Source organism: Python bivittatus, unplaced genomic scaffold (genome assembly GCF_059951505.1).
Source record: "Python bivittatus isolate LINGU-HERP-01145 unplaced genomic scaffold, Pbiv_v1 ctg000580_np1212, whole genome shotgun sequence".
Lineage (NCBI taxonomy): Eukaryota > Metazoa > Chordata > Lepidosauria > Squamata > Pythonidae > Python > Python bivittatus.
This window is the reverse complement of record NW_028277087.1, coordinates 20834082-20978260: the sequence shown is the minus strand read 5'-3', so window position 1 is coordinate 20978260 and position 144179 is coordinate 20834082. Positions and strand designations below refer to the sequence as shown.

The following is a 144179-nucleotide window of genomic DNA, read 5'->3' as shown; positions in this document are numbered from 1 at the left end:
AAGATGCAGTACAAATCAGAAAAGCTGAGCAATTGCAAAATTAATTCACAACAAAAGCCAGAGCAGTAAACAAATATTTATACTACCAAACCAAATACAACAATCATCATATTTGAAACAAAAGCCTGATGTGAAATGACCAAAAGAATTTAGATTAAAAAGGAAGTAGAGACACTGGCTGGTAGCTTGAACACAAAGAGAGATCCAAAGAAGATTTTTTTTTTTCAACAAAGAACAAAGAAAGGCATGCTTAAAAGAGTGTGGGAAACTGCCAGTGGATATCCTCTTGAGATACAAGGCTATGATGTTGTGGTTCTTGGCAAGCATTCACATGTAACTTACACAATCACACAGACACACACTTGGGAGGATTTCAGTCAACACTGCTGTAGTTCTATTCCTGACATTGCTGATGATACTCTGGATGAATGCCATCCTTGAAATATTAAGAGTGCATCTAAAATTTCAAGTATTGGATAGCAGACATTTTGTAGGCCTGGTGTTTCATGCCAAGTTCTGCCAAGTTCTTGGCTATAACTCAACTTTCTGGCTATCGGTTTGTTGGCAGAATGATGCGTTGCAGCCCAGTGCAAATGGGCTGGGTGAGGGATCAGATTCTACCAGCTTGGCATATGGGATTTCATGCCTCATGGACCAGACTGACACAGAAGCTTTAAAAGAATGCAGGCCAGTGCAAAGTGCTTCTTTCCATGGCTTGTGGTACATAAGGAGGTATCTGTATAGAATCCATACTTTCCCTTTGCTCTCACTAGGCAAAGAAAGAATATATACAGATTTTTGCAGACCAAAATCTACATGATTACCCAAGCCCTGTGACTCAGTCTTACACTAAATATGTGGAATCACATGGAAAAAACTTGATCAGGTCATCCAAAGAATTTATTGATTGGTCAGTTTGAACTTTCCTCTTTAGAAAATGCTCTCATTCCTGCCATGTTTGGTGACCCTATCATCAAGTTGCTGGTGAAGCAAAAAAACCTGATTGCAATGTTCCAAGAAAGGAGTGAGACTAGATCATGTTCATGGAAGTCAGCATTAGGGACAAAAATCAGGCTCCTGACTAAACTAGCAGGAAGAGATGGAACAAATTGAATGAAGTAGAGATGTGGTAAAACAGCAGCTGAGCAGTGGGGCTCAAACATCATCCCCAATAGTTGATTATTTTGCCTGGAGGAACTTCAATTAATAAAGGAGAATCCTTGGAATCTTCAGAAGAGCACAAGCCCAATTAGGGGGTAGCATCAAATATTAAATAGCTCAAAGCCCCCTGGGATTGGGAGATAGCCTTCAGTGGAATGACTATATATACTTTTATAGGGTATATCACAATTGGGAAGGTGAGGCAGGGTCAGAGGGACCTCAGCAGAAGAGGACTAGTCTTCCATGGAGTGGAATATCAGAATTTGCAAAGCACCTTTCAGCATCAAGATGAGAGCAGGAGGCTCATCCCTCAAATCAGAAAGCAAGGCTTGGTGGACTTCAACTGTCTCCTCAACTACCAGTGGGAGGCAGGAATCTGGAGACCCAAGCAAATTTGGAAGGGTGCACTTATTATTTTATTTATGTATTTATTTATTTATGTATTTATTTATTTATTTATTTATTTATTTATCCATTTAACAAACTGCCCAACTCATACACAGTGACTCTGGGTGGCTTATAGAATTAAAATCTACAATACAAAAAGCCCATCAACCCCCGCCCCCCCTGCAGCAGTTACAAACACAATCAAATCAACCAAACCAAAGGCTCCTAGATGCAATCAGCCTTTGTTGAGCTGTTGGTACTATTCTGGGCCATAAGTAGGTTGCAGGTGCTGGGGTTTCCTTCAGTGTCTTCGCACTCACAGCAACAGATCTTGCCACCCCTGAGCACTGTCAAAGGTGACCTGGCCAGAATCAAGGTGGTCTTGCCTTGTCTCACCTTACTTCTCTTCCAAGAATGGTTTTTCTAAGCTTCTTCCTGGGGGATGTCATGCTAGATCCTGGGACAATCCTATGGCTGTGTTTACACCACACGCTTAACAGGTCATTTAAAGTTTTAGCAGCTTCATTTATACAACGTGTGCAACCTGTCTAGTTTTAATTTGAGTTACATTTTCTGTAGTTAGCAAGTTGTGAAAGGCCAGCCTTTTAGCTAATTTATAGTTTGATGCATTGCACAAACCTAGAAAACAGGGTAATTCAGTAACCAGCTGTATAAATGCCAGGAATAATGAGGCAACCTCTGGATACTAAGCTCACAGGTTGCCATGCCACCCTTATCTTGGGGAGGCTTTTACTAACACTGATCTGATCCTTAGGAAGGTGTTTACACCAGATGCAGGGAAGAACAGAGATAGAGTGCAGCTCTTCTACCAAAACTGAGTTTTTCTCACACCTAAAAAGCAAATATGCAGGTAAAATAATATGCACCAAAGAGCCTTTATGGCATTATTACTACCTTGTTTCTCCTTGGGATGACAATGGTCTTATACAACATATCTGATTCATGACATCAGCTTAAGCATGTTGGGTGAGCACTTTGTACATGCACTGTATCAATTTAGATGTGTATGTTTTCAGGCTGAAAACTTGAATGTTATCAGTCCAGGTGTTCTCAGTGTGGTCCCTCATGCCAGACATTCACAATATTTCAGGCTGCTTGCTGACACAGAATACACATTTTCGCAAGGGATGGCTCTGTCGCATACAGAGAGATAACCCAGCCCTTTCATCTATTCTGAGGAGACAAAATTTCAGTCTTTTTAAAAGACAGAAGTCAGAACTGGAAGGGAGAATTCAGGAAGAAGCTGAGAACCAAGGTTGGGAAAAGCAAAAGTTTAAGATCATTTCATACAGTCTTTGACTAAAGTTTGGGCTTGCAAGAAATCTGGGGGATGTTTCAGTAACTGAAACAGAGGGAACCTAGTTCTAAAACAATAGATATTAAACTTAGAAGAAATCTGCTTAAGGATTTATTTCTTCTTCCATGCTGTAAGATTATAATGATCTTATTTCTCTGTACCAACTGAGAACTTGAGTGTGGAACCTCAACTTTACACTTCATCCTATCTGGGCAGAAAGATATTTTTATTTATAATCTTCTGGTATTCTGTAATATTAAATTGCAATATTTCCCTTCACACAGGGAGAAAGCACTACCAGTACTATCTTGTAGTCTGCCTAAAACACTGTATTTGCTTTTGTCACTGTCACGGGTTTTCTATTTTATCTCTTCTTTTTTAAAAAATAAAGTTTGATCTTGTTTATCCCTGCTGAGATTGATTTATGTCCCAAGGGAGAAAGAAGGGCTGAAACCTCTAGAGCAATGTTTCTCAACCTTGGCAGCTTGAAGGTGTGTGGACTTCAACTCCCAGAATTCCCCAGCCAGCCTTGCTGGCTGGGGAATTCTAGGAGTTGATGTCCACACACCTTCAAGCTGCCAAGGTTGAGAAACACTGCTCTAGATGTACACCTTGGGGCTTCACAGCCAGGAAATTGCAATATAGAAATTATTTCTACTATTGCATTGCTGATCTCCAGAAAGGCAGTACAGCTATGAGACCCCTATTTTTCTCACACACTGAGAATGCTTCCTGAAAGACAGGTGGTACCCATGGAAATGGCCAAGCTACAAAGCCAAAGCAGGAAGCATTGCCAGGGTGTGAAATCCAAGAAGACGTGACATCCAACCTTCAGCTGCTAGAGCTGTTAATTTACTTTTGACATATCCAACAAAACTTATTTACTATTTTATCCTACTACACGGGTTTGGAGGTGGCAGATCAGAAGCAATTTATTCTGTTTAACTCGCAGCTTTGGGGGCCAGATTTCCAACTCAGCCAATTTTTCTATTGATTTTCTAAAAAATAATTTTAAAAAATGAAGATCGATGCAAAAAAAAAAAAATCAATTTAAATCCAACCATTTTTTTCCTTCCCTGGAAGTGCCAAGAAAGGACCTTCTCTCTCTCCAGAGTCTGGCAGAGCTTTAAAAGGCACATTGTCCTTTTAAAAAGTTATATAAAAATAACTTGAGACCACTGAAAATGTGAGAAAATATTTCCCTTCTCCACCCACTCTGGACTTTTTCCAGGGAAAGAACGGTGAACATGAATCTGGTGGAAATCACATACCTAAATCTGCTTCCAACCAGAGCCATCATGAGTATAGCATTTTTAAAACCTACTACAGTTACCTCATTTGTCATCTCCCCTAACTCTCTTCCTGCTACAGCAGTGGGACTGCAACAAAATGTGATAACAACACATACCCACCTTCATGACACCCAGTTTTGTCATATTTCAGATGGGAGGAGTTAGAATAAGAGCTCAGATTGAATTAATTATGCAATCATGTGCTTACTTATACTATAGGGTTTCATATACTGTATGCCTTTAGTTGCATTTCCTTACCTCTCCCACCTTCTACACTGAGACACTGAGTCCACTTAATAGAATAACAATTACAGCCTTGACACTTCTCATATATCAAAGCTGCCATGTCATATTTCCCAGAATGTGTCTGCAATGAAGGATATTTGTGCCTCACTTTTGTGGTTATCTTATCTCCTTATCACTTATAAAGATGTAAAACAATTATTTCTCTGTTGGGATCTCCTGTTAATGTTACACATACTCAAGCCGTCTTTGTTCAATGTTCTATATCAGATCTATGTAATTTTGGGTCTGTTGCCCTAGGCTTATCTGGGTGCAAAAGACTAGTGACTCAAGTCCAATTCTTTTTTTTTTCCCCTTCCTAAAGATTTAGTCCTCTTTTCCAATAGATCTTGATCTTCTTGCGTGTGGAACTCTTCAAGAACCTGAAAAATCCTTTTATATCTTAAAAACTGTGTTTTCTTAAATCTAAACTTAATAAATAAAAAAGATGCCACCCTCTTTCCTAGCAATCTGGAAAGCTTTAAAAACCTGGTTCCTGCTCCTGGGTGGCAGGGGGATCTCATGAACCATAGTGTCCACCCACTCGCACTCACATCTACCTGCCCACACTCTGTAGTGCCCATCCGCATTTGTGCCCACCCACTTGCACTCCATAACACTCACCCACCCACCCATAGCTCTTGCCTGCCAGCTTGCTTGCAAGCTGCCTAAAAAGGGAAGGCTTGTCATGACCACAACTTGCAACTTCCTGCTGACTTCCCCATTGACTTTGCTTGTTGGCCGCCAGCAGGAAATCAACAAGTCATGGTGATGTGAGGTTCTCACTTAATGATCTGTAGTTCTCACTTAACAGTGGCAATGGGGAGGCCCAGGATTACCATTACTAAGCGATGCAGTCATGTGACATTGCATTTTATAGCCAGTGAATATCAACAATTTGGTTTACTGGGTCACTGGTCCCTGTCTGATTCCTCCCCTGTCACCACTTAGGGTCAAGGTCTGTTCAGCTTGCTGTGAATGGTTTCTTACAAGGGCACTTTAAGCAGTTCACATGTATGGGGGGGAGGGGGGATCTCAGAGGTTGGTAGTGAATGTAGGTCACATATGTGTGTCGCCTTTTACCACTATATATATAATTGATATGGAATAGGTGAGGGGGGAGAGATGTACTTTCAAACTTGCAAGATTCTCTTAATGTAATTTTACAATAAAGTTAGAGCTAGTACTTCTGGGTGTGCTTCTTGTCTGGACTACCTCACAAGGCTCACATCAATCTTGCAAGTCTCAAAGCACATTTTTAAAATCCCTCAAAACCTGGTTCTTTCAACAGGCTTGGGGATCCCAGGGAAATAGGGAGCCCGTGAGGTGGCTAACTGTGCGTAGGATGCTGGCCCATTTTCCTGCAGTCTTATTTATATCTGTGTTTTAAACTATTTTAAATTGTTTTAATTGTTTAATTGTTCTATGATATTGTTGTTTTATCATTGTTTACCTCATTGTTTTATTGCACGCTGCCCAGAGTCACGTACGTGAGATGGGCGGCTGTATAAATTTAATAAATGATTAAATAAACAAACATGTGCGAAGGGGCCATTTCAGGCCCAACATGAATTCAGAACAGTACTCTCTCCTCATATTGAGGCAATGGAATCCAGTCAAGTCACACCTTCAAATGTTTTGTCATCAAGTACATAGTAGAAATTAATCAAATGATGGCCTTGGATGTGTGATGGTCTTGGGAGGCTTGCTTTGCATGTATAAGCGTTCAGTTTCAACTCTAATGGAGGGAACTCAACCCCATCATGTGCGGATATATCTCATTTATCATTTGAAAAGATACAGTCAGTCAAAGTAAAAAATGTTCTGTTCCATATAAAGAAACTTGCTACCAAAGTTTAAGGCCATGGCTCTAGAATACCTTATATTCTGAAAGTCCTTGAATCCAGGTTCAATCCACAGTGTCCTTAATTCCCTTTGGGTCTCCAAGTTAAAACAAAAACTGAAATAATTTAAAGCTATTTGAGAGCTGTCGCTTTATCCTTTCTCAATCTGGCATCTTCTAAATGTGCTAGAATACATCTTCCACCAAGCCCAGTCAGTATGCTGCCCTGATATGATGTAGTTCAACACATCTGGAGGCATTAGGTTGAGTAGGGCTGCTGTAGACATACCACTGGTGTCCTTGAGTATAAGATAGTACTCTACATCCAAAATGGGCAAACTGACATGGCTTAAACTTGGTAATGCAGTTTAAACGTTATTTAAACAGAAAAGCAATCATTTTCAGCCAAATGCATTAGCCCCAATTCTTCAAATGTTCAGTTTTGTCAGTGGGAACCCAATAAGTCTTTTTTTCCCTGGCAAACATCAATAATAAACTGCATTTTCAAAATATACTACTCAGTTCTTTATTAAAAAATAATGTTTAAAAGCAAATATTTATAGCTGATTCTGAATCCAGAATGAGTGGAAGCAGCTGGTAGGATGTGTTTTAGTTTTTGTTGTTTTAAATGTTTCACTGAATAATAATAATAAATAACAAATATGTTCAGCTTTCAAATTATGAAAATGGTGTATTTTTTTACTACTGGTTATTAAAAGTCAAACATTATTGTTGCTTTTATTCCAGAAACATGAAATAGAGAAGTCTTTGGTTGTAGAATTAAGATTCAAAGCACTTTTTCTGTCTTAAACATTACTAGGCAGTCTAACCTATTGAAGAAACAGCCTTATAATGTCTGCTTTTATAATATATTTGTCTGCTTATTGCATGTCTATTCCACTTTCCATATACAGTATTTGCACCTCAAAACTGTTTATAAAAACTGAATTGATCCATCTCACCTCATATTGCCAGCACAGACTATCTGCAGGTCTCCATGGTTTCAAGCATTTTTTTTTTTTCCTAGCCTTACTTGGAGATGCCACAGTGGGAACTTGGGAACTTCAGTAAGCAGAACATGTCAACTTTGGTGGGCTGCGCTGAAATTATTGAAGGAAGGTTGGGCACAAAGAGACAAAGAGACAAGCCACTGACTCATTTTTTTTTTTTTAATAATCCGCACTCAGTCGTTACTGATTCTGTGGCGACTGCCTGGACAAGTCCCTGCAGTTTTCAAGGCAAGGTGTTTCGGAAGTGGTTAGCCATTGCCTCCTTCCTAGAGCCACTCTTATACTGTGCTTCAAATTAGTAACTTTAGCATTATAGGGATAGAGCTGCTTGTTTACTAAATAAGAACACTTACTAGAACAGAATGCTGTGTATCTGTTAAAATTAGAAAATTCTGAAAATGCAGACCATCTTTCATCAATCTGGTGATCTCCAGAGGTGCTCATCATAATGGCTCTGAAGGGAACTGTTGTCCAAAATATTTATTGGGTACCAGTTTATTACCAGAGATTGAGCACTGATATTCTTTATGCTGTGACCTAGCAAGTCTACCAAAAACACTTTAAAATGGGCCATACTTTAAACTGATGGAAGAAAGCAATCCTCATCAATAACACAGAGGTACATTCATATAAAGAGATATATCTGATTCTGGATTAGACCACTGGTGTTCATGTAAGCTTTTTCTTATTACAAGAATTCTCTTGCCCAGGAGAACCTCAGTTATAGCCTAGCCTCTGATTTTTTTTTTTTTAATCCACACTCAATCGTTACCGATTCTGTGGCGACTGCCTGGACGAGTCCCTGCAGTTTTCAAGGCAAGGTGTTTCGGAGGTGGTTTGCCAGTGCCTCCTTCCTAGAGCAGAGCTCAGCTGGCGAGCGCAGGAGTCGGGGTTTCCGTTGCTTCCTGCCTTTTTTGGGTGAGTGCGGCTTCCACGCTACCGGCAACTGGTCCCGTCTCCTTTGCAAGGCGCCGCCAGCATATTTCCTCCCACCGGGGTGAGAGTACCCATTTATCTACTCACGTAAGTTTTTGAACTGTTGGGTTGACAGGAGCTGGGGAGGAAGCAGTGGCTCACTCTGCTGCGCAAAGCTGGGCTTGAACCGCTGAAGTGTCGACCATTTCTGGCCGGCAACTTTCAGCGTCATTAAGCCGCTGCGCCACTGCGTCCCCATACTGACTCATTACCAAACATGGAATTGCTTTACCAAAAAACAGGATAAAACAGGACATATATCTGCATGAAATATTTGCATGCTGAGGTATACAATATGTCCTTTCAGAAATTATTTCTAAAGTACTTTAAAAAGAGATATACTACATCTCACCATTATGAGGAAGATTGACCAGCTACTCAGTCTCCTTCCTAGAGGCTAACTATTGTTGACCTCTTATGTTGAGACTGCCCAGTGCCTCTTCCTGCCTCTAATTCTTGATGTCGAGGCCCAAAGTCTTCAAATAGAGGACATCTTTCAGGAGACAGACCTTACCACATATCATTACTTGCTTCATCTTTGTGAAAAAGAGGAAAACTTTGCTGTGCTTATCCAACCTTCCGGAGAAACATGTTTCATTTAATCGTAAGAAACCCCATGCAGCTACATTGTCATTTATGAAAAATTAATGGGAGCTTCTCCCCACTTCACTATGAGCTGTTGGCTATGTGACTTTCAGTGGACTGGACATGAGAAGGAATTGCCAATGAAGCCCAGATATGAAAATTGCAGGAGACCAGTGTTTGGATGTGACAGATGGTTCAGTTCAACCCTTGAAATTTGCAGGCTGATGCTCCTAATTCCCAGGAGAAAGGTCCAGGTAGGGTGGAGGTAACACCAGCAGCAATGCAGCAACATGCAGTTTTAAGCAACCAAACAAGACCCCATGAGAAGGTACAAGTTTAAAACTAAATGTATATTTCCATGTGGCAAAAGTGCATTAAATAAAAGAAGCTGAATATGGAAAATCTCTCTTTGCAGAGAACAGCTGCCGATACGTGAAGTTCAGCTTACAAAGAAAACTATAAAGCCAGCACCTCCTTAATTACCCTTAGTGAGAAGAAGAGGATGAAGAGTAATAGCTGAGGTTGTGGCTTTCTAAATCCAATTTATTTACTGGTCTTATTTCAAGAACGCTTTCCCCCCTCTTCTTGGTAGGCAGAAAAATCTTGAGTGTGCTGCTCCTTCCTTTTTCTTGAATTAGTCACATGTGAGGGATCATGCAATGCCTGGACTACAAAGCCCATCTTATTAGGCTAGGCAAGCAAAGGAGTAAGACTGACTGAGAAAGAGGGCAAGCGAGGGTAATTGAAACAAGTGAGAGGCCATTTTGACATGGGATGTTGAAAAATCACTGCAACATAGAAGACTTTTTATCCTTGCCCAATCTCCATATTAAAGTACAGTGTTTCTCAACCTTGGCAACTTGAAGATGTGTGAACTTCAACTCCCAGAATTCCCCAGCCTGCATAGCTGGCTGGGGAATTCCGGGAGTTGAAGTCCACACATCTTCAAGCTGCCAAAGTTGAGAAACACTGATGTAGTATGTTAGCCCTGATGAGTTAGCCGGTATGAGAACTAATATCCTAAATATTCAAATGACTCACACAGAATGAGCTGAATTGACTGAAGCCCTGGGTTCATTAGGGAAATAAACTGACAGGTTGGTTCAGGTTTTGTGCTTGGTTCCCAGATGCATTTGTCCTGACAAGATTAAAGATGCATTTCAGCTGGGAGAAAAGAGTATTGTTAAAATCAGAAACGCCTCAGGCTGTGCAATTAAAAAATAAGAAATGATGCACCTCAGGTAGGGCAGGAGGAAAAAAAGCAGGGAGGCCAAATGATATCAGCCCTCTTGAGAAAAGAGAGCTTTGCTATAATCATGCTTAATCATACCTTGCTGTTTACGGAGCATATTCAGTCATTCGAAACATTTCACAGATAATTTTCTCCATAATCTTCACATCTGCCTTGTAAGTAAGCCAACATTATTATTATTCCTACTTTGGAGCTGGAAGATTGAAGTCAAGTGATACAACTGTCCCCTTTAACTGAGGAAATCTGTATTCCTAGCTTTTTTCCTTAAAGGATCTTTCTGGCATACCTGGATACCTTGGGAAAAAAGTGTCCTTTGTCATCTGTTAGTTTTGGAGATCTACTGGGTCACAAAGGGCACTTCCAGATGGTACCATTTCTTCATTCCAAGCAGTTGGAAATAGAGCAGCTGATTATTTCAACTCCTTCCAATCTCAGAATGCCAAACCACAATCAGCCATTCAAAGCTCTCCATGCAGTTGACCCGTAGGAGCCTGCAAAAAGTATCAAGCATCCAGTGCCTGCCTCAGACTACTGCTAGTCCCGGAGCATCAATCAATCAATCAATCAATCAGTATAATTCCCATCACTGAACTCCACACTGGATAGGAATGAAACTGTTACCCCCATACTCATGTATAACATGCTTCAGCACGTTATGTGCATTTGGCTGGTTATTTGTAGGAATGTGGAAAACATCCCATTTCAAAAATAGAATATCCCAGGAAACATTCAAACATCCAATTTTTCCTCTGGATAATGACAATCTAGCTGTTGGGAGGGGGGAGCAGTTTTAAGAAAGTAAATTTGCAGAACAGGAAATTGTTTGTAGCGTTTTAGATGTAGTCCATTCATGAAATTCCATGTCCAGAATTTGATGAACTAGAAAACTGCTGGACACATCCAAACAGCTGAATCAGCATGGTCTGGAGGAAAAACAAATAATTTTTCCCTGGAATGTTCTGTCCCAGATCATGGAATATGTTGCACAACCCTGGTTATTTGACGGAGAGGGGGACCGGCTTTTGATAATGAGGTAAGGCTGCCTGACTATCAAGCAATGAATCAGTCTGTGTTAAAGATCTTATTGAGAGCAGCAAAATATCATGATATTATGTCATCTGTTTTAAAATCAGGCATTTTCTTTTCCCAGTGCCTCTATTCATAACTGAAGCAGCAGCTGAAGTGAAATAGAGAAAACAGTGATTTGTGGATACGTTGTTTTTAGACTGCATAAATGAGAACTCACCAAAAGGCGACTTTCACGTTGCCGCTGTTTCTCCTCTGTTGAAGTAACCAACATCCTTCTCACTCCACACAAAAAGCAAGAAGGAAACTAAAATCCCAAGAAACCTGGGGCTTTGTATGTCAAGTCTTGTTAATTTCATCCCCGATGAAATTCGCATTGATGATGTTACCTGTTTGGGTATAGAAGCATCTGCAAGCAAACAACCAAGCTCAGAGAGCACCAAGAACTCCACATAAATTAGTATGCATGTATTGATGCATGAATAAATACATGAAATAAATAAATATAATGTGGAAGAGTCCTATGAGTATACGAGAGAGAGAGAGAGAAGATGGAGGTGAAACAGGACACAGACCAAAACAATAGACATCTTCCATCAAGTATACAAATGTTATTATTTCATCTGATAAATGGACCTGGTCATCAGATGGATAGTGAAGACTCCTTGCTTGTTGGTGTTCAGGGACTTCAACCTCCATGCAACAGGGACTGGTTCCAATAGGGTTGAGAAGTTCATGGCTTCCATAGCAATCAAGGAGTTTTTCAGGTAGCCACAGGCTCAACTTACATGAGGGAACAGATATTAGACCTTGTCTTTGCTACAGAGCAGTAGCTAGGTGATCTGGACATGGAGGGTCTTATGATCACCCCTTTGGCATGATCAGATCATTTCTGATGCAGGTATGGTTGATGGCCACCCATAGCCTCTGCCAGGCCAGATCTAAGTGGTCCATGCCAGGCACCTCATGAATCTGGATGGTTTCCACTTGAGTTCTCTGACAATATGGTAGATCAGTTTGCTGAGGGTATAGCTCATTGCTGGCATTCTGAGATGGCTTGGGCCCTTCACAAAATCACTCCTAAGCAGCCTCTGTTGCCCAATCCCAGTTGGCCCTGGTTTACTGAGGGCCATTAGGAGATGAAATGGCAAAAGTGATATCTACAGTGACAATAAAGGACAAAAAAAAAGAAGAAAAATCTAACCAAGGACTGGTTGTTAGGGCTTATTCTGTGGCCCTAAGAGAGGTGAAGTATCTTTCCTATTCCTCTTTTATTACATAGACTGGTTGCCATCTGGTGGCCTTGTTTAGGGAGGCCAATTCCCTCTTGGAGAAGAGGCAACATCAAGAGTTTCCATCTGGCTGCTATACCAGTTAGTGCAACATTTTGTATCAGCTTGGGTCTTCACTCCACATGGGCATGGTCTAGGGTGGTGACTGGACATCATTTTGCCATGGGGTTCTTTTTTGGGGGGGGGGCTGTGGCCTCCAAAGAAGTAATTAGGGTTAACTATAGGGTGTCCTCTGTTCCTTCAGGTTGGATCCTTCTCCCTCCCCCTTGTGTTAGCAATACCCTCCCCGCCCCCCCAGCTTTTGTATCTGAAGATTTGATAAACATCCATTCCATCTCCTAAGTCATTTATAAAAATATTGAGGTAAAGTTAACTACAGGGTCATCCAAGCCAAAAGTGACTACTGACATTCCTCTCTTAAAGGAATATTCAGGTTAGAGAGGAGCAACCAATGGTGTGCTGAACACCATGAGATAAGGTAATGTTTACTTCAAAATGAGTTTGTGAATGAATTTTCTCAGCAATATCTTGGAAGTAGTTTGTCACTACTTTTCTCAAGTTCCCAGTCTAGGGATTTCTTTATGGTCCCCCATCCAAGTAGAATTCAAATCCAACCCTCCTTAGCTTTTTGTAAGCAGTTATGGCTGGCTGAGTATTGCTACTTCGTCAAGCCAAAACGATCAGGCTCAGACATGATTGAAACTTCCCAGAAACTTGACTCTGCATGGCTAGGCCTGGATCTGTTTTGTCATGTAAGAACTGAAGCCATATTCAACCACTGATTGCTTCTGAGAGTCATGGCAGTTCCCCACATTATAGGCTCTTGGGTTTAATTTTAGCAGCTTTTCTCTGTTTCCATGGCTTAATGGAAACCCTGCCTTACACTGCAGAATTGGTGCTATAGAATAGTTTATTTGGCCATAAAATAGTTCATTTATTTGGGCATAGCATCTTATGCGAAGCATCGTATGTTTTGTTAATCCTGATTCAGGAGTTAGCATGTTGTGTAACTCCAACCTTTAAGTGTCTCTTTCAGATTTTCAGATTTCTCCATTTTCTCTTATCTTCTCCAAAGGAAAGAAAGCCTCACTTTGGGGAATATGATAGACACAATAAGAGATTTTTGGAGCTGACATTTTAGAAATTGGAACAGATCTGTCAGTCCTTTTCCTCCCCTGAAACAGTTGGTAAAGAGAAGTACCACCTCTTCAGCTAGCCGCACCATCCTTGGTCCTCAAGAAGAATCCATTGCTTCTCAGGGGTTTGGGTAGCAGGCAAAGGATGGATGAGAACCTGAATCGCTTTAATCAGGTGAATTTATGAAACCTTTCCCCATTGACTGAAAGTGTCTTGGTTTCATTGCTTGAGAATGTGCCCTAGGGGCATTCATGCTAAACTACTTTTTTCTTGTTCTAGTTCTGGTGTTTTATTGTTAACAAGGAATGCAATCAGAAGTAATTTTTAAAAATATAATGATTGTTCTATTTTCTTACAAACAAGTCTGTGAGTGGACAACAAGGTTGATGGCTGTGCTGAAAAGAGTAGCAGGGCTTCATTTTTACTCCCTCTTCTGAAATAAAATGGGAGGTTGGCACTCCTCCCTGTTCTTTGGCAACAAATGACATGGAGGAAAGAGAAAAAAAGGCCTGACCTGAAGCAAGTTAGCTGCTATTTCAGGAGCAACCCCCATCAGCACCAGCACAAGAGGCATCTTGTTATTTATTTACTTAAATTGGCATGTTATCTAACTTCATTCACAATCTCAAAAAGGAGTCCCTTGGAGGCTTTTTTACTTTTACAACATTCATATTTTTCCCTCTCTCTTCCTCCCATATTTAAAAGCTGTTTTTGCACCCTCACACACATACCTTTTTATAATGTTAACTGACTGCTCTCTCTCATTCACAAAAGATCTTCCAGAGCCAGCTCAAGATTCATTTCTCTACATTTCTTCTACATGCCTTGCTAAAAGTTATTGGAATGTTTTTAGACGCTGGGGCAGAACTATGGCAAAGTAAAATATTTAAAACCTAAGCCTGCGTTCCAAAGGAGGAAGACAGTGCATGTATGAAAATTACCAGTGGAGCAAAGCAGAAGAAACTCAAATGGAAAATAATCCCTAACAAAATTAAACCGAATCCAATCACTGAAAAATTCAATTATATTCAGTGTTCCTTCCTAAAGCAGTGGGACATGATATTGTAAGATATAATAAGAACACAAAACTTTAGCTAGGGAAATGAGGCACAGAAGAGTCAAAATGGGCTGGAGAAAGACAGAAGGAAGAAGGAAGAAGGAAGGTAGGAGGTAGGGAGGGAGGGAGGGGAAGGGAAGGGAAAAGGTAAGTGACAGCTGCATCCAATAAACAACCTAAAATGTGTGAAAAATTATTTCCAGTAATAAAAAATGCAATTAACGCACTTCAGATGTATGGAGGGAACTGAGAAAGTGGCTATCCTCACTGAGCCAAACTACCCAGTGGAAGTAATTAGAATGAAAAAGTAGAAAAGCTTTCCTTTTGCTCCAGTAACACAGCAGAGATGTGGGGTAGGGAGAGTTGCGTAATTGTTAATGTAAATTTAATAAAGCCAGCTTGTGTTTGAACAAGCAAACCATTTCAGAGTCTTCATGTGAGTGAACGTACGTTGCTGAGACTTCATGCTGTTCAATGCAATATAACAAAAACAAATCATTTGCTTGCTATCCGTTCTAATTAGTTCCCCTATCGTGGATGGCATCTCCAAAGTCAGAATCTGACTTCCTTCGTTGCAGCAATGACAGCATGGGAAGTTTGCTGTGCAGATGCCCTCCGCATATGGACTAGATGAAAGAACCAAGGCAGGCCTCAAAGGGGAGCGAGAAAATAGCGGAGATGGATAATCTCAGACCACAGGGCTCTCTGGCCACCATTTTGTAACTACAACTCTAACTCCCACCTCCTCATCCCCAATATGGAATTTCAGCAAAACAACAGTGAATAAAATAGAAAGTATATGCTAACAATCAGACAAGAAGGCATACAAAGGAAAACAAGTACTAGAATTTATGTCCATTTCAGTAAGTTATTTTGCTCCTTTATAGTAACTCGCTACTAAGCATATTATAAATACTATCTATCTATCTATCTACACACATATATATACATATATAGTGTTTTATTATAAAAAACACTATATACATATTATATAGTGTTATATTATATATATATAATTATAGATAATATAATTATATGTATATAATTATATAACATATATATACATATTATATATTTTTTATTATATAGTTTATTATATAGTTACATATTATATAAATAGTTTTTTATTGAAAGAGAATTTTACACAAGTTTAAAAAACTACAGAAACTTAAAAAGTAAAGTAGAAAAAAGAAAGTGATGTGAAAGAATAAAAGAAAAAGTGAGAATAAAAGACAAAGATATCTAAAGAAGCTACTTCTGATCTTCTTTGCAGCAGTCACAAACATGATTATTACTGTTTCCACCCTCCCAAATTACATATCATGGTTCCTTCTTCCCATAAACAACCCTTTTTAATCAGTAAATCCCAAATCACCAATTCATTTTTGTCCATTTTCAGCAAAAAGTCCATAAAGGATTTCCAGTCTTTTATAAAGGTAATTGTTGTTTCCTCCTTAATCAAACAAGTCAGTTTAGCCATCTCTGCAGTTCTGCCATCTTCATGATTCATTCTTCCATTGTGGGTATTTTTGTATTCTTCTCTCCTTATGCATATAATAACCTCGCTGCAGTTACCATATATTAAAACCAAATCTATGAGTCTTTTCTAGTTGACTATCCATAAGTAATAGTAAGAAAAATCCTAATAAGAAAAGTTCTGGTTTCATTTGAATGTTAATTTTTAAAACTGTCTACATCATCATATGTATTTGTGTCCAATATTTTTTTGCTTTTTCACAAGTCCACCATGCATGGTAAAATGTCTCTTCGTGCTTTTCACATTTCCAACAGTAATTACAGGTATCTTTATGCATCTTAGACAGTTTCTCTGGTGACATATACCAATGGTACATCATTTTATAAAAGTTCTCTTTTAAATTATAGGACAATGTGAATTTCAAACGTTTTAACCACATACTCTCCCATTGATCCATTTGAATATTATAACGTTCTTAGCCCATTTATTATACATTCTTTAACTTGCTCTTCTTCCATTTCAAATCTCAACAAAAGTTTCTACATTTTAGCAATCATGTGTTCATCATCTGTACATAATTCATATTCAAATTCTGTTTTATAGCACTCTATTTTTATCTATATTAAATATTTCTCTTAATTGTACATATGAAAACCACTGAAAACCAAATCCCTCTGCAGTCAATTGTTCTCTTGATTTCATCTTAAGCTTTCTGTTTTCCTGTATAGGTAGTCCCCAGTTCAAGAACGAGTTCTGTTCCCAAGGTCTGTCCTTAAGTCAAATTTGTATGTAAGTTGGAACAGTATTATTATATAATACAGTATAAGTAGTATTATGTAATGAACTTGAACTATTGTGTATTTAACTCAAACCATTGTGTATTTAACTCAAATTTTGCTACGGTAGGTTCCTTTCTTAACTATGGGTGGTCCTTAAACCAGGCATTCTTAACCCAGGGACTACCTGTACTAACAAATCTTGATATGTTAACCATTTTTCTTTGCCTGCTGTTTCTTTTCTATAAAATACTTCTTGGGCTGAGGCCAACAAGAGTATTTTCAGGGATAGCCTGGGTTTGTATCTTTTACATATTTGTAACATGGCATTCCTAATATGGTGATTTCTGAAGTCTAGATTTACTTTATCATACCATAAAAAGCCATGCCACCCAAACCTCAGCCCATGTTCTTCTAATTCTAACAATCTCTTATTTCTTAACAACAACCATTCCTTCATCCAAACCAATAACAGGCAGCAAAATACAATTTAAAATCAGGCAATCCCACTCTCCCTCTTTCTTTTGCTTCTTGGAGGATCTTATATTTGACCCTTGGTTTCTTCCCCTGCCATATAAATTTGGATATATCTTTTTGCCATTGTTTAAAAGTGCATCATTTCTCAAAATGGGTATTGTCTGGAATAAAAACAACATTCTGGGTAACACATTCATTTTTACCACAAACATTCTTCTCAGCAATGATAATTGTAACTTTTCCCATCTTAGTAAGTCCTTCTTAATTTCCCTCCATCCCTTAACAAAATTATTTTGAAATAACATACAATTCATATTAGTTATAATAATACCCAAATATTTCACTTTTTTCTCAATCTAAAATCCAGTTTTGGCAGACAATTCTTTTTGATCTTCCATCTTCATATTCTTTGTCAACATCTTTATTTTCTCCTTATTAATTCTGAATCCAGCCTGTGCACCAAATTCCCTTAATTTTTCCATTAATGTATCTATCCCTTCTCATTATAAACATAATCTTAAGATCCCCAAAATCTGGTTATTTTATATGATAAAATACTATGCCTATATATAAAGCACCGTAATTAAGATGAGGGCCATCCTCATGTGATCAAAGTCCTGCCTCTTTTTTTAATGTGCATTGCAAACAAACAGGGCTCCAAGCACCCAGCTCTAGCTACTACCTTGACTGTGTGACCCTCTCCACTGATGGCCCTGCAGACAGCTGAATCTTTTCTTACTTTAGGTGACTTTACAGCCTCAGCAGGTGACAGCACTTGCCTGAATATGTCTGGCCTCTGAAGCAAAGCAGGTTGGGTCTGATTAATGCTTGGAGGCTTCCAGAGAATACCAGGAATGTAGGCTTATGTGAGATGGGTGGCTATATAAACACGATAAATAAATAAATAAAATAAAATAAAATAAAATAAAATAAAGAGTAGTAATTCTAAAGGGACCATTTGTGTAGAATGAAGATATGTGGGCTTCTCTATTCACAAATTTCTAGTATAGCGATTTGCAGTTCTTTTTTTTTAGATGTTTTATCCTGCCTTATTATTTTTATAAATAACTCAAAGTGAACATACCTAATACTTCTTCCTCCTCCTATTTTCCCTACAGCAACAACCCTGTGAGGTGAGTTATTGTATAAAACATAACTGGTTGGGTCTACCCAAGACATTATGACCATATTATGACTGTGCGAACCTTCTTTGGGAGAATTAATGATAAGGTGGATTTTCCCTCAAATGTAGCTAATACCATAGACCAAGATCATAATCACAAATCCATTAAATTACAGTAGATACCCAGTGCTCATCCACTGCATTAAGCAATGGCTTGCTTTAACTGCAACATGCAAACCATAAACAGTCTTTTACAAACCTCAGTGAATCAGTTCACACATTACATTCATTACACTAGCTCTCCCTTGTGAGAAAAGGAATGACCAGGACTGGACTTCAAAAATCCTGTCCTTTCCCTTGTTAGAAAGCTTATGAGGTTCGTCTCCAAGCCCAGAATAAACACACAGGTGGTTGCTTGAAGGAGAAAGAAGACTTTATTTTCTGAGACGATCAGCTGTCGGGGCGGCCGCCCTTGTGGTTTCCCCAGGAGTTCCTTTTATAGGGAAGATACTATTGTTTCTTGAAAGGTGAGAAGGAATGCCTGCCCTCCAGGAATCCTTAGAAAAGGTAATGAGCTGGGATTCCAAGAGAGAGCGCTAGCCATGAAATTGACTAGGGAGTGTTCTAAGATCAGGCACCCCGCTGAGCTGGGATTTCCTGTGTTTGCCTTATCAGGTTTTGTCTAATTGGAATGTAGATCCCTTCAGGGAAGAAATCTTTTTATGATTCAGTTATGGCTTCAAGGAATATTGGCCCTTCCTGCTCGGTCTTTAGTAACTTAATTTTGGGCTAGGGTGGAGGACTCTTGATTCTTCCTGCTATGTTTTTAAATTTTTTTAGGTGAGCCCATTCTTTGTTGTTGTTGTTGTTGTTCAGTCATTTAGTCATCTCCGACTCTTTGTGACCCCATGAATCATATTGCACCAGGCCTTCCTGTCCTTCACTGCCTCACAGACTTCATGTTCATTGCTTCAGTGATGCTATCTAACCATCTCATCCTCTGCCGTCCCCTTCTCCTTTTGCCTTCAATCTTTCCCAGCATCAGGTTCTTTTCCAAAGAGTCCTCTCTTCCCATTAAGTGACCAAAGTATCTGAGCTTGAGCTTCAGTATCAATCCTTCCAATGAGCAGTCAGGGTTGATTTCCTTTAAGATGGACTGGTGTGACCTCCTAGCAGTCCAGGGGACTCTTAAGAGTCTTCTCCAGCACCACAGTTCAAAGGCATCAATTCTTCAGCGCTCAGCCTTCTTTATGGTCCAGCTCTCACAGCCATACATTACTACTGGAAAAACCATAGCTTTGACTATGCGGATCTTTGTCGGCAAGGTGATGTCTCTGCTTTTTAATATACTGTCTAGGTTTGCCATAGCTTTCCTCCCAAGGAGCAAGCATCTTTTAATTTCATGGCTGCAGTCTCTGTCTGTGGTGATCTTGGAGCCCAAATAAATGAAGTCTGTTACTGCTTCCATTTCTACCCCTTCTATTTGCCAGGAATTGATGGGTTCAGATGCCATGATCTTAGTTTTTTTAATGTTGAGTTTCAAGCCGGCTTTTGTACTCTCCTCTTTCACCTTCATCAAGAGGCTCTTTAGTTCTTCTTCACTTTCTGCCATTAGGGTGATATCGTCTGCATATCTGAGGTTGTTGATGTTTCTCCCTGCAATCTTAATTCTAGCTTGTGATTCTTCCAGCCTGGCATTTCTCATGATGTACTCTGCATATAGGTTAAATAAGCAGGGTGACAGTATACAGCCTTGTCATACTCCTTTCCCTATTTTGAACCAATTGTGTTCCATGACTGGTTCTAACTGTTGTTTCTTGACCTGTATACAGATTTCTCAGGAGACAGGTAAGGTGGTCTGGTACCCCCATCTCTTTAAGAATTTGCCACAGTTTGTTGTGATCCACACAATCGAAGGCTTTTGCATAGTCAATGAAGCAGAACTCTTCTGGAACTCTTGTGCTTTCTCCATGATCCAGCGAAGGTTGGCAATTTAATCTCTAGTTCCTCTGCCTCTTCGAAACCCAACTCGTACATCCGGTAGTTCTCGGTTCACATACTGCTAAAGCCTAGCTTGTAGGATTTTAAGCATAACCTTGCTAGCATGTGAAATGAGTGCAATTGTGTGGTAGTTTGAGCATTCTTTAGCATTGCCCTTCTTTGGAATTGGAATGTAAACTGACCTTTTCCAATCCCGTGGCCACTGCTGAGTTTTCCAAACTTGCTGGCATATTGAGTGCAGCACTTTAACAGCATCATCTTTTAGCATTTTAAATAACTCAGCTGGAATACTGTCATCTCCACTAGCTTTGTTGTTAGTAATGCTTCCTAAGGCCTACTTGACTTTGCTCTCTAGGATGTCTGGCTCAAGATCAGTGACCACACCAGCGTGGACATGAGGGACATTAAGAACTTTCTTGTATAGTTCTTCTGTGTATTCTTGTCACCTCTTCTTAATCTCTTCTGCTTCTGTTAGGTCCCTGCCTTTTTTGTCCATTATCATGCCCATCTTTGCACAAAACACTCCCCTGATATCTCCACTTTCCTTGAAGAGATCTCTAGCCTTCCCCATTCTACTGTCTTCCTTGATTTCTTTGCATTGTTCATTTAAGAAGGCCTTCTTATCTCTCCTTGCTATTCTCTGGAAATCTGCATTCAGTTGGTTACATCTTTCCCTTTCACCCTTGCTTTTCGCATTCCTTCTTTCCACAGCTATTTGTAAAGCCTCATCAGACAGCCACTTTGCTTTCTTGCATTTCTTTTTCTTTGGGATGGTTTTAGTTGCTGCCTCCTGTACAATGTTACAGACCTCCATCCCTAGTTCTTCAGGCACTCTGTCTACCAAATCTAATCCTCTAAATCTATTCATCACCTTCACTGTGTGCTCACAAGGAATATGATCTAAGTCATACCTGAGTATGGTTTTCCCTACATTCTTCAATTTAAGCCTAAATTTTGCAGTAAGAAGCTCATTTTCTGAGCCACAGTCAGTTCCTGGTCTTGTTTTTGCTGTCTGTATAGAGCTTCTCCATCTTTGGCTGCAAAGTACATAATCAATCTGGTTTTGGTATTGACCATCTGGCGATGTCCATGTGTAGAGTCGTCTCTTGTGTTGTTGGAAAAGAGTGTTTGCTATGACCAGCTTGTTCTCTTGACAAAATATGATAATTTAATCATATGTCTTGATCGCTTAGTAGGGAAAACCATACTCAGGTATGACTTAGATCATATTCCTGTGAGTACACAGTGAAGGTGATGAATAGATTTAGAGGATTAGATTTGGTAGACAGAGTGCCTGAAGAACTATGGACGGAGGTCCGTAACATTGTACAGGAGGCAGCAACTAAAACCATCCCAAAGAAAAAGAAATGCAAGAAAGCAAAGTGGCTGTCTGGTCAATCATTTGCCTTAAGATAAACTACGGTAGAGTGAGTGAGTGAGACAAATGGGAAGCTTTGACTTCCTGCTGACATGGGGGTGGGGGGAGAATTTGATTTCCTTCTCACACCCTGCCAAGGGATCAGAGGCATTGCAGTGACAGGAGGAAATCTGGAGGACTGGGAATAAAACAAAGCAGAACTGGCTGGTCAGCTCCTGACCCTGCTTGGCAAAGCCCAGTTTTATGGATGTTCCCAGCAGGATGCTAGCTGGCTGAAACCCTGGGAGTGTGGAACTTTCTGGAGCAGAAGCCTATACTTGGTCCTTGGCTGACATGCCAGAAGATATATTCCAAAATTGTGGGTCGGGCCAGGGCATAAATGAGCTTTGATTTAATTTTGTGTCATATACATTGAATAGGAATTAAATTTGATTAATATGATGTTTCTCCATTCATCTATTTAATAGTAGTCACATGAAAAATGGAATTTGGAAAACATTTTTGGAGATTTACTTCACTTGCACACCATGATTTCAATGCCATGAAAAATTAACAGCAGGCCTCACACCTCTGCTCTAGAGAAGAGTGAGTTTGCAAATCCTCCTTAATGTGAAGCTTGATGACTATGTCAAAGAAAAAAAGACATGACCCAGTGTTATTGCTGTCCACTAAGAGAGTTAATCAACTTTTAAGAAAACACTTTTCCTGTTTGGCAAATGACAAGAAACTTGTAAAAAGAGCATGACACATTAATGATCACTTGTAACAGCTGAATTGGTACTGACATTTTTGTGTGGGGAGAGGAAAATGTCTATTGATTGCAAATAACAGCTTCCAGTCTGTTTGCTCTGCAGACCTTGTGCTGTTGTCTTGGATAAAAGTGTATAACAGAATCAGCACTGATTCAAAGATGGAATTTCTTCCTAAACAAGGGGATTGCCATCAAATGACACAAAAAGGAACATATGTTTGAGAGAGGAAGCAAGAAAAGCATGCCCTGATTACAAATTCCTAGCTAAAGATGTTTTCTCTTAAAATTGTGATTATATTATAACCTTGCATAACACAATCACACTTTTATTTATTCATTCATTCGTAACATTTTATATTTTAAAAGGACAGAAATGTTTTCTATGTTCTCTTAAGTATATAGTTTAATGGTGTTGCCTTTCAGTTTCAATTTTACTATGTTGTTCACACTAGCAACTCTTACTGGAATGAAAGGAGGTCCATAAATCATATAAATGAATAAATAGCACTGCAAGTCCAACTTGATACAAACTGTCCCCTCTTGTGTTTTGATTTTCTACTTGTATGAAAAGGTATATGAGTAGCAGGGCATAAGGGCTGCTTAACCCATTTTGCCACCAGATTGTTATCTGTGAAAGGAGAGCCCAACGTGCTTTGCAGCAACCCAACGATAGCTCAGCCCAATTCATTTGCATCTTGGAACATAAATCAGGCTGCTGGGAAGAATTGCCCTAACTCAGTCACTCCTTTTTCTTAAAATAAAGTACATCCCTTAAGCTTATTAGCAAGCTAAGGAAGACACAAATTGTCTTCTGACTTCTATGGACAGGAGATGAGAAACCAGTGAGGTAAACAAATGATTAAATTGGACCAAGATGGTAGTCCAATCACAAAGACCATAATTTGAAGGAAAATCTGCCAATCAATCTAATACTCCCACATTCTCTCTTCCTTCTACCCCTCCCCACAAAAGCATCTTACAACAGTGTTTTGTTTTGTTATCCCTTAGATAAAGTATGTGTTTTGTTCATGGAAAAATGCCTTTAGTATATATCAGAGGGGGACCTTTAGAGAATATTTCAAATCAGAGACAGAACAAACCAGAGCCATTAGTTTCAACTAGAGTGAATTAAAACTGCCTTAAATTGTACTGATCTGCTCTGGATTTGAGATTTGTATGAGTCAGAATACAGCCCAAATATTGAGCAGGATGTCCCTAAAAGCATTCAGAAGGGCTATAAGCCCTTGATGGTCCAGTATCACATGTGCTGCTGCCAGCTTGATTTGCTTCATTGCTTCTTAAATGGGGGAAAATGACTTCCTTCCATAACATCTTCATAGCACCCAGCAGCACCTAGCTGACATTCATCAATCTTGGAAAGCTAAACAATGTAGGACTTAGGGTTAGTACTTGAATCAGGATTACCAAGAAACCTTAGCCCCAGTGTAAGAAGTCAGTAATCCCTTTTACATCTATATTTGCTACTCTCAGGTGAATGGAGCAAATGCATGCTTGCCTAAACCAAAATTATATTTTGTTCGAAAGATTAGCTTGGAAAAAATCCCAAGATTTGTGCTTTTATAATTTCAACTCCAATTAGCTGATTAGATGGAACATGTAATAAACCTTTCCTCCTCTCTCCCAAAGTAGCCTTGATGATATTGTGCAAAGGAGTTCTAGACAAAACAAGAAATCATTTCCTGGCAAATATCCAAGGTAGCTGATTTTTCTCCGGATAGTTTTACACAGTCCATATTTCATTATGTACCCTGTCACCATTCATTTCCAAGTTTTCTCACATGAAACAATACTTTGTGAAAGAATTAAAGCATCTCACCAGCCCTGTTTATGTTTAAATGCAAAAAAAAAAACACCCTATATCCACCTGTTCAACAAACATATTTTAATCATTTCTTCAGATACCAAATATAATTCAGTCTCTTGCAGACAGTCATCCTCTGATCCATTCCTTCCATAGTGTATTGTCTATCCCATTTTTTCACCTGTCTGATAACCTACCTAGAAATCTGACTGCCACAGCAGAAGATACCAGAGGAAGCACAAATGATAAATTTACAGAGCGAACAAACATGAGTAGCTGTATGTGTCTTCTCTCTTGATTTAACAAGAAATAACACAAAACAGTCACCCTTTATATGTCAAGGATCTTCCATCACCTCTGAGTAACCTCAGAAATGAAGAGCTATAGCTGAGTGATGGATGACTGCTTGCATACAGAAGTAGCATGTTCAGTCCCTTGCATTTCAAGATGGTAAAGACTTCTGGAGCATGGTTGTCACAGTATAAAGCTGGATAGACCAAGAGTAACTTGGTATAAGACAACCTGTTCCATGTGTTCCTATCTGTGATGGAATGGAATTATGAAGGCCAAGCTCAGGGAGATAAACATTTTCTTAGCTCACCAGAACCGTTTGAGAGGAACAAGAGGATGAGACTGGCATCTCGATGTCAGGCCTAGCCCAAGGAACTCCAAGAGACAATGCCAATTCAGTCCAGCTATGTTTATTAGCTACAACCTCTAGCAAGAATCTTCCCAGACTAAAAACCCAGTTCCCAAAGTCCTCCAGCCACAACAGTGTGAATTCCTCGGGGAGATGCCAGTCTCATCCTCTTGTTCCTCCCAAACGGTTCTGGTGAGCTAAGAAAATGTTTATCTCCCTGAGCTTGGCCTTCATAATTCCATTCCATCACACTATCAGATGTATTGAGTTTTAACTCATAGGACAGTATCCACACTGCATGCAAAATGCCTTAACATCAGTATATGGAGTTACTCTTGAAAAGTATCCAGAAGCTGCATTTGGTGCAAAATGTGGTGGCCAGACTGCTGAGCAGTGTAAGGTACAAAGATCATATGAAGCCTGTAGTGAAAGATCTACCCAGGCTACCAATTAACATTTAAGGTCCTGATGTTGACCTTCTAAAGCCCTAAATGACTTCAGGCATGATAATCAGTGGGACTGACTCTCCTTCTATGGTCTAGTTTCTTAGATCAGTAAGAGAGGTCCTTCTGAAGACGTCTCTGCTGCCATGTGCTTGGCTGTCAGGGACATGAGAAAAAGCCATGGCTTATGTGTAAGGTTCGCTGCATTCGGCGCTGGGAAAAAACCCTTGTGAGACACAGACTCGAATGAAAGCTAGTTTACTCAGGCGTAATGCATAGTGGTTACAGACAAAGCCAGGATTGGCTTGGCACGTTCCTTACAGTTGTTTTATAGGGTCCCCCTTGACCTGTAGTTACCCCTCGGTTCCGCCCCTGCCCCTGCCCCAGGCCACCCATTGGGCCGTCGTGATCATTCCCTCCTCGCCTTAATGGCAGATTCAGCCGGGTTCCGTCGTCTCGTGATCTTCGGCCTTTGTCTGCCTTGTCGTTGTACTCCTGGGCTTTTCTTATGGTGAATGAGAATGGGGTTCTTTAATCAGGCTTCAACTGGCCGCTGATTGCTGGGTTCCCGAGGTATTGTTTTTTTTTTTTTAATAAAATTTTTTATTCTTTACAACAAACACAAAACATGCATAAACAAACAAACACATACAAAGGCATAAAAAAAAACATCTTCCATTTTATACCATGTGTCAACCAGTTACCAACTCGTTGGTGCCCCTTTCATAGTCTTAAATTCTCATATCATCTATTCAAAATATACTTGTATACTTATCAATTATCAATTATTAATCATTCATAGCTAGTCTATAGAATCATTTATTACAAGAAATTTTAGCTTTCAATAGGATTAGTAATACATTTTATCCATCGATTATATGTGTATATATATAATAATTAATGTCAAATTTCTATTATAAAATTTCCTAATCCATTACATTACTATATTTTCTCATCCAATCATTAATAAAACAAATCCCGTGTCATATAAAATTGCTTATCTTCTTACTCTAATTTCAAATATCAGTTTAACTCATCTCTGCACATTCCATAATTTTCAATAACTTCCTCCTGCATAGGTACTTTTTCATTCTTCCAATTCTTAAAAGTTACAGTTCTAACCACTATCAAAACATACTTAATTCTTCACTACATGTTTCAACAAAAATATCTCTAGTTTAAAATCTATATGTTACTATATCCCACCATGTATGAATTTTAGTCTAATCTCTTAAAACATTTACAATCAAATACAATTCTTTACTATATATCTCAGTTTTATACCTTATTCAAACGCTTGCATAGTTTTAAGTTCACCCTTTTCATTCAATATCCCAATATATCTGACTGTTTATTCCTTTTTCTATATTATTGGATAAGAGAAAGCAATAATAAATGTCCTTTCAAGCATTCTGCTTTTTGAAGCTTCTGTCAGTTCCATCATTGTTGTATTCCCCTCGTTTTTTCTTTAGGCATCTGGAGTAGTTTCTTTCAATATTGTTTTACTTCTTCTTTTTATGCATTCTCTTAGTACGATTTTCCATTATAATCTTGTATAATCTTTTTCTCACCCTCAGTACCAAGAACAAGTCTGTCCCTCTTCATTTATCAGTTGATTAACCCTTTTGATTCTCAGTTTATAAGCCTCAAAATAATTCTGTTTAGTGTTTCTGATTTCTTGTGCTATTTCTTCCTTTTCCATTGATCCCGTTTTATGTTTAATTAAGTCCATTTTAACTTTAATATCTTTTTTTTTTTTTTTGCGGGAATTTCTGCAGCTCTTCTTCCAGTTTTTTATAGTCATCCTCGATAGTTTAAAAGTCTTTTTCTGCATTGTGTTTCTCGTATAGTCTATTATCTTGTATAAACCTTCATTAAGTCAAAGGATTCTTTATCTTTGTTCTTGCCAAGAGAAAGAAAAAAAAGAAAAAGAAAAAAGAAGAAGAGGAGGGGAAAGGCTAGGTCTCTTTAAAAATCCAACTGGGGGGGGAATAGAGAGCAAAGCAGAGCTTCTAGCAGAAAGAAGAGCTACTGCCACTAATCAAGGCTCTTGTGACTAACTCAAACTTTCCATCTTGAATATTTTCAAAGTTGCTTTCAACTCCGCTTTCTTGTTTATAGTTATTCGGATGGCACCTGTATAAACATGTACATCCCACTATCTTTTTAGAAAGCCCAGGGTCCTTGAGCATACGTCACAATGAAAAAAAAGACGCTATATCGAGCCTCTAGATGGCAGTGCAACTTTCTTTCATTTACTTTCTCTTAACTCCACTTTCCCCATTTCCAAATCAAAAAATATAAGTTTCTTATAACAATAGAAAAATCTTAATCAAAAAAGAAGCTTGAGATAAAAGATTATTGAGTATTGAAAAGAAAAAGCCAGTCCAGTTAAAAATATATTTTTTTAAAAGAAAAACATCTTGCCAATTCCACTAAAAAGGGAAAGTTAAAAAGAAAAGATTTTTTTCCCCTTTTTTTTTTAAGGCTCAATCTCGCCGCTTAATCCACTTTTCTTCACTTTTAAAAATCTCTTTAAGTTACTTAAGGTGTTCTCTAAGAATAGTTGAATAGTAAAGGTCCATCTCACCCGGTTGACACCCCTCTCTTTCTTCTTCCTTTGGAGCTGTCCCGGCTTTCGCAGTCATTAAATGGCTGCCTCTCCTCCGCCGGCTTCAAGAGCTTCTCCTGGGATCAATCTGGGACAATCTGAGATCCACAGGACGCGCCCTTTGCGATCGCCATCTCTACGGGACGGCTTAGGTCCATCGGGACCATCCGAGGGGGGAGATATCGGCTGCGATCCTGGGAGCCCAGGATCGCCCACCGTATCGCCGTGACGCCAGCTCCGCCCTCTCGAAGCCAGTTCCCGAGGTATTGTTGTCGGCGCCGCCCGGGGCATCTGGAGAGCCGGCTGTGTTGCAGTATTGCCGGTTCTCATTACATCTCGCCTGTAAGTTAATTGCCGCCACCTGCTGGCAGTTAACTTGCGGTTTACACTGTTTCCCTTTCCTGACCGCCTATAACCTGAGGCGGTGAAATTGACCAGCGGTGGTGAAATTGAACAGTGGCGCTAGCTGGCTAGGCTGAATCTGACATTATGCAGCTCCCAGGCTATAGAACACATACCATAAGGAAGTGTGTTTGGCTTCCACTCTCCAAATATTTGGGAACATAATGAAAACATCTTTGCCAAGCATTTAACTGTTGATTATATCAATGACTGGTTGTAGTTTTGCCTTTCATTGCGTTATTTTTGTTTGTTTCATGCTCTTTATAAGTTTCCTTGACTGTTGGAATATGCAGAAAAGTGGGGTATAAATTAAATAGTAAATAATGTTATGTTTATGATTATTTATTTTGGAGGGGTGTACTTGTGCAATTGTGCAAAAAGACACATTCATAACAACTTCTGAGCAAAATAGAAGAAATGATTTGATTCACCTGAAGGCTGAGATGCAAAATTTGTTCTCTCAGGACCAATTTAAAACTCAGAGACGATTCTCTAAATGAAGCTAGCAGAATGCAACTGCTTAACCATGAAGGGATATGGGCATTTTTCAAATGGACCCACCACCTGGAGAGCACACTGAAGATGAAAGCCAGCAATCTGTAATAGATTGGCAGTTCTGGGATTAAAAGATTCTTTGGATGCAATATTATGAGAAGGGGAAGAAGGAAAGCAAAAATAATGAGCCAAGAATATTTGATTCCAGGAAAGCCATCCTGTGTTACTGACAGGAAGCCACTGCAAACCTTTAATCTTAGGGCTCAATAGCATTCTTCAGTTATCAGACAAAATGTCAAGCAACAAGGCTGCTCGTTGCAGAAAACATTTCTAATGCTGCAAGTAAAAAGAAAAAGTGAAAGGGCTGGGATGTTGAATAGAGAGGAACAGGCTTGCAATGGCTTAAGAGTGTGCACGTGTGTGAGAGTATATATGAGAATGTATCCCATTGATTCAGCTGTGCTTTTCCCAATCTAATGGCTAAGGGAGTGAAGCAGGCAAATTGAGGGTTATCTATATCGTATTATATCACAAATGTGCAAAGTAGCTTTAACAAAAGCACTAGACCTCAGGTTCCATATTTTTGCAGTCTGCACTGCTTCAGGCTACCTGCAGCTCTCCAGGGTTGGACAATCTGCCCCTCGTTACTTACCAATATTTTAGCCTCCCTGGATTTCTTGAAAAGTCCTGGCAGCTGATCTGCAAGACCCAGGAATCATAAACTTTTCTCTGTACATCAGATGCTCTCACACGTGAGCTCCATTATGACTAGACCTTGCAGGGAATGGGTCTTTCACAAAAACAGCCTCTTCCTAGAAATCACAGAGATGAAAGAGCCCCCTAAGACCAACTGCTGGAGCATTTGATACTCTGCAGGGAGAGGCCCTGCAGTCACTGAGCTTTGCAGAAAGAGTAAAGAGTAAAATTTCAGGAGGGAACCAGCTAGTAGGGTGGGGGCATAAGAGCCTTGATTTTCCTCTCTTAGCAGCCTCAGCTACATCGGAGGCTCTGCACGTGTATACATGTGCAACCAGGCTTTTGTGTGTATAGTAAAGCTACCTTCTCTGAGCTGCAAAACTCCGGAGGATCATTAGATGGCAACAAAGATAGTGAAAACTCTGAAGTTTTGTTGTCATTCAGTGGTTGGCTTGATTTTTCAGCCCAGAAATGGCAGCCCTAGGACATATGAGCGGCTGGGTGAGCGTGCACATGTGTGATCCTCAGCCTAGCTCTCAAAACCTTGTGAGGTCCTTAGGGCACTAAAAGGTGTCCACATTTATTTTATTTTAATATTTTATTTTATTTATATTTCACATTTGTCACCACCCATCTCACTGGAAGCGACTCTGGGCAATTTACAGTAAATTACAGTAAGTTAAAGTAAAGAGAGAATTTTGAAGAATAACTCTTCTCTGTGTGTTCCACTGATATTTCCTGGGCATTCCCCACACTGCAGGAGAAAGCAGCTGGAGTGTCCCAAACTGGGAGACATGTTTCCAGTGCCAGTGTGGAATGTATTTATTATAGATAGATAATTTGAAATGAATATATGTATTTACTGTATTATATTTATTTATATAGTCCATATACAAGTCTTCATAAAGTGTTGTCTCGTTCAGTTTAGAAATCTAATTACCAATGACACCGTAGCAATGACAATCACACCAAAGGAAAATCATCCTACACAATATAAAACTGGTAGACCTAATGCTGACACAACATAAAAGCTAAGACTAGACTAGACTAGACTAGACTAGACTAGACTAGACTAGACTAGACTAGACTAGACTTCAAAGCAAAAAATCTATGAAGTCCAAGAGCCACACTAAAGGGACTAAATTATATGGGTTAAATGGCAAAAACATTAAAATGTTCATATTAATGAGAAAATAAATACTAAACTGTAACTGTAGGCCAGTCTCCAAAATCCCTTCTCGTGATGTCATCCTCCAGATCTCAGAAACAGGAAGCACTGGAAAATCAGTACTGTGGGAGTTTTTTTGGCTATCTATGGTATCCTCAGGAGTCTTCTCCAACACCAAAGTCCAAAGTATCAATACTCTTCCTATCCTACTTCTTCAAAGTCCAACTTTCATTTCCATCAAGTGTCACAGGGAATACTATTGCTTCTAAAGTCATTTAAATTGTAATATCATGAGGACTATAGGAACAAATAGAGTTCCATCTGGAGTAAACACCATTTTGTTCTAGACAAGGGTCATACATTTGTAAGCAATATAATAAATTGAAATTTGTATCTATAATATGAGCTTGCCAGCCCACTACCTCTAGCTATAAATGTTTTTCAAGAAAAAGAGGGAAAGAAGGAATGCTGTGTGAGCAATAACAGCCTCAGGGATTCCCCTGAAGACCCTCCCTTTGAAGTGGGACTTAGAACCACTGCCTAACCATGCCCTTCTCCCCACCCTGTCAGTGGTCATTACTGGGTATTTTTAATTAGCTACTTCTTTCACTTGGTTTTACTTAGTTTATCTTGACTTCTTGCTTATAGATTGTGAATGAATGTCTGAAAATCCAATATTAGACCACAAGCCTATGTAGTATCACTTGCAACAATAAGCAACAATTCAAAATGTATAATCCCCATCCTTAACATCCTTCCAGAAGTCCCTCAAAATGTGGTTGTGTCAAGAGACTTGGGGATCTCAAGGTAATGGTGAATTAGTGGGGCAGCTGCATTGCTTATAACATTAAATCCTATCTGCTAATCTGTTAATAATACATAATGATGGATGTTTTTAATTGTAGAATTTTTTTAATATTGTTTATTTTATGGACTGTTTTTTATTGTATGCCACCCAGAGTCATGTCTTGTGAGATGGGCAGCTATATAAATACAATGAATGAATGAATGAATGAATGAATGAATGAATGAATGAATGAATGAATGAATGACACTGTTATAATGTAGCTTTATCAATAAGGTTCCTAATATGTATTCTCATTCCATTCCATACAAATTAAAACACAACAACTGAACTTACTTAGAAGCCTCAGCTAATGAGCCTGTTCCAGAAGAAGGGAGAGAAGCAGTTGCCTCATTCCATATTTCATTCATGCTTACGCTGCATATCTTTTCCTAAGGCTCTATTTTAATCTCTTATAACAGCACAGGCTATACTAGCCCTAAATTGCATGTGCGCCACTGGAGGGAGCAAAATACAATTTCTGGGATCTAGTTTATTCCTAATTTTTACTGTGAACAGGAGGAGCAAACTCGGATATAAAATTTGGAGGTTATAAATAAGCATAAACTTCTTATTAAGATGATTGGTTTTAGAATTAGACAAGAACTGTAGGAAACAGCCAAGGTGTTTTGACAGATGTGAGGGGTCCCATGGCATATATGTGCTTTTCAGATGATGCACTGCTTATGCCACCTCATTTTTTTATAAATGCTTTAAGCTCCGAAGGATCATCTGTTATCTCCAAACTCAGTCCAGTGGATTGATGGGGCCTTTAAGGTACTTTTCTGCAGTCCAATTTTATGCACATTTATTCAATAGTCTACTGGGCACAGTGGTGCTTACTTCCAGGTAATTGTTTAAAACAATGCAACCTTCTTGCTCACTTCTGTTTGTTTGTTTGTTTGGTCAGTAGAAAATAATGGAGCTTACTCCCAAGGACTAGCCATTCCCAGGCATGTTTTGTCTGGAATAAGTCACACTGAATTCAGTACAATTTACTCAGAGATAAGCGCATGTAGGATTTCAGCCTTTGTTATAGAACACTGAATTAGAACACTCAATCATTTCCTTCTTATTGTTTTACTGTGTCAGATCAAAGCAGATGCATTTGGGTTTATTTCATGGTTGAGGGGAGCCTGCTGCTGGAATAAATGAAAGCATCAAGCTTATTGTAGTGTTTAGAAGGTTTCTGCAGTTCTCCCAACCTTCTGTTCCAAATTGCTTCTGACAAGATGGTTTGAGGACAGCTGGAAGGAACAGGCACTCGGGAACTTATTTTCTGCAGTTACAGCAAAGGAAATAAATGCTCAAACTCAGCAACAGTGATGCTCAGCTGCCAAAGTGGAGAATGTGTAACCTTCCATATTTGCTGAACTACAACACTCCTGCCAGGTGGAACAGATGAGAGATTAATTCAGTAATAATAGGAGAATAAATGTGAGAGAAAAGAAAGAATAAGTCATTTCCCTGAGTACCAAGTAGGATTATGTGCTAAGTGATCTTGTGAGGAAAATGAGCTCAGCTTGTGCTCTTGAACTGATACATTTCTCTAATCACAGTCACAATGATCCATGATCCAAAAAATACATAGATGGTGGAAAAAATGGTTTCAGGAAGCCCTTTGAAGCAATTAGAGATGCCAAAATCAGAACAACCACTACATGGCAGTAAAATGTTGGTGTTCTGTATATCTTTGCTGTCCTGGTAATCTGGATCTTTACAGCTCTGATATGGTAAACTTTCCACTAGAGAATCCTATAGACAGAAACTCCAGGGTTCTTTGACCATGGAATTACTCCTGCCTTATTCCTTAAATGTTTCATCCACAGAATAGGAAGGAAAGACACCCTTCCATGGCCATGCCCCATCTAGAGGCAGCAGAAGTTTCTCCAACGTCATGAATATGGCACCTGCAGAATGAGATATGTCCCCTGTAAGCTGAGCAGGGATGGATCATGAGACCAGTTAGTGGAGAACTGTTGCAGCCAGAGAACCTGTGGTGTTCTGGTGGGATGTTAAACTAAAGCACTTTTAATCCCTGACCACTCACTACACTGCCCAAAACTGATGAGGATTGGAATTCAGTGGTTCTCCACTCCTGATTTAGACTTTTAGTTGGCTCTAGGCGATTACTGGAGTGATATTCTAAACTTTATATGGTTTGATTTGGATCTCTATCCTGCCTACATGAGCTCTCCATGGTCCTGATGTCCTGCAATTTTGTTGGATTCATGTGCTCAGCTGGTGCATTCTTAACATCAACCTGGAATGCAACCAAATGGTTTAAACTTTCTGGTTCATAAATTCTCTTCAGTCCCACATACCTTCAGTGTGGAAAGACATCCCTCATGCCAGCTAAGCCACATCTAGGGAATCACTTAGCACTTAAGACTAGGGCAAAACTAAATTTCATTTAATTTAAATGTAACTTAAAGTAGGGATTAGATTTAGTTAAAATAAATATTAAAACAATTATTCTTCATATATTTTATAATTTTCCCCATCACATCAAAATCAGATAGCAGTTCTGAAAGGGCTTGGGGGGGGGGTCATACCTAAGGCTTTCAAGTTTGACAATTATTTGTCAAAACTGAGAAATCTGGCTGAAAGGAACTTCTGCTCACTGACTTTTTAAAAAGAATGCAGTTCTAATGAAACAGCATAATAATTATTAGGTTTTATTCTTCCACCTTTTACACCATTAAATATCACTTCTTGTTTTTGATAAAGTCAGGGTGGTCTTACTAGCATTGTTCCACTGATGTAGGAAATGGCTTAACTAGCTATAATTTGATAGATTATAATCATGAAATCATAGAATTGGACTGTTTGGGCCATCAAGTCCAACTTCTGCTCAGTGCAAGAATCCAATTTAAACATCCAAATTCATGGTTGTACACATCCAGAATAGGGGAGCTCATTGATTCTCATGGTAATTTGTTCCACTGTCAAGCTACTATTATCTTTAGGAAGTTATTCAGTTGGAATCTGCAACATTTAACTGGAATTCTTGTAACTTAAGAACATTATTCCATGTCCTGCGCTTTGGGACAATGACATACAGCTTGACTATTTTCTCTGTGACACCCCTTAATATACTTGGAACGTGTGATCATATCTCCCTTCAGACACCATTTCTCATGGCTAAACTTGAGTTTCCTCCTAAGACTTCATTTCTAGTCTCCTAATCATCCTCATTGCCCTTTTTTGCACCTGTTCTAATTTCTCCTACTGTGCCAGAACTTGGCACAATTCCTGTGGTGAGGTTTGACCTAAGCAAAATAGAGAGGAATTATTACTTCTGGTGATTTGGAAATCATGTTTCCATAGATGCAATTTAAAATTGTTTTCACCTTTTGAGTAACCATGTCACTTTGCTTATTCTCATTCAGCTGAAGTATCAAGGTTCTTTTTACATATGCTAATAGTTAGGCAGATATTATATAGATGTGCATTTGATTTTTTTCCCTAAATGAAGAACTTTTGCATTTCTGTATTAAAGTTTGAGCTCTAATTTACATGCCAGTTCTCTAATTTAGCAAGTTCATTTTTAATTTTGTTTCCATCTTCTAGAGTATTAGTAACCTACCAAGTTTTTGTCATCTGAAAACTTGATAAATCTGTCCATCTCTTCATCCAGATAATTAATGAAATTGTTGAAGAAGACCAGGACCAAACTTTGTGCTTCCCCATGTGATACTCCACTCCAGTTTGATGAGGAACTGTTAATAAGTATTCTCTGCACAGGATTTGAAGCTGTCTTCTAGTGCATATTTAATTAGCTTACTAATCAGAATGTCATGCGTTAAGTCACCCCAAAACTGTTTTATGCACCCACAGTTCATTGATGTAAGCAACAGTATAAAACAGTGTAGCTGAGCAATTGTCCTTCTACCATTGTTTCTGCCCACCCTGTAAGATCAGATGGTCAAGATGTCGCATCCATTAAGTAAGTTATCTGATAAATCATTTGGGAGTCAGTCAGCCTTCTAAATATAATAAGATCAATCCATCAATCAATCCCAGGAGATGTCTATCTCTGTTGCAGCATTTGTCCTATGGAACAGCATCCCCACAAAGATTTTAATGGTCCCAATTTGCTTTCCTTTAAATATGCCATCTTCCTTTTCTGTTTGGACTTGTTTTCTTTTGTTTATTTATTTATTTAATATACCACATTTATATAGCCACCCATCTCACAGAAAGTGACTCTGGGTGGTGTACAATAATGGAATAAAATAACAAATGGATTAAAACAATATTTTTTATTTTATAAAAAATAAAAAAGTAATTATTAAAGTGCAAATTTCATTAAACATTTTAAATTTTAAAATATACAAACCCCACAGAGAGAACGGAGTATCAATCATAATGGAGCCATCTAAGAATGTCTCCAGTTCCCAAAGACCCCTAGGCATGATGACACAACCAGGTCTTGAGGGACTTCCTGAATGACAGCAAGGAAGGGGTGAGCCTAACTTCATGGGGGAGAATGTTCCACAGGGAAGGAGCCATGGCAGAGAAGGCCCACCTCCTGGGACCCACCAAATGCAAGTCCCTGCCAATGGAACACATACAGTAGCATACCTTCCCTGCCGGATCTAATGGGATGGGCTGATGTGATCAGGAAGAGGCGGTCCCTCAGATAACCCAGCTCCATGCCATGAAGGGCTTTAAATGTCAAAAACAGCACCTTGAATTGGACCCAGAAGCAAACTGGCGGCCAATGCAGCTTGCCAAGCAGAGGTGTAATATGTGCTCTTCTAGGAGCACACATAACTGCCTACACCACCACAGTCTGCGCCAATTGAAGCTTCCGGATACTCTTCAAGGGCAGCCTCATGTAGAGTGTATTAGATATTTGTTTTTCATCATTAACAGGTTAACTATTGTCAGAATTGTCAACAAGTTGGGCAGCTTCAAAAAAGCAAATTATCAATAAATATAAATAAATAAATGCCCACTCTTAGGTCCTATCAGCCAGGCTTAATGAGACTGCCATCTAACTAAACTGTTTTTAGTTATTTTGGTGAAGAAACAGCAGCTTGTAATTTAAAAGAAAAAGAAAGCACAGTTGCTCTTTTTTTAATTGTTGAAGCAATTTTTCAGATCCCCTCCAACCTTCTGCACAAAAGCAGCCACAATATTAAACCCATCTGTTAGAATGCTTTGTAAAATCAGAATACTGTACTTGCAATCAGAAAAGCAGCAAGACAGCTGAATTATTGATATAGATAGCTGAACTGCATACTCGGTGACCTGTAAATATTCCACTTTTATACCACTCAGTACATTTTCTTCTTTGCTTAGGAAGAGAGGTTTTTTTCAAGAAGGAAGGTGAAAAAGTATAAACAAACTTTATGCTCCCATAGCATGTGTCTTCAGAATAGACATTTCATCTGAACTATATTTTCTAACAAACTGTACTCATCCAATGCCTTGGAATAATCATTAGATCATAGAATCATAAACCTAGTCCAACCCCCCGACAGGGCAGGAATCTTCATACCTTCCTGGACAAATGGTTGTCCAATCTTTTCTTGAAAACATCCAGTGATGGAGCACCTACAACTTCAGGAGGCAGGCTGTTCCTTTACTTAATAGCACTCAAAGTCAGGAAATTCCTGCTTATTTCAACATAAGATCTCTCACCATAAAGCTTCCACCCATTGGTTCTTGTCTTACCTTCAGATGCTCTGGGGAATAAATCCACACCCTCTCCCCTGTGATATCCCTCCATGTATTGGAAGACTCTTATGTCTCCCCTTGGCTTTCTCTTCTTTAGGCTAAACATACTAAATTCCTTTAAATGCTCTAAAATTAATTTTAGATTAAATAAATAAATTTAATAAATTTAAATTTAGTCTCCAAACTCCTCACCATCTTTGTTGCTCTTCTCTGCATTCTTTCCAGTTCCTCAAGATCCTTTTTGTATTGTGGAGACCAGAACTGGACACAGTATTCTAGGCATGGTCTGACTATTGCAACATAAAGCAATACTATCCTTACCCATGATCTTGACACTATACCCCTATTGATATGCCCAAAATTGTGTTTGCTCTTTGGGGAGTTGCAGCACATTGTTGGCCCATGCTTAATCTGTGGTCTACCAAGACACCCAGATCAGAATAATTATACACTTCTCCCAAGTGTCCAGGGCATTTCTCTGCTCAAAAATTGTGCATAAAAAGTGTAACCTGAGTCTCAGGGAAGAATACATACACAACATACATATTAGACCAGCTTGTATACTTTCATGCAATTTTTGTTAATTGCAGAATAACAAAGAAATGAGGTGGAACAAATTTGTGACCCAGATATCCAATCCCATGATCACCTACTTACCTTTTTTAAATGTAAAATTGCTATGAGCTTCTTCATGTTGAGAGTAAAAATAGAGAGAGGTGCTATTTAGGCATCTTCATGCTGTTTGTTCTCCTTCTAATAGTTACTATCTCATCTATGAAAGAAAAGATATAGTGTTCTCCAATATTTTCCCATCTCATGGAAAACAGCCAAGCAGGAAGTCAGAGTCAAATATCAGGCGGCATTTTCCTCCATCCTCCCAACAATTTATTTCTCAATTTGAGGGGGGGAAAAAAGGCTATAAAGCAAGAGTAAGGAACTTTGGGCCTTCAGTTCTTAGCAGCTGTAAATCTTAGCAGCTATAGGTGGTCTGGTCAGTGGTGAGGTTACTGGGAGTTCTGGTTCATCAACCTCTGAAAGATCACAGAGTAAAGTGTCATTAAATGATAAATAGTAAATGGGATTATAAAATGCTCCCAAACTGTTAAATAACACAGACATTTTAATGATGTTCCACAGAATCCAGGGCAATGTTCCTTTTGTAGGAGAATTATTACACAACCCCTCTTCCTGGTTGCCTCCCCACTGTCCTCTTTGGCTTGAAACTCCAATTTTCATGAGGTGGATGATAGCACTATATGCATTAACCTTATTCCAAATAATCTCAGTAAGCCATATAGAAACAAACACAAGCAGCATAATCCACTAACAACTAAAGACTGTTCTCTGATTAATAAATGAATCTTAGGCTACGTTCTTACACCCTAAGAACAATCATACTTTTCATGGATATTTACAGATAGAAGATACACATGCAAACTGTGCATCTTGGCAATAAATCTGCTAGACAGGATCCCCAGATCAGAAGGGATAAATCCTGCCCAAGATGTGAATATCCTCTTGAAGGACATCATGACATTATTACAGAATCCTTTAAGGTCTAAAGCATTCTGTAAGAATAGCAAGAAAATGTGTAAAATGGCAAAAGAGCAATCTCCAAAATCTTTAGAGAGGACTTAACTTAAAGCAAAACAAACATCAGCAAAGTAACCAGACAGAATGTACATGTCAGTGAAATGAATGTCTGGTACATGCACCAGGTCAGTTGACTGCACACTACTGAGTTGCAGGCCAAGTGCAACAAAGAAGTAAAAATGGTGTAAGCAACTAGAATGTTATAAAATTAGGTATAAAAATAAAAAGAACTAGAATCCCAATGGGAGAGAAAACAGGGAAGTAAAATTACTTGATCAGCAGCCTAGGAACCTAAAGCCAAATAACAGGTCCTGAACCAAAATGAGATGATTACAGAATGGATTCTTCAAGGACCAGATCACCAGGCTGATGAAGTCTCCAAACATTCAGCCTGTAATCATGTCATAGTCTTATAAACTGAATCGGTATGAACAGAAGGAGCTACTGGCCGAAGGATGCAGCTAAGACTGACATCTTTCTGCAGCTTTCCTCTGTTCCCAAGGAAAGAAGGTGTGGTATATTCCTACATTAAACTGGGCTGTTGGGATTCAGCAGTTAGAACAATGTGGAATAAATGCATGTTCCTCTCTCCTTCAAGGGCAGCACAGGAAGTTTACTGTTAGTTCCTGTTTTTTGACATCTGATTTTTCAGTATTATTTGCTAGAGTGGTTTTACATCAGGATGGTTGCCAGACAGTTAGAAAAAGGTACATCTGGAAAAAAAAAGGTTCCAGGGGAATTCTGGGAGTTGAAGTCCACACATCTTCAAGCTGCCAAGACAGCATTAGGTCTCCTAGTCTGGAGAGAACATTTCCTAGATCTCCTTTTGATACTGCATTACATATCATAACTGAACTTTGAAATTTGAATTATATGTATTTCTGAGGCCCTGTGCCATGACTTTATTGTTTCATAGATGTCCTTGTTGCCTGCAGATATTTCTGAACTATTATTTATCTCGAAAATGGCAAAGGAACTGTGTTGGTCCAATCCTGGCTGAGTTAAAAAAGGCAAACTTGGAAAGATAGACCCCAGTATTGGTTTCCTTATTTATACATATGGATGGTTATTTTTAGAATCCCCAAAGATTGGACTAAAACCATTACAGTACAATGCACAAAAAGGTAGTAAGAAGGACCTGTTGAATTATCAACTATCTCCCAATTAACTTGTTAAATGTAGCAAGCTAGTTGTATGCTAGGCACCTTCATAGGAAATGATTTGATAGAATGGTACAGGATAGGATTCTGGCAGAGGAGGGAGACAGTCAGTGCTCAACCAGTGTATTGTTCTGCATCATTTAGTAGAAAAATATACCAGCCACCTATGAGCTCCCTCTACCTTTATTGATTCAACTCCCAGAGAAGGCTTCAGGCAAGGTTCTTGTGGAACATCATTCCCCCCAAGGTGAGACTGGCCCCAACCCTGTTGGCCTTCTGGAAGGCCCTCAAAACATGGCTTTGTCAATGAGCTTGGGGATCCCACAATAGAACAGAGCCTGTTAGATGGTTGTATGATGGTTAACTGATGCACTCTCTATATGCTTTGTGCTATTTTGTTTTTTGTTTTTTCCTTTTTATCATTTTTTTATTTTAATGTAAATTGTAGTTTAAAAGGTTTTTATGTATTTTGTTTGGATATCCTCCCCATAACCACCAATTTCCACCCAAAAAGTGGTGAAGCCAGGATGCATTTTTACCTCCCTTATATTTTCTGTATTAATTCTTCAGTTCTTGCCCTGACAAAATCTGAGTTTTACTTCCCACACTCCCAAAGTTAGCCAACAGAACTGTTTGGCTTTCAAGCAATGATGAGCTTTCAGGCTAAATGGCTGTGGTCTAGTTTTCTGTTGTCCTTACATTTGTCCAGCAGCTGTGGCTGGCATCTTCAGAGGCAGAGCAAGCTGCTTTGTGGAAGGGACTGACCAGGCTGTTGTATTTGAACCTGGCAAGCAGATCTCAGATTGGTCCATGTCAGGGGAGTCCAATAAATCTGGTTCCTCATCTAGGTAGACTACCAGTTGGTCCATTTTGAAGGAATTCCAAGAGAACCAGTTCTTGATTGCCCTGTCTTTGAACCAGGATATTGCTAGGTGTTCTTTCTGGTAAGGCTGCTGCAGATTCTTTCTGATTAGTTAAGGGTGGTTTAATCTTGCTGTGGCATAAGGCTGGGGCCCATGCTTTGTTGTTGTTCAAACTCTCCTCCTTTCTGTTAAAGTTGTTGGAATGGATTGTGACTAGACCACAACCATTCAGCCCAAAAACTCATCACTGCTTGATTGACACCAGCTGTAAAAGCCTCCGCCAGTATATTGTTTCAGTTTTCCATCACCTTTATGGTGATGAAGCAGCTATGATCAAGCAGCCTTAAGATGGAGTCTCCAATCCCTTGCCCTTACTTAGGGTTTTCTTTATTCTCTCGCTCGCTCTCTTTCCATATATTCTGAATTGCTTTTTGATTCAAAAAAGGCTTAGTGGCTAGCTTATTATATATCCCTATTGTTATGAGGTGCAGCAGGATCAAAACATAATTGCATACTGAAAAGATCTTCTCCAACCCTAAACTGCCTGCTACTCTGAATGCAGAAGAGATTATTATTGGAGACGTAGGCATCTGCAGCTCCAGCTACTTTTCTCAAAATGATGAAAGCGGTGTTGAGTGTTGCACCCCAAGCTCTTCCCCCTTGGATCTTCCATTAACTTTCTGACAACTCTCTCTCACCAGCAACAGCCTGCCAGAGATGAAGTGGACAAGTCTCACCAGAGATCTAATCATTTGGAGAGGTCTTCTGAAATTAGGCTGAAGGCCACAAATGGCTGTAAGGCTGCAGGTGGCTCAGCCCTGCCTTAGCGGCTAATTTTTGTTGTTGTTCCTCACCAGCTGAGTGATGGCTGAAAATTAATTCCAAACATGCAAGCAGCAAGGAAACCATCAAAATTCTTCACAAGAAACTGGCATGCTTGTAGCTCTGTAGTATGTGATCTTCAACTCCAAGTCGGAAAGAGGATACTGCTGCCTGATTGCCAGTGCACTTTATTTGTCAATCAGTAGCTACTGAGCTGTTCCTGACTGCAACCTGTTTGGGTTTAAACTTGAGCAACTTGCTAAATTCTCACCATATCACAAAGGTGGAAAGGCTAACACGGAAGCATTTCAATCGGAGTTCACAGAAAACTCAGCCAGCATGATTTTACTTTAGCTGAAATATTGAAAGAACATCACAGCTGAATGGAGTCTCCATCAACTAACAAAACCAGTTGCAGAAGAGTCAGGCAGGAAGATACAAGAACATAACAAAACAGCAAGATGACATACAATACATACATACAGATATACACATGAGTTCTGCATGATGGTATGCGTTGTTCTTCAGTTTTGCAGTTTTTGGGTTCCTGCTTTTGAATAGAGAGCCACAATGGAAAGAACCTGAGGATGTTTCTATATCTGCAAGTCACCACTGCACAAATATGGTAGTAACTTTTTTCTACTGTGTCCCCCTGATGATAACTTCATCCCATCCCTAACCAATGAGTGAGACATCCTGAAGCCATCCTTAGTTCTACTGGCACTAAAGAAGTATTTTCTCAGCACCCAAGGGCACCTCAAGAGGAGTAAATCTAAGAAGCTTTGTCAACCGTTACTTGGAGGGAAGTCAGGTGACTGCACTGATGGGAAACAGAGGCAATGGAGACAGGAAGGAGATCTGCAGATGGACTGAAAATTTCATGCAAGTGCAGCTTTCTGCCAACTTCAGGATGGTTAGAGAGCCCTTTAACTCAGCAGTAGACAAAGGCTTATATTCACTGGAGAGAAGAGAATGTAGGTTTAGAACAGCAGCTAAGATAAAAAGAAAATAGATCTCTCCCAATGTTCTAGTCCCCCCTTCAACATTGCTCATCACTTAACCAGGAAATGAAGGGGTGGAGAAAGAATCCTCTTCTTTTTGGTGGAATCCAGATGTAGATAAACTGAGATTAATGGGATAGTAAATTCAGTGGAGCTTTAATTACCCACCACTGCTTTAAATCCTTCATTTCAGTGAGTATCCTCCAAGTATTACTAAGTTTAGATCCAACCCACAGCCAATGAAAAAGGGAGAATCTTTAAATGCAATGCTTCAGTCATGTGCCAGCAGATATAATCTCATTTTTCTTTACAACAGGAACAGGCAGACTACCTAGGTGCAGTATACATTTTGTAGCTTAGATTTAGCAATAGCCCTAGATTTGCTCTGGTCAGATACACAAAACTTTCCCAATTTTGTTGGAAATTCTGGGACTTCTGGGATTCCCAGCACATCTTGAAGACATCAGAGTGGGAAAGGCTGACCAAAATAAGCAGCACAAAGCTCTGCTAACATGCTTTTTAGCAAAACCATACTTGTTCTTTCATCACTTCAACAGTTTCAGGAGATACAGATGCAGAGTTTTAAACCTTCTGGTTAACAGATTTTCTGCACACTCACTTAAAATCAGCCTTCAATAATTCTTAATCATTTGCAAGAATCAGAAGATGGGGCAACAAAAGCTTTTCATCTGATTCTCTTAGATTCAATTTTGCCTGCAAAAGATTTTTATAATATCCTAATGAGGTTTTTTCCCCTTCATTACTCATCACTTGTAATGTCTTACTTAGGCAGAAAAAATGTAAATCTGTGCATTCAGGAAAATGATGCTTCACATCATATTTAAAAGTAATTAGGAGTTATTCTTCTTCTCTTCCTCTCTTTGTGCATAAAATTCATTCTGAAAGTCCAATTTGGACATTATCATTTAAGGCTTGAAATGTTAAATTCATTTGCATTTTATCAACCCATTTTATTTTCTGAGGTAGCTATCATTTTTTAAAATGTTGGAAGTCTATGGACAGCTAAATAGAACTTCCAAATTTAGAAACAATATATTTTGAAATTCCAAATGATGCAGAAAAAGCAAGTATATTTATTATCTTTTTAATACCTAGCAGTCAGTAGAAGAACCAATGGTAGAAACTCAAAACAAGATGCCAGATTAGTTGGAATTCAGTCCTAGACAAATAGACACCAAATAACAGTATCAATTAGAGTAATCATCACTAGATATGAACCAGCTATAAAATATAAATGTCCAATATTTACTACATATTAAAATGTCCAGAAAATATTTAATGACAAAGTTTGTTTGGCTACTAAACTTATTTATGCTCCATTTTGAACCAAAACCTGTTTTTATCTATTTGTAATAGATCTGGCTTGGTTGTTCAGTTTTTCTGAATTTTCAACGTTTATTTTTCTACTTTTTATTTTGCAGGCAAAGAAAAGCATGAATTATAGAAATCTTCAGTAAGAAATATCCATTCTGTCTCCTGCTATAAAGGAAGGGTTTCACTCCATAAAACATCAATTCCTGATTGGTCCTGCTGTTGTACAATACTTAAAAATGAAAAGATTTGTAAACCTTCTAACAGTGCCTGGGACTGTCAAATTATGAGGTTTTAATGTTAACAAATGATGGGCTTTCTTATTCTTACACTCTTTGAACATTCCAGTCATAAATTGATGCTTTTATTCTCTAAATAAAATGAAAATACTTTTATTTATTGGCATGCAGGAAAATATTAACAGGTTGAATTCCTTAAGCCTTTCTGTCCAATAGCACCATCTGCTGTAAAAGATGTATGTGCGGTTTTGAGAGGAAAAGTGCAATTTTGTTCTCTTTACATAATAGCTGTTTGTTCCGAAGCCACGGGGATAGTTCTCATCCTTTCTACATGCAGACTATTCACTAACCTTTCCTTCAGCATCTCACCCATCAAATCAAATCCATTTTGTATTCAAACACCATTTTTTCAGATGTTTTCACCTCAGGAAGAATCTCCAGATTTGTTTCAAATGTTGCTAATTAATTATTTGTAACTTATTTTCAGCTTCATAATGGCGCCTGTATCACCATCACCTTTCATTTATCCACAAGACTTTGTAGGCCTAATCAAATAGGAATCACCTGAACTTTAGAATAAGAGTTGGTTATAGATGGTGTTATCCCACCTTATTTATTAAAAAAAATATATAGATGATAAAGTTTCGTATAATTTGATTTACCTTAACAAATATTTAAATAAAACAATTTCAGATAATGGAGCCATGTCACACATTTTTATTTTCCACAGTTCCTTTATTCCTTCTTTGTAAAACTATAGTTGCTGCAGTAATCCCTCTTCCTATATGATTTCTTTCCTTAACCATTTATCTTGATTACTTTTCTGCAACATTAACAGAAAGGCTCATAATGAGGATCTGAACCATACCACACAGTCCTTCTCGGGCTTTTTTAGAGTCATGGAAAATTGGGACAATTTTTTTTCCATATGTAGAATGGAAGAGAACTCAATTTTATACTTCGGCAAACAGACCTAGAAACATACAACAGTAAAAAGTGAGGGAGGGAAAAGAATAACGCATACTGGATGTTGATAGACCTGTATCTACCTTTACCCTGATGTAGACATTGACAGTGTTGGAATAGGGAGTCAACCTTCAGCCATGAGAGCTCACTGGATGACTTTGCCACACTTTCCCTTTCAGGCCAAACTACTCATGGTTTCTCCTGAGTTCACATAAGCTGCCTCAGGCTCTCTAGATGTTAAGCCAGATAGAAAGATAAAGATAATAAATGACCAATGAATCACCATTATTTTATAGGTTTGAAGGATTCCATCTTTTCCTCTGAAGGAGGATCCACCTTTTTTATTTATCTTTCTTGTTTCTTAGAGTCCCATCTTCTTAGGTGGTATATGTGCTGGCACTATTTAAAGGCCTTGTTCCTGAATCCCCTAAGAGCCTTTTCCAACCATGGGCCCTCTGGATATGTGGGACTCTGAGTCCCTTTATCCCTAGGAAATGATGGAGATGTAATCAAACAATTTTGGAGCATGCCAAATTAGGGGCAGTCAATGTTTTTTTCTTCTCTTTTTCCATCCTTTTTCAGGCTGAACTTCCAATTTTCATAGCAGACAAACTTTTCTTGCGGCTCAGAGGAATCGATTGGAATGATTCAGAGTCTTAATCCACCACAGTTGCTGTCCCAGGATTGTGATGGGATTGGAGACCATATAAGTCTTTTAAATAAATAAATACATTTTACATCTGCTCCCATACAAAAGGAAGGAGGCTTGGTGCAAGAAGTGTGTGCCAATGCTGGGAGATGTTTCCAGAGCTGTGTGAGAACTGTGCCAGTAGAAAATAGCCTCTTCCTGCAGCTGCCCTCTCTCAGGTCACTGTAGCATCCCACTCATCAAAGGATATACTTGGTTGTGTTCACATATGTTTCACTTGGTTATTGAATTAACCCAGGATGGAGTGGGATGGGTTCACACAATACACTGAACTACAAAAAAGCAAGCCAAGATTAAAACATGCTCTGCTTTCGTATATGTTGGTTCTGAAGACAATCAGTAGATATTTAACTAGCCTAATTAAGCACGTTGTGTAAAAACAAACAATAAGATACTGGGTAGTGCAATATTCCAGTCCACCCTCTTGAGTGTGTTTGTTCAGCCTGAATTCTTCCTGAGCCAATTTAGAGCTGCTCATTGCTCCACTTTTCTACCTGAATTCTTGTTCTATTTTTGGACTTCTTCCACATTGTTCTACCTGCAATAGGACAATGCTATGCTGTTCATGAGCTGGGAACCAAGGCATGTAGGATTTTTTTTTAAATTACTGTATGACAATCTTATTATTCACTATAATTTGATCGTAACAGGATCATCTGTCAACAATTTGGATTGTTGTCAGCCTAACACAAAGGGTTATTTCCCCAACTGGTTGGATTTAGCTTTCTTTTATTTTTATTTGTTTGTTTATTTTAGTTGTAATTCTAATCTTGTTCTAGGATAATAGATATTTCTGGGCCAGGATACTACCACTGGTGTGTCATCCTAAATGGTAGGACAGATTAAATTGATACCAATAGAAGAGGATATCTGTAGCTCAGGGTTGCACTGTGGTATCCTTGGTGCTCTCTGAGGTTGGTTGGTTACTTGCAAATGTTTCATTACCCAAGTAGGTAACAACCTAGGTAACATCAGCAGTGCACCAGTGCATCAGTGCATCTAGTTGGGTAATGAAACATCTGCAAGCAAACAACCAACCTCAGAGAGCACCAAGGACACCACCATTAAATTGATTTCCTATTATTTATTATCTCTCTTAAAATAGTTTTGTTTTCCATTGAACTCGCATTATGCTCAACCCTTTGGATGGTTTACAGCCACATTAAATTAAAACTCTATATCATCTGTGCACTAAAATAGAGAGTAAGGCTAAGCACTCAAGAAGGATGCCTAGACTAGCACTTGGTATGGAAGCAATGAAGGTCTTGGAAAATATATTCAGGTGCCATGACACACCTATGCCTACAAAGATTAGTTGCACAAAGAGTATTGTAGAGAAAATCTATCTGGTTGCTAAGAGTAAATGCCAACTTGACTGCACATAACAAATATGTTTAAGGGAAATGCAATGAAGAAGAAATACAAATACAAAGTTTTCATTAGGGAAATAGCATTCAATAGAGAAATTGCATTTAAGCAGCATTAAGGCAACAGCAATGAATAATTCCTGTGGGTTAATGTAGTTTTTAGGGAAGAGAACAAGTCCAATATATGCTCTCTGCAAGCTATTTTCTTTGCCTTAGAGAAAGAAAGAGAGAGCTTTTTGGTTAGGTACAGAAGAATACTGGTGCACATACCCCTTAGCTTTGGGAAGAGTTCAGTCAGAGAAAGAGACAAAATAAAAAGAAGAAATTGAAAAAGCAGCCTATATGTACCAGACAGAGCAAAGGAGGGAAAGATCAAGAAAGAAAAAGAGAAAAGGGTCTGAGAAGCTATCCTGTAGGTAAAGACAACAAATAGATCAAGGGGGCTGAGGTGGGGTGGTTGATAGGAAGGAGAATTGGTATACCTTTCCACTGCATAGTCCTGGTTCTCCAGCTATTTTTCCAGCCATTTTTTAAATTTGCCCATGGATTCTGGCATGAAGAAATATTTTGATCCCAAAGCTGAGAATGGGAAATATAACCTATTTTGTTCTCCCCCCCTCCCCCGATTTCTTCCTCTCTGTCCTATCCAGAGACTAGGATTTCCGTCCCATAGTTGACATGTGCCCCCTTCCAGGAATTCATGTCATTTTAGCTTCCCCTTCTTCTACTTCATTTAGTTTGGTAGAGGTAGGGCTCATTATTGGAGTTTCATTATTTATTTTCTTTTTCATGTTATGTAAGGCTAGGAGAGCTTTTGCACAACTTTGGGTTGTGCACCAGTTACGCCCTTTCTTGGATCGGGATGCCCTTCGAACAGTCACTCATGCCCTTGTTATCTCCCAGATAGACTACTGCAATGCGCTCTACATGGGGCTAGCCTTGAAGAGTATCCAGAAGCTTCAGCTGGTCCAGAACGCAGCTGCACAAGCTATTTTTGGGGTCCGAAGAAGGACCCATATAACACCACTGCTCTGTGAGCTGCATTGGGTATCGGTTTGCTTCCGGGTCCAATTCAAGGTGTTGGTTATCACCTTTAAAGCCCTACATGGCATGGGGCCAGGTTACCTGAGGGACCGCCTCTCCCCCACGACTTCAACCCGTCCCACCCAATCACACAGAGAGGGCATGCTCCGGACCCCCTCAGCAAAAGAACTCCAACTAGCGGGGTCCAGAAGGCGGTCCTTCTCTGCTGTAGCCCCCGCCCTTTGGAATATCTTGCCCCCGGGGGTGAGACAGGCCCCCTCACTCCTGGCCTTTTGGAGGGACTTGAAGACCTGGCTCTGCCATCTCGCCTGGGGTGGGGAGGGAGGTCATCAAATGTGGGGTTGGCTAGCCCCCTAGAGGCCTGGTGCTGCTGCCTTGAACCATCAGCCTCCTGGATTTTTTCCTTTTATTTCTGTAAATGTGCACTGGTATAGATTTTAATTGTATATTTATTTATTGTTTTAATATGTTGTGAGCTGCCCAGAGTCCCCCATTGGGGAGAGATGGGTGGGGACAAGTTTAATAAATAAATAAATACATAAATACATTTATTTTTCTATTTTTGTTTTCTCCTTATATTTGAAATACAATTTCAGTCATACAAGAAAAGCACTTCTTAAATTCTGCCTTTGACTCATGGGAATATTGGCTTTTCTGGTTATATGCCTTTTTTTAATAACGTTTATTGCTTTTTAATTAATAAAGGAAAAAAACAAAATAAAAGTACAAAAATACAACAAAGAAAATAAAAGGCATAGCATAATATATCATTATAACAGTAAATAGTTACAAATCTATATATATTATTCTAATGCAAATATTACTCAGATGCATATATATTTCCAATACATTTATGTAACTATCATTTTGCAAGGGAGATTCCCTGTCTACACAAAGCCACTGAATGACTCTAAAATGTGTCACTATTTTGACTTTGTGAGAGAGCAGGCACAAACTCAGCACTCTCTAATAATCAACTAAAACTCTAAAGGTACTTTCATTGTTGATATGCCATGTGTCTACGGTACATTCAATGGGCAGGTAAAACCCCTCAGGTGAAACTCAGGGTATCCTGCAAAAGACTGGGCATGCAGACTGTAAGAGATAGCTTGCAGGGATGGATTGCCCTATATTCAACCGCCTAAGCCATTTTCTTTCTCCCTCCTGAAGGCATGGACTTGATCTTTCTATCACCTTTTGAACTGAACTGTGCAAGTTAAGGACCAACTCTTCTAAGCCTCTCCCCAAAAGGAGAGACCTGTACTCCTTTTCTCACATCCCAACCTGCCTCAACTAACTGCTCCTCATGCTTCAGTGCTTCAATATCTGGACATCTGCCTTTAGTGCAACTTGACCTTGTGCCAAGGGGGACAATGGTAGAAATGTATAAGTGGACTTCAGGGGGGAATGGAATGGAATGGAATGGAATGGAATGGGTTGTCAGAACTATGTCAAATACTTCCCTTATGCAACTTGGAATTGGGATTGGATTTCAGCACAAGAAACTGTTCAGGCACTCCTATCTACATTTGGGCTCTCTTGCATTCACAGATATTGGGGTAATTTGAACTCCTTTGACCCATGCAACCCCAACTTCACATACCCCCTTAATACTCAGTACTGCTTTCTATACTCTGCTTTGCTATAATGCCAGTATCTATTTCAGAAATCTCTTCTCCCACTCTGCTTGCATATCCCAGTCAGTCCTTTCCCTAAAGAAACCCATTTTGTTTTCTTTTTCTTTTCTCCCCTGCCCCCAGCACACTTAATCAGAGTGGTTTGCACAATACTTCAGTTCCTACAAGAAATAAGTTGGTGGCTGGTTCCCCAATATCTCCCTTTTTGCCAAAAAAAAGCCTGGGCACTTCCCTCCCCCTCCTTCTCCTCCTTTACATTCTATTACCTGTTTTTGCTCCCTCTGCACCAAACTTTTGGGCAGGATACCAAAACACCTTTGGCTATTCCTAAAAAGAGTCATTGCTAGAAGCAATGAAAGGGGGGAATTGTGATGGAAAAATAATAAAAGAAAGCTGGAAACTCTCCGCCCTCCCCCTTGCCTCTCCTGCAGCAAACTCTCCCCTCCCCTTGCCTCTCTTTCTGCCCCCCTCCCCCTTGCCTCTCCCGCAATCTCTTTTCTCCACTTCCTTCTGCCATTCTTTGTTCAAGCAAAACAGGATCAGCTCCAAGCTATCGCATGACCCAAGCATGACCATGTTCCACTGCCAAAAATAGCCCTCTTAACACTCATACTGAAACAATGGGAGGGCCATCACCTGTCTGCTTAAGGGTTTGCCATGGTTCTTATCTCACAATAGAAAAACCATTCATCCCCCATTTAACACCTATCCAAACCTATCCTCCAATCAGATCCCACAGATTTCCTCAAAAGTGTATAAATCCTATGCTTTTCTATTGTTCAGGGTCCCTCTTTCTTAAAAGCAGGCACCCAATGATCATTGCAAGAAACATGGTTCTTCTCCTCAGCGTTGTGCTCCTGACCTTGGCAAAAATTCCACAACAATTTTTTTCTTTCCTACCGTATTTTGTATAAATGAGTCCCATATTTCATTATACTTGTCCATACAAAGGACAAGTCTATAGGCAATCTGCTCATAAGTGGCAAGTGCAATCAGGTCTTCAATCCATTCACCAAATGGGGCCATACATTTACTGTATCTTTCCAACATTGCAGTATCCATCTCTTGGCCATAGTAATCCATTTACATTGGCCAGATGTCAAATTTGTTACCTGCATGATGTGGGCAACTCATATACTATCTTAATCCATTTTATAAATTTCAAGGGAAACCCAGACCAATTTAATGCAGCAAACATGTACTTATATATTGTGTCAAAAGCTTTTTCTGCATCTAAAGATAGAATTACAAATTGGCAAATGATACCGTTCGTTATTAAGCAAGGTTTATGAAAACTAGGGAAGCAGCTGACAACATTAGATTAGTTGTAGACTCAACAGATTTGAATAAAAATAAAGACCAGTTTGTAATGGTTATATGTTTTTTATAATTGACCCAAATAGTTTCTTTGGGTCAATAAAGGCTTAAGGTGACCTTTTAAGGGGAGACAGACTTGTAGTAAATTAAGTAAATTAAAACCTGAAGTTGTTTTTCTACTAGAAATTTACATATTCCCAAAGGAATTTTAAAAAGAAATAAGTGATAACAACATAAGTCATATCTCCAAATCTGCTAGAGGGGGTATAAACTTTGATTAATAAGTCCTTCAGCTTTGTCGTGGAACAAGAAATAAATTTTCAGAAGGATTTTTCAAACAGTAAAGGTTGCAATAGTGCAATTGCACTTTGCAGGCACTTATTAACTATTATGGCCCAGTTAGGGATCGCCCATTTCATCACCCTATGAAAGTATTTTCATAGATGTTTTCCACATCTTTTTCCTTTGGTGGTTAATCAAATAATAATGGCAGGGGATTTTGCTGGAACCTTCAGTAGATCTTAGCACATTTTCAAGTAAACTGAGTTACGATTTATGAAAAATGCTACAAACCTATTTACAGGGATTTGATTTGGTGGATACACGGTGATACTTGAATCCATCTCATTGTAAATACACCTCATATTTTATAAAGCAGATGAAACAAGAGTTTCAAGATTTTTTTTAACTGAGCAGACATTATGAGAATTTTGTTGTTACATGGGACAGGGAGTCAAAATGGAAAATGGAAACTTCAAAATGAAATGCATGCAGAAAGGGGTGGGACTTCGGTTGCCCACCATTTTAAAGATGCTGCAGATACTCCTGATGTAGAATTCTATTATAGTATATATTTGTATTTGGATTGTTGCTTATGCTACTTCAACAAATAAAAAGCAAATGCTGGAATGTACAATTTTGGAATATAAGGTTCAGAAACTTCTGAACAGTTATGTGAGGCAATACTCACTTTATACAGAAAGACGATAATGTCTTCTTTATGTATTTAGCAGTAAATATCTTTTGAATGTGTAAAGCAAGAGTATTGGGAGTAAGAGGAAAATGTCTATTATTTAATATTCAACACAGTGCTGGGAAAAGAAATAAAGGTTAAAGAATTGGTGTTAAATTATAGTCTGAAACTCTGAAACCTATCAGTACTTGATGAGGTCTAGATTCATCGTGTGTGAGCTAATATTAGTTAATTCTGGTGGAAAATTACTAGTCTATCTGATTTAAAATCCTGGATGAGAGACGTGCTAATTTTTTGTTTATCTGGTGTAAATCCAGTCATTGGTTTTGTTACAACATAAAATGAAATTGCTACTAATTAAACTGTGAAAAGGCCAAACTACATATTACATGTAAAAATTTAGCAGCAGCATCCATAAAAATGGTTTTCTGAATTGTTCTAATCACATGACTTTTGATAATTTTAGTTCAAGTCGTGCTGGAGAGTTTCCCCACATGCACACTAATAAAGGTCCTCCCAAAAAGTTAGAGATACTTGCTATGCCTTGAGCATAATGCCTTATTTCTCTTTGCAATGTATTTGTGAAAATACTACCATAATCTTAAGTGAGAATCCAGAATGGAATTACATAGGGTCATTGCTCAATGTGATTAATCAGTTTAAAATTTTAAAGCTGCAATCCCCAAGGTCGCAAGATCTTAAGCCTAAGCAGACTGATAACATTCCAAAATCAATGATCTCAGAATAAAAGAGGCTGTGGATTCACAATCCATTTGTTTGCATCAGGAAACTTCCATAATATATTCACCCAATCCAAATCTGGTTGACGAACAATATGTTTTTATAACCAGTCTATAATGCCTGCCCCCTTCACTTGAACTGAGGATGCGGTATTTCCAGGACGTATCTGAGATATGTGCAGATCTCCTTTCATTGCAATAGTGGGCAGCTTCCACATGTAAGAATCTTCTGTGTGGAAAAGGTGTTGGATAAGGACAATCAAAATTGGAATATATATCTTCTATGGGTTACTTATAGCATTAATGAAAACACACTTCTTTCAATAGAAATGGCATTTTATTAGTAACACCATGCATATGTGTGTGCCTGTATGTGTGAGAGAGAGACAGAGATGCATATTCTAGCAGTACTTTAAAAAAAAACCATAAAAACCTTTCAGATAGGTCTCAAGTAGGTGCAAAATATTTTGTTGATTGTACAACACAAAGCAAGTCATTCCAAGCTAGAACCATAAAATCCTTCACCTCCACATCCAAATCCAACTTCTGTAAGTTCCAGGAATAACTGATGTCATATTTGTTGCCTTATTTATATAGTCTGGCTGAAACTTCCAACTGACTTGTTAGTGGGTGAGAGAGAGGGAGAACCCAAGACGGTTCCCTCCCTCCTGTCTCTGCTGACTGATATCAGAACCACAGAAAATGGAAGGGAATTATATGTTTTTAACCCCCTTTTGGCTTTTTCAAGTTGTTTGTCCTTATTTACATAAAGAAGGGGAAAAAAGCTATGAGTTTCCATTGCTCTCTGGAAAGGAAATAGCTCCATAATGTATAATATTATGGTTTTTATATTCTGACGTGCCCTGGGATCCTGAATTTGGCAAAAATCTTACATTTTTGAAATGTCAGTAATAAATTAGCACATCCATGCTTATAATAATTGTTACTATTAGAACAGGGGGTGTGGCCCATGTGCAGTGCAGGCACAGAAGCCTCTGGCTGTGCAACTGCCAGAAGAGGTTGTGAGGCAATGCAGACTGTCTCATTCAGGTCAATCATATCATCACGAAGTGCATCATTATGTCGTAAAACGCTTCATTGAGACAAACGAAAGGCATTCGCGTAGACCAACCGGCTGAAATGCTGAGCGCTGTCCATGGTACTGATTGTTGTATTTCTCTCTGAGACTCCTCACCTATACAGTACGCTCATGATCGCTGTCCACAAGATATTCCCTGACCCTGCCTGTTGCTGAATGTTAAAGCAGTCCTTTGAAGCTTGGGCAGGAGTTCAGAATTTAGTGGCAAGATTGAAAGCTCAATTGTGATGTTTTTGGAAAAAGGCAGATTAGGCAGAAAAATCCTGGAGTTTAATTTGGAGCATTCGACTCAAAATATTTCCTCACAGTGTTCCTTCCCACATCCCCAGTGCCCTGCATTAAAAAGAGAGCTGCCAGGGTTTGCTTATATGTCTTTGCATACAATTACAGCCATCTGTGCCTCATGAGCAATGAGGACAGAGCAATTGTGTGGATGGAATTAGGTCCTGCCTACAAACAATTTTCCCAGTGACACAAACCTTCCTACTTAGCAAGTATTAATGCAGTGGCAACAGTCTGGCTCCCCCCAAAGCCATGTTTAAAACAGCCCTGAAAACTTGGCTCTTCCCCAGGAATGAGTGGTGGTTCCTGTGTGTTTTATTGTTTTTGAATAGTTCTTCTTCTGGACCTTTGGGTTTTTAATTGTGTTTTAGGATTGCTTTTACTGTATGCCACCTAGAGTCATTATAGAGTGGGGCAGATTTATACATGTAATAAAATAAAAAATCAAACACATTCTATGGGTGAAAGGAACTTCACACTTACAATTAATCAACTTAATCAATACATAGTTCTATCTGCATAAATCTTATGATGACAATCTTTGACATTGTATGATGCAGGTTTTTCTATAGCAGTGATTTATAACAAGTAAAATCCAATTTAGCCAAAATATAAATAGAATACTTTTTTAAAAGTCTTCTCGCTCTTTTGTTTAATTATGACATTCCAGGAACCAATGACTTAGAACTGCATGTGTGCATGGGCATATTTTCTTCCATATATGTCTATGTGCACAAAGGGCATATTGAATAAAGGGAGTCTGAAGCAATTTTTGTATTTCTTGACCTAATACCATCTTACATAATTGCCACTGTGCATACAATTCAATCATAGGTAAAACTAAATTTACAAACGGATGGTAAGAACAGGGAAGCAGCATAAATCTTGGGGTGCAGATGTGGATTTTATGTTCAGATCTCTACCATTTAAAGTTTCAAGTTCCATCAGAATTTGTACAAACAATGGCTTTTTGTGTGAGACCCAAATACCATGAATGGATCTTTGTAGAGCATCCAACCATCCTTAGCTATAATACATGTTGTATAGTTTTCACAAGAAATGAAGGCTCACATAATAAGGGAACTTTAAGGCACAATATTTCATATACTCAACCACACACATTCATCAGCCACAAAAATACAAAAAGAAAAGTGCAGAATACATGTATTCTAGGAGCAATATCTCATCCATAGTTTCCACTGAATGAAGTGGGGTTGTATTTCTAAGTGTTGTTACACAGTTTATGCAGTCTTTCAACCTGAAAATGAGGCATAAAAAATTCATCTCACTACTTCGGAATTAATACAAACTAAGGCTGAAATGTTGATACAATTCACATTTCCAAATGGGCAAAAAATTGACATTAGCTTGAATACTCCAAATTTAACCTACCCTGCTTCTATAGCTATGGTGGTGAAGGCTTTGACTTGATTAAAAAAAAAAAAAGAACTTTTGGGAAATCAGTAGTTTTCACACAAACTAAGGTCAGCCATAGTAACTTGCACCCTGCTAACCTGACAAATATCTGGTCACTGAACATAATATTTGTTATTTAATATATTCCTTACCAGGGAGCTGCATTCTTCTTTATACCAGTAAAATCCTTGCAAATTGAATTCAAGTAACAAAACTAAAAAGAATTGTGGAAAGGTAACTTGGGAAAAAACTAAGCAGTACTGTTCCGAGATATGCCACTGATCTCACTAAATAGCTATAGCTGTTTCTCTATGGATTACTTCAAAGATCCCTCCCATCTCTGTATGAAATACTTCAAAATTTCTCAAAAGGTTTCCTCTGAGAAATGCCAAGTTTAGTATAAGTTTCATTGGAAAAAAACGCATTAAATATCACCTGAAATTCCACAGACATTCTGCTTGAGGAAGAACCGTCACATTTACTTCAGATTTTACTGATTGCAATTTTTAGAGCAGATCTATTAATACAACAATCAAGGGCAAGTAACAGTCGTACAAGGCTAAAAGTGGAAAAAGTGGAAAAAACAGTGCCTCTGCAGATGTTGTTGGAACTCCAACTATCGCCAAACTTACCAACTATTGCTCAGCAGGAATAATGAGAATTATATAGTCCAATATTGGGAAAGACATAACTTTCAAGATACCTGGTTTATGGCCCAATGGGAGATAGGAAAGAGCTATATCAGGCAGCAGTCTGGGGCACTTGAACAGAAGGTGCTATAATTTCATTTTTCTTGGACAGTTTAAAGTGCTAATGGATACATTCAGTGATTAAAAATAAAAGCACTGAGGTTGACTTGATTGAAGCCAAGGTGAGGTTGACTGCTGACTCTGAGTAAGCTAAGTCCTTACAACATCCCAGGCTCCAAAGTTTGACAGGCAAAAGGTTGATGTCTGTAGTTGATTTATTTATATATTTCTTTTTTTTAAAAAGGTGCTAACCAATGCATGCAATCATTCTATTGGATATTAAATATCTGAACCCACTTTTTCTTTAAGAAGATTTCAGTCTCTGATCTCACCAGCTGAGATGGACTACTGAAATGTAATTCTAACTGTATCCAGTTGTATGAACTCAGACCCGTGCGCAAAGCTCATCATGCAAAGCACGAGGAATCTAAAGCTTATTAATGCTAATCAAGCAAAAAGGAGCCAATATTTAGGCTTCAAAGGAATTCACACATTTAGGCTTCAAATAAATTAAAATAGATTGAAGGAGGGGGGCATATCACTGGAGTAGGGGATGTGTTTGGCATGCAAGAAGCTCCCAGCTTCCACTGATGGGATCTCCAGTTCAAAGAGTCAGAGGGCAATGCTGGGAGATGGTGTACTAGAATGCTACTACTAGTTAGAGCAGACAGTACTTAATAAAAAATGCCACTTATAAGTTCAATATAAAGCAGTAGTGATAGATGGCCCTGTTCATTATAATGGTAAGATCTGCCAGTTTCCCTAAACTAAAAGTACCTCTCAAGTGATGATCATACCTAGTTTAAAACGCTTACCATGGCACCAGTTAAAGAGGACTTTGGGGGGAAAGCCAGAGCTTGGTTCAGAAGAATTAGCTCTCAACTGAGAAGGGCTATTTTTAACACATTTGGAAGTAAGTGACAGAATACATATTGCCATCTAAAGGAGAACTATTCAACCCTTTAGTTGGTCAGGGGCTGCACTTAACAGCTTTGGAAAAGGCAAGGGCTATGACAGATGGGATTATGATGCAAAGGAACGGAGCTATGTGACCCCCATATGCAGGGACAGGATTTTTTTGTCTTTTTCTCTCTTTTCTTTTTAAGTGGGGCATTTAAAATACTATGCTAGATAGGGGGCATCATTTAACTAAAGATACTTAAGGACTTCTATGATTTTATAACAGCTTTAACAGATCACATTCTTTGGATTTTCAATTATGGCCAAATACTTTAATTCTGCTGTTTCTCCTTTGCTTAGAGCATAAGGTTTAGCATAAATAAATAATAATTAATACTGTTTCTTTTACAAATCAACACCTGGTCAACCAAAACAAAATAAAACAAAACACTACCCAAGCTACATTTGGGGAAACCTGGAATGTAACATTGCAAATTTTGCCAGATTTGTGCAAAAAGATTTAAGCGAAATGCCACAACAGTTCCCAGCAATTCACATGCATTAACCTTCTCAGCAACAGTAGCACTAGAGTAACTTTGCAAATGTTTATGTGGAAGTAAACCTCTTGGCTTCAAGAGCTTATTCTCAGGGAAGTGGCTATCGGGGATGCAGCCACAAGAAATGCCACCTATGACCTTCCACGTGTCCACCTTAACTAAGGATGCAACAAGGTTATGTGAACGAATTAGAAGTTCCTACCATAAAAGAAGAGGAATGCTGTTTGTTAACAAGGACTACTGACAAAAAGCTAAGATGAAAAGGACTACCAAGTGATAGTAAGGCGATTGGAAGCTGTTATCTAGAATGGTTTCCCATCTAACTATTAGTTTCCTTTTTTTAGGATCTGGTAGGTAAAGATCTCCCATTTTTACATGGTATTTTAAAGGACCAGGCAAATACATGAAGAAAAGCGTGACAAATCCTGCCTTTTCTCCTTGTGTAGCAAAAATAACTTTAGGCCAGTCACTCTCTCTCACCCCAACTCACCTCACAGGGTTGTTGTTGTGGGGAAAATAGGAGGAGGAAGGGTAAGGGTTAGGGTTAGGTATTAGATGTGTTTGCTGCCTTGAGTTATTTATCGAACACACACCATCCATATATGAGACAAGGAGTACATTTTACTTGGGAATGTCCAAAAATTTGCCAAAGCCATCCCCATCTCCCCTAATGAAGTGAATAGTAGTGTGAGAAGTAGAGGGCTGGTATATTCAAGGCCAGAAAATGCTGAGTATCAGAGGAGGGCCAAATAGTAACCTAGGGAGAAAGGCATGGTAGGTTGCAACCCACCCTGCCACCGACCATGTGGACTGAGACGGAGAGGATATCCAGTCCAGGAACAACTGGATGGTTACAGATCTAGGTGCATAGGCATCTTCGGCCAACAGTGATGAAAAAAATGACAAATGTTGTGTTTTGATGTCTCAGTGTACACTTGCCCATGCACATTTGCATCCTGACACTGGATGTAAGTACTTAAGTCACAGGGTTTGTGTTATGACATGTGCAGTACAACCTGGATTCCATTCTTATAGAGCCACTTCTGATACAGGCCACTGGCTGAGACTCAGGAGAATTGAAACCCAGCACATCTGGAGGCCACCAAGGTGGAACAGGCCGCTGTGGAGGGGGGAGGAGATTCCCCAAATAAGCCCACATGAAACAAAAACAGGATCTTCAGTACTGCTCAGTACTTCTCTCATCTAGGCTGTGTTTCTGCATAAGAATATTCATCTATTAGTTATGTCACAGGCCTATAATGCACAACTCAACACCTAAGAGCAAAACCCCCTCAGGTTGTAACAGGCTTCACAGTTATGCACTCTTCACAGGGAACTCTAAAATTGTGGTTTGACCATGAAATGGGACCCATTAGAAAAATGTCACACTGATTGTGGTTCCTAAGAATTCTTGGTGGGGGGGGGGGATTACCATTAAATTGGAATAAAACAGCTATCAGGGTTTCCTTTCCACAACACACAGCATCTTAGCTTTGGAAGCAGGTTCTCTTTTACAAACACCTGCCTAGTATTTCTCTTTGGCATTTTTTTGAAGAGAACTTTGGCACCTGCAACTTTTCTGGTGATCTTCACCAAGCCATCACTTATCTTCCTTGTAGGCTACCTTCAAAACTAATTAAAGACATTTCACAGGCTCCCATGGGATTCCTATGTCAATTGTGAACTTTGGGACAACATGAACAGATTTGTCTCTTACAGCAATCTGATACAATTCAACATGTGATCTCCCCAAATCACACAAACACCCCATACACACATAAAATAGGCAAAAAATATTAATACTGATTGTATTAGGCCAGGGGCCAGCAGACATTAGATGAAGATCTTTCAATAGATCTGCTAGTGGTTTGCAAAAGTTTCTGAACAACCAATGGTTTAACCAAAGCACCAGCAGAATATTTTCTACCAATGAAATTAGACTGCTGAAATGAAGAAAGGGTAGGAAGAGGGACCATGTGTGAATATTCATCTCCAAAGGATTGTAATCCAAAGGATTGCAATCTCTGTTCTGATACAAAAAAACACGTCTCAGCTGAGCATATACTTAGAAACACTTGTTTAAAAAAAATTCTGTATATTTGGTCCCACTTGTTCTATTAGTATTTTGCTCCTGGGTGTGGGTGCTGGATCAGAAATCTTCTTCACAATTACACTGGGGTTCTAGTTTTTTTGTTTTTTGTTTTTTTTTTTAAAAAAGGTGCTGTTCCCACCCTTATGATAGGCATCCTGCAATCCTAGAGCCAAATCGGTATAACAGCAATTCCGAGAGAGGATTCTGGTCAAATTTAAGAAGCAAATGAATGTAGTTCCCCGCTCACCCCCAATTATCCATTTTCAGATTTCAATATTATTGAATTTTAATAAAATCAGTACTGACTGAAACAGAAACCAAGCATGCTAGCAAATAAATGATTAAGCATAGATGATTAATGCTGTTGAATATTTCAAAAAGAGGGGTGATGTAAATGAACCAATATTTTTAATGATTATGAGTCTTTTTAGACCTTTCTGAGAAGTAGCTATCCACCCCCTTTAACTCTCACTTCAGCCCAGCCAGCATATTACTCTCTTATTGTCAGTCTACATTTCTAAGGAAGGGTGGCATAACTTAGCAGTTAAAGTTAGTCTGAATATATACATATAGAAAACTGAACAGCCAATAAGCACTTCACATCAGGGCTCATGGCTTATTAGAAATCCCAGATTGCACGGTTTTCACACGCACCATCACTGTGCAACCAAGCAGCCTCAAGTCCTAAATGCTACCACTGGCGCATTCTGCAATATAGCTGAAGGTGACTTGCACCTTTGATCTCTCCCATGTTTGCACATTAATGCATCACTTTAGCATGGTAATAAGCCATCCAAGGATCCAGAAAAAAAATCATCCACATGTCTTTTTAAAACAAAAACAAAAACAAAAAACCCTCATTTCATTTTATAAATAAGCAATTGAGAATTTTGCTCCAAGTGGCCACTTGAATAGCCCACTCCATAAATGGCATTCTCCGGAGAATAAGGCACAATATGATATGAATGCAGTTCTTTGTAATAAAGGGACTGAGAACGGCATTCTTGTACCATAAACTTCAGCCGTTTTCTTGTATCCGAATAGGCAGTCCGACAGCATGGGCTTTCCTTAAGGTACTCATAGCGTTCCCGCTCAGTTTCCAGGTGAATCTTCCGCAACAAGTTGTTAATCAGCACTGAGCGACGGAGATAGAGCTCAGGGTCTTCGAGGAACTGGAGCTTCTGCAGAGAAAGTTTCAAAATGCAAGTCCGATCTTCAGGTAATATCAGGTGCTAAGCAAAAAGGAAAAGTGGGAATTGTCAAGGATAGCAGAAAATACATTTATAGGCCTACGAGAGCTAAGCTGCAAAAATATGACTGACCACTAGATGACACCAAAGACATACAAAAATGCTTAGTGTTTTCTGCCATCTAATATAGGGAGTCCTCACTTAACAACTGTCCATTTAACAATCGTTCAAGGTTACAAAGGCCTTGGAAAAAGTGATTTACAACCTGTAGTTGCACTTACGACCATCGCAAACTGTTGTACCATCCCCCGCGGTCACATGATTGCAATTTGCAAGTTTTACGATGGTCGTTAAGCAAATTCCAGCAAAAAATGTCCATTGGAGAAGCTGGATTTGCTTAAGATCCATGCGATTTGCTTAACAACTATAGTGATTCGCTTAATGACCATCATAAAATGGTCATAAAATTGGGTCCGGTCATGTGACTCACTTAATGACCACCCTGCTTAACAGCTAATTTTCCGGTCCCTATTGTGGTTGTTAAGCGAGGACTACCCGTAATTCAAATTTTTGCAGTCCACACTTCTAACCCAGGCACAGAACCAGTTTGGAAGCTTAGTTCATGTTGAAGTACACCAAGGTAACCATACAGAAAAGTGTGTCATCTGAATTTACCATTATCCATTGTAGAAGAGGACAATGCTTCTCCCCTCCTTTGTTGCCCCAGTAGGGCCCCAGGAACTGTTCTGCACTTTACTGCTGAAATTCAGTACTGCAATGTGCTGCTGGAATTTAGTGGCACAGTTTGGCACCTATTTTTAACTCTTTAAAAAGGTTATTTTTCAGAAAATATTTTATAGAGGTTGAAAATATTTTATAGAGCTTGTGTGAAAAATGGCAGGGAGGATTGTAATTCCTTTCTTATATTTCCTATCCTGCTTGCCTGTCCTGTCCTGTCCAGTCCCATTGCTTTGAATGCAGTCTCTGCCAAGCTATTTGAGGACAAGTGTAGTCCTCAGTCCAGCAAAAGATGCCCATTCCTGAGCTATTACATGATGGCAGACATGAACCCATCCATAAATGGGGAAAGCAGTTTCTGAACAAATGAATAATTGAAGTAATGGATCACACTAGATTCAATTTCCATTTACTGAAAATGAACACCAAGTAGCCAAGGAGTATAAATCAAATTCTTTTTTTCATTATTTCACCCTTCAGTCATTTGTCTCTATGGAGGGGTTACATCTTTCAGTTGTAGTAGAAGCTTCTTTTAATAAATGCATACTGGCAACTGTAACTTTATTTCCATCGAATCCTCCAAAAGGGTTCTTCAAATAGAAACAGAGAGAGAGAGAGGAAAAAAAGAAAAAGAAAAAATGGAAGCACCAATGGTAGTTGCCATATTTTATGGTGCCTGCCATAAAACAGTGACCATACTTCATCAGTAATTCATCAGTGTTTTCCATCAACAATGGAGTGACCATAGTTCAGTGGGAGAGTCCAGCTTTGTCTTAGGGCTGATTTTCCATAATGTGGGAAAGTTGGAAGATGCTGTCCCTACTTACTTAGCCACTACCACCAGTAGGCCTGGCACCACATTTTCAGGTTTACAACTTCGGACAACCAAGAATACAAGTCTTTTCCCATGAATTGGGCCAACAGCCTCATCCCAAGGGAAAAAAATTGCATAGCTGGGAGAGGAGGCTCTGAAGAGAGAAGTCCTGAGAGCTAGACACTGTGCCCTAGGAGGCCTTACAGACCTCTTTCCACAGGAGATCTCCATGGCCTCTTTTTCCTCCTTATTATTGATCAAGATGGTTTTATCTCATCAGCCATTAGTTCTTCAAATGTAAATCCACTACAATTGGCATGCATAAATGTAATTTATGTGCAATGCAATTTAGATCAAATTCATGTTAAAAATGTTGCTTTTAACAACTATCCACACACTGCAAGTTAGGAAATTCATCTATATTAATTTCAGTTTTGTTATATTATCAAGAACATACTCACTTTTGGAAAATACCCTGGGTAATCTTGATGTAAATCTTCTTCTTCTGCATATTTCCTCTTAAAATAGGCTACTTTCGACGTTGTTAAGGTATTTGTCAATACTTGGCTTAGACAGGCAAACAAGAAGGATTCATTGTTATTTTAGCAGCATGACAACTCCAAGATCTTGTAGCATTTTAGAAGGGCTTCCTTCAAATCACAAAGCATATTTTGCATTGATCTGATAATAATGTAATTAATAAAGTAATAAGTGATTGCTTTTATGATGATGACTGGGATCTTTAAAACCCATACATGTATACACATAACAATAAAGTATTCAATAAAAAGGAAAACACAACGTGGTGCTCAACTTTACATGTGGCCCCTAAGCAATAATATGTATTTTTTTCACAAAACAGGGAGGCCTAAGGCCCTCATAGGATTTGCAAGGCAGTTAAAGACAGCCTATAATAATGGGCACATGTACAACCACAGATACTCAAGCAATCCAGCAGTTGATGTCTAAGAGGGTAGGTCTTTCCCTTGTTCTTTATGAAGGCAGGGAGGACAGTTTTCCAACTGATTGTTGGTTCTTCAGACAATCGCAGGGCAACAGGGGCTATAATGTACATGCTCTTCATTGCCCTAAATTATTTATGAGCACTGCGCCAAAAGTACAGCGAACCACCCACATACATCTGTGTCTCCTAATGCACTGAGGAAATTCTAACAGACTCCTGCTTTTCGTGGTGCAAATTTTCTTGCTGAATCAGGGTGATGGGTTCATGAGCCGTTTGGCCTTAATACTTATGTTCTACTTTCAGCAAAGCCTAGTGGTGCATAATCAAATTGACTTCCTTGTTGTTTATAGCTTTCTATACTTCTGTTTTAAGGAAGAGCCAGTTGTACGGTACAATATGATCTTGGACAGAGGGTATCAATCATAAGTAGAACCACAGTGACATCATGCACATCATTATGTTGGCCTGCAAATGAGGCAATTTATAGTCATTTGTACAATGACTTCATAAGGTGCATGTTGTCAAATCCACCACCTCCCCTGCTTCCCCCTGTGACTGCCCATTCTTGTTTTGTTTCTGCATGTGAAATACAACTTCTGTATAATTCAAAAGTTTGCTTTCAGCATTCTAAGCATTTGCAGCACAGCTGTTACAGCTTCACTTGCAACACTGTTCCCCCCCCCCCCCCCGCAACAGCTATATTTTTTTGGAGTACTTTATACACTCATCACAAGATGGCAGTGGTACCACGCTGAAAATCCGAGCAGTCCTCATGCAAGTTCAGCCCAAACTGATCAACTAATAAAAATTGTGTAGTCTGCTCATTCTGTTTTTCCTCTTTCTTCTACTTTTTCCCCAATTTCAGCATACTTTCCTTTGCCTTCCTTAAAGCCCTGAAGCTTGCCAGAAAGCTCTGCAATCCTTTGGTCAACCTGGATATTTGTTTAGTTGACGTATTTAATTTTCACAACATGAATATGACTCTTAAAAAATGACAGCTTATTTTAAAATAGGTGCAAGTCTTCTGGGCCAAAAATGATTTCCCTTTATTATACTATTCAGTGTCACTATCAGCTGCATTAGAAGGAAGCCTAGTGTTAGCCTACAAAAAGAAGTTAGTGTTTGGTTCTTCTGAAATTATTGTAGCACTGGATATTGCAAGCTTCACTGTTTAGAGGGTGTTATAAAGAGGTGATTTAAAGTGATTGGAAAAATAGCTACCTTATCTATTAGTCTTTTAAGGCACTCACTATATTACAGTCATGACTGATTGAGGATTGCTGTTGTTGGTTTCCTGGACCATTTAATAACAATAAATGTTGAAACCAGGAGACACTGGGGCATCATCTCCACTGTACTCAAGCAGGTCTTATTTGTGATTTTTCTTTGAATGTCTACATAGAAACATGAAGCCTAAATCAAAGTTTCTGGGCAGAAAATTTGAGCCAGCTGGAAAGTGTTCCAATTGCTTTCCACAATCAGTTTCCAACTGCTAAGTTCCTTTACATGACAACCAACCTAAAACTTTGCCCTTGGTTATCTGACAAGAAAGACATTATAAAAGAAGTTATGAACCAGAAGCAATAGACAATTCCAAGTATTTCTCGCAAATGGAAAGGGAGGGTTTGGAGCCAAAACTGAAACTGATTTCCAAGACGCAGCCATGTTGATATCATGGAATATATGACTATATTCTTGGCAGTATGGATTCTTTACTTCATAACCCTGGTAAAGGGTAAATTTCATGGATGTCCTTGCTATCTAATTTGTTGGCAATGGTTGATCCCTATTACACTTTGCATTTGCAGTGTTCCACTGGGAAAAAGCAAGGATGAAACTTCCTATCCTATTTCAAAAGCCTGGGCTGTCAGATTAATAAATTATCAAGACAAAGCCACTGTTTCCCAGGTAGGGAAAATGGGTTGATTGCTTCTATATACGTGAAACTGAGCATTCACTTGTTCATGTGTATATATACCCACACATATATACATACACACACACATGGACATAAACGTAATTGTTTTAATTTCTTAGATTGCACCTCACTGGATGTCACATGCAGGGATTCCTCATGGTCCAGAAGAACATGACACTTATCAATGTTGACTCCGTAGATTGAAGATGGTGTGTACATCAAACCTACTCACTATTAATAGATGCATGAGGCATCGCCTGCATTCTCAGGGCCATCATAGGACTTATAAGATCCTACCTTAGTTTGATTGCAGACCAGAGAACTCAGTGTCAAGACTATGAACCCTGTCATTTATGTAATCACAGCACCACAGCAAGTGATGAGTGTTACAGTTCAGAAGCTGTTCTTTGTTAAAGTGGAAGAAGAAAGTTCAGAGAACATGGATAGGCCACATGGCCACATACACCTTCTTTGCCACCTCAACACTCCCTGTCCCACCTGACTATTCTTTTTTTCATTAAGTATTTGTCAGCTGCAAAATGCTAGCATCATCTTTATTTCCAAGAATGCCTCTGAGTCTGAAAAAAACACTTGAAATAGGAAGCTCCTATTTACAGCTTCCTTTCTAGCCAGAGCATTGGTCTCTCTATGCTAGCACTTCCTGCTTTAATTAACAGTAACTTTAACCTGGTGTGAAACTGAAGGAAGTGAAGGAAAATTCAATCCTGGTCACTGCTGGAGAGGCTGTGGCAGGAAAACAGCCTCACGGCCTAGAGAAGGGAAATAATTGGGCTTTCTAATGAGGTTGCTCTCACTGTGAAAATGGCACTTGGAGACAGGAGGGGCTGTTTCTGGTTCACAACAGCTTCACAACTATTCAGTGATAAACATGATTAAATCAATCATGTTTCTGGCAAATATTAATTTAAAACCTGCATGAAAGTGTACTTAAACAGTATGAGAAGTTTCCTAAATGATATACTTTTATAGGTATTTCCCTTACACAAAAAATCCACATTTTTGAACACAGTTTCCCCAAACATACATTATCTGTTACAGTAAACATTTTGTGCACATTTTAGATCCAAGAATTACACTGTAAAATCTGAAGGATAATTGCATTCTGAGCTGCATATTAGCCCAGAATGTTTGAATCAGGTCAGTTCGCTTAAAAATAAGGACCAAAGGCCACAATTCTTCATGCACTTACCTGGGATTAAAGCTCAGTGCCAAGGTGAAGATATGGACGGATGTAAAACATATGGATAAGCATCCCCCGAAAAAGTTTTAGTGACATGTGCCTAATACTTTTAACCTTCTCATTCAAAAGGCAAGTTTAAATGCTCCTGTAAATTTAATTAAAGGGATATTAAATTAAAAGGCCAGATTGTGTAGTAGTTCTGGCAATGAACTAGAGATCTGGGTTCAAGTCCATCCTCAACCGTGGAAAGAGTCAGTCACTTTCTTTCAGCATAATCTTCTCATTAGGCTTATATGGAAATATGAAATATGTGAGGTGACATCTGCTCCTTAAACCAGTGTCTGTTGGTGAAGTTGGGAAGTATTTTTGCTACTCAGCAGGCAGAATAAATATATAGGGCATCTTCCAATCGCTTAAAATGGTGTGTATCATTCCAGCTGCCCAATCTGCAAAATGACTGCCAATCCATTCTAGATTAACATTATTCATACAGGCTAGCAAAAGCTTTCCAGGATTATAGACAGGGATAGAGCTGTCAAGAATTGGGCCTGAGATCTCCCATCAATGAGCTGCAATGTCTGTCTATAAGTCCCATTATAATTGTTATTATAAAACTTTATATCATGTCAGATTTACTCATCTGTAGACTTGCCCACTTTGTCTATTTTAATCCAGTTTCCCAGAAGAATTACTTCACTTACTAGTTTTTTAAAAATTCACTGCCACTAAAAATGTAGATGTTGGTTTGTAAAGGACTACATATCTTTTTAGTGAGGAAACCTATATGTAGCTGTTGAACCATGAGAACTATAGCATTGTGACTACTGTATGGTGGGTAGATAAGGATATGTTGTGGATGATGAGACCATCAAAGTGTAGAAGATTGCTATAGGAAATAGATGGCTATCTTGGTGTCATGTCCATCTGGAGACTTTCCAGAGAAGATGAATGTTAGTCTGTTCTATCTAGTAATATACAAATCATTATTTTTTAAAATCCATTTCATTTTCATTTCAGTTTGGCAGCTTTCAGCAAAGATTTTTATGGATTAAAAAAATCAATTGAAAATGCCATTTTCCCTTATATTCACATTTCTTAACATACAGAGCCTCATATATCTATATAAGAATCAGTATGGCGTAGTGGTTAATGTGCTGGACTAGAAATGGGGAGACTCAGGTGTTAGTCCTCCCTTGGACACAGAAGCCAAGTGGGTGACTTTGGGCCAGTCACTCTCTCTCAGTCCTCATCTGGGAAGTTGAAAAATATCTATCTACCAACCAGGACTGGACCAGCATGATAGATGTATGTGATTCATTTAAAATTACACATTTCCTTGTCTTCCGTCTTTGGTTTATAAAGTTCCTTGTCTCTATACATTTAATATACTTTTAAAACAAGATCTATATCTACCACAAATGTATCCAACTTTCAGTAATGTAACTTTTTTGTGTAGCTTCCTGTTGGTTTTAAACAAGCAAGGAAAACCACTGGCCAGATTTCATATGATGTTGATGTCTGTGCTACTGTACAGTCCAACAGGATTGAAATGTCAAATTTTACTCCCAGAAAAAAAAAATTGGTATCACTCCTTCCAGAATAACAAAGCTTATGTAATTATGAAGAATGCTTTGACCTAATTCTTAGATGACACATAATATTTTGGGAATGTGAGTTGCACTGATTGGTTCCAAGCCACAGTGATACATACTGTTACAGTCAAGAGTTTACTCAAAATCATGAAGGATAATTTAGAGTATTATTGTCACATTGAAGTTCTGGGGTGTGATGAAGCCACTGGAGTAGCTTATATGAAACTGTCTAACCTTCTCAACCATGTGCTTAAATATTAATTTTGCAATGTGTTGTGGCCCTAAAGCTAAGCAGCAAAAGAAGGCTAGTTTAGTGGTGTTGAGGTAGACAGGAGGTCAGTTAAGTAAAGTTATGGGCTGGATATTTTCAAAATAGATAGCAAAATGGATAGACATTTGCAGGGGATGCTTTAATTTGGATCCTTGAACTGAGTAGAAAGTTACACCTGATGATGTAACTGGCCTCTTCTATTCTATGATTCTACAAGAATCTAGCAGGAAGCCAAGGAAATAGAGAAGTTATCTAGCTGTCTCTGAGCTACAAATTCCTTAGAATTCAGCCCAGAATCAGTTGATTTAAAGAAGCATGTAAGACCGTCCTAGTTTTTCTAGAACACATACAACTAAGCTAGGATCTCCTTTGGGTATCCACAGTGGCACCACAGCACAATGAAGACTAACCATAAGACAGGTTGCCATGAGAGACAATATAGAATCATCTTCCCCCACCTGGTACTCTGCAATATTTTTAACCACAATTCCCATCTTCTCTAGCTGGAAAGGTCAGTAATCAGGGATGATAGAAATTGCAATACAACACATCTGGAGAGAATCTGGTTGGAGAAGGCTGGCATAAGGAGTAAAACATCTGATTGCTGATGCCAGTATCTTGAGATTGAAGTTCCAGACTCCTACAGAGACTTACAATGCCAGCGCTTTGTTGTTTCTCACTTTAATTAAACCCGAGCAATATGTTGTACCTTGTCTTGCCAAATCAATCCACAAAGTGACTTCTTGCTGTGCTTTCACTGGTTCTAATGAGTTTCTGTCTTTGCACAGGCTTAGTTAGCATCGCTTCCCACACAGTTCTGCTGAACAAACACCTGTTAAAATGAATCAAGGGAGGAGGAAGAGAGGAAAGAGAGAAAGGAAAGTGTGAGAGAGAGGTGTACAAGCACCCCAAAGCTAACATTTTGGGGGGAAATAATCAGCAATATCCTGAAAACATCTGCTATCCTAAGCCTTGCTTATTGGATCCCTGGGAAATGGAAAAAGGTCATATCCATGTTTTTGAAGATACTTCCAAGAGAAAAAGAAAATCATATTGATCAGTGACAGATCAGTAAGTATAAGCAAGGGAAAACTATAAGGTATCCTTGACTGTAAATAGCAATTACTTTTTTAGTTTGCTAGGCCACTGACTACCAAAGACTCTATTTTAAAAAAGAAATTACTGAATTGCAAGCTAAACCTTGTGGTTTATTTTTGTGTCAGTTCTGTTGATATATTTAAGATATATTTGACCATTACAAGATAAATGATTCAGACACCCTCCAAAGTATATCATGAGAAGCATGTTTCTGATCCCTCTAGCTATAAGAGGGAAGGCTATAACTTGGTGCCTTTGCTTTGTGGGCAAGAGATCAGTGTTGTATGCATTCAATCATCAGTCTACTTTCTTTAATTTCTGTAATCAAACAAATGACATGAACGTTCACAGCTATGTGTATCCTCAAGAATGAAGAGGCCAGATAAGTTGCTAAACTAGAGCTACAACTTTATTAACCTATACAGGACTTTTGTCACAGAAATACTGTAGTTCTCTTCGTAAGCTTCATGCAGCCCTTTATTCAAGGATATCACCAAGACCAGTCCTTTATTTGGGCTATATCTTCATGTACCAAGATAGGCCTTTCTGAGCTGGAGCACCTTAAAATTCAAGGACCATCCATTCAGGGCACCCAAAACTCTTTTTTCTTCCCCCTTCTTGAGAAGCATGTCACTTCAAGGCTTACTTATTTATTTTATTTCTCCAATTTGTACACCATCCATTTCAAAATGGCTCTTGGCAGTTGACAGTTGAAAAACACTGATAAAGCAGCTATGTAAAGCTCCTAAAAACTGTAAAAAGCCTGGGTAAAAAATGGCAAATGGTAATAAGGAGGAAGCTAGTTTCAATGATAATGCAAGTATCTTCCAAAAAGAACACAATATTGACTGTTGATATAAACAAATCCCATGCTTAAGACCAAGGACACGTGCTTATGCTTCTTATTCCACTGTACTGCCCATTTTCTAACCAACCTCTTATTTAACCATTCATTGCTCATCAAATGACCAATTAGCCTTTCCTCCAAAGAAATTCAATACACAGGATGGATGGATGGATGGATGGATGGCACCTCTAGCCAATCTTGGTGTTTATGGCACCAAAGATTGCAATCAACAATGCCCAATGATTTTTTCCTGGGCAGGAGAGTCAGTACAGATTAGGGAAGAGGGAAAAATTTGATTAGTTTGCTTTTGAATATGAAGCTAATTTCACATTTTCCGACTGATACAGAGATGGAAAATTCATTATTCAAAACTGGTTCTTTGGGGAAATTTTTCAAAGCAATTTGCAATTTAAAAAATAAAGCATTGGACAAAACTGCATATTTAGGGAAATATGTACCCTAATGCAGACAAAGTAGTGTGAAATTTCAACAAAAATGCTCAATTTTTACAATCCAAACGATAAATTATGCAAAGACAAGAAACCAGGAAATATGGTGTCGATGCAGGCTTCTAGAAGTTCTACTGCCCCATCCAACTGCACCAACATCATAACCAAACATATGTCGAGTTTGGGGCACAAACATGCTCACTTCCTTTTGAGAACGGCCAGACTGGAATTGTTTCCTAAGCAGTTTTTCCTCACATACACATCTCTGTATGTATATTTTCTACTAATTGCATTTTTCAGTGCAGTTCTTGATCCAAGAACTATATTACAAAATTTAGAGAGGTACACAGTTAGAAGGATGTGCACATGAGGTTGTTCACTTAAAAATGCAGGCTAAACTTAATTTTCAGGCAGCATGTGATAGCAACCCACCCCCACCCCCACCCCCACCACAGGCACATCACTCTGAGCAGGGACATTCATGGGGTGAGGAAGAGGAGATGGTGTGCAAAAATAAAAATGGCAGCTGCAACCATACAATTGAGGCCATTATGTTGACTTTTTTAATATCCCACTACCACAGCAGATGGCCTAGCCTTGGAGACTCTTGAAAGCAGTGCTGGTCAGCAAATAATGCCTGTCTAGGTAGACAAGCATCTCACCAGGCATAAGAGAGATACATAGATTTCTAACATTTTTGACAACACAGGTACATTTTTGTGCATCTGAGTGCTCAGTTAAGCTTCCAAGATCAAAGGTTCTTCCCTGCCTGTTCTATGATCTTGTATTTATTTTGCAATAGACTGCTATGCACGTCTATTTCTGGCATGTTTTAAAACCATTCCTTTCTCTATCTCTGTCACCATGGCTTTTGTATTTATTTTATAACAGAGTTGGAAATGAAACCCTAGAGAGCAAAATCTATTCTGCTATCAGATTAAGCAAAAGGATTTTGGAGTGGAAGCGAAGGAGAGGGTTTTCAATCCAGAGTTCCTGATTCCAAGCTGGCAAACAGCCTCAGCCACTGTGGAGCAGCTGCAGCTTCTCCCCCCATTGCCTTCCTGTTCATAGCATCCACGCTATTTACAATGCCGCACATCTGATCAATGGCAGCTGGTGGGAAGAGTGGATTATAAATCTAGGCAGAGAATGGTCAGGAAGAGAAATCACTGACATCACATTCTGTGCTAGAGGACCTTAAAAGATAGGAGTACAGCCCAACTCTGAAGCCAGTAAGCTGAGCTCAAGGAGATCACGAAGTTTCCTAAGGCTTGACCAGGGAAGACCGAGAAATATGCCATTTCCTCCGGTAGTGAAAATTTCAGCCATGTGGCTGAAGTTTGATGGCATACTTCTCATACTTCTCTTTAGAAATCCAACTTTTGCTGAGTAGCTTTGGCACTGCTCTGACTGAGACCTTGGAAGTCAATGCAAGGCATAGATTGGATTTTTATGCAAGAAGAGGCCTCCTGACTTGAGACATGCAAAATCATAAACTTATAAAAAATGTAGCTTGCTCAGAAAACCCTAAGAAACCAGAAATCACGGATTTAGGTATTGAACTTTTAAAAGGTATTTCTAAACCTCTCCACAAAAGGCAATATGGAGTGAACACCAAGAAGATCAGGAATAGCACAAAGAGGAGAGGGAATTAAATCCGTGTGATGAATGGGATGTTTTATGAAATGGCTACAGCCAAGCAGGTGCTTCAAACATCTGAAGAGCCAAAAAGATAGAATAGAGGGTGGGGGAGTGTTGATAAACCTCACTTGTGATCAGTGGGTTTCACTGGGTACAAGCTACAAGTTGTGCAGAGGGCTTCAGAAGTGATTTCTCCTCCTCTTTGTTCTAGCTATCCTTTACCAAGGGTAGTAATTTTGGCTTGGGTTGGGGTTCAGTTCCTTGGCTTCAGCTACAAAATTACAAAGGGCAGTTCATCCTCTTAAGGAACTTTGCAGGGCAACAAAGCCATGGCTGTGCTGTAGTCCTGAAGAGGGCAGCTCTGAGAATGAATGAGGAAAGATTTGCCAAATCAATAGGCATGTGAACTCTTCAACCTGAAACTTATTGATTGAGAAGTAACTCCCATTGATTTTAATAGCACCACTTAAATGAGGTTAGGAGATCAGTAAGCAGGAAAGTGTTCCCTATACATAATTAATATAAATTGCAAAGAGCTTTGGATGTGACATCACAGTCTATCATCTGGAGGAGGTTTGGAAAAGTCTATGAAACCCTTCCAAAGTGATTAACACATACACTTGATACAGTGAAGCCCCTTATATTTTTAGAAGGCATGTTGGTCTCTTCATTAATTCTCCAAGATATGGTATGGTCCAAAGGCACTTTGCCAGATGCATTAGACCAAAGTTTCTTCTAATCCACCACACACACACACACAAACACACACATTCACACTTGCAATAATGGTCTGCCACTTTTCTAAAACAAATCATGTTGTTATTGGCCCCTGCATCTGATACTGGGAGGGGTCTAAAGGAACTCATTGTATTACCCCATCCTAGAGTTGTTGATGGAGCCCCTTGAATAGCTTTTTGCATCCATACTGATGCTATGCTAAAAAAAATCCCCAAACCCATAATGTATTTACTCTCAACATGGGTTTTCCTCCCAGCACAGTTTGAATGTATTAAGTAAACAATCATGATACACAGCAAAGTTGCTTGTCCTCTGTGGTTTGTAGCCAAAATGAATTCCCTTTCAAAACGATTCCCAAGAAGGTTCTTCAGTAAACATTGATAGGGCATGCTGGATAGTCTCCTACTATTTCCGAATGTGCTGACTATTCATAGGAAACTTAATTATTCCAGCCAGAACATGGGTGAAAGGAGTGTGTACGCAGCACATTTTCACATCCTAAATTCTGCTATCAGCTACTTCTTGGAAGGGAGAGGGTTGAATCCAGGTGTCATTTCCCCATCCCCAAACAACTTGCTGTCGGAATATTAGATACCAGCTTTAAAGAAAGGCACTGAGCTGGCAAATCAGCTTAGAGAAAAACCATTCAGCGCCTAGTTTTGTATGCGGCTGGTCATTCATGCAGCTGTGTTCCTAGCTGGATCAGACCAATATCTTCATTTTGGATATTTTTAATTCAGTGTTTGAAATTGGATAGTGGGGCTTTGTTCATATTACAGTCTTCTAGATTAGACTTCTTTCCTATCTTCTGTTCAATGTTCTGTTGCATTTGGTGGAATATGATGGTTGGTTTGCAGTAGGATTTAGACTTTGATACTATCTGACACAAGACACGGAATGCTTCTGTTTCTGACAGTGAGTGAAAGTTCACATTTGATCCCTGCCAAAATTAAAAGAGTGAAGCGCTCTCAGTTGGAATTTCAAATAAACATTTAATGGAATGCTAGCATTCAGGATTTTGCAGGAATATTGCTACCTGCTATATTTTGCAGGCTCGGGTATGGGTTCTTTATTTTTTATTCCACCCTTATTAAAGCTTTAAACTGAATGCTTATATATAATAAGATGTGAAATGTTTATGCGTGTGTTTGTATGTATGGCTAATTAAATCATGTATAATAAGTAGCATTTACATAAGAATAGTTTATTGTTATGCCATTATGAGCTTGGAATTCTCGGACTTGGAACCCCAGCACATCTGCAGGGCATCAGGTTGGTTAAGGACATCATGATCATTAAAACTACCCTTTGAAGCAGGTCAGGATTATTGCCCGTTGCAGTAGATACTATGGAGTGATGGTTTGCATACTAAGTTCAATGCCAAGAAAGCCTCCTAGTTCAGATTTCCACAATGCACTCCCCAGAAGTGTTGGAACTGCAACATCCAAAATCCCCAACCAGCCCACCATGTCAGCTCAGAATTCTGAGGATGCTAGTTGGCAAAGATTCCCTTAATTCAAAAGTAAAAGGCACTAAACCATGAATAGTTATTTTGTGGACCCAGGGTGCCAGGCGACCCCTTTGCTAATCTTTAGGGCCCTTCTGTCCCTACCCCCTGAAAATCTGTGGTATAATTTCCTTCCATTTTGAGTGGAAAGCAGTTGAAAAGTGTAGTGTAAGCCCTAGGTATATCACAGTTCAAAAAAAGAGATTCCCAAACAGAGCCAAATCCCACCCCTATATGTAATGCAGGTTCCCCTACACTGTGGCTCTCAACCTCTCCCCAAATGACAGATATGGACTTCAGTCACAAAAAGATCTCCCAGAAATATCTCCCACAAAAAGCCATGCAAATTATTTATCTTGTCCAGGTAGACAGATAGAAGATAGAATTGTCTAGATACAGAGTGTGTGATTTGAGTATACATCCATGGAAGAAGCATAGCTGTCAGGATGAAACTTATAAAGGGACAATGCATTTTAAAAATATTCTAATAACATGCCTCCTGAGAGCTAAATTAAAACATTATATCACTGTAATTAATTTTATTGGCATTGACCATGAAAATAACAATGTTACAAAGTTATGAAAACTTAAAGCATTTCATACACAGCTAAGTCCTAAGGCATCATCCTTAAGCAATGTCAGGGAAATATGCACTGATAGTATAACACAGAGAACATATATGCCAACAAGTTGCTCCATGTTGGCATATGTATTCCATGTGTGAGAGAGAGGCTTGATCTCACAAACAAGCTATTTCTCCTACATGTGAGAACTGTAGTAACCTTGTGATGGTTATTTTTCAGAAGGTCCAACACTAGAATTAAACATTTCCCCAATGTGGTGCCCTCCAGACATGCTGGATCACAGTGCCCCATCATGGCCAGGGATTATGGGAGAAGTTGTCTGATACAGCTGGAGGATGCTAGATTGAGGAAGAGCATGACTTAATATCCCCCCAACCCCCCCCCCGCCAAAAAATAAGTGTGAAAGGGAAAAGAAATCTTCTTGAACCCAATTTTTTTCTCTCTGTATGGCTGCAACTCCCTGAAGTGCAGGAGCAGAGAGGGGAAGAGGATATTTCCTGCAAGCCACCAAACGAACACTTGACAGGAACAAGCTGAATTAAAAGAAAAGCAGCGTAAAGAACTTCTCCGAAGGATGCTAATCTAGTGACATAACGCAGGGACAAGGGACAAGAAGGAGAGAGGCCACTCTGTCCTGTATCTGAGATCTTCCTGCAAAGGGACGGGGGCTCTAGGAGCTTAGGTGTTAGTTGGATGGATAAAATACCCTTTAGAGGAAAAGGAAACGTGGCTGGGGCGTAACGAGAGCGCCTTTGGCAAGCAGAATATCCCAGCTGATAACGCTCATCGCCTTGCGAAAAGACGCCCCCCCCTCAACGTGCGCACACAGAGACGGAGACCCCCGCTGCCAGAGAAAAAAGAAAATGACCCTGAGATGCAGATGGGCCCGTCCCCTGAGTAGCTTCGGCTCTGCTGTGCGTCCTCCCATAGATAGACGTGGAAAGACACACAGCAGAAGACTCCTTTCTCGTGCCTTTCTCCTCCCGCGATCAGTTTGCACCCGAAGCTATTTGGCGAAAGCTGAGGAGGAACTTGGTGTATGCTCAGAAACACTTTGCAGCGGACCAGAAGAACATTGTGCGCGGCTCAGCCTTGGAGAATGTCCAGCGTTCAAAGCGCACAGCCTCCACTCCTCTCACCCCTCTGTTGCTCAAAGCATCTTTAAGGGCGGAAAACGAAGCGGGTTGCGGGGGGGGGGGGGGGTAAAGCCCTGCCCTGCCCTGCCCTGCCCTGCCCTGCCCTGCCCTGCCCTGCCCTGCCCTGCTTACCTTCCCAACGGCGCACATGCCCAAGGGGAAGGCTGATGCGAGGGCTCTGCTGGTCTCTTCCCGCTCCCGTCGGCCAGCTTCCTGCGGGTCCCTGCGGTCACTGGCGAGCTCATCGCCTCCTCTCTTCAGAAAGCAGAGAGGCGGGCGCCCAGATGTTCCCTTCCTTCCCGGATTGGTCCAGAGGGAAAAGATGTTAGCTTGTTGCTAGGCGCGTTGCTAAGAGCCAGTGACGCTCTTTTCAGCATCTCCTGAGCGGCTCCAGCGGCCGCTCGGAATGTCCTGCGGAGAACTGGAAGTGGAAAGAGGCGAGGGCTTTGGAGAGCGGGAAGGAGCAGGGAGCCAGGCGAGGCGGGTAACAGGGCAACAGGGGAGGCAAGGGGAGAGAGGTGAGGTGAGGCTCGGGGACAAGCAGCGGCTAAGCAGGTCAACGGGGCTATGTGCTATGTTTACCTTGGGTTTCCCTGCACTGAAACATTGATCAACCCACCTGAAGAACTGCTCGGGGAGGAGGTGATGAAGCTGCCTGCAGAAAGATGCAATTGTGTCCACCCATGGAAGCTTGATTGATGGAGTGATTATGGATTATGCAACCACGTCTCAAAGGGGAAGCAATTTCTGGGTAAGGTGCATGGTGCAGTTCAAATTAGGATGCCAACAGCCTCTGTGGCATGGAAGGACAAGGCTGGTTCCAGATCTATGGAACCATAGAAGCTGCAAAGTGAAGAGGGAGCCATGCATGGCCATATATAAACCATATAAGTTCAAGAAACTGTTCTAACAGGAAATCCACATTTTTTTCCTGCAGAATGCTGTTCAGCTTCTGCTTGAAGACAAAGCTATTATTTAATCGGTACAGTCCATGGTTCAATCCTAGCTAGATATTTCCAATGCAAGATTAGGAAGAATTCCAGCCAGACTGATCAAGGACATTTCCTTGTTTGAGGTGAAGTAGGAAATGGGCTCCCCCAGCCAGGCAAGTCAAGTTGCACAAAGTCAAACTGGTCAACTTATTCTAGCATGTCAAAAATAAAATGCAACAAGGATCTCTGGCTATTTAATGAAAGCAAATTAAATTAAAGTTGCTCCCCTTCCCTGATACTTCCTGGTCTTTTACTCCAAGGGAGGAGGAGCATTCCTTTATTCAAAGAAAGGATATGCAGCCTGAATATAAAAGTGCATTTGATGCTGAATGACTCCCCAGCTCAACAAGCTTCTGCTATCCCTGTCATCTGTCTCCATGTGCTGTCCACTGTTTCCCTTTTCATCTGCTTGATTGCAAGGGATTATGGGAAGGGAGCTGCAGCCTCTGAGCGCTTTTGAAATGTTGCATGATTTGAGTAAACATTTATCCAGCATCAGTACAAACTCTAGCAAATGGAATGAAGGCTTGTTAAATGTACATATGTGCCTGTGTATGGTGGGTATCATTGTTCTGGCCTTGGTTGTGATAGTTGCTCTCAGCTTTCTTTGATCAAGTCATTTGGAATATCTTTGAAGAACGAATAAATGAGGCCCCAGCTAGGTGGCAGTCCCAAGCTGACAGGTGATCTCATCTAGTTAGTAGTTGGAAGGAAGACCACTAGGAAATAACAGAGCTATAGGCTAGATGGAAAAGCAGTATTGACTATTGCAACGCACTCTACATGGGGCTACCCTTGAAAAGTATCCAGAAGCTGCAGCTGGTGCAGAATGCAGTGGACAGGCAGTTACGGGCACCTCTAGGGCTTTGCACGTAGCACCTCTGCTGCATGGGTATCTAAGAGAAGGCTTGACCTTCCAAGCACCATGAGATGAGCCTGCCACAGCTGGATCATCAACTCTTCTGGATGACCTGGAGTGGAGGCTATGGGCAGGAGAGGAATTATATGTAGAGGGAACTTTTCTCTCATAATCTGGGCTCCAGCTATAAAGCTTTAGAGGTCTAATCACATCTCCTGCTCATTGAACAAGTGGCAGCTGTAGCCAGGAAGGCCTTTACACAGTTTTATCTGGTGCACCAGGGGCAACCTTTCTTAGATTGGGGGGCTGTTCAATCAGTCACTCATGCCCTGGTCACCTCACAGCTTGACTACTGCAATGCACTCAACATGGAGCTGCCCTTGAAGACCATCCAGAAGCTTCAGCTGGTCCAGAATACAGCAACGTGGGCCATAATGGGCATGCCTCAGTATGCCCATGTAACACTTGTGATTTGCAAGCTGCACTGGTTACCAGTTTGCTTCCAGATGCGATTCAAGGTGCTGGTTGCTGCCTATAAACCCTACATGGCATAGGGCCTGGTCACTTGAGGGACTGTGAGTCTTCCCAGCCAATTCAATCTGGCAGGGTTGGCACACTCCAGGTTCCTCCAGTTAAGCAATGCCATCTATTGGGACCTCCTAAGCATACCTTCTGTGTAGCAGCACCTACCCTCTAGAATGAGGTTTCCCCCCAAGATCCAAATGGCCCCCACCCAGCTGGTGTTTCAAAGGGCCCTGAACATCTGGCTCTTCACCCAGGCCTTTGGTGAGGGTTATAGCCTCCTTTTGACCCAGTATGTATTTTTTTTCCACTTGCTTTGTCATCCTGCCATCTTTACCCTTCTCATTGTTTCTTGTTGTTTTTAATGTCTTATTTTTCACATTTTAAATAATTCATAAACCGCCCAGGCTCACTGGGAGATGGGCAGCATATACCTGTAATAAATAGCAATAATAATACCAATTATCACTGACACTCCATTTTTCCCTCTTTTTCCTAAGCCTCAGATTGCAGAAAAGGGCTACCAGTTCTTTCCAGACATCTGAATTGTATAGGAGATTTGAAACTAGGCTAGAGTTTCTTCTTCTTCTTGCCTCTCCTCTGGGTCTTGCCAGCATATTCAGTGATTATATGGTGGCTATGATCGCTCTCATGCTGCCATGCAAAAAGTATCAACTTGACCCCATTCTCTCTCCCCACTACCTACCCTGTAAACTCTTTGTGCTGTGGTATAATGGTAAAGTGCATGCTTTGCAAGTAGAAAATCCCAGGTTCAACTGCCAGCATTTCCAAGTAGTGGCAAGCAAGATCAATAAGAAATCATTGAAAGCCATTATTAGTATAGTATACTTCAAGAACAATGCTATTAAATAGGCCAGATTTCTGAGTCAGTATGAAGAGCTTCTTATAGTCCCACTGAGAATGATTGCAGCTCAGTGGTGGAACAAATAGTTTGCACGTTAAAGGTCTCCAGGTTCAACCCTTGGTATTTTCAGTGAGGATTAGGGAAGGATCTTCTTGGAATTCTTGGAGCAGCTCATTTAAATGTAGAGACAGAAATGCACAATCAACAATTTCTTCAGGGACCATCCAAAAGTTGTCATCTATCTAAATATGACATTGTGGGCAAAGGACAATATTATTAAAAACATGAGGAGTAAAGTATTTAATGAATGCAATCTCATTTTAGGTGAATTAACATTAAAATTTACTTTTGTCCTGGCTACCCAATTTTTGGAGGCTGCACTGAATGTCTAGCAAGAGATCCTGTTACGTGAAAACATCACCATCACCACATCTGTACCACTCAATGGATTCAAAGCCTGCTTTGAGTTGCTGGCTAAAGTTTGCATTTTTCTTTTTTTCCAATAAGAGGCAACCCTTCCCAAATAAGAATATGTCATACAATCAAAGCTGTCTGTGGCTTGGCATCCACCTCTTTCACATTTTTATTATGTACTTACCAGGGAGATGTTCAGTTACCATGGAGATAAAACTCACAGAAGTATCTAACCACTAATAGAGGGTGAGCTCAGCTTGAGTAATGCATTTTCAGTCAAGAGCACCAAAGATTCTCAATGTTGATGAATGGAACATATTTCACTTCTAAACTCACTCTATTACCTGGATCCCCCACCTCAGCATTATTCCCCATTTGTTATGGCATGCCTAGATCCTCCTGTGCTTTTATGTCTTTTCTCTTCCCTACCCCCTGCCTAGTTCTGACACACTGGAGATTCAGAGGAAGTGTTCCTTTATACAGCATACAATTAAACTGTAAAATATCTGCTATGAGAAATGAAGACCACCAATTTAGATGGTTTTAAAAGGGAACTCCACCATAAGTCCTGCTGTGTTGCCTCATCATGGTAAGGTCTGTTCATGGGAGTAGTGAGCAAAGGACACCATATATAAGGGTATATAATCCCAGCAGGATTACCCAAGTCATCACAGTTGCCCAGCTAAAACAAGCAGGCACCTAACTGGACAGCAGCAATATGGGAAGATACTTGTGGTGGATAATCACTTTACTGACAACAACAGAGGTATCTTTTCATACTGCATAGGAGAAGGCAACGCTAAGCAATTTCTGTATTTTAGCAAGAAAACCACATGGGTAAAATATATAGTCTTGGGTAAAACTATAGTCCTGGATGAGGGGACTTTCAGGTCAAATGGCACTCAACAGCACATGATCTGTTGGATTACTAGTGGTGTTTTTGATGTGGCTAGATTAAAGCCTTCGGGACATCTAGTTGCTGTATGTTGTCATGCAGGAGGAAAAAATCCAAAGCTGCAAGTACAATATTATACTGGGAATATGGAACATAGGCAGTATGAACATAAAGATAGAAAAGCTCAACAAAGTGAAAGATGAAATGAATTAACTACACACTGACATCTAAGGCAACAGTGAATTGACTGGAACTGGATCTTTTCAGTCAGAAGATCACAAATTACTATCCAGGACATGAAAAACAATGAAGGAATAGCATTGCTTTCATAGTTAAGAAAGGTATAGCAAAAACAGTATTGGGCTACAGTGCAATCAGTGACTAAATAGACAATAGATTTTCTGGACAACCCTTTAATACGATGATTATCCAAGTTTATATTCCAACCATTGATACAGAAAAAAAGGCTGATGAGTTTTATGATCCAGTTCAATTTGAAATCAACAGAACATGTAAGCAAGATGTGCTGTCTGTGGTTGAAGCCTGCAATACCAAAGTTGGAAATATTAAGGAGGAAAAATATTTATTCATTTTTTGATTTGATTTGATTTGATTTGATATGATTTGGTGCCACCTGACTCCAGACTGACTCTGGGTGGCTCACGATACAATATAATAGAACAAAACCTTATAAAACAAGAACCACACTAGAAAAGAAGGAAAATAATAAGGTAGAAAATCTGGCAGACCACATAGAACATATAGCCCCAATATACAGCAAGGGGCTCCAACCACCCTAGCCTGAGGCTTGGGAGAACAACCAGGTCTTTAAGGTCCTCCAGAATGCCTTCAGGAGGGGAGCCACCTGGATCTCAGAGAGAACTTCATTCTGGGGGGAAACTGGCCTGGGAAACTGAAATGAAGCAAAATAACAGTCCTGAACCTCATTGATAGAGAACTGGAGGAACTGTGGAATGAACTTAAGTCATTAAGAATAAATGTGAAAAGAGACTGCCAGAGATGAAGAAATGGAAGAAATCAAACTGGATGTCAAAACAAACAGTAGAAATTGCTGTGAAGATAAGAAAAGACAAAGACAAGAAAGACAAAGATCTCAGGAAGGAACTTAACAAAGAATTTCAAAGAGTTGTTAGATGAGACAAAAAGACACAGAAAAACAAGGAAAGTCTTCCAAGAGATCTCTGAACTCAACAGGAGGTTCCAACTTCGAATTGGTATGTTAAAAGATGCCAGCAAATAGTAACCAATTCAAAGAAGATCAACAAAAGATGGAAGGAGTATACTGAAATACTGTACAATAGGGATGTCAACTTCCAAGAAATTTTAGAAGATATTCCTTACTTACCTCTAGTACTAGAAGATGAACTTAGAGCAGCACTCTGGTCGCTACCTAGTTGGAAGGCTACAGGAATTGAGGGAATATCAACAGAAATATGGCAAGCAACCGAAGAAGGAGTTGTAAAGATTCTAATTATACCAGTAGGTCTGGAGAATGACAGTGGGCAACAAACTGGAAGAGACCAATCTACATACCAGTACCAAAGAAAGGAGTCTTAACAGTGTGCAAACTATCATACAGTATCCTTAATTTCACACACTAGAAAAATAATGCTTAGGATCATCCATCACAAGTTAGAGACCTACATGGAGAGGGAGATGCCAGAAGTTCAAGCTGGCTTTAGAAAAGGCCAAGGAACACGAGACATTATTGCTGATGCATGCTGGAAAGCCAAAGAATACCAAAAAGTCAGTATGACTTCACTGATTATAGAAAGGTCTTCAAATGGATTGATTATGTCAAGATGAAGGGGGACACGGTGGCGCAGCGGCTTAATGACGCTGAAAGTTGCCAGCCAGAAATGGTCGAAACTTCAGCGGTTCAAGCCCAGCCTTCACGTAGCAGAGTGAGCTCCTGCTTCCTCTCCAGTTCCTGTCAACCCAACAGTTTGAAAACTCACGTGAGTAGATAAATGGGTACTCTCACTCCGGTGGGAGGAAAAATGCTGGCGGCGCCTTGCAAAAGGAGTCGGGAGCAGTTGCCAGTAGTGCGGAAGCCATGCTCACCCGAAAAAGGCGTGAAGCAAGGGAAACCCCGACTCCTGTGCTCGCCAGCTGGGCTCTGCTCTAGGAAGGAGGCAATGGCAAACCACTTCTGAAAACACCTTGCCTTGAAAACTGCAAAGGACTCGTCCAAAAAGCAGTCACTGGAGAGTCGGTAACGACTGAGTGCAGGAAAAAAAAAAATGTCAAGCTGAGCTTAGAAAAATGGGAATCCCAGAACATCTCATTGTTCTCATGTGAAACCTATGCACAGGTCAGGAAGCCATAGTATAGACAGAACATGGGAAAACGCACTGGCTCTGGGTTGGCAAAGGAGAGTGACAGGGCTATATACTCTCTTCTTATTTACTCAACCTATATGCTGAATATATATTGAGGGAAGTTGGACTGGAAGAAAATAAGCATGGTTTTAAAACTGGAGGAAGAAACATCAATAACCTACACAGTGCTGAGGATACTACCCTGATACTGAAAATGCAAATGATCTTCAAGCTCTAGTAATGAACGTCAAGGAACACAGTGAAAAAAATGGCACCAAGATTAAATATAAAGAAGACCAAATGAATGACAACAGGTACAGCAATCAGCCTTGGAACTGACGATGAAGATATTGGAGTGGTGGATAATCTTTTAAGTCTGATTATCAGCAATAAAGGAAATACTCTACAGATATAGAATAGTCATGAAGGCCTTGGAAAAGATATAGAGATTCTGAAATACATTGACACCTACAAAAATAAAATTGTGAGGGAAATTACTTTCCCTGAAGTACTATATGGAAGTGAAAGTTGGACTTTGAAGAAGCAGAATAGAAAGGGTATTGACACTTTTGAACTTTGGTGTTGGAGAAGTCTTCCAAAAACACCTTGGACAGTCAAGAAAACAAGCAAATGGATTATCAAACAAATCATCCCAGAATTCTCATTTGAGGCATAAATGACCAGGCTCAAATTATCATACCTTGGACACATTATGTGAAAACCTATCTCTTTGGTGAAGTGTATAATGCTGGGAAAGATGGAAAGAAAGAAAATAAGAGGATGACCAGCAGCAAGGTTGATGGACTCAATTACAACAGCGAAGGATGCACTTTGGCCAACCTCACAAATCACGTTGGGGACAGACCTTCCTGGAGAAAATCTATCTGTGTGGTTGCTAAGACTCAACGTTAACTCAATCAATCAATCAATCAATCAATCAATCAATCAATCAATCAAAATGGAACTAGGTTAAATCATGCAGGATTGTGTTACCAGTGACAGTTTTGATGACTGTTTGCTACCTTCAGAATTACACGGAGCATAGCTACAATAGCAGCTTGCTAAGGTGTAGTGGTAGAAGAGGGTTCTCACCTTCCAGGTTGTGGGCTTCCTCAATCATCTGGCTGGCCGCTGTGAGACAGAGAATATTGGACTAGTTGGACTATTGGCCTGATCTGGCAGGGCTCTCTTTATGTTCATAAGAAATTACTGATTCCCCAGCATGTTCCCCCCCCCCCAAATTGTACACAACCCCCCTGCAACTATAGAGGCAGCATCTCTTGCTGCCAGGTACTAAGAACAAATGCTAGCAAAAAGTTTCTACTTCCTTGCCTACTGTAAGAGATGTCATTGGAAACATTAGTATTGACAATTGCATACGGGTGTTGTACTTCTCCCCACAGAAGATTTTCTTAACCTGGCATTGTCCAGTTATATTATCTTCAAATCCTAGAATTCCAAGTATCCTGGTCATTTGACTAATGGGAATTAAAGTTCAACATCTCTGGAAGACAACCATATGGGGAATCTGGCCTCAGTGTGTGGAGACAAACATTATGAAATTCAGTAAAAAAAAAAAAATCTGCCCTGTGTAAAATAACTCTGTCAACAATATTAAAATTTAGGGAAGGCCACATTTCTCAAGTCTGATGTTTACATATTTAATGTTAGCAAAGTACAAGTGTCTGTGGCCAGGTTAACCTACTGGTCTTTCCATCTGGGAACCTCTTTTACAGCCAGATTGTCCACATAAGATATCAGACAAACATGCAGAATGGATTGATTGCATTTTTATTCCATGATTCCAACATGGTGATAGATTCAAGACAGTTTCAAAGAAGAACTTCATGTTCTCTTAAAGCACTTTAAGAAGGACATTTTTTTCCCTGCTGAGATGTGAAAACATCAGTTCCAAATACTCTTTAAATTGTAGGGATGGGACAGAAAATGTCTGGCTTGTGGCTGGCTTTATTTATTTATTCAGCGGTTTTATATAGTGTTATAATTACATTAGCAGTAGTTAATAAAAATATAAAACATAGTAAAAACAATGAATAACTTAAAAATCAATGATCAACAGTCTAAACCCCCAAGTCAAGAGCATCCACTCCCTCATTCTCCCAAAGAACAATTATGTCTTTACTTGTTTTCAGAACATGGACTCTGGGTGGCAGGTCATTCAGTGAGGGCAGTAGGCATCACTGAACAACGCTTCTCAATCCTGTGACAAGCATATTGGATGGGTTGATTTCACTTCAAAGAAGAGGTCCTGCTGGTATCTGGGAGTCAACCAACATAGGATTTTATAACCAGTGCTTTAAATTGCATCTGAAACCTACTGGAAAGAAATGCAAGGGCTGCAGCACAGATGAAATGCACCCACAGGGGCTTTCACCCACCAACATATGGGCTGTTGCATCCTGCACCAATTGCAATTTCCAAGTGATCTTCCAATACAGCCCCATGTGCAGTGCATTGCAGTAGTATCGACATGGTAATGGGGACATGTCACCATTGCCAGGGTTTGTTTTATCCTACCAAACCCCAACTAAATCAAGCATGCTGATGATACCTCATCCCAGACTGTCAAGAGTTTCTTCCAAGAGTTTCATGTAGATGTTAAAAAGGAGGAAAAGAGGAATGAACTGTGGAGCACTTCTAATTTCATGCAGAGTGACAGAAAAGGGTGTGTGTGTGTGGAGAGATAACATAGTGCTGAAAGGGAAAGAACAATTAAGTCCTGCAAACTCTGTCCACTTCTTGATTTTCCCTAGATCTAAATCTATGCCTAATACTTTAGGCACAAGTCTAGCTGTTCCAGTGAAAATAGCCAAAGTATCCTCAGATAGTTAACCTGTTGAACTCCTTGGCTGTCACCTAAGCTGTGTTCTTCACCTATATAGACTTGCTCAGTTGTAGTGAAGTGGAATGCAATATTGGGTCAACGGGGAAGGAGGCAGTATCATGTGTTGACCCCATCAGTCCCTGGGAGATATATTTAACCTAAACAGACCCTAAATCCAGCCATTCAGTTGTGCTGTGCAGACTTTGAAACACAGTCAGCCAACCTATTCTGCCTCCTTAGTTATCCAAGAAACAGCCTGAAGAGAAAGGGTGGCTGGAAAAGAAAGTCTCCTGATTACAAACCTGACACTGTAGAACTTGCTTCTCAAACAGTGGTTGGCTGCAATGGCAAGCCACATCTGCCTGGTTAAGATGGAAAGGCTAGCAAGGTCCTGTCAGTTCTTTCCAAGGGCTCATGGAATATTAGGTCCTTTCTGGAGAAAGTGAGTAGGAAACTGCTTTCTCCAAAGGGTGACTTTTGATTCTGTTAGTGTGACTGTGTGCTACCAGAACCACCAATAAGGAAATCTGACTGGGTTAAACATAGAACCAGGGCCCTTATAAAGCACTCTGTAAACCAGTGTTTCTCAACCTTAGCAACTTTAAGATAAGTGGACTTCAACTCCCAGAATTCTGGGAGTCGGAGTCCACATATCTTAAAGTTGCTAAGGTTGAGAAACACTGCTGTAAACTAAGAAGGGCTACAGAAATTATTTCTAAAAACTACATGGCCAATTCTTTGATATTATCTTTAGTATGTAAAGTGTCTTTAATAAAGAGTCATATCATTCTATGAGTAGGCAGCATACAAACATTTGTAATAAATAAATGAAGGTCCATGAAAGGGATTACGCGGTGGATGAGCACTCAGTAACTCCCATTAAGCTTTATCAGATAATTAGAAGGAAGGCAATTTAAAGCAAAAGGAAGAACAAACCACATTCTAAACCTCTTTCTTTGACACTGGGGTGGTATGCTTTCTCCCCTAACACAAATAGATATTCTTCCTTGTTATGGTGAAAGCTAAGAACCTCTACCTACGAAATTGCGTCACCACTGAGTGACTCAGCCTCTACTGATAATGCTGTTCTAGGTGTAAGTCTGATTCCAGGTTTGAAGAGACATCTGATAAGGAGTCCTCTAGTCTTACCCTTTCTATAGGCTATGTTGAGGGCATGACTGAAATCTGTGCCAGATGGTATTAACAAATTTAGAAGTGGAAACTATGGGAACTGGTAGAAAAAAACTAGCTGTTTCCAAAAAAAAAAAAAGTACTCTGAAAACAAGCTGGCTGTGCTTCTTTATTCCTTTAAACCCTGAGCATCCTTTTCAGGTACACATTAAGAGTAGATAAGCTATTCCCAGTAACACATACTCAGCAATGTGCAACATCCAAGGCTATTTCAGCTCCTCCAGGAAACAATATTTCACAAGGAATATTAAGTCTGCTTAATGAGTAGAAAGGCTATTTGGCCCATCACAAAGAACCAAGTTGTTTGGATTAAGAGTCATCCTATTTAGTCTTGGCCAAGAGACAAGGAAAAGTCACCTTGGGGTTTGAGCAGACACTGCCTGAAGGACAGGTACAAATAACAACATGTTTAATACTTCTGAACTGAAAGAAGATGGAGTGAGTCAAGACACCCAAGCAAATATTGAAGGCTGCAGTCCTCTTGCTTTCAACCTGTAAACAATACAGAATCCAGCAGGACTTCATTTTGAGTAAACCTGCAAGAGATTAGGTTGTTCAGTCGATGGCCACCAGAAAAAAAGACCAGGGAGAAGTTGGCTAAAAAAACCCAGTTGTCCCATATCCTATTTTACAGTGGGTTAGCTTCTTGGCTAGTAGGATTTGGCTAAAATTAAAAGCAGTCAGGTGTGGTCCAGTGGTTTTCACTAATGGTGTCCATCATAATGCAAACAATGCATTGAACTCCTGTTGTCCAAGTGTCACTCAGCCTGCTAAAGATGAGAGACAGCATGGTATAGTAGTTAAGGTACTGGATTACAAATGAGATGCAGGTTCTAGTCCTTCCTTAAGCATGGAGGCAGCTGTGTGACCTTGGGGCCAGTCACTCCCTCTCAGTCCTAATCAGCATCAGATCTGCAACAAGCTGGCTGATAAACACCCCCCCCCCAATTGTATCACTCATTGATAGCTTTGCTATAAGAACTATACAAATGTAATACAAACACAAGTAAATTCTGCAACCATGTGGGACAAGAGCTAAGAAAAACAACCTGGTTTGCTAAAATGTGGTTTATTTTTATTTATTTATACATCACATTTATATAGCTGCCCATCTCACAAAGCAACTCTGGGTGGTTTAGTCTGTTGTGTTGAAATTTGAAAGAGCAGATCTGTAGTAATATGCATTAACATAGTAAACATTCATCTTGATTTCCTCTCTTTCATTTCTTTGTTCTGCTTTTAGAAAATGAAAAAACAAAGTGCCTGTTAATTTATCCCAACATTCAGTGATTCCCAAAGGCAAAATGAAAAACTGATTGCAGGCAAAGGCGCTGGCCACTGTATTCTGCAAGGTCCTTAACTGGAATCTCACATTTTTGGTCAAATCCCCTGGGTCCCCCTAACATTCATGCCATCTCTTGCCAATGATGGATGAATACTGGGGGCTTCAGTTGTTGCCTAAAGGGCTAGCAGTGGTGGAATTGCCCAAGCTTTCTCTGCCTCAGGGCCATACCTGCTACCTAAAGAAGTCCTCAAAGGAACAGACTTTTTAAAGCCAGGGGCAGGAATCTAATTTGATTGGGGCCAAGATTAGTGGGGCCTGGTGGCAGTAGAGGATGCCACTCAGTTATCTGAATAAAGAGCCCAGCTGTGGAACTTGCTGAACATTAGGAGGACTGGTTCCTTGGTTCAATCCTCCCTTTGGATTGCTCCTTTTGGTTTCAAACATTCAAGTCAAATTCCAAGATCTGGAAAGTGTAGGACCAACATCTTCAGAACACAGACGTGCCTGATGCCTCCCTGCAATTACTTCTGCATCTCTTCTTATGACCTTCCATCCTGTGGGATCAATAACAGTTCCCTTCTCTCTTCCTCCTAAGAGCTCAGAGTCTTTCACAGCTTTGAAAGCCAGAAATCTATGCCTGCACAACAGATCAATACCGTCATGGATATGTGCACAGAATACCAGCCAGACTGAGCGGTAACAAAGTCACAGGGGTGGGAGGCATGGAGGAAGATCTTTGAAGGTTGTCTGCCACTCAGGATGTTAAAAAAAAAAAAAAACTTACATCCCCCACAGCATGATGGCCAAGAACAAAACTTGTGTGAATCTGCAGTTTCCTTTACATTAGGACGGAAGATTGATTGCAAGGCTTGATTTCACAAGTAGCAGTCATTGCCAGTTTCAAAAGAGATGCATGATTTCTATGAGGGGCAGGTGGTAGGATGCAGCTGTTGAATAATCACACACACATACTCACCCAAAAAAGCCCTCATCAATAGTCAATTGGGTGAAGTGAAACATTGGGAGCAGGGAAAATACTGGTAATGACACAGTTGAAAAGAAACATAAACAGAGGGGATTGAAACTGCCTGAGGAATCAAGCAAATTTCATCTTCAATTCTATTTGAAACATTAAAATGGCGTAGTTTCAGAATGGGAGACGATATTCACTGGGAAAACTAATATCATTCTCACAAACTTATCTGACTGCTGAATGGCTTGATTTTTATTTGTATTTTTTAATGTTCTGTATCTCTTCTTTTTGTGCATACAAAAAGCAGAATATATCAAACCAGAGGCTCAGACAAACCAAAAGCAACAGAACAGGCATATATAGGGATGCCTAATTTGTGACTGAGAAGTTCAAATCTTTCTTGGTTTGGCAAGTCTGTTGGTCTCTCCATGTCTACATTTGTAGCAATTCAGGAGAAGCCTCTTGCCCACATCCTCACAGGGTCATGGGGTGTCTGCAGCCCTTCTGCAGCTAAGCCCCGTGAGAAAAGCCCCCTTCATTTTCTTTCCCAGCTGAAAATGAGATGGGTACATTTTTGGCCCATCTCTTATCTGTTGAGTTTGTGGTCCACTGCAGTCTTTGAAAAGTTAATGGAGCTGTCCTATTGGCCCTTTTTCTCATTTCTTTGAGCTGCCTCACATTCTGCATAGTTTCAACAACAGATCTACTCTCCCTATCACATTGTCAGCTCCTATTCCTATTGATTCTTAGGAGATAAATTTGCCTTCCCTTTAAGCAAGGAACGCTGAGGATATGAATAAATATTTGCTTTCTCCAATTCTTTCGCAGCTTGTCTTTGAATTTTATTAAACAGCTATAAATCACCTGGGAGATCAAACCAGAGGTCTATTTAGTCAGGAATTTTATTTCCACATCTAGAAGAAGGAAGAAGTAGGCCTGCTTTATGCTTATTGCTTGTCCTAAACACCTCAAAACATACTGCTTCAGCATTTGTAATTACCATCTGAATACCATTGCTCTAACAGCTTTTGACAAATCTCTCCCCCTAAACTGATGCTTGGAACAGCTTATAAGCCTGCCTGCCTGCCTACCTACCTACCTAAAAGCCATTTAACTGAAGTGTCATTGTTACATTTTTGGTAATAATAGGGGTCTCTCTCATAGGGGTGAAGGAGGATTATATATGAACCGACTCTTTCTCCTAAGGCTTGGCGTGGCCTGCCCACTCATCACCAGTTCTTATCCTACAGGGTTTTTCTATCCACTGGAATAAAATTTTAAGCTGCAGGTACCAATTTCGGGTCAGTATTGCTTGCCTGGGAGCTTGTTTGTGTTCTTTTCTACAATGTCTGGTTCAACATGCATACTGATACAGAGACTGAAGTCAAGGCTCTCCTCCCATTGAACAAACATTGGTCTGACATTCTCGCTGATCAGATCATCATCTCTATGTATGGAGAGCCAGAAGGTCTTGCAGTTCTAGTGAATTTCTGAACTTCACAGCATTTTATGAAGGTTTGGGAATGGTGTAACACATAAAAAGTAGCACTTCCACTAGACAATTAACAGAAATGTTGTAAGTTTAATATTACACATTTAGATATATCTTCCACAAAACAAAAATCTGAAAAACATCAAGATGTACATTTAGTTTTCATCAGTAAAAAGTAATATAACATTTAATCAAGGATATTTGTATATGTATGCCAGAACACAAGTACATTTTGTTTTTGTTTTTTTAAAAATGTAGATATTGCCTATAAACTGTGCTTTTTAAATCCATTTAACCTTTTAATAACTCAGGCTTCTATTCTTACCAATCCATTGCTCAGCTGCACTATGCTTCAATATTTAGCAAGTCTTTAAAAAAAACTTGAATGAGAAGAGGTTGAATCCATATATGGTCTGCTTAGACCATTCTGCATGGGAGTCAATAGAAGCGCGAAGGATGTTTGAGTAAAATCCTTTGTAGGCATTCAACATCCCCCTTACTCTCACTCTGAGTTGAGGAAAGCACCATATAGAGATTTACATGGGAACCAATATTTATTTAATATACTCCAGCCTTCGATATACTGTTGTACCCTTCATAGTGTATATACAGAGTACACAGTACATTGGGAGATCTGTTTCCAAAGTATTCTGGATATCTGATCTTGAAAAAAGTGTGTGAAATCGAAAGCCTTTTTGGCACAGACATAAATATGATACCTAAAGCATACCTCTACCCAGGCTCCCCCAAATGACAGAAGTAGTTGTACAGCATAATCTTATGCAGGTGTTCTCAGGAACAGATCTTAAGGAGCTGGAAGATTGGGACTTATTCCTAAGTATGTAGAGAATTGCTGCCGTAAGGAGCAGCAAAGGGGTTTATAAGGAACTGTAGAATTTAGGCACAAAGGTGAGCTCAACATCTCTTTTTGGTATGGTCAGGGCTGGGTTTTTTGTCATGCTAAGAGATTCACACAGAGTTTACACCTAGTAGAATACAGTGTCTTACTCTTAGGCTGTTTACCTGGGAACCAGATAGGACAGCTCCTTTGAACCCCACAAAAGGAGGAGGAGGGCTGAGATACATTTGCCTGACAAACCTGTCTCTAGAATAAGAGTAGCATGGCAAGATGGCAATGCCAGTTCTCTGAGAAGGCCATTAACTATTTTTCTGCTGTTCACTGTAGCTGGTATGCAGTCTCATTAAGCCCCAAGAACTATTTTAATATAGTTTGCAATTCTGGAAATCTCCTAAGACCTCCATGGTGCTCTCTCTGCCTGCCTTTAAATTTTTTGCTCAAAACTCTTTTGCAAAACTTTTAAGTCTTGAGTGCTCCTCCAATCAACTGAATGGAAACATAAAAAGTATTTTTTTAATTGTTCATTCTTTTCGATCTCTATAGTGATTAAATTGAGACTGAAGACGCTTTGTGGGAAGAATCTGCAGTTTGTCTATTACAAATCCCATGTAAACCGACGGTAACATATAAAGATGAATCTCCTTCAAGTTGAATTCCTGTTGGTAACACAAAAACATCCAAATACTCTTGGCAATAGTACTAAAATCAGTTTACCAACTCCTCCTTCCTAAATGGTTTTTTCAAGTTTCTAGTTTGACCCACAGCCCTGGAATTTCCTGGGGTTACAAGAACTATCTGGAATCAATCCTGCTTAGTTTTCTGAGATCAACCAAAGTCAGCTAGATGGTTCCATACAGTTTAAACAAGTACTGGTATTCCCCTGTTTAAGAACGAGTTCCATTCCCAAAGTCTGTCCTTAAGTCAAATTTGTAAGTAAGCTAGAACAGTATGTAGGTAGTCTTGTGTAATGAACTCAAACCATTGTGTATTTAACTCGGATTTTGCTACAATAGGCTCCGTTCTTAACTATGGGTCATCCTTAAACCAGGAGTTCTTAACCCAGGGACTACCTGTACAGGTTTTTCCCCATGCTTTTAGGTAACTCAATTGCCTGGCAATCTCTTCCAAAATTTCCATCTCTGCCTCTCCTCCCTTTTATTTCTTCTCTCCTGCATTCAGCAGCATCATTCTATGGGTCAAACTGGGCAAGATGGCAAATGAGATGTCAAAATGCAAATTCCACCCTTTTTGTAGGTGTGTGTCTAATGTCAATGCAAGTACAAGCAGGGTGGGGCTTGCACTGCAATACCACAATCACCACATTGCTCATTTTGAACCTTCCCCCCAACAGATACCACTGCTTACATTTATCTTTCCTGATAAAGAAAGGGCCAGTTTCTGCCCTAGCACAGAATTTAAGGTAACTTCTGTTCCTGGATCAAGTTACTTTGTAGGAACTTCGAAGCCAAAGTCATTTCACTGGCTACATTCCAACACTGTGTTTGTCCACACTTGAAGATGTGTGGACTTCAAGTGTTTGTCCACATTTGACAAGTGTGGACTTCAAGTGTTTGTCCAAGTGTGGACTTCAAGTGTTTGTTCACACTTGAAGATGCGTGGATTTCAACTCCCAGAATTCCCCAGTCTTCAGAATTGAAGTCCACATATCTTCAAGTTGCCAAGATTGAGAAATAATGCACTAAAGCCATAAATGATTGTTTACAAACCTTAGCTGTTTGGCTTTCTACAACACACTAAAGCCAAAATTAGTGTGATACATAGGCATTGTGTATGGCCTCAGGAATTGCAGACCCACGTGCATGGCAAAATTATTGAGAGATGCATGTGAAGGATCTTATTGCAGGCCTGTCTGCTTTTACACAGATCCATCACTGAATGAAAAGGTGTGCTTTTGGCATTACAAATTAACAGGGCTTCAGAATGTGTTCCAACAGAAGCCCTCTTCATTATTTGTTGCATCCACCCTGGCTTTGGCACTCTCTCTAGTGAATCTGGCAAGCAAATAAAACAGGAGGTCTACCGAAATGGGTTACACGAGCTGTTTCCGTGAGATGGATGCCAAACAGGAACCTTCTCATGCAACCTTTTGAACAATGCAGGAAAAGAAAAGCTGCCTTAACATGTTGTATCTGCTGTTGTTAACAGTGGGTTTCTTTGCTGTTTTGGGATACATTATTATTTCCTATTTAATACAGTGAATCACAGATTATTCACAGCCTATGGGCCCTTGGTAATTTCTGAGGAAAAAAATGCAGCCTATAACTTTTTGGCATGCAACCTGAGAAGGGAGTCATGTTGGTGAAATGTCCTCTCTGACCCCTAGCATGCTGTGGTAGCAAATTTTTTTTTTTCTACTGAAGAAACAGATGTTTAAAAAGAAAAATAGATGAGCAGCGTGTAGTGCTAGACTAATGATCTCATCTGCATAATCAAGAAAACTTGATCTCTCTTCTCCCAGAAGTTAAAAAAAGAAAAAAAACCAAGCAAATCTTTGGACCCTCAGGAAAAAAAGAGTATTGAAAACTACTTCAAAGCAATGAGAAGTAGAAATACATCCATGGATGACTAGATATTAGAGATGTTAGAAATCTTAGGTAATTGATTATATGAATTTCAGCCAATAAAATCTGCATATGTTTCCATGTAAGGAAAAGAATAATTCTGAAGCAAAGAAGCATTCTTAATGTTTAGATAATAAAAGTATAATCCACAGTATAAATTGTCTTTCAAAAGGGATTCCTCCGTTCTCATACATGGTGATGCAGTTTTTCAACCAACCTGTTTTAATTTTTGTTCTTGTTGTTAGAGAAACCAGCTAATGATATATCTCTTTATAAAATGTTGGAGCAAAAACTTAACAGGGACATTCCTTTAGAAAGGTCATCACTTAGTTGCATTGTATATACTTTTCAAGGAGAAGGTCCTGCGCTCAATCTCTAGCACTTTAGAAGAGAGTTTTGAGACTGGAGAAGGCGGCTTCACGTACACACAACAGCCCATTTTGGTTGTTTTCAACATGATGCCTAAGGGGCTCCAGTGTACCCACAGACACTTTACTTCCTTTGGCATCTCCCAGGCTCCCTGCCCCATTTGACCTTTTTTTACATTTAAGAACAAATATTTTATTTAAAATATGGGAACAATATCAAATATATTAAAATAAAAATATGGGGAAAATATGAAAAGATACACTATAAAACCAAGTGCCGGCCTCCAGCATAATTTTTATTTTGTAGAATGCCTCTGAGATTCCAATGGACCCTGTAAGTATTCTTAGAATATAGAAAGAATAAGCAGCTGCAAACCCATGCAGCAGAAAGTGTGCCAATCTGATCCTCAAAAGGATGCAGATAAGGAGGACACTAAAGGGTGTCCTGCAGGATGGGATGCCTAGAAGAATAGACAGGCAGTATTATGGTAAATTGGTGTTCTGTAACATGTTTTACCCCCCATGGTGGTAATATTGTAAATAAGGGATCCCCTATCACCAACACATATTATAAATGTACTCTCTGGCCCATTTCTCAGACAGCTTTGAGGTTCATTTTCAAGTTATTTAGAATGTGTTTCTCAAAACTTTCCATATAATTGTTAGCCAAGAAACATCTACATGCTGCAGAGGATCCTATGTAGCCTTCCAGAGAAGTCAATTATCAGGAGAGGTCACTGGTCAGAAGTTGCCTGAGCACATCACAGAGTCTCTCCTGGGATTCAGCATAACAAAGGAAGGTATCTTTTTTTTACCACTGCCTATCTTCTCTCCAAAGACCTTCTGAAAGCTCCATATTTTCCTAAAATCAGCCTTTCCCAACCAGATGTCTTCCAGGTTAAGATCATCAGAATTAAAGTTCCACACATTTAGATGGCACCAGATTAGGGAAAACTGTTATCAGTACTGCAGGCATCCATCTCTTAATTTCTTTTAGAGTGCTTATACAACTAGGACTGCTAAGGAGATCCATGGCTCCCATGATGATAACTATAATTATGCATACATGCCTATGGAGGAACTAATGTAAAACACAAGTGTTTGGCTGTTTCTAAGTGAAAAGAACATTATATATTAAAAGGCATAGATGGAGCCCAGATCCACATGTTGTTTCCTTGCTGTCATGGAAAGCTTAGAAGACACACCAGCCAGCAGCCAGGTTAGATACAGCTATCTTCCTCCAGAAAGAGCCAAATAAATGCAGGACACTCAACACTCTGAGCCATCTAATGATTAAGTTACATAATGATATTATACACGTCTGCTATATTCTGGATACATGTTTACAAGATTCACATTAAGCCTTTTGGAAGTCTATATTTGTAAACAGAAAATTTTAAGTGACCATTTGTCAAGAATCAAATTTACCTTATTTATTGCAGTCAGAGAATTAGGGCTGAGCCAAATATTCTTAAGTGAATATTTCTGGTGTGAAAAAGTGGGATAGGGCCCCAAAGCATCCCAGAAAACTGTCCAAATCTACCAATTTCATGAACACTATTTCATGATCACTATTTGCAGCCTTTTCTCACAACAATGGCACATACCTTGGCTTACCCAACCAAATTTGGCTCTACAGTGACCTGGGCCAAGAGCAAACGAAGTCTCATCATCAGTGAAGACACCAGGATGATATTGAACACTCAATCTCAATTCTTGATTGGCAAAGAGAAAGCATAAAGTTCTAACCCAATTTGCCTACCTGTTACTTCAAGCAATTTCCCGTAACTAAAAATCAAAGGACAATAACTTAACAAAACAATTGCATTAGTAAAGAGCATTAGAGGTCCAGTTGTAATAGAAACCAATGGTCTTTATATGTCAAATGCTGGGAAGATAAATGCCCTGCACATATGCTATTGGAACTACTGAGGTTTCCATTAGGACTCCAGGAGCATATGCCACCTACACACTTGCTGTGTTTTAGATTCTTTCATCTCCTGCCAATGACTTAACTCTTCTTCTCCACTACTGTTCTGACCCATAGAAAGCCAGCCAATCATCTCCTTGCGCTTTATGCTGCGGCGATTGTAAATGGAGATCATCAGTGTGACATCAGAGAGCTGGAACAAGGCAACCTGGAAGATGAACGTCTCTTTGTAGATTGGATTTGGCTGTCCTCGTCGGACAGATGTCTTGCAACGAGACATTTCTTGACCAACTGAGTTCAGAAGGCAGAGTTTCCCATAAGTATCTGCAGGCAACATCAAAATTATAACAATATTATTGGAAAGAAAGTACGCCTGCTTGTTTCTCTTTCTAATCTGTCACACAGATAAGCCACCAGTTTGCTTAAAGCATATTGCGTTAGCTGATTGAAATCATGGCATAATACAAAAGGCAAATAAATCAACCATTAATGTTTAGGAATATGCAACAATGTTCCTACAAGCTTATCCTAGGATGTCCTCTATAACATGCAGCCGGTAGACTTTTCATTGCACCATATGGCTCTTTTTCTTTATGGATGATTTTTTTTTTTTTTGGTATTGTGCTCTGCTGAACAGAAGGCATGAAATTTCATCTCAGGTATGAACAGACAGGCACAGTTTAAAAGCAGGGACATCCTGCTTCTCCTCAAACAGTTCCATCCTCTCTCATTACTTATTGCGTGCTTTTAGGTAGGTAGGTAGGCAGACAGAACAAGAATCATGACTTTTCATCTGTACTTTAAGGTGTATATGCCTGCATAGTTCTGTGTATACACGTGTGAGAAAGAAATGGAGCCATCTAGGAAAAAAAAAAGAATTTCATCTATGTTCAGAGTTACAATTTATGTTTATGTAGTAAATCCCCTTATACTAGCCCTTTGGGCAGCCCCTCATAGCACCATCAAACTTCAGTGACCAATCACCCAACAATGGCACTATTTTTTAGAGGCTGTGTTGTGCTTTTGGTTGGTTAGGAAAACTTCCAAAAGAATTTGTGCTCCTCAATTGCTTAACCTTTCAAACCACAAAACACATGGAAGGGGGAGTAGCCATCTCGCCCTCTCCAAATGAAGCCCTGTGATGACTTGAGCAATCTTCTGCTCGGATTTTAAAAATACGTATGGTACCTTTCACCTTTCAGTTCCAATGCAGTATACAGGGAATTAACACCCGAGGTAAACGCATACATTCATCATACACAAGAGATAAAATGTTAGCTGTTTATATTTTTAATCACGCACAGCACATACTGTATGAACCGTTTTCTGGGGGCTTTTCCTGAAGGGCAGCATAAAATTACTGGAAATAAAGAAATCCAAAAATATAAGTACCTACAGAAATATAGCTATAAATTACAGCAAAGGCACTTTATGCTGAGTAAAAGCCAAGATAGTATACTGGTTAAGGACTGGAGAAACCCAAGTTCAAGTCTACCATCAGCCATGGAAGCTCACTGGATGTCTTTGGAACAGTCCCTTACTCTCATCTCTTAGCACAGCTCTCCTTTTTACAGGGTTGTTATTCTGGGAAAAACTGGCAGAGTGAGTGCTATCACTGAGCTCCAGGAGAAAAGTTGGGATGCAAATGAAGTACATAAATAGAACAAATACAGATGTTTTACTGGCCTCTAAATGATAATAGCAGCAGCACCAGGTGAGCTTTCTCAAGGAGAACCTTCCAGAAGCATCGTAGCACAAAAGGGAGTCCCAGTGAGCCAAAGAAGGTAAGCCTGATCTAAAAAAGCCTGGCATCTTCTACTTTCCAGTAGGAAGTTTAACCAAAAATAATGCACTGATCAACTCTATGGAATCTATTCTGTGCAGGACTATTTTATCCATACAAAGAATTAAGCAACAGATGTTCCCTGGCTGGAAATTCCAATTTGAAGAAATATGCTTGCAATACACCATGATGGGGGTTGATCCTCCTCATTGGGAGTGAAGCAGAAATCTTCAGCTGGGGCTCAGCATAACTTGTCACAGGAAAGGCATCCCGAATGGAAATTACCACTGCTTGCTTAGTGAACGCAAGAATTTGGGTCCTCACACTGCTGACTCAGTCAGCTCCTCAGAGCATCACATGGCCCAGCAAAAAGCAAACAGAACAGAACAAGAGCTAAACAGAGGAAATAAAGCAGCCATATATGATGTACTGAGGAAACTGAATTTGCTTTGCAGGGCTGAACCAATAAGTGTTGTTAAATCCATGTCACTATCTCAGTACTTGGGGCAGGGCATTAGTCCTTATTTTCTATGCTCCACCTAGTGCACCAGGAAATCTTATCAGAAAACAAAAAACAACAGTCTGTCCACCACAACTTTACTCCATTCAGAAATATATACTCTCTGTGTTAATCAAACTGGGCAGACACAGAACTCATCGAGTGGTAGGCAACAAGATTCCAGCTGCAAATCTCCTCAAAGTACCAGAATGTAAGATAGTAATTATATCAGGACTCATAACTTACAGCAGACCCTAAAGCTTAGGATTCACCCTTGACAGGATATAGGAACGGTGACAGGTTGATTCCCTGTTGCAGGTTTAAGTCCTGCAACAATATTTATCCTGTAATTTCCATTCGGGATGCCTTCCCTCTGACAACCAAGCAAATTTAGGCCACTGGTCTTCTAGCAAGCTTGTAAGAAGAAACTGCCTTCCTCCAAGCCAACTAAGGGAAGATCCTTCTCAACCAGCACAGTACACTTGCCAATTTTGAACTTCTTTTAGCCTATGGCAACCAGACAAGTAGTTAAACACAAAACTGGACTGAGTTAGACTTTATTCCATGGCAATGCTACAAAATAGTCAAGAAAAGGCCATCATCTAATCCAAAAATCTACTTGTGGCAGGCAGATTTTATTCTGACTTCCAAAAATGTGGACTACTGCCATTATAAAGAAAATTAAAAGTGAGCTCAACTTGGAAGACTGCAAGTCAATCTGATATGGTTCAAACTAGCTTGTTTATCTTTCTGTTGTTCACATTCCAGAAGACAGTTGCTTTACTGTAGTAAACTGGCTGCAATGGAAGTTTGGCTCATTGAATCTCCTACACGTCCAACCTTGGGATGCCTTTGCCAGGTGAAACATGTCTGATAATACCTTCTGCAGTCAAGGGTTACATCTCAATTATATTCTGTTTCTTTCAGAGGTAGCCCCATCCTTAGCCCAAATCAGCACTCCAGATTTGTGTTTTTCACTGCACAAATGTGCTCTTTTGTATATTATTGTTATTATATTTGTGTAGTGGAGGTAATAAGCTGGGGATATCATCATGAGCAAGCAAGGCTCATGATGATATGAAATCTGTTCTTTTCTTCCTGAAGAGTTGTGAAGCCTGGGGCTTGGTTTTATCCCCCTCTTTTGGCAGAAATTTATTTTTTCCCTTAATCAGTGTCTCGTTGCACTGTTAGGCATGCACCTCTTTGTCATCTGTTGTTTGTTTGTTTTTTCACAATTAAGCCAACATTTTTAAAAGAAAGACTTTTTATAGTACATTTCCTTAAACATTAATAAGAATTTAACAATGCAAGAAATCGTCTCATTCTAATCCTATATTGTATACTATTCTGCATTCTTTTGAGGGGAAATAAAATTTAAAAAAATACAAGCTGAGACAAATGCTAGGTTGTGGGGAAACTGAAGTTATACTAAGGAATATAAATCTGCTCCTACATTTATGTGTATTCCTTAGGAAAAGTGAAAGAGGAAAGGTGGGATTGATTGGAGACTAGTTCAAGAAAAAATGGGAAGAAAAAGAGAAACAAATGCATAAAATCCTCATATAGATTAGTAGGATAAAGTCCTTGGTCTTCTCTTTCTCTCAGTCTAAACAATTTCAAAAGACAATTGAGAAGAGACAACTGGGAGACAGAAGTAAAATGTGTGTGGATCCAGTGCAGTAAATTGTGGTTAAAGATGCCTGTACAAGTTGAGCAAAGAAGATTATCTCTTTCAAAATGCTTGAAAAACTAGTGAGCCAACAAACAAACCACCTCAACTTCTCCGACCTCCAGCTGAGCTTCTCCAAAGAAGACAGAAGTCAGATGCCAACCTAATCTATAGCCTGATTTCTGATGTCCTAGGGCAGTCTTTCTCAACCTCAGCAACTTCAAGATGTGTGGACTTCAACTCCCAGAATTCCCCAGCCAGCTGAGGTTGAGAAACACTGTCCTAGAGCCTTCAGCCCAGTAGGAAAAGGTAAGTTGAGGAGTCAGAAAATTCCCACCAGGTCTAATGTAACAACAAATTCTGGTCTAGCTCTTTAGCTGCCTAAACAACTCATCACTCAGAAATATCATAAATACCCTAGAAACCCAGCCCAACCCTACTGAAGCATAAACAGTTTTGAAAGACCTAACTGTCTAGAGCTGGAACCCACATTCCTCAAAGATTCTGTAGTGAAATATCAACAGAGGAACCCAAAAGACAGTAGAGAAGGGGATTTGTGGTTTTGGAAGAATATAGATAACTAGGTCCTGGAAAACCAAAGGACTTCATGCTTACAACAGTAGATGTGTCCTCCTTCCTTTCTGGACCTGAACTGGCCTTGGGGAGCAGAGCAAACACAATCCTAAGTATTTCAAGCCAGAGGGCAGGAAAAAAAAGTATTTGCTTCCGACAAGCAGACAATTTCTATTATTTCCAATTAAACATTTCAGGTTTTTCAGAACCCTCCCCCCAAGCAATCTATTTAGATTCACAAATGGGACATCCCCCCCAAGGTTAGGTTAGGGTCTTTCAAAATGCCTCCCAGTGTTTGTAGGCAGGTGTATTTTTCATATCAAACAACCAAGGCTTTGATAGTCCAAGCTCTACATCCACAAGACCAGGTCAGATTTTTATGTACCTGGTGGTCTGTTAATGGCAAGGTTCCGGAAATGGCTGCCTTTGATCATCTCGACTGACAGCCTGCCTGTTGTAGCATTGTAGGACAGTCCCACCAGCAGTTCTGGGACCCCTCCATGTGACAGAGACTGAGTTGAAGAAGCACTGTCACTGTGAGAGATGGCTGAGAGACTCATTTGGGAGCCTCCACTCTGTGGATGGGGAGAGAGAGAGAAAAGCCAACGTCAAAAAAAGACTGTTAATTAGAAGGAAGGTTCTTCAGTATTATATACAGCATTCCATTTAAAATTCAAAATACAGAATATACATACATGCATACATACATATATATAGTCTATATTTTGAATTTTATACACACACACACACACACACACACAGCGGTAAAATTGAAAATACAGAAGACTAGCCAGGTTATTCTATTGCAGCTGTGACAAGCGTGTCTTGCATGAACTTAAGAAACAGGGAAAAATGGCAGCATGAGCTTTCACAGGTAAACACCTCCATTCTCAGATGCCTTCTACCGGGTTGTTCATTTAGCTGGTGAGGTGCACACATTACCTTATTACACCATAATGCTTGTTTTGTAAATTGCAATAGCTGGATTCACACAACATGCCAGACCACAAAAAGCAAACTACATGATGGCTTAGCGTGAGGTGTGAAGCAGTCCAGTACAAATCAGTTTCCTACATCTTCTTATCTGCTCTTTGACCTTTTGAACTAGAAAGGCCAAGCAGATAACATTATGGTGGATCAGTGTTTTGTAGCCGGTTCTGTTTGCCTTAGGAACCATGCAGTTCCCCAGAGCCACCTTGTGAATTTGCCCCCAACATGTTCTCAACATTCATAATATGCCTCCAAAGAGTGGAGTTCCCTAAGCTAGGGTGCCGGTATGGAACTTGTAAAGTGTGTGGAAGGGGGAAGAGAATGGAATATTTTGGAGAAGTGCTGGCTGATTGACTAGAACAGCAAATAAGAATATTCACATTGCAATATTTTGTTGTAGGTTCCATTTACTGAAGAGAAGAATTGATAACGCACTGAATTGTACCGGGGCGGGGAGGGGAGGGTCATACTATTTCATAACTGATCTTGATTTTTGCAAGTAGTCTTCAGAGCATTTTTTTTTAACTGTCATCACCTAAATGGATTATGCAGTGCATTTATTTTCCTTGGTGGAATACGATTCAAATTCTTAATGAAACTTTATTTTTTTGAATGGCTTTTAAGTCCTCACTGGCTTCCTTAAAATATTATCTCACTCACCATGTACCTTTGGGAAATTAAGATCCACTGAAGCAATCTCATTAAAATTGAGTCTTGCAGTGTCCATACAGGGAAATGTTCTACTAGCATACAGAATTATTTAATTATTCCACCACTTAGTCACATGCACCACGGGATGTTGAAGATGATTCCCTTCTTGATGCAGTGGGTAGGTAAAGGTCCAAGGGGGAAAAGATATTTGCTTGTACCTGGAAACCAGCTTATTTGAAAGTCTAAATGTTCAAGAGGCATCTTTGACTCAAGTAAAGGGGAAGATAAACCTGAATTTAAGATGACCCGCAAAAAAAAAAGATTAGATAACATATATTTTGGTTTTAATATTTTTACTGTAAATAGATGTTGTTTTATTTTTTGGCTGTGAGCTGCCCAGAATTTGGTACAAGATGGGCAGCTATATAAATGTTTTAAATATATGAATGCATGAATGAATAAATGAATGAATACATACATACATACATTCCTTAGATTAAGTATTCCTAGTTAATCTAAGATGATCCTTCATTTATTTGGGGGAAAAGGTCCTCTGTTTGGATAAAATGAATATTTAGTGGAAAAGCAAAGATGCTCTGGGCTAGTTGTGTTCTAAACTACTTCCTCTTCTAGAGGAATATTTACTTCTGGAAAGAGATGAACACTGCTAGAATTCAATTTTGCACTTACCGATTCAAGGCCTCTGCTTTTCTCTGTTTATGTTTCTGATGTCAACCATTTACAATTACTATACTTAAATAAGCACTGATTTCCTTTTGCTTTTTAATTTAAATATTTCTCAGCAATCTTATCAAAGTAACTATTGCAGAAAAGGTTATCTATCTTACTTGGCCTCATTTGACACCTAATAAGAGCTCTTTCACTGATCTTAAAGTCTGGGCAGTTGTATAAAAGTGAAGTTCTAAATTCAAGTCACTTCTCTCTCTGATACTGTTATTATTTCAGTTAAAATGCTTCATCCTCCTCCTCTCAATCTCATCTGCCAAAGATCAACTTCTCATCTCTCCTCATAAGCCATCTTCTCAAGTTTCCTTATTGAGTAATAAGATTTTCATCCACCTATTTGAACTGGCTTATGGACGTGAATTTTATCTTTGATTCCTTTTTCCTTGATTCAGTGTATCATCTGCACCCAAAGAAGATGTACCCTGTTACATTGCTCTTCACATTACAAAAATATAGCCCTTCCTCTTTGCCATCTCAGCAAAATCTCTCACACATGACACCCTGACCATAGAATCTTCCCTCTCTGTTCTTCATCTCACTTTGGACCTCATGCCAAAATCATTCACTTTTTTCATCCTCTTACTATGTTTTGCCTATCCTGAAAACCTTCAGTTGGCTTCCTTACCACACCCAGCTCCAGTATACATTCTTTGTCCTTATTCCAAAATATTTCTTGGTCTTGCCCCACCTTCCCTCTTTATCCCTACATATCCAAATACATCTATAGTATAATCTTTGTTCCCTTAATGCAATATATTTCCATTTAGAAAGTCCAGCTTTCCCTCTTTCCACCTTCATGCATATCTGCCTCTAAATATCTGAATCATGGCTTCACTCTTTCTTTGTTCAAGATTTTCCTCAATACCCACTTTTTCTATGAAGCCTTTGGCACAGCCCCATGGCTCCATACCAGCCAGCATGTAAGCCTAAGCATTCATTTTACTATTGCAGGTTAGGCAATCTGATGCCTCTAGATGTTTTGGATTTCAAATGTTTTGTAGGGAAGTCTAAAACATCTGGAGGGCACTAGGTTCCTTACTCTTGCACTATTTATAACATTTCTGATTCAAATTCTTGAAAACTATTTTACAGATCAGTCTTGACTATGCAGTTTTCCTTTTCTTGGCTGTAAACTCTCCTCCTTCATCCCAGAGAAAAGAAATGTAACAAGAACTTTAGCAGTCTGCCCCCAATTTAATTGTACTTACACATAAGTTGCTCCTTGGTTCCAGAACCAGCGTAGTCTTCATTTCCCCCTCTTGACTGAGGTGGCTGAGATAAAACAACTGCTCCCCCATCATCCTCTCCTTCATCATTTTGCGCACAGAATAGAGGCGGAACCGAAGGGCATAGTTGCTCAGCTCTTCAGGTGCCAACTTAGTGAAGGTCACTTTGTCCTTGAACACTGGATTGGGGCCTTTCTGGACACTTGTCTTTCCTCGTTGTTTCTTGCTGGGCATCAGGACTGTGTGCACCTGCCAGGTACTTGCTCCACTGCGGTCCTTGTCTGGGATATCCTTAGCTTCAAGAATAGTCACCACCAGCTTCTGGCTCGATGGTTTGTAATCAAAGATGACATCTAAGTCACCACATCTTGAAATTGGCTCATAGGTACTAGTATGAGCTGGAAGGGCACTTGCTCCTTCATGTTCCTTTAACAGGAAAAATACAAAATTTGAATTAAAAAAAACCCTGTTACTTACTAACAGATAGTAAATAAATAATAATTGCAGTTCAGTGGTTCTAGGGTGTTGACTAATTGCCAACCAGAAATGGAAAAGAACAACAACATGTTGATTTGGAAGAAAATGGAAGTCTTTTTGGTAGTGGAGAAAATAGAGAAAAGGAAACAAGGTCTAGGAATTCAAAAAGAATAATAGATGATGGACAGGAGAACATACCACGACCTGGAAAGCAGAGAAGAATGGATAAGAATCAGGAACTTCAGAGAAATACGGTTGGATGATCATTTGTGAAAGACGGGAGGCCAAATAGAATGGCAGGGGGAAATCCCCCACTGGGCACATATTAAGATCAGAGGATTGAGTAAGGAGGAGAAGTTCAGATCTAAGAAGAAAGCCCTTCATTATTGAAAAATGTGAAAGATATGTAAGTATTAAGATTGACAAAAAGATATGGAGACATAAATGCTTGAATACCATTTATTATCTGTACAAAAAGAAATGCATTAGTGGGTTCATACTTGCAATCTTCATTTTTCTTACAAGGTTCTTGTTCTTCAAAGGACTATCCCATGTCATAAAAAGAATACTCCACTTATGTCTTCATCCCTCATGAGGACATAAACATATTTTTTAGTCTTACCTGTGCATTAAATCTAACCCTTGTCATGCCTAAAGATGACATCAAATCACACAAAATGTTTTATTTCCTATTTTTCAGTGTTTTCCAGATAGATTCATCTACCTTTCTCCTTCCTCTTCTTCTTCTTTTTTTTAACAAAGCATTACTTTTGAGAAAAGAAAGCCTAGGGAGAGGGAAGAGGGAGAGTCAGGTGCTTAGTTTCCTGGGTGTGTATTTTCTGTTCAAAGGTGCTTTTTAATCTCAGATTAAAAAGGGTTGCTATAGAGACCTTTCCTTTCTATTTAAACATGAACATGCTGTGAAAGAACAGGATATTCAGGGAGCAGAGTAGGTCTGCAGAAGGAATTTAAGGATTTACTTCTACAGCTGTTTTTCAGAACTCTTCTAGAGCATTGATGCAGAATACTTTATATATTACTCTTCGGGCTGCTGGTCACTATTTCATTGCTTTGAACATATTTTTATTCAGAAAATAGGATGGAAGTGCCAGAAAGAGATGATGATGATGATGATGATGATGATGATGATGATGATAATGATGATGATGATGATTTGTTAATCACCCAGCCAGACACAGGTCACCCACCATGCCTTGTATCCTGCTTGCTGCTCAATACCCTGTTGTTTCTCCAATAAAGAACAGAAAGTTTCTTACATTCTTGGTGCCACCCTGCAAAGCTGACTGGCTACATTTGACCAGATACGTCACATGGTACACAAACCTGATCTCACTAAAAGATGATTTAAAGCCTGCCCTGAACAGCCTAAGAGTCCAATCAAAGCAAAATGTGTCATCTAAGCAGATTGAGTTCCAGTGACTTCAATGGGTTCACTGTTGCTTAATGGGGCTCTTAGATAATTGCAATCATTCTTCCCTAGTCACATCCCAGGCAAGCAATTGTTCAAAGGGCTTCATGGACTTCGGTGACACTGCAATAGCTATCCTGGATATGCAGACTAAGCCTGCATCCTGGTGGCCAAACAGCGGGGTAACAAATAGACACAGAATTTGTCATCTCTAGGTGTAGGACAATAACTGACTACATAGGAGGAAATGAAGATAACTGGATGTGGAAAGAGTTCCATTTGCTCAGTTTGCCAATGGAACCTTTAAAAAGCATATCTGCGCGATTACATTGAGAAACATTTCCTCCTGCGCTTGCCACAGAATCCAACAAGGCACATATAGAGTTCATTTAGTTAATGTTTATTATGGTCATAGGTCAGCAAGGAAGGAACCTCCAAGTGGTGCCCCTGGTAACAGCGAATTTAATTTTTTGCTGGCTAATCCTTCCAACCCAGAATGCAGGAAATGTCTCTTGAAAACAAAGGGCCCTTTTCAGGGCCAATTTTAATAATGGCTACTATGAACATTGAAGGTATATCGGCAGACAAGGAAGTTCTATTAAGCAATTTTTGCAAGACCAGTAAGTGTGATGTACTCTGTGTGCAGGAAACTCATCGAGGAATTTATCAACGATGTCTCTGTATAGTAGGAATGAAACCTGCTATTGAGAGACTAAGTGGACAGTATGGCAGTGCTATTTTTGTCCATCCTGATTTGATAATATCTTCAACAGCTCTCACAGAAGAAAATGACACTGAAATACTGTCAGTTGAATTAAATAATTGTGTGGTTACTTTGGTGTATAAGCCCCCTAATATACCATTTAGTTTTATTGAACCTGGGAATTTTCGCTCACAAAAGATTAATTTTATTCTTGGTGATTTTAATAGTCACAGTATTAATTGGGGATATAGCAAAACGAATAGAGACGGGGAAGAGGTGGAGTTGTGGTTGGAGACTAATGCCTTTACTTTAATCCACAATGCCAAATTTCCAGCCTCCTTTAATAGTGGTAGGTGGAAAACAGGATATAACCCAGACTTGATCTTCATGAGTAACAATCTCAGCAGTCAACGTATCAAGACGGTTTGGGACCCAATCTCTCATTCACAGCACAGACCATTAACATGCGAGGTGCACTCTGTTATTAGGCCAAGAAATGTTCCATTTCGACGTTGCTTTAATTTTAAAAAAGTGAACTGGAGGGACTTTTCTGATGTACTTGATTCTGAATTGCGAACTATTAAACCAATACCAGAAAATTACGACCTTTTCGTCAAAGCTGTAAGTTATGCATCTAGAAAATCTATTCTGAGAGAGTGCCAAACTCACTTTGTATCAGGGCTCTCTCCAGACATTATGCCTCACCTTAATAACTATGTCAGAATGTTTGACGAAAACCCATTCTCTGAAGAAACGATTGAAAGTGGTGATATTATAATGTCACTCCTTGCAGAATCCGAGAGGGAGAAATGGAAGGCCACCCTGGAATCAACTGATTTGACAAAGAACAGCCAGAAGGGTTGGAAACTTTTAAAACGTCTGAATAACGATCCAACAAACCTGTGTCAATGTAAGAACGTTACAGAAAATCAAATAGCTCATCAGCTGTTGCTAAACGGCAGGGTTAAGGAGAGACTTAGGAAATGGAGGCTCCCAAGGGCAATGGAAGGGGAGGCCAGTGTACTAACTTCACCCTTTGATAGAGAAGGACTGGAAATAGCAATTCATGATATGAAGAATGGTAAAGCCACGGAACTGGATGACATTCGTGTTGAACAAATAAAAATTTTTGGAGATTTTGCCAAGCGATGGTTGTTATAACTTTTTAATGCATGCATGGCTTCCAATTGCATTCCAAAGATTTGGAGGAAAGCCCGGGGTATTGCACTTTTGAAACCCAGAAAAGAACCAGATGACCCAAAGAATTTTCGTCCAATTTCCCTCCTTTGCCATCCTTTTCAACTCTATGAGAGAGTTCTATTAAATAGAATGTTTCCTGTTATTGAACCAACTCTCATTCCCCAGCAAGCTGGTTTCCGGCCAGGGAAGCCCTGTACAGGCCAGATACTTAAACTCGTTCAGCACATAGAGGATGGATTTCAATTGGGTCTAATTACGGGAGTTGCTTTCGTGGATTTATCTGCAGCCTACGACACAGTTAATCACAGGAAGCTTCTCTTGAACTTATATAATATCACACATGATCTTGCTCTGATTAAATGCATTGAGGCAATACTTGAAAATTGACCATTTTTTGTCGACTTTCAGGGAAAAAAGAGCCGGTGGAGAGCCCAGAGACATGGTCTTCCGAAGGGGAGCGTTCTTGCCCCCCCCCCCCGGTTATTTAATATATCTACCAATGATCAGCCTGTTGTTCCCGATACACTGTCTTTCATCTATGCTGACGACTTGGCACTTACTGCTCAGGGAGCCAACTTCGAGGAGGTGGAAGTTAGGCTTACTCTGGCCCTTAAGAATATGTCAGAATACTTAACAAGAATGGACTAAAACCTAATCCATCAAAAACTAATGTCTGTGGATTCCATCTTAAAAACAGGCAGGCCAAACGTAGGCTTGATATTATCTGGGATGGAGTGAGTCTGGTACATTGTGAGACACCTTGTTATCTTGGCGTTACACTGGATCGAACATTAACCTTTAAAAGACATTGTTGCAATTTAAAGCAAATGATCTCCACCTGTAATAATCTCCTCAGAAAGTTGGCTGGAACTACCTGGGGTGCCCATCTTATCACTCTATGAATGGCTGCCCTTGCACTGTGTTACTCGGCAGCAGAGCACGCCTGCCCCATTTGGGGCCGGTCTGCGCATTCTATACATGTGAATAGGGTGCTTAGTGATACATGTCGTATTGTTACTGGATGTTTGCACCCCACTCCACTTGATAAACTGTATATCTTGGCGGGAATAGCCCCACCAGGTGTCAGAAGGAGTGTGGCACAAGACAAGGAATATGGAAAGGTGTTACATGATCCAGCACGCCCATTATTTGGCCAAGTACCTCCCACAAAAAGATTGAAATCAAGGAGGAGCTTTTTAGATTGTGCCGAGGAGATTGCTACCACACCTCAAACAGAACGATTAAAAAGATGGAAATCCCAAGCAAAACATCTTTACGATTCGATAGAACCACTTGAGGAGCTGCCTGGAGGAGGAGTGGATGGTTTGGAGATGTTTAAATAGACTGCACACTGGTTTGGGTAGAACTAAAGATCAAATGGAAAAATGGGGGTTTCTTCCTGAGGACAAGGATATTTATTGTGAACGTGGTGCTATTCAAACAATTATCTATCTTTTGCAGTGCCCCTTGGGACCGACATGCACACAGAATGACTTGCTGGTCGGACCTGGCATTGGGCAAGAATGATATAAATCTACATTTTTATTAAAGTTTTTAATTTTTTAAATAGATTAATAATTATCTCCCAGTTCCTGCATTTCTGACATGAGACGAGACAAGATAGGTCAGCACTGGGTGTAAATCAGAGGGTGCCTAAGGCCTCCAGAACAGATACACAGGATGCTGCCTTACTCAACACCAGCCTTTGAACAAAAGTCAGCTACTTTGTCTTTCAGCAAGAGGGACCAGGATAGAGAAACAGATCAGTGTTTTAAGTTTGTTGTCATCCCCTGTTTACTGGGTTGCAGTCATCCTAGAAATATTTGCAGTTCAACACATTATTTACAAAGGTGGCATGTGCTAAATAATTCCAAAAACAATATTTTTTGTTTAAAGTCAGGGAGAAAGATGTAATAAAAGTTAGAGTTTGCTGAATGTGGTCTTCAAAAAAAAGGCACTCCTGATCCCAGGAGGGATTTTATACAAATATGTGAGATGGAAGAAAAAAGCAAAGAGAGGAAGGGGGCAGGTGGGATGGGGTGGGGGAACATCAGCAGCTGGGCCAAAGTGAGGTTTCTATTTCTGAATAGGTGAAAGTCTAAGCAGAGTTCAGAGATGATGGAGGCTTTTTAGAAAGCTAAAAAAGGAGATTCAGCCTTTTACACCTGGTACACCATGTAGATGGAGGGGAAACACTCAGCACGGACGGACTGAAATTCAGCAGAATGAAGTTTTTTGAAGCAACTTTGCTATTTTGTACAGCCCAGTTCAGACATAATAGCTCCAGTGCAGCATAATCTGTTGGAATGACCACAGGAGATGAAATTTAATACTGCTTCCCCCCTTTTATTTCTTGTCCAAATGAGGAATCTGTCTGGCTGCTCAAAAATCAGGATGACCACCCTGCATTTTTTAAACATTGTGTATGTCATTTTGTTTAGCAGCGTTACAAACTACCTTTCGCCCAGAAGTGCAAGGGAACATGCCTTTCTCCATTTTTTTCTCCCACAATGACCTGGTGAAGTAGATTGGGCTGAGGCAGAGGGACTGGCCCAGAGCCACTCAATGAGTTTCCATGGCTGAGGGTAGACTTCAACATGGGCCTGTCCATTTCTACTCCAACATACAGTGGGGCAAAAACGTATTTAGTCAGCCACCAATTGTGCAAGTTCTCCCACTTAAAAAGATGAGAGAGGCCAGTAATTTCCATCATAGGTATACCTCAACGATGAGAGACAAAATGGGGAAAAAAATCCAGAAAATCACATTGTCTGATTTTTAAAGAATTTATTTGCAAATCATGGTGGAAAATAAGTATTTGGTCAATATCAAAAGTTCATCTCAATACTTTGTTATATATCCTTTGTTGGCAATGACAGAGGTCAAACGTTTTCTGTAAGTCTTCACAAGGTTTTCACACACTGTGGCTGGTATTTTGGCCCATTCCTCCATGCAGATCTCCTCTAGAGCAGTGATGTTTTGGGGCTGTCGCTGGGCAACACGGACTTTCAACTCCCTCCAAAGGTTTTCCATGGGGTTGAGATCTGGAGACTGGCTAGGCCACTCCAGGACCTTGAAATGCTTCTTACGAAGCCACTCCTTCGTTGCCCGGGCCGTGTGTTTGGGATCATTGTCATGCTGAAAGACCCAGCCACGTTTCATCTTCAATGCCCTTGCTGATGGAAGGAGGTGTTCACTCAAAATCTCACGATACATGGCCCCATTCATTCTTTCCTTTACACGGATCAGTTGTCCTGGTCCCTTTGCAGAAAAACAGCCCCAAAGCATGATGTTTCCACCCCCATGCTTCACAGTAGGTATGGTGTTCTTTGGATGCAACTCAGCATCCTCTCTCCTCCAAACACGACGAGTTGAGTTTAGACCAAAACGTTCTACTTTGGTTTCATCTGACCATATGACATTCTCCCAATCCTCTTCTGGATCATCCAAATGCTCTCTAGCAAACTTCAGACGGGCCCGGACATGTACTGGCTTAAGCAGGGGGACACGTCTGGCACTGCAGGATTTGAGTCCCTGGCGGTGTAGTGTGTTACTGATGGTAGCCTTTGTTACTTTGGTCCCAGCTCTCTGCAGGTCATTCACTAGGTCCCCCCATGTGGTTCTGGGATTTTTGCTCACCGTTCTTGTGATCATTTTGACCCCACGGGGTGAGATCTTGCATGGAGCCCCAGATTGAGGGAGATTATCAGTGGTCTTGTATGTCTTCCATTTTCTAATTATTGCTCCCACAGTTGATTTCTTCACACCAAGCTGCTTGCCTATTGCAGATTCAGTCTTCCCAGCCTGGTACAGGTCTACAATTTTGCTTCTGGTGTCCTTCAACAGCTCTTTGGTCTTGGCCATAGTGGAGTTTGGAGTGTGACTGTTTGAGGTTGTGGACAGGTGTCTTTTATACTGATAACAAGGTCAAACAGGTGCCATTACTACAGGTAACGAGTGGAGGACAGAGGAGCCTCTTAAAGAAGTAGTTACAGGTCTGTGAGAGCCAGACATCTTGCTTGTTTGTAGGTGACCAAATACTTATTTTCCACCATGATTTGCAAATAAATTCTTTAAAAATCAGACAATGTGATTTTCTGGATTTCCCCCCCCATTTTGTCTCTCATAGTTGAGGTATACCTATGATGAAAATTACAGGCCTCTCTCATCTTTTTAAGTGGGAGAACTTGCACAATTGGTGACTGACTAAATACTTTTTTGCCCCAGTGAATAGCTACTACACACAGAGAGAACACACACGGTGTTATAAAGTGTAGGGAGGCATTTAATTAATATGTACTGATTTACCCAGAAAGCTTTGCTGTGAAGATTTTTTAAAAAGATCTTTAAATCTTTTTTAAAAACCCAAAATTTTACTATTCATAACAGAAGGACATGTATATTAATGGGGTGGGATGAGAGAAACTGGGTACCATCCTAATTCTGCAACCAATGGAGATGATCATAAGACAGGGAAATGAAGAGGGGGAGGGGGAGCGGGAGGAATCTTTATATGAATCAAACGGGAGGGATTCAAAATGAAAGACTCAAGTCTCTTTCATTTCAGCTCAAGTACTGAAATAAAAACCCAGGTGTTACTTTCTCTAAAAATAGGAAGAAAATGTAGATGAAGAACCCCATAAGGACCAGGAGATCAACTCCCTCTGAGCTCAGACGGGAAGGAAAAAGAGGAGCTTCTAAGAGAAAAAAGTGCGTAAGCCTCTCTAATCAACTGCCTGATTATGGGAGCGGCATTTGGAGCAGGGAGAAGCACAAGCCACTTGAAGGTACTAACCTATCAGCTGTCTGATGAGTAATCAGAGGTCTAGAAAGCTAGATCTACAGACAGAGGCACTGGAGGTTGTGCAACTATATGTTGGGGTGTGGTGGTTGCAAAACATACAGAGATTCAGGCTGCCTTGCTTTGTTTAGTGCTTCCAAGCATAGGAAGGTGTCCACTAGTCACAAACTTGGCCCAAGTTTTTGCATGAATAATGAGCTTGTTCACAGCAGTGCTACTTTGGCGGCACAGTTGCAATTGTGAGAGTGGCCAGCAAACTAAGGGTAGCTAAGCTGCTTATGGATAACTGTTTCCATAGAAGGCTGAACAGAGGATAGGCTTTCTCTGTTGTAGGCTTTCTCTGCTGTAGAAATGTATCACCTCTTTTCCTCTTCAGCAGAAAGTTTTTGTGGATTGCCTGTGCAGATCATCCTTCTGCCTCAGCTTCTTTAGACAATCATCCTTTCCTCCTGTGACAAGATCTGTGGAGATGCAGGACTCCAGGCATATTCATTTATTTGATACCGAACTATTTGTCACAAGTCTCTGCCCAACTACCAAGTCCTTTGGTATGCTCAGGAGACTTGAGAAACATGCAAAGGCTTCCTTCATTTGAACTATGGTTTGGAGATGGTAAGAAGCCGGAGACTGCTGAGAAGCAACACCTATGCTTTCTTACCTTCAACAATGAAGGTATAAATGAGAGCTCCAGGAAAGGATGTGGGTTTGCTAAACTCCAGGGGACCATGTCCTAGGTACAAAGCTTGGTAGAACTTACAAGGAAGTGAAACAGAATGAAAGCCTTTTCTGCAAAAAACAGAGAAGGGAAGAAACGTGCATGCTTTTAAATATTTTGGAAGTGGATGTACCTGAGCTGCCCAAAATTAGAAAATACCTGGACAACTGGTAACCGTAATGAACAAACTGAGATATGTGGTGGCCATCCTTTCCTTCCCAATTAGAAAAAAGAGAAGCAGAGAATTGTGAATCTCTGAAGTAAGCCAAATTGTTTTGGGTGGGCTGGACATCCTGACCATAGGAAAACCTTTTGATCAGAGATAGCACTGCCATTTGGACTGCCATTTTGCATCACTAGGAGAGGGGTCAGCAACTTGGTTCAGTTGAGGCTCACATTTCCTCATGAGTAATATGCTGGGGACAGCAGCGTGTATGAGGGGGGCACAGCCAAAAATGGGGACTCTGTTCACTCTCTGCCACATCCCTTTAAAAAAACAAACAATGCCCATTTATTCTCTTTTTCACCAAAGCTGCAAGAAAGGAAGAGAAAGCTTTAACCCAAAAGTATACATTTATAATGGCCATTTCCAGAGGGTCACCTGCAGAATCTGTAAACCCTTAAAAATTCTCAACTCCCAGTGCCCCGGACAGTAATTACAATAGCCTGTTCTCTTAGATTCTAGCAAGCAAAATCTATCTATCTATCTATCTATCTATCTATCTATCTATCTATCTATCTATCTATCTATCTATCTATCTATCTATCTACCTACCTACCTACCTACCTACCTACCTACCTACCTACCTACCTAATCATATTTATATAGCTGCCCCTCTCACATAAACTGCTCTGTTAGCATTAAATGGAATGGAAACCACAAGGAGGACAGAGAGATGGATTTTGAAACTAAGAGGCAGGGACTCACTAGGTGGTCCTCTAAAATAAAATCTTAATTTTCCATTTCAGTTTGCAATTTGTACAATGGGAATAATATCAATCCAGCTTATAGGGTTGTTGTAGAGAAGAGCTAGAAAGACTGCAACATGCATATATACATACATACACACACACGTATCAAACACATATGTAGAGCAATTCTGATTTCATATTTCCTTTACTTTGTCCAAAGGATTTAATTTGTCATGAAGTTTAAGAACTCCCACTAGAGGTACGCAGACTTATACGTGAAACTAAGTTTGCAATAATGTCTAGAGAAAGGGATATGACAATCAGTTTAAGTCATCTGTGTAGACATACTCAAGTAGTGAAGTTATTCATATATTTAAGCACCAATTATTGCCTGCCTGACTTCACAATTAGACTCCAAACCATGTGCTTAGATGATGAAATGATCATACAAATCCAAGAGCCTTCAAATAATGAACCTGTTATATTTGGCACATACCCTGGAGATGATCACATGCAAACTGTCCTACTAAATGGATTCAGATAATACCCACAATCCAAAGACTGTGAAAACACAAATATCCAAACTTTGTGACTCACTTACTATGTAGTCCTAACCTAGTAAATACAAAAACAGCCATTGCTGAGGAGACCTCAGAGAACCATTCACACTCTTATGTAAGAATGTATTTTCTTACCTCCGGGCTCCAGGCTGATGAGCTGTCAGTTGCATCATTCCCTTCAAATCCTTGGTTGCTAAAAGCTGTCTCCATTTCCAAACTTCCTTCAGTCTCTTGTCGACTGAGGCTGGGTGTTGCGCTGACTTCCACCTCAGAGTCTTTCGGTTGTCCAGAGCCCCTGCTCTCCACCGCAATTCTCGAACTGATGGATAGAAGGTCATCTTCATGAGAAGAGAGGTTGTCCTGGTAACTCAGTTGGCTGAAGCCATCTAAATCTAATGCATTTCAAACAAAGAAAAACCATTTGGGGGGGGGGGAAATCCTATTATCTTTTTTATCCTTCTAGTATAAACATGCCGTTTATGCATATGTGTTTTAATACACTCCAACACAGGGCCCTGAAATGACACTACATAGACTTTGAATCCCTGGCACGAAATAAAACTATTCCGGTTTGAAAAAGTAATGTCATCAGGATTCTGAGGATTTCAGATTTAGTTATAATTAGTTATAAATGAGGAGGAGACACCGACATCATTCAAAGGAATGGCTATAGTTAGTCCCATACTTGAGATAAGAAGTGTGTTTCCTGTATGCATTGTAGTGCTCCCTTATTATGAACATCACAACATTTCTCCAGGATGGATGTCACTAGCAATGAACTACAGTTGAAGGCTTGGTGGAATTGAACCATTTTAAATAGCTTCTGAAATGTTAGCTTTATGAAACTTTGGGAATAAAATGTTCCAAAATAAGACAGGTCACCAAGGAAAATTAAATGCTGTTAACATGATTTTTCTCCAAACTATTAATGATTTTAATTGAGTGGTCATGTGCCACCAAATCAGAGTCGACTCTTAGCAACCTCACTGATAGATCTTTTCCAGGATGATCTGTCCCCAGTGTGGCCTTCAGGTCTTTTAACTGTGCACCCACTGCTACTGTAATCAAAATAATGTTTAAAAAGTTTAATTAAGTTTAATTAGTTTTAATTAATGTAATAATTTTCCCCTTCTGTTATTAAAAATTACAATGGAAGAGCAACTTTTTAAGGCATTCTGGAGGACCACGGTCAAGGCCCTTCAGAAGGCTATGCTCCTGCTCTAAATGATTCCTCCCACACTGCAGCAACACTGACATCCCTATATCCAGTAGAGGAGAAAAAGGGAAATGGAAGCAAAACTGACGGAAACAGGAATAATAAAATTCTTCTATAAAGTTCAGATGTGCTGCTGATATTTCTGAACATTTATAGAGCATTTCTTTCTCACTCAAGTTTACAAACTATTAAGTCTTCCTGAAGTCATCACTGTTTATCATTTGATTTCATGAATATTGAACTGAAAATCAACTCCAACCTACTCCCAGGTAAACATGCAAAAAGATTGGCATCCTGCGTACAATTCTCTACTTGTTTGTTCAGAATCAAACTGTTTGGAGTGCCATGGGATTTCCTTTCTACAAGAGTGCTGTAGGGTGCCTTTCATTCTACTATGAAGGCTCTGAGCACCACTGGTGTTGAACAGTACATGGTGTACATCACAGATTGTAGCTCTAACATAAGCAGTACATGTTTGATATACACTTGGCACACACACTAGAGCAGTAGGCTGAAAGACAGGTTTTAAAATTTAAAATAAATAAATAAAATGCCACAAGCTTTCAGAATAGAAGTGGTTCTCTAGTGAGAAATTATTTTACACACTTCCCACACACAGCCTCCCCCAGCACACATATTCAGTGCTTTGCAAATTTGGCCCGCAGCCAAAATATCAGTTAAGTGTTAAAATCTATTTGAAGGTTAAGAAATGGAATTCAAGGGAACCTACTAACTGCCTAAGGCTGTAATCCTATGCCTGCTTTTGGGAGTCAGCCTTACTGAAACAAATGGGACCTATTTCAGAATACAAATAATCCAGTTTCTTTTGAAATTGGTGCTCTGAAATATTATGGAGCTCTCTTAAAAGTTTATTGCAGGATTCTTCAAAAAGAATTTCCAAAAATTGAAGTAGCTATACTAGAAACAGCCACAGGGCACACTAAGATACATTCTAAGGTGCATAGCACAAGCTACTTCAGCTTTTCCAACCTGGCACTTTCTCTCTGGAGGGTGCTGATTGGAGAAGTCTGATCTAAACTAATGTTTGTCAACCTCAGGAACCTCAACCTCAGCATACTGGCAGGGGAATTCTGGGAGTTGAAGTCCACACATCTTAAAGTTGCTGAGGTTGAGAAACACTGATCTAAACAACCTGGTAAAAACTACTCTGACTCATTTTCTCATAGGATCCTAAGATAAAACTTCAGAAAATGAGGGTTGTCCTAAGCAAAGGCATCTTGATAAATAAATCTGACTTACCCTAAAACGGTATCATTTGTGCTTTCTTAAGGAAACAGAGTGATGGCTACAGCAACCATTACTACAATTTACACAAGTCAAATGTTCATTGTGTCAGTCTATTAAGGTGTTAAATGTAAAAGTTGGGGGAGGAGTTAAGAAGCTTGTGAGTGCACACCTATTTTCCAAAGACTCCTAAAAATATTTTATTTTTAATCTTTTTGTCCATTTCATTTTTGAAATGATATGTTGATTTAAGATGAACGTCATGGGCTTTTGATTTTATGGTTTTTGTCAACTTTCCAGATAGGTTTTGACTAACTTTTAAGGGTTTTTTATCAGAAGCTGTGCCGGCCATGAGAAGATGTCCATATGCCTTCAGCCCTGGAGCAGATTCTAGTCATGTTGTTCACCACTTGGCACATTGCCTGATTGAGCCAAACTGGATGTATTCTTGTCTGTCTCTGCAATTTCTTTTGATGCATTTTTTTTGGAAAGAGTTAGAAAATACCTTCACTTTCAGAGGCCTCAGTACTGTATTCTTCATGATTTGACAACAAGCAGTTAAATTTTGGCCTGCGCTCCAAATCTGCTTGGATTCCTTTTTCAGAAACTCCTGATCGAAAGCTTTGTGAACGAGAAACTGAGATCTCAAACTGTTTAATCACCTCCTCATCACTGTCTGAGGACGTTGTTAGATCTTCATCGTCCCCATAACTGTTCACTGGGAGAAAAAAGACAGAGACACAAAGGATTTTGACAGCCCATGGGGCAGAACATGGACAAAAGCTGTCTTACAAGCTCAGAAAAACTCAGAAACAAGGCAGGAGCCACCAGATACAGGATCTTCAATTAGCCATTTGTGTTTTACCAACTTTCTGCTAGTGATCTTCATGAAAACAATGAACGTTCCCCCCCCCCCTATTCCTCATTCCATTTTTTTTTCTTTCCATGAAGAGGACGCTGGTGTTTAATATTTGCCATGTTTCATTTGTTTTATTTGTAGTAGTTGATTTTCTAACATCTCAGTAATTATGAGTAAATGTAAACTTTCAAACTTTCAATCAGACATAGGCTCAACCTTGCTCCCCATATCCTCCACAATGTTTTATCTGAGCCCTACACGATGGGTAGATTTTTAAAATGCTATTTGGTTTAAACATTTATTCATCACTATTATTAATATTTTAAACATAGTACAAAAGTGCTGTAGGAATGGGAAGGGAAATATTTACTGGAGATAAATGACTATCATCTGGCCTTAGTTACAAGTGAAAATAGCCTCCCCACCTATCCCAATCTCCACTCTACCCTGGAAAGGTATATTCATGTCACAACTAAACCTGAATAGTGTTTCCAGATCAGTTACAATACTCCGTATCAGTTATTTCTGTCTGCTGTCCATGTATTGGATGCAGGCAATAAAATTCCAGCATAAAAATGCTGTTGAAACAAGATAAATGTGTATCTAATGCCACTAAAAGTCCCTGCTCCTTTGCTACTTGGTCAAAGTGATCATTTTGATGGCACACAAGATTCACAAGGGCCAAAATTCTCTTTCTGAATATAGTTAGTTAGCTGAAGATCAAGTCAAGTTTGATTCTTGGAGATTGCATGGATGAATGCTTTCCATCTTGACCTATCTTTAATATAATACATAACTTTTCTAAGAACATTGCAGTAGTCTTTTAAATCCAATCCATCTGTTTTATCCATTGTCTTCCCTTTCTATTTCCCCCAACCTTGCCAAGATCATAATTTTTTCTACTCTAGCATCTCCTCCCATCGTGTGCCCAGAGTATGTGAATTTCTGCTTGCGGATCATCACCTCAAGAGAATAGTCAGCTTTTGATCTATGACTGATTGATTCTTCCTGCAATGCATATTTCAAAAGCACCTATTATTTTTTAACTATTGTGATCTTTGTTGTCACTGAAATACCCTTCACAATCTTACCTAAGTTCAACATTGCCTTCCTGCCTGGGACTAATTTCATGGTATTTACTTCTCAAGCATACTAACCAACATTAACTATTCTTGATCCCAAGAAAACAAAGCTATCTATCACCTTAACTTCATCCCTATTAACAAAGTTCATTAAGCATGCAGGCTTGCAATGCCCTTGTCTTCTTAATATTTAATAGTAATCTGGATTTTTAACTTCCCCTTTTTACTGAACTTAGCAAATCTAAGAAGAATCAGATCTGGTTAGTACTCCCAGAAGAGATCATGAAAGAAATTTAAAAAAATAATAATCCCAGAAGACAGCAATAGCAAATCATTATTATTGGTGCCAAGAAAACCATTAATGTACTGTATATATTCTTTAAGTCTAAGCATTTTCTATGCATTCAGGATTAAATGCTAAAACATAGAGGTTATTTTTCTTTTTGCACCTTCATTACATATTACTATACAATCCAGTCCAAAAACTAACCCTGTGCAAGATGACATGGTTATTGCACAAATCCATATTACTGTTCATGATACTATATAACATCAACAATTTGACCAGGGAAAGGAACATTCTTGAGCAATTGCCATACATGTTCCAAAGCATAAAAGAAACTCCTATCTCAAATAGCTCTAATTCCAGTGTTTCCAAAATATGGTCTACAGAAATGCAAGGGACTTACAAAAATAGGTATAGGTACCAGCTTGACTTTCAACAACCAGGTTCCAGAATTTTACCTCTACCCTTTGCTTCACCTAGTCACTAACCCAGGATGTCAGTGTAAGTCAATCTAACTCTCTATAAGCCTCTGCCCTGGGGACCATTTTTTATTGGAAGCAAATACTGCCACAGTATACCCTACTTCTCCATCCTATCCTACACTTTTTTCTGTGTCAAGATCTTCAGTACTGCTTGTACACATGATTCCACTTGTCTCTGACCCAAGTGAGATAAGTCTCCTTTGGTGACTTCATGGATATGTCCATCCAATTTTCCTGGTGACATTAAGGAGGTGGTTTATTCTGGGTATTTTTTACTTCCTTGTATAGTCTGTAACCCTGATATCCTCTGGAAATCTCCCTTCCCAGTATTAATGAGCCCCAAGCTGCCTACCTTTAGAGGCAAGATAGGGTCAGCCAGGTGCTGCCTTCTGTTGAGTTGCCTCTGACATAAATGTGTAGTAAATCTAAGTAAGAACTCAATGACAGAAATAATGCTCAGCAGCCAGAAAGTCCCAAACCCAGCTTCTGGCAACTCCTATTAAATTAAATATTTCTTCCAGAGGTTGTGAATGGTCAATGTCAGGAAGAGAAGGTGAAGCTCAGCTGGAAGCCCAAATAATCTGAGACAATTTATTCAGCTTCTAGTACAAACGTTTGCCTTTGATCATGCTACTTGCCTTGGATTTACTGCTTGTTCTTTTCTATTATCACCTGGGAGTCACCCGACCCCACAGTAAACTCTGACATGGGGTGGTGGTCACCATGAAGTCTCATGCTACTATTGACCAAGGCAGCAGAACTGATGGGATTATGAAGAAAGCATGCCTGACAGACCTCCAAGCCCTCTCTGGGCCACCAGAGAGAAGGCAATCTGATATGTTGGATACAAAATACAGTATGTCTACCAACGTATTTGGGCAAAAGAATAACAAGTCCTCAGAGATATGGCTCCATATTCTTTGCATATATTTTGGCAATGCTGAAAAAATCTGTGTTGCTAGAGCTGTATTCCTTTATCCTCAAAAAAAAAAAAAAAGCAGTACAATATAGTAACACACTAGACAGCTGGTATATTCAAATGCATGTGACTCTGTGCGTGTGTGTATGTGTGAGAGAGAGACAGAGAGAGAATGAGCACACACACATACACACACACACTCTGTCACTTATACCCACCACTCCCCCAATCCCATCAGTTCCAAAGGAAAGATTCCTCCTGTTGTTTCCCTGGATGCAGATGGCAAAAAAATAAAAACTAAAACTAAAAATCAAGAAGTGGCACACTAACTCTTTTTTATACCAATTAGTAAAGACGATGGTATTGAAACACCTGCTCTTTCATAGCCAGATTTGTGAGCTTAGCTCATACCTCAAACTCACTCTGGAGATACCCCAAAGCTTAGGGGTGAGGCTGTGGGCACAGGAAAATCAAGCATTTGCAAGCCTAAAATAACATAGCAAAGGCTTCAATGTCAAAGTCACGGAGCTGGTCTTATACTAGGCAAAGCAAATGGAGAACACGCAGAGATACTTGGAAGAATCCAGTTTCTGGTAGTAGAGAATGCCTATTTCTAACTTCCATACCCATGCATTTAATGTATGTCCATACTGTATGTAGATGTGAGTACATATAGCATTAAGATTTCAGCCTCCTATTCTATTCACTTTATATTCCCCTATCCACAATAGCTAAATAATAATATTATCTTAGTTCTCCTTTATGTAACAAATCTCCCTTCCCTGAAGATAGAGGTGAAATTTATAAATGATTGCTGTAATACTAGTTATTATGCTTCATATTTTATATGAGAATAATCCAAAGACTATTATAATTTCAGCTTTTGTCCTCTGCCTCACCTACTTTTCGGAGTGTTTATTGGCCCAAGAAACACTGCTCAGCTCTGCTGCAAAGCATTCTTTCCACACTTCTGTTTATTCATTTACACTAGTCCATTTTATTTAGTGGGGGAAACCATTTATTTAATTCGTTATAGCCACATTTTTCCATTACAGAATTCAAAACGGGCCAGACCAAAACCTGCCTAGCTTAATCAAAATAAATGCATGCTGTTGGACATCAAGGATGCAAAACAGTTAACCAATATGCTAAAGTCTCTTTGATTCTTAATTGAGATGCTAAAATCTAACACTTTTCTGTTCCAATCTGAACACAGTCATTAGCTAGCACAGATCTCATCCTAGTCACAAGGATACCTTCAATTTTAGCTATTTTAACTCTGCCAACTTCTCTCATACATGTCAGGTTCAATTATATCTCAGAACAAGAATAACAGTGTCAGGATGAGAGGCTGGACTGTTTCTTTACTCACACAGACAAGGATTAAAGTACAGAGGATGCTTTGATTGTCATCTAAACTATTCAAGGTGAAGTTACTTCTCATTCCCATTTGCCGTGCTTTTATTCATACTATTATCCCCTTGTCACAAATATCACATTTTCAGCTGCTCCACAGAACAATCTTCTTTGTTCACAGCATGCAAGTAAATATTTACCTCTTGAGATGAACAGTCTACCAAAGGAGTCACTTCCTTAGAACACATTTGCGTATTATGAAGACACACTTCACACACAGGCACTTATCTCCATCAAATTCTCTCCTCCTCCTCATGCTTAGCTTGCCTACCTCCTTTAGTGCCCAGATGACTTTCTGTCCTGACTTTGACATATAGTATGGCAAATCACAGCACCAGCTTCCAGAATAGATTTTATTTCTTGAGGTCCATAGGAAACTAAAAATTGCAAATGGCAATAGCGGAATACTTTTTGTTTACAAGTATGTCCTTCCATATGAGAAGGAAGAGCAGGATAAGCTGGGGCAATAGAGCATCTGGAGTGGAGGCGAGAGATAGTGGCAGGAATAACTAGGCTACTGGAGTTCTGTTGCAACAGAACTCACAGGATTACAGAGCCAAACCTGGAAAAATTTAAGGGATTTTTATTGTAAAGCTAGCTGCTGTGTGGGCATATGTGTGCATTTTCATGCTGTAGCTTTGTAAGTGACATTTAGTTTTTCAAAAAATACATATAACTAATCAAAGATGCAAAGATTACAATTGCAATACTATGAGTGTATCCTGAATATTTGGGGGGGGGGGATTCTTTGAGTAGGCTTTTTATTGTCCTGCTGAACCCACCCATTGAATGAGAATCAACTGGTGACTATTCCTAGCATGGGTGGCTAGGAGGTAAAGGATCAGGGGAATCTATGAATCAGGAACCATGTTAAACATGGTCTGGACAGAACATGTGGCCATAACTGTGGCCAAAGTGGAGGACGGAGTTGAAATCCAGAAAGGCATTTCTTAAGACACTTCTTTTCCAGTAAGTTTATATACAGGAGATAAGCAGTTGAAGGCTGTCATGTAGAAAAGCCATCAGTTCCACACTCCAGCAGCTCTTGAATCAAAAGTGTTGCCCTCCTCAAACTCATTGGTTACCTGGGGCAGGAATGCACTGAGGAAGGAAAAAAATCAGAGCTCTATTTGAGCAAGTCGAAGTCCTATCTAAACCAACTTTCAGTTGCACATAGTGGTTGCTAGATGCTACTGGGAAGCTCCTCGTTTCTTGCTGATGTCTAGGTCTGTCCAAATACTGGTATTTCTCTCTTACACACATATAAGATTCCATAGAACAAATAAACTGTAAGAGCCTATACTGACCTGCAGCCTCCAGATGCCTTGCACATGATGACCTTGGTTTGGGATGATGGGACATCTGAAGGGCAATAGCCTAGAGAAGCCTGATCTAAAAATTATGGAGGTTTAATCAGTATTAACACCCCTCCCCCTCTTCTTATCCCTAAGGAAACTAGGTTATTTTAATACCCCTTCTTCTAGTGAGAACAATGTTCAGTTTTTTTCCAAATCTGCTTATGGAGAAAAGGTCAGTATATCTACTCCTGAATCAACATACACAGCCTTACTGTTTATCATTTCTGTTTATAAAAGCTTTGGAAGGATATGTCACTGGGCCTGGGGATCTGGATGTGGGGCAGAGTCCGTGCAATGGTTGGGTTGATTTGACATTGGTGCTTTTGTTTTTTACCTTGGCTGCAGATGACATGTGTGTTGTTTTTACTGTTTTATGGGGTTTTTTATGCTGTTTTAATTACTGTTATTCCCCCCCCCCCCGAGTCAAGAATTTGAGATGGATGGCCATATAAATTGAAATAAATGAAATAAATAAATGTCTGATTCGGTGTATCTTGTGAAAAACGTTCTGTGTGCCGTATCTCCAGAATCTGCATAACTGTAATTATATCAATCAAACAGCTTCCTTAATTATGGAACTTGCCCTGAGTAGCCTAAAGAGAAAAGAAAGCAACCTGTCTGGCCCAAAAATGAGGGAGGGAGGGAGGGAGGGAGGGAGGGAGGGAGGGAGGGAAGGGAAGGGAAGGGAAGGGGATGGATGGATGGATGGATGGATGGATGGATGGAAGGAAGGAAGGAAGGAAGGAAGGAAGGAAGGAAGGAAGGAAGGAAGGAAGGAAGGAAGGTTGGTTGACCTAGCGAATTACTTTATTCTGCTTTGCGCTGTGAGTCTACTTCCTCAGAAATGACTGTAATAGTCTTTCTCCAGTTCTTCAGCATTCTGGAAGCTGTAATTCAGCCTCTAACAGTTGGCTTGATTGTGAATTGTAATACATGTTTTCCATGTAACATACATGCATCTACTGGAGTGGAAGTGATTGTCCTGGCCAGTAGGTAGTTGGTGAGATAAAACATATTCTAAATGATAGAGATGGAGCATTGACTGCAAGCTGCTGAAAGGGTTTAGTCCAAGAGAACCACTGTATAGCTAGAGTAGTCATTGAGTGAAGAGAATGGAAGAATTAAAGAAAAAGAATGTATAAAATCAGAAATATTCAAAAGAATGGAAGTGTTCTTGGTCCTGGCAAAACAAGACTCTAATTCAGAGAGAGAATGTAGGGAAACCCTGTGTTACTAAGCATCTCTATGTCAATTTACAAGGCACACTAATCAAGAAAACACTGTTAAAAAACATAATGAAACCATAGCCACAGCAAAACATTATTAAATTATTCCCATCAAGGAAAGTAAACTTTGAAGTAAACTGAACTGGCAATCTTTTATGCTCAAGAAGCTTGTAAATATCAAAAGTACAGAATACTGTTTGCTTCTTACTGAAAATTAATAGCTTTGAACCATCTGTTCACCCAAACGTATTTTCTGCTACCATGTAAGAATTTTAAAGAAGCAGTTGATTACTCAGTGGAATCCCAGAATTATGTACTTCTCACTGGCGGCAGCAGTACTTGAAGAAAAAAGACCTTTCAGGTGCTATGAAGAAAACACAGAAACTGATATTGTAGAAATTAACAACAAAAGGTAGTGCAGAAGCTCACAACTACTGCTTTCAGGATTAACAGTGACAGCCATGGATCTGGGACAGTGGGTCTATGACGGGAAGGTTGATGATCCGTCTACAGTAACTGGGAGCATTTCTCCTGGATTTCATAGCCAGTGGGCTCTCCCAATCCTATCAGAGATACCACAGGCTGAACCTGGGATCTCATAAATACAAAGCGAGTGTGAGGACTGGAGGGACCAAGGTTACATGCAAAGAAGGTGAGGACAGGCCATTACAATGACAATGCACAGATGTCAACACCCCTTTCACTGAGAAATGACTGGCTCTCACTCATTTAGGAAGCACAGAAGGAAAAAGAGATGTACTGTAACATTTGAACCTGGAATATATAAGGTTTGACACTTAGAGTTGTAGTATGTGGTAATTTATGAGTATTTATGGAAACCATCTCCTGATGGTAAAAATGACTGTGTGCACAGATTCTCCGAGTCAGCTAAGTGGCAGCATCTGGCTGACCGTGGCAAACCTCAGAAAGCTAGGAAGATTTGGATTTGGCTAGTATTTGGCTGGGAAACCCCTAGGAAATACCATTTGGTCTACATTGGGAAGTAAAAAAACAAAACAAAAAAACCTTGGAAGAAAGCAGTGATGAATCACAGCCGTTGCTGTTGCCAAGAAAGCTGTATGGGCTTTTCAATGACATCATCAGGAGTCAAGCTGGACTTCAAGGAGACTTTAGTTTACAGGCTCTCAGGCAGCTTTAGCAACTACTACACCTGTATGTCAATTTGCTGAAAGCTATGGCTGCCAGTGATTTTATGGTTCATATATCACAAGGGTTGCTTGGCCATTACAAGTGCAGTTCTCAGAAATAAAAGGTGTCAATAACTGCCCTTTATACAATAAGAGAGATAGTGGAATTGCATTTCCAGCTGCAACTGCAACTGAAGGCTGGTGTAACACCATCAGTGATCAGCCACTTTTGAGTGTACAGTGCAAGCCTGGCATTAGCCCAAGACCACACTTTGGTCTGCAGATGTACATGACGAAGTAAATGTTGGTTTAGTCCCACATCTCTGTTTTGGTGTACTGTGCACTCCTTTACTATTTTAACTTAGTACATGCACTGGACATATCCATGCTTTGATGTGTCTGATGTATGCCGATATCCACAAATACAGAGCACAAACACTTCTTTATTATAAACATTCTCCCGAGAGTTGACAGAGAAATGTTACCTATTTCCCTTCAGAATGAAACACCCACGAAAACTGCAAGATGATTTTTCAGAGCTCAGAAAGAGAGAGAAGATTTGGGGTTAAATATAGCACTGGGACTTCTAAACTATCTCCAAATTTTATATTTCTCTTGAGTTTATGTTCCTCTTTTATTCAAGCACAGGATGAGAATTGTCATCATAAGGTATTAATTCTCCTGTTGCTTCCTGCCCCTTCCCAAAATGAAACGCATGTATATCCAGTAAAGACTATACTAGAGTAAGAACATGAGGCCTCTTTGCTTTTTCATCAATAGCAATTACTTGATGAAGAGTGTCTATTTTCTTCTCATACTTTACTATTAGCAAAAAGGTCCTTCTGTGATCTGCCAGAAGTGCTTCTATGGCAACAAAAAGCATTCAAGTACTGCTATTGTTCTGTGTCAATTTATCATTAAAAGCCTCTATTATATTTTTGGGAGCTGGGTGAAAGATGGTACATTAAGAATAAATAAAAGTTGAGAAAGCAACATTTCCCTCCCCCAAAAAAGCAGCAGCAAAAAAGAGAAAATAGACACACAAGGAAACTCCACTGAAGTTGAAAAAACACACTGAGACAACTGTTTACAGTTTTGAGGCAGGACAGCATATTTATTCTACTCATAATTTCTCTTCCATTGCCAAATTGTTATCTACCAGGCCACCCATATCAGATAGGTATCCATAAAGACAGTATCAGCCCTCTTCTCCTGAGTTTTTATATGTTTTGGGTTTGACAGAGGACTTGAAGAGCTGGAAGTTAAGGTATTAAAAGTAGCCTTCCCCAACCCAGTGTTTTCCAGGTGAGGGGGACATCAATACCCTTATTTCCCTAGCCAACATGGTCAAATTTGAAATCAGGTTGGGAAAGCTAGAGGAAAGAGAAGCTATCAGCTCCAGTTTTAGAACCACTCCATGCCTTGTAAATGTGGCATGTAAATGTTTACTAACAGCAATACTGTAAAACAACCAATGTATCAACATCAGTTATGAGTTACTGTTGTTTCATTATTATGTCACATACACAAATTTTGGTTTTATGCCCTCTGCCTTGTTTTCATTAACAAGATGGCTTATTTGCACAACATACCTAACTGGGTCAAGAATAGGATGGATGTGGTGTGTGGACTTGAAAACTCAGTCAGCACCGGGTTAGAAAAGAGTCCGTTTTTATCTAACTCTAACCCCAGATTTAACCCCAAACAATTTAACCTCCCTGGTCAGCTGGGTACTCCAAACATCAGAAGATTTAACATATGGTTGAACTTATTTTCTGGCCACCAAATACTAAAACATGAGCCTTGAACAGTCCAGCAACAGCAGATAAACAATGGGGGCTTCTCTAGGCATTTAGTCTCTGTTGCTTTTTTGTTTTCAGCCCCTCTCTAAAATTTCTATGGCAAATCCAATCCTGATTTGGCCACTACAGATTTTTCTTTTAGTTTCTTCTAATCTGAAATATCAAGCACTATATTCTGCAAATGAGCCTAGGATACTAGTGAAAATGCTACCTCTTGATTTAACTGGGGTAGTTTTGCTTTTTCCTGATCATTTGCTGCTGCTTCATTGTGTGAACCATTTCTCTAGGAGTAGCAGCATAACAAGTTAGCCTTGCTATGCAAACCTAACTTATATGTCTTTGAGAAATTATTGTCAGATTTTCTTAAAAAAACTGGAAAAGGAGTAGTGGGCCAGCTACACCAAAGACTTGCAGTTTTGAGAATGGATTTGAAGAAATGAATGTCTGACTTAACAATAGTGGACAAGCAGATGCTTTAATAAACCTGGCACAAGTTAGATAAGAAATTACAGAATGAAGTTGATGGCATCAGCACAGTGTATCATAGAAGCATCAGCTATGCTCATTTGCACTTTCAAGAAAGTAACAATATGAAATGATAAATATGTACAATACACTGTTTCAACGGAATTTGTTTCAAGCTCAGAATCCTGAAAAATAAATGTCTTATTTATGTCCAGGAAGATTCTGTCAAATGTGAAAGTGTCTTCTCTTTCAATTTCTTACTGAACTTAAGGAGAACTTGTTCCTCTTTTCAGGTACAAGACAATTCCATCTGATGAGGTGATGTGAAGATCAAGGCATATTTCAACATTCATGTGAAGATGTATAATTTTTCCAATACTTTCAATATTCACGTTGGAATAACTTCTGAGATGCACAGTGCTATGAAATGAAGCCCAGTCTCTAGTTCTACAAACACGGGATAGCAACTGAGAATTGGAAAGCGCTTCTTTAACAGAAGGTTCAAAAACTGGAAATTGATTCACAAAGGTATCAAAAGTATTCCATAGGGGTTGAAAATGGATGACTTATGTTCAAGATACTTACAAACAGGGCTTATTTTCTAGCAGTTGAAATATATTTAAGCATTGTCCCTTAAAATAGTTTCAAGTAGGAGCAATCTAAGTCAGGTATGTACCCAAGCGGATACAGGTAGCGTTTTCCATTTGCCCAGAGAAAGCAACAAGTAGAATATTAGCAAAGTTCTCCAAAGCCAGGATCAGAAAAAGAATTTTAGGAGTTTATTCAAGCCTATCTCAAAATCAGAAGTGAATTTTAACAAAATCCCGTTCAATGGTTAAAGTAGAAATCCTGGAGAAGTAGTATTGGCCTTCCCTTTGAACTATAGTTACAGCTACCTATCTTAGGAACCTGCAAGAGACTATCTGAAAGACAACACTTCCACCCTCCCAATCATTCTTAAGCTCTTCTTTTGTACACTCTTCATTTTCTTCCATTAAAAATAACAGAGTTGTCAGGAGATCATTATAAAAGACAACTCCATTACTAAATGCTAGCTTTCCCAAAAAAGGGATGCTAATGGAAACATGTACTTATGAATTTTTAGCTCTCCAGAACTTTCTGAAACAAATAGCTAAGAACAGATATCTAGTTAGATATGTAGCTGTGTTACCAGATAACGCCTGGAGTTCTGTGGCCTCTAAAACTGTTTTGGGCAAAATCCTCTGAAGATGTTTTCCATAATTATCTCTGGATGCCTACCTTGTAAAGAGTATTTGAAGTCAACTCCCAGAAAACACATATATAATGTACGCACATTTACACACAATACACAGGGCAAATGAAGTATGTCTCATGACTTAGAAAAATTATGGATATTAACTATTCCATACACTGAAGAAAGTAGAAATTAAGCCCCTCAGGTCTCATAGTAAAGTGTCTAATATGAAGTAATTTCTGTGAGACGTATATACAGGATACTCTGATCTTCAGTAAGTGCTCCAAGAAGGGACAGAGAGGAAACATATTGCTCAGTCTGTAACCTGACAGATAATCTCCTTTACAACACATTGAAAAGTGGGAACTTTCTTTCTAAGCCTTGTAATAGCTCAAAGAGAGTATACAAGATCTTGCAAAAATATTTGGAAGATCATAAACAATTTCCAAGGTAGCCCAAGGTGCTTCTGAAAAACTTGCCATTTCTTTTATAGTTTCAGATTGTCGGGTGTAAGGTGCGCTGAAAAATCAAACTCTTACCTCTGTTACTCAAAATTCAGAACATGAACCCTGTCTACATGTACAGATGATCAATCCCACAAATGGAAGGTCATCTACACAAGCAAATATAATGCTGTCAAAGGAGAATAAAAACTTACCATCCTGGTTACATGAAAAGTTCTTAATTTGCTTGGAGTGGAGATGTTCCTCCTCCTCAGGGATAGTGGGGAGAGTTTCCATAGGTTGATGACCCTTGTAACTTTGGTACACTCCAAGAGAAGCATCCTCAAGGTACTCCTCCAAGGAGTAGGGGGTGGATCTTTTCTGCTCAAGCCAGTACAAATCAAGATCTGAAGATTCAGGTGAAGCAAGGTCTTGACAGGATGATGAAGAATGATAAGATTCCTCACTCTCCTGACTTGAAGTACTGTCATCATCAGAACCTACAGAGTAGCGTTCATAAAGCCCATCACTGTCTTCTAAATCCTCGTCTTTCCCATCAAATCCATTTTGATCTGCTTTGCTTCCCAGATTATTCAAAGAAGAAGATAAGGATTCTCCTGCTTGCTGGAGAGTCTCATAGACACGAGATATCCAGGAGGAAAAAGGCTGGAAGAAGCTTAGAACATCCTGTGAAGCCATGTTTTTATATATTTAATGAACAACAAATGTGATGGTCATAAATTCCAGCTGCTCATCTTTGCCAGTATATCAGATTCAGTGCTCTGTGAGCTACAGAATAAGCATTACAAGAGATTAGTTTGAATCACCTGTCCTTTTTAACAATGGTCTTTGTTAATCACTAAATCTAGCTAAGAAAGATAGAACCCAAAAAAGAGAAGAACATGGGCACTACTTGATTTTACCCACAAGCTTATCAAAGTGAAAGCAGAGAATGATTATGAAAAATGCTCATAACTATGTAATTGGAAAGGCCAAAATTAAATCTCATAGCACATATTTTTCATATGAAAGGTCCTAGATTCAAACCCTAGCAGATCCAGGAAGGGCTAACAAAATATCTTGATGGATTATTGCAAGTCTGTGTAGATAATATGGAGACAGGAGGCACTAATGGTCAGATTAATATAAGGCAGATTGATACCTTCCAAAGGTACTAGCACAACTAAATCAAAAATACTGGAATAAATCCTAAATACAGATCAATGGAACACTGAATAGTTTTGTATTGCTATTTCATAAACAAAATACCTACATCAGTGTATTTCTTAAAACACTGCAGGAAAAACAAAAGAAAACTTCTAAGCATCAAACTATTTCTTTCAATGCCTATCCTTATGGATACAACCTATTAAGTCACTCAAGCTGTCAACTGCTATTATGAATCCAGCTTGTTTGCAGCATTTGTACAGGGAAGTTATTTGCAGCCAAGAAAGAAACAGCTGAGATTATTTCCATGACAGCCCTCACACAGATGTAATTCAACTGACATTAAAAATTGACACTGAATGAGCTCATATTTTGTATTAAGCCATGATTTTATCTAATGATGGTTTATAAACCATAATGGCTGAATTCACATGATATATTTGTTTTTAGATGAAGATGTTTAGTACACTTTACTGTAAACTGGTAGGATGAAACTCACTAGTAGAATACAAAGACTGAAGAGTATAATTTATTGAAAAGAAACAGGCCAGACAAAAGGGAAGTGGGGAGGATTGGCATTATATGTGATCGAAATGCACGTATATATTAAGATCCAGTAATCTGAGTGCAATTTGAGGGTCCAGATAAGAGCATCTGGATAAGAATACAAGGAAGAGGAAACAACAAATATATTATTACGGGATATATTATAGATTGCTAAGCTAGACAAAAGATCTGGATAATGCCCTCCTTGACCAGAGACAACAATAATAACAGGAGCCCTCAACAACCTGGACCCCTCCTGGAAAACCAAGGATCCAAAGTCCCCCAAATGGTTTCTGACTGGTTCATTTTCTAGAAGATTCAAGAAAAGACAAAGGGATAAATTCTAGATCTGATCCTAACCATTAATCATGTCATCTTGGGGTTTAGGCATATTCATCCATGCATTCTACATTTCAGGAGATCAGTTTTAACCAGTTGAGAATACTAGGTACAAACCCATGCACAGAAATCCTCAGGTCAAATGAAAAGAGGAAAGTTGGGACTGGAAGTACAGTTGCACACAATTGATAAAATGGGGGCGGGGGGGAGGCAGCTTAGGAAGTTTAACAAGACACGTATGAATATGGGTATAATCCCCAAGGTGTATCAGCAAGTAGCTATTATCTGCAGAAAGAAAATTAGGAAAATTAAAGCACAAAAGGCTCACAGCTAGAAGCAACAAAAGAGGCTTTTTAGCTGTCAGTAGTAAAAGGAAGAAAAAGGAAGAGGTCCTAGGAGAAGATAGTAGGATAGTAATAACTGACAGAAAGGGGACAGAACTCCACAACTCCTACATTGCTTCAGTCTTCTTCTCAAAGGAGTGTACCTTAAATTCAGCAAAGAATTTGATCGCATTTCCTATGAGAATCTAGTATAGAAGATGCCAAAATGTGGGCTGGAGTATTCTACACAGCTGGTTACCCAACTATACTCAACGAGTGCACATCAATGGCTTCACAACAAGCTGAAAGGAAATGTTGAGTGGTCTACTGTAGGGCTCCATCCTAGATCCTGTGTTGTTCAAAATATCTATAAATGATTAGAATGAAGGCAGAATCATTGCTATAAATTTGTAGTCAACACAAAAATGCAGAATAGCAAATACCTGAGAAGAAAGTATCAAGATTCTGAAAGATCTTAACAAGCTGAAGCCATGGACACAAATCAGCAAGGTGAATGTCACCAGGAAAAAAATGCACAGTCATATATTTGGATAGGAAAAATCAAAGGCATGAGTAGAGGATGGGGAAAGATCCATACTGGGAAGCAGTGCATTCAAAAAAGGATCTGACTAACTTGGTGGATCCCAAATTGAAAATAAGCCAACATTGGGATGCAGCTTCAAACCAAAACCAATCCTAGACTTCATCAACAGAAATACAGAGCCAAGATCAGTAACAATTATTATTCATCTCTATCATGTGTTGGTAAGCCCATAGCTAAAATATTGCATCCAGTTCTGAGTGTCACATTTAGGAAGGAGACCGACGAACTGGAGCATGTCCAGAGGAAAGCAATCAATGTGATAAAGAGCCGGGGAGTAAAACACTATGAACTATTGGAGGCATTTCAGTATGTTTTAGCTCTGAGAAAAAATGTTGATAGCTGGCAGCATTTGAGGGCTTTCATGTAGATGAAGATGGGGAAGACCTCTTCAGAATTATTCTAAGACAGTAAATAATAGCTTTAAATTATAAAGAAGTAGATTTTGGTTGGATGTCAGGAAAAAATTGGTAAGAAGTATTTAACAACAAAACAGACTGCCCCAGGAGGTAACATGCACACCTTTTGCTGGAGGACGTAAGCAGAGGCTGGATGGCCATCTGTTGGCAATGGATTCCTGCACCAGGCAGGAACTGTATTAAATGATCTCCAAGGTCCTGTCCAGCTATTAGAGTCTATGATTGCATCCACGGAGAGCTACAGAGATGACCTTGAAGAAACTATTCAGCAACAATGATAAAAACACACTTTAAGTCCAGGAAATGAAGAAAGCATAAAAAGAGAAAATCAATCTGGTTCCATCCTATCTCCCTGGGGTGTAAGAGGGAGGGAATTACAAGAGCTTATAGCAATAAAGCATAGTTCTAGACAAACTTGTAGAGTCTGTTTCCTGACCTGGACTATCTCAAAGGGCCAACAGTATGTTGCATGAACCCGCTTGCTATGGTTTATGAATCATGCTCAAACAAACTGTGGCTAAACCAGTACATGAACCCAACCATTATGTCAACATTACATAACCAGAGCATTCAGCCCTAGTTTATGTTCTAGACTTTAGATCAGTGTTTCTCAACCTCGACAATTTTAAGACATGTGGACTTCAAATCCCAGAATTCCCTGGCCAGCATGCTGGCCGGGGAATTCTGGGAATTGAAGTCCACACATCTTCAAGTTGCCTAGGTTGAGAAAAACTGCTCTAGACAATGTCTGGGTTAGCTCACTGTGCTATGCCATTATGTGGGTATTCTTTTTGTCTTGAATATAAAACAGGAATGCCTCCATTATGATGCATTTGGTGCAAACTTAAGTAGCCTTTAAAAAAACCTTAGCACTGTTATGTATGAACCTAGCCTATGCATTCATGCTCTAGTCCTATGCAGGATTGCATTCTGCAGATCTCTGTAAATAGCAGGCTGCTTTGGGTGCAGAGCTTTGGAGCGTGCAGGAGTGCTCATCTTGCACATGTCAGCAATGGTAAAAGCAGTTGCAACTTTTCCCAGGATCACATGGCTGCCCTTGGCAGCTGCAACATGATGCCAGGAAAATACCCATTTGGTCTAAGGGTCTACCTCATGCAGTTGCCACATCAGACTCACAATCAGTTTTCATGAATAATATGTACCATTACCAAAGTCAAATATCCCCATCCTGTACCTGCATGATTGCTGGTTTGGTTTCCTCAGAGAAGCCATCTGCATTTGTCTCTGTTCAATTTCATTCTGTTACTTTCAGCCCATTTCTCTAACCTATCAAGATCACTTTGAATCTTATTTCTGTCCTCTAGGATATCAGCCATCCCATACAATTTTGTGACATATGATATGCATTCCTTCTACCTCTTCATCCAAGTCATTAATAAAAATACAGAAGAACAGAGTGCCTTTTCTTTGGCTACTAACAATTTAACATTCTACTTCACAAACAGTCAGAACAGGTACTAGCACCTAGCAACCTTGGCTGATTTCAAAAGCTACACAGAGTTAGGACTTGATTGGGAGACTAGTAGAAAATCCTAGGGGTTATAGGCTAGATTGGAAAGAAAAAAAATCCTGTAAGAAGACAGTAGCTAACCCCTTTCATAATGTTGCCCAAAAACCTACATGGACATGTCCATGTAGTCACCAGGAGTCAAGCTCAATGTGAGCATGCATTTACCTTACTTCTCAAATACAATCAGTTGCTATCTGAATGACCTGTAAAGTTTGAGCTTCTCTCTCTATTCATTTAATTGCTATTCATAATAATGGGAGCTGGCAAGGGATTCATGAGTTGATATCAAACACATCTGGAGGGCATCCATACCAGAAGCCAGCCAAAGTAATGGGGGAAATGGAACATGGCAAAATTAAAGTGGGGAAGTGGCTGCTCCCCAGAAATCATCCTGATTTTGATAGAAGATCCTCTCTGCTTTGGTTTTAGTGCATGGGCAGGGATGTGAACAAGTAAAATGTGTCTGCCCCATCACCTTTAGATCTTGCTAGACCTGACTCAGAATTTCAAAATTTTGAATCTACTTTCAAAATAACACAGCCCACCCACACCTAGTTTTTCAGCCAACTTTCCTTTTGCTGTGGTACATTAGTTGAAACCCAATTGGAGCTATGCTTTTCCCTGCCCCACCCCCAGCCAGAATAATCCACCTGCTTTCAAAACCTGTGGTTAGAATCAATACAAACCTTTCCATTATAAGTACTATATTTTCAAGCTTTTACTTGTCAATCACACAAGAATCGCTTTCAAATGCAAATCACTACAGCTTGGAAGCAAATGCTTCCCCCTCCTCCTTCCCACTTTACTTGATTTTAAAACTTCCCCTGTTTATTAATCATTCACTTTTTAAAAAGCTTCAGTAAATATATGTTTGCAAGATCATCTCTGGCAGCTCCAAAAAAATGTCAACACCCACATAAAGGGAAGGAGAGATGTTGTCATTTAAAAGGGCCCCTCCACTGCGCTATTTGTCAGGAGGAAGAAAGTTTTTACAATAATCACACAAAAGGAATTTTTTAACAGAAGAATATTGGTGTTTATGTTATGCTGGAAGTATGGCAGAGAACAAAATAAAAGGAGCAGAACACAAGTACTACAGAACTGGAAGGAAGTCTAACACTATGGGTGGTAAGGAGCAGGATCATCCCCCCCCCACACACTTCTCAACATCTACACATTGACAATGCATGGAAGATGCCTCTTTCGCGCACTCTTTTAAAGGCATACACCCAGTTTTATATTTATCAGGCTTACATATGTTAGACTTTAAATATACTGTTTTCAGCACATGAATGCAAAGTAGATGATCTGCTTTGCAGAATCTGCTACAGTTCAAGCAATCCAACTACTCTTTCCAAAAGCAAGCTTCTATGTTCTTCTGAAAGCGTTTCCAATCAGGGAGAGTACAGAAAAAAATGGGCAAACCTTTCTGCTGCTGCTGCACACTGTCTCAGAAATCCAACTAACTATCGCTTTCCATTTTACTTTAACTATTATTAATAGACTCCTATCGTTGATCATTTAGAGCAAGCTAGTATCTTAAGCTTTGAAGCTGATTTCAGAACCTAGTTTGTGTCAAAGTTAGTAACAACCGCTTACTGGTTTGGATGCAATAGGAAACTATGGTTAATTGGGGTCTTCTAGGTTGCAATTGCCTCATACCATAAAAAGAAGACAGAAGGGTTATGCATTTGATCTATTATTTATTATTCATACTGCTCCTATCTTCCTGATTTTTCACAAACTGCTTAAGACCTGATTATCTTCCCAGGCCTTGAGCTAGGATGGGGGTTGACCTTTTGGTTGGCTTTCGGAGGCAGAGTTGGTTTCCGGTCACCTGTCTTCTTTTTCTTTTTGATATACTTTGTTTTCTTTTAATTTTCATCTGTAAGCACCCCAGAATTGCTAAGAGGTTGGGCGGCCTCAACACTGAAATAATAAATTAAAAAACCAAAGTATGTTTATTGGAACACAGATAATCCTAGATTCTTTTCCTACAGGCTCAAATATCTGGAAGCATGAGACTACATTCTGTAACGATACTACAAACAGCCAATTCACTGCAGCTACTTTTTCTCCATCACTACCTACATGGTAAGATTAAAAAAGACATCTGTTAATCATCTTCTTGTTGAAGCAGAGAAACAGACCCAACTAAATAAAAATTATTTTCCATTAGTTACCTGAAGAACACAAAGTTGGTACTTTTCATAATTCTTCCTGCTTGTCACTCAGAGGAAAACTAAAATGTTGTATTTTCCATATTCACTGGAATATCTAATCATGCGCATATGAACATATTTACATGACACTGACATGCTAAACTAAACCAGTCCTGTAGAGGTACCATATCTGAGCTGCAAAATTCAGACACTCGCTAGATGGCAACAAAGAGATATACAAAAAAAATCTACTCCTTTGCTGCCATTTACTGGTTGTCAGTCAAATTTCTGCAGCCCAATATGGTATCTCTATGCCATGTGAGTCACTACTGTCCCATGGGGCTTTTAAACCAGCCAGTGACTTCCTAAAGCTAAGTATTCATCCAAGTCCAGAGCAACCACCATTTCAGGATAGCACTAGTCAAAATCTGAAATCAACAATTAACCATGGTTTCAAATTCAGGAGTGAGCTAAGAACATTCATTCCCATTAACTGATCAGAAAAGCTAAGTATGCCATTACACACTTTATATCAGCAAAGGCCTTACATGTGTGAATGAATCACTTGACTTGTCTCACCGACTCATGTAATTCTTCTCTATACAGATACAGTTCACACATTTATCAACAGGCAAAAGTGTGCATAGGAATCAATATCTGAAAAGTTGTATACATGTGACCCAGCTATTACTCAGTTGATCTATTCTGAATCTGTTCCTTTAGACTCTAGGCCCCCAATTTCTTGTCCACAATTTTCTTGTCTTGTGTTGAGTTCACCCAACAACTGTCCTCTTAGCTAACTTTCTAAGCCACCACAATTATTTGCTACTTCTGCTGCTTTAGTTGGGAGAACTTTCTGGCAAATTGCAACCTGTAGCATTATTCATGCTCAGAAGGAGACATGGAATAATTAAAGCATCTGATAGTTAAGAATGTGGTATTAAGACTGAGGTGATCTAGACTCAAATTCATACTCAAGCCATAAAACTCACTTCTTAGCCTAATCTACTTTCACAGAATGATTGTGAGAATAGCATGTCAGGGGAAAAGAATCATGCACATATGAACTGAAGTTGAGACATAAGTGAAACAAATACATTTTCCATGTGCTTCACAAACAGTTCCTGCCTTTATCTTCTAGGTTTTATCATCCAAATAACTAAATCAGTGGTTCTCAACCGTGGCAATTCTAAGATGTGTGGGGATTCTGGGGAATTCTGTGAGTTGAAGTCCAAACATCTTAGAGTTGCCAAGGTTGAGAAACACTAAACCAAATAAATGTACTAGAATAAGCACCAACCCCAAAGACACTGGCTGTTTACAAGCAGACCAAACAGACTGGATTCATGGTGTTTTCTTTTTGATTTGATTGTGTTTCTTGTGAATCCCATCTTCCCTCTACTTTTTCACACTTTATGACAAATTTTTATCAAGTTAAGCATTAAATAGCCAACTTGCTTGTCCCCTCCTCATAATCCACAAGCAGACCAAGTGCCTCTTCCTTTTGTTTTTAGCTAGTATCTTTATGTTCTATTGGTCAGGGGTCAGCATTTCAAGTTTTTTTTTTTTAATGGTGAAAAAATGCTTTGTTGTACAATACTATGATGTCATAAGCAGCCAGTGAGGAAGCTCACTGTGGAAATATTTTAAGGAAATACTTTGTTGTGGGATTCTATGATGTCATAGGCATCCAGTGAGGAAGTTCTGCAAATGGGCAGAAAAAAAACAGATAAAAGTGTAAAAGTGTTGCAAGAATATAGTGAGTGTGCAGAAGAAAATTACACACACACACAATGTATATCCTTTGCATATATCCTAATCCAAAGGGAGCTGAATATCTATCACCAAGCAGAAAGCACACATAAAGAAAAATTACAAATCACCCAGGTGGCTCATGCCTTGTGTCCACAAGATATTCCTACAGGTTAAAAAGTAAAAGAGAGAAACTGCAATACGATATATGTTGTGATTTATTTTTGGAAAGAAAAAAAAATTGATTAAGATGCAAGCAAAAATAATGGGCTTAGGGAACATTAAGGCAGCTGTTCTGGCTAAGCTAAAGTTTTGCATGCAAACAATATCAAAACAAAAATAGGTTCTTAAAATCAACAAGATGATATTGTTCTTGCTGCTGCTGCTGTTGCCAGAATATTGCATATTACTTACCGAGACCCTCCCGAACCCCTGATTTTTCTTTGTAGTGCTTGCGCTTCCCTTGTTGCTCCAAGCAGGGGAGACCTCCGATCTTTTCAAAACAGAGCTTCTTGTTGATGAAGAGGGAGAGGACTGCAAGGAGAACTATAAAGACCCCAACAGCAGAGAGGAACCCAATTGCTTCAGGAGTAACTGGGAATAAAAGGAGAGAAAGCAAACAGAATGAATGGAGGTTGCACAGAAAATGGCAGAAATACATGACCCCCAAAGCTGCATTTGCTACATTATGAGCATGCAGAGACTGGGGGTGTTTACAGGGATTGTCAGGAAAGGAGAATGAGTATAGTGTAGCAGTTAAGATGTTGCCTTAGGAGCAAAAGTTCTAGTCCACCCTCAACCACAGAGGTTCAAGGGCGTGACTCTGGGTCTTCACTCTCTCTCAGGCTAACTCACCTCACAAAGTTGCTGTTATGGGAAAAAACAGGAGAGTGAGTGCTATAAGCTCCTAAATGAAACATAAGATATATAGCTAACAAATAAATAAATATTGCTTTGGCTTCATGACGAGAATACTCTCTTCTGCTGTCCCATCATAATTTGCAATGAACAATGAGAAATGGAGAATGCAACCTCTGAAAGTAGGCAGCCAGTGGGGCACAACTAGTGCAGTCTTCCCCAAAGTGATGGTGTCCAGGTGTTTTGAACTTCAGTTCCCATAACTCCACAGCTACTGGATATGGTAGCTGGGGAATTAGTGGAGCTTCAGGAGGGTGCACGTTGGAAAAGCTGGACTAGAATGTTAGATTTAAAAAGGCAAGCTCTGCTTGACTCCTGGAGACCTCATGGCTATATCCATGTTCTTTTGAGAGGCAGCAGTACAGAAATTGTTTGCCATTGTCTTTTTTTCAATTTCCCATCTTATTTCATAGCTTAGATTAAATCCGTTCAGTTACGTCACAGATTTAGCCATGTTAGACTAAACCAGGTTTAAATCTCCACTCAACTGGATTATTTTGATTTGGTCCAGGGATGACACATGTGGCTCTCTTCCTGCATTCCTCTTCACTGGCAGTGCTGATCTGGGCTGCTAAAAGTTGAACGATAGGTAGCCCCAGACAAGTATACAAGTTAGTTTTATTTTTCTAATCAGTGCACTGTTTCCATAGCAATCCTAAGATATTGCTCTGGCTTATGACCAAGAACCTTCACTCTATTTTCATAACAGGAAGGGCTGGGCAAGCTTCTGACAGAAATGTTTCACAACGTACATTAATGCAAACAAAGGATCTCACTTCAACACATCAAGCTGGTGGGTCTTTTGCAAGGTTCATGCTGTCTCCAGCCACCTGTGTACATACTGTATGTGTGTACATAGAGAGACAACACTTCCGTGGAGACTGTCAGTGAAGTAACATCACTGAGCATGGGCATTCATGTGGAGACTGTCAGGGACAATGTATGAGCAGCTACTGTCAACGCTACTACAAAGATAGCGATGCATTTGGGGAGCAGGTCCACCACGGCTTCCAGTCGAAAGAAATTTTAGAAGTAGCTAGCTACTGACAGATTTATACAGCCCCTGCCTTCTATACTGAAGGCCTGCAGAAAGTGCATCAGCATACTTGGTAGATCTCCAGAAGACTTGCGGTACGTCAGAAAGCATTTCTGACTCCCAATTGTTAAACGATATCAGCAACATCAACAACAAAAAATTACTGGCTCACACATTATACTAGACCACAATGCAAGTTTGGTTTTGTCTGTAATCCCTGAATACAGGCCTCCAAGGCGATCCAATATTACCTATACATTTTATACTGGGGAAAAGGATATAAACTTTAAATAGAACAAATAATGATTTGCACTCTGTTGGGAGACTAGGGGGCTTCCTTGTGCAGTTGGCTGGCTAGTATGAGAACAGACTGCTGGACTAGACGGCCAGGGGTATGATCCAGCAGGGCAGCATTTATGTTCTTGTTATAACACCAACCCCTTGCAAGATGAAGTGTCATATCAACTGAAAGTGCATGCTTTTAATTACAGCAATGCTGATCTCTTAGAGGAAAAGGAGTTTACTGATTTAATAAGGATAGAAATCAAATTGTCACATCTTAATCTCCATCTGCCCATCTTCTGTGCCTTTAATGACTTCATGACATACTGAAATACTGTTCATGTATGTATGCAGTGCAGGAAAATCTGCACCTAGTGAACTCTTGCTCACTATACAATACAGTACTGAAAAACTGAGAAACTGTATCAAGTGGTTTGGAGCGGGTGAGAAAATAAGAACTTAACTGTAAAAGTAAGTTTGCATTTCTTTCAACGAAGATTCAAAATCCTTTTTTGGGTCCATCAGCAAAATTCATTAGATGGCTGTGCAATTCAATCTCTGACTGGCGCAAAATAAGAACTGTAGAATAATATATGCAAAATGCAAAACAACGGAACCATCTTACTTTGCATGCCTTGCACTGGCTACAGAAATCAGCAAGTAGTCGTGTTCCAAGTGTGCAAGCCTACACTCAGCAAAAGAGATGCTCTCTAAGGCACGCAAGTTAAAAGTATCAATGACATTATCCAGACGCTGCATATCCCCAGCATTTGCTTTCTAAACAGAGCAGTTTCTTAGTATCACCAAATGAGAGAGGAGGATTCACTGCAAGGTGGCCTCTTAAACTGTTAATTCTCAGAGACAGCACTGTTCTCAGCAATTTCTTTAATTCTAATTTATTCCTGACATTTGGGTGGGAGGTGGGGCAGAGATAATAAGGAAGGAGTCACTGGTACTTTTCCAATTATAATTCTGCCACCTCCCAATCAGTAGTCCATCAACTGCCTCTGTTATACCATTTGTGCTAATTGAACTTCATTATACATTTGTAGCAATGTGTTGTTTTCCTACTGATTCCTGCGGCACCCTTTCTAACCAATGGCTAATTATACCACATGTACACGCACACATACACAGAGGACATCACACCAAGAGAGCTGGTGCGTGGGCAGAAACTCGGAGGAAAGCGGCATGTGGCAGACTTGTACAACATTACTATGGGCTCTGTATGAGCATTAGAAGATTACCTCCCACAAGAAGGCCCAAAGAACTTCACAAAAAGTATTTCCATGGTGCAGAAGAAAATCCAGGCAAGTTGTCTGCTAACGACAAATACAGTACTTTTCTTTTCTCACACTGTTTGGGTTCGCAAGGCTGGACCCTTTCCATAGCCTATCCCAATGCTTTCTTCAAAGGGGCAGCATTTTAGGAACACCCCCCGCCCAACATAGCCTTTGGGAAGAAACTTGCCAATATTTGGAGATAGTGCCTGGGGATGATGGGAACTGTAGTCCAACATCTCTCCTTGGAAAAGCCTGATCTAGGCCAAGTCACTGAAAATGGCCAAATAACTTTTTCTGAAAAAAAAAAAGAAAAACAGCAGGCTTTCCAAGTTGCTTTTGCATCTGGGTTCAAG

At 39.6% G+C, this 144179-nt stretch overlaps 1 protein-coding gene and 1 long non-coding RNA gene across 4 annotated transcripts; both read right to left on the bottom strand.

Moving 5' to 3' along the window:
• Positions 1 to 53544: 53544 nt before the first annotated feature.
• LOC103058686 (uncharacterized) lies at positions 53545 to 77194 on the bottom strand. Its single transcript, XR_456058.3, has 4 exons — positions 77088 to 77194; positions 69665 to 69787; positions 63471 to 63576; positions 53545 to 61499 (listed from the first exon to the last, which is right to left on the bottom strand). It is a non-coding gene; the product is annotated as an uncharacterized LOC103058686 (long non-coding RNA).
• Positions 77195 to 91749: 14555 nt separating this feature from the next.
• SYT16 (synaptotagmin 16) lies at positions 91750 to 140812 on the bottom strand. Of its 3 annotated transcripts, XM_025166046.2 has the most exons (7): positions 140722 to 140812; positions 131683 to 132256; positions 119271 to 119483; positions 116440 to 116696; positions 105490 to 105933; positions 102279 to 102468; positions 91750 to 97693 (listed from the first exon to the last, which is right to left on the bottom strand). In XM_025166046.2, the coding sequence occupies exons 2-7, from the start codon at positions 132164 to 132166 to the stop codon at positions 97380 to 97382; spliced, it is 1902 nt and encodes a 633-aa protein (XP_025021814.1). In that variant the 5' UTR covers positions 132167 to 132256; positions 140722 to 140812; the 3' UTR covers positions 91750 to 97379. The 3 variants fall into 3 exon arrangements, with proteins under 3 accessions (XP_025021814.1, XP_025021815.1, XP_088005864.1); XM_025166047.2 differs by lacking the exon at positions 119271 to 119483; XM_088149738.1 differs by lacking the exons at positions 131683 to 132256; positions 140722 to 140812 and having other exon boundaries at positions 116440 to 116623; positions 119271 to 119371.
• Positions 140813 to 144179: the final 3367 nt, after the last annotated feature.

Excerpts from the sequence above, each read along its gene's own strand:
- SYT16 (XM_025166046.2), bottom strand. The coding sequence starts at position 132,166 with ATGGCTTCACAGGATGTTCTAAGCTTCTTCCAGCCTTTTTCCTCCTGG. Across the intron at positions 119,484-131,682 it reads CTTTTCATGTAACCAGGATG|TGAACAGTTATGGGGACGAT; the intron begins GTAAGTTTTTAT and ends TTTTTCTCCCAG. Across the intron at positions 97,694-102,278 it reads TGCCATTAACAGACCACCAG|ATACTTATGGGAAACTCTGC; the intron begins GTACATAAAAAT and ends TGTTGCCTGCAG.